The sequence below is a fragment of the Anabas testudineus genome, chromosome 22 (genome assembly GCF_900324465.2).
Source record: "Anabas testudineus chromosome 22, fAnaTes1.2, whole genome shotgun sequence".
Taxonomy (NCBI): Eukaryota; Metazoa; Chordata; class Actinopteri; order Anabantiformes; family Anabantidae; genus Anabas; species Anabas testudineus.
This window is the reverse complement of record NC_046630.1, coordinates 15,542,851-15,687,029: the sequence shown is the minus strand read 5'-3', so window position 1 is coordinate 15,687,029 and position 144,179 is coordinate 15,542,851. Positions and strand designations below refer to the sequence as shown.

The following is a 144,179-nucleotide window of genomic DNA, read 5'->3' as shown; positions in this document are numbered from 1 at the left end:
ATCAGGCCACAAAACATTTTGGTGTGTGGAGTGTCAACGCGCTCGTGAGACGCATACTTTTTCTTGTCACTGTATATGAGCATTAAAGTTGAAGGACTTGTTGGTTTCATCAGTATCAGCTCAGAGTGATCTATTGAGGAAAAAACACAGCGGTTAGAAAATACCATGCATCCATTATCTTAACTGCTTGTCCTCTCAGAGGTTGCAGGAATGCTGGAGCCTATCCTAGCAGTCATCGAGCGAGAGGCGGGGTACACCCTGGACTAATCACCAGTCTATCACAGGGGCAGACATACAGAGACAGACAACTATTCACACTCACATGCACACCTTTGGTATACATAAGACTGGAGAACATTCAAACTCCACACAGAAATTCACTACCTGTGGATTCAAACCTGGATCCTTATCTCCTGTGATGTGACCGTGCTAACCACTACAACACCTAACTACAGTTACAATATACCAATAAACAAAATACATGCAACCTCTGTATTTGTGCATTGTTAATGTAAAGAATAAACAACAACAAAAACATCAACAACAACAAAGGAAATCTGTAGCTGGATTATTTATATGTATATATTGTCATACATGCTTTTGTTCAGCAACAGAAAATATTATAAAGACAATATATAAAGTATTTTTGGTTTCTATTCACATATCATATATAATATACATAAATCAGCTTTTAAATACAGTAACAGCACGCACAGGGCCAATAGACGTGAAATACACGCACCAAGTATGAGTTTAAATTATCTTCAGAAAGTCTCATTAACACTATATGGATATGGTTCAATCAACTGAAATCACTCAGCGATTCTAAAATACACCACTAAACATTAAAATTTATTTTACTGTGATCTTTAATTAGCAGCAAATATATATATCCACTGCAGATGAAACCAAAATAAACATAACAACACAACTACTGGCATTTCCCCCTGCCAAGTTTCACATGGTTGGTATAGTCCAACAAGATTAATTTCTGTAGCAGCAACACTAGTTTCTGCTGCAATTAGGAACCCTTCAAGACAAGTGTGTTCTCAAGTATGTCTAATTTCAATTATTTCTGTGTAAAGAAAATAAAGTCATTTATTGGCAAAAAAGAAGGTGATACCAGAGCCCCACAGAAAGAAGAGTTGCAAGATTGAGGGGTAAGTAATGATCGCAGGTCACATAGCTTCAAATAGTTCCTAAGAGATCCATTATTTTCTTATTGAGAAAAGCAGGATTTAGAGGCAGGCAGCTTACAATGTGCAGTAATGACCCGAGAACGCATAAGGTTGGGTTTAAGCAACAAAATCACTTTTGCTAGGGTTAGAGAAAGATTGGGTTTTTGATTTAAAATTGAATGCCGGAGTTGTTTGTGAAGTGACTCTTGTCTGTTTAGCCTGCAATCTATCGCTGATCTTAACCCAGTGCTGTGTGTGCTTGAACCCAAACCATTAAAATATTTCTGAATGTTTCACTCCTTTTATTTCACTCCTATGGTTCCTTTTCTTACATAGCTTCCAGTGCATTTAATAGTTGACTGTAAGACCTTAGTGTGTGAGTTGTGGAAACCCCCTGTTTGCTGCTTCTTACAGGTTTTCACTATACCCTTTAAAAAACCTGACCTAAAGCAAATAGCTGTTCTGTTTTGTGCGACCCAGGCAAGAAAAGGAGTTTGTTTTGCCTCTAGGTAGCGTCAAAGAAGAGATGTGCTGTACTTTTGACACAGCACAGTTTCATTTTCAGTGTGTGTGGTCTGCAGGACAAGCCTTCCTTTTAGTATGTATTTTGATATTGTCTATTGTTTTTCCCCCGTGTAATTTTATACGTCGCCTCAGAAACAAATTGTCCACAACACTGGTCAACAGCCTCCACAGACTTGACCACAGAGTTGAATCAACACTTATTTGACACAGTGTCAACAAAAAGCGAATATGATGATATGATGTGATAAGTCCCGTAAAGCTGGCATTTCTTTCAGGGCCGGTGATATTGGATATAAGCCAGTGCATTTAATAAAGTGGCAACTTAGTGCAAGTTGACACAAAAAGAAAATAAACCATGCGGAGTGAGACATGGGGAGCAGATTCCACTCCCGCTCACCTCATGTCATATGAAAAATGAAAGAGTACGAAGGTAGCAAACGCAAGCAGCAGTATTACAACAACAGCAGCTCTCTGCCCTGCCTGAAGCTCAAACACGCTGCATACAGCTCGAAATAAAAGAACTCACTCTTTGTTTACACGCTTTTCAATACAAATTAGTGTATTGTATGCATAATGACGACCTCATGCATGCCGCTCTGCTTTGATGTGACTGCTGCACGTGTCGTTAACAATCTGCATATTAATGTCTTTCTCCCCAGCTGATTCTGACAGTGTCCGTGTTGCAGTGCCTGCATCGTTCCATAAAAAGAAAAAAAGAAAATCTTCATTGAATTCAAGGGAATCTTCACAAGACATCCCTTTGGATTAATCGCAAATGCCTCAAGCTCACACACAATCTCATCAAATAAATCATTAACCTTACTTACACACATATCATTATTTGGCCCTTCATTATGTGCATGACACTCTCTTCTTGCTATGCGCATTAAATCACTCCCAAACACAGATAGTCCCTCGTGATCCAGTCTGCTGGGTCACCTCAGCCTGCAATTATTGGTTTTTGTTTCTTGTTATCCATCCATTGCCTTGCACACTGATTTTTATTTTTTTATTTATTACCTGAATGCATTCGCCTTGTCCAGAATAATGACTGTGCACAGTAGAGTGTAGCCCGCACTTGCATGGCGACTCCAATGACGGGGTTGACGGACCAGCTGAAATGAATTCATGTGCCTGATCCTCTCCTCTCTGCAGCTTGCCTTCTCTATTTTACTCTTGAGTTTTTTCTCTTTTTTTTTTTTGGGTTACTGTCTGTTTTGTAATGTCTCACACCAGAAGAGATTAATTTGTTTTACAATGACCATTTCAAAAGAAACAAGGTTTGTGAAGTTTTTTAACAAACACAATGTTAAACCACTTAAACTCTCTCAATGCGTTGGTTCTAAAGTAATTTAACACCACCGCTTCACCGCTGTGGGGGGCTGACATTGTTAAGGTGAGGGTATACCAGTGACATGTCTATGTAAATTTCCCTTACTATCTATCTGAAGGCTTTGTTACATATATACTTTTATATATATAATTTTCTGATATATGAGGTTCTTAAATAAAAAGACTCCCCCAACCCAGACCTCATCTTCAGGTTCGACATGCTGCTGAAAATACACCCGCGTTAGGGAACGTCATTCAACTTTCAACTTGTCATTCAACAGGAAATCCAATACATAGCTTAGACCTGCACAAATGAAACAGGCATCAATAATAAATGTCTAGAAATGTCAAGTGGCTATAGATATAAAATGATTGTGAAAAGCTGTTTGCCAAGAGGCCACAGATGAATAATTTGAGATGGAAACTGAATTGCGATTCAAAAGTCGAAAGACAAAAAACAGTAAAACAAACAAACACTGGATGCTTTAATCAAAGAAAGGAAAGGTTTCATTTCGAACAAGTTTGTGCCCCCCGAGGAAGGCCAGTAGCTGAATAAGTTAGAATGTTTCAAGCTTTTAAACAGTTCTTTGAACAACCCCAAAGAAAAAAGCCTTGATGCCTTGGAATTGATTTTCATTTATCTCATACAGTCAATAGGGAATTTACATTATTAATGTAAATATGACATAAAAAGCTGTTTTAGTTTTTTCTAAAATATTACATTTCTTTGAGCTTTGCCTTGTTTTGACTCTATTAATTTTAACTTATCCAAATACTTAATCCTTGTATGGTGTTCAGGTTAATGTTAATTGTTTCATGAAAAGAAAAATAATATGAAGAATTTTTTTCAAACTTAAGACTCATTGACTTTTCTATGATGAACATATATGAGAACACTACACATTTATATCACATACAAGAAGAACACATCAGTTCAACACTGGACGTGTTTCCAATGACAGCTGGTTCTCTCACTAACAACAAAACCTCCATCTTTAATGTCCATATATAGTGGCAAGAAAAATATAGGAACCTTTTGGTATTTTAATGATTTTCTGATTCATTTTGTTAGAAAATGTGATTTGATCTTCATCTAAGTCAAGAGTATTATCAATTATAATGTATCTAAATTAAAACCTCGTTTGCCATTAGGCACCAAAATGTCAACTGGTGTAACTTATTTTCACCCCAAATGGTCAAAAACACAGAATGGCAAAAACACTGGATACAAGTAAAACACAACATAATATTTCAAATGGATTTGGGGAGCTGAAATCCCTACGTACAATAATTACAGTACAAAGACGCTATTTATAAGACTTTGCTGTGAACATTCAAGGGCATAAATGTGAGCTGTGCATTTTTAAAATATATAATCTCAATGTAGAAGGCACATACATGTATTTCCCCAGAGTAATTTATGGGTGATTTCTGTCTATTGTACATTTTCACTTAGAGTAAAGGGGAAAATATAGTCAGGTGTGTGTGTGTGTGTGTGTGTGTGTGTGTGTGTGTGTGTGTGTGTGTGTGTGTGTGTGTGTGTGTGTGTGTGTGTGTGTGTGCAGTGAGCCCATCCTGAGGAAGAAAGGGTGTAATGTTCAGCCTCAGGCAGCTCAAAGTGGTTGCTGTGCTTGGCACCTGGGACCCCTGTCTCTCTGCTGGAATTGGCGAGGAGCCGGCAGCTTCTCTAAGAGCCAGGTGTTGTTTTATTTATCTCAAGGCACTAGTGACCTTTCTAGAATAACGCCACAGAGAGACGTGCCTGAGAGGGCTGTCTGTTTTCCTACCCTTCTCTTCTGTCACATACCTCCCAGTGAAGGATGAGATCGAAAGCCATCACCTGGGTCTGTCTCCACGCTGTCAGAGAAACAGACCCGACATAAACCTTTATACTTTGCTTAACTATGACTCTGTTTCTTAAGTGTCAACTTAAGTATGAATGTCTTCTCTCAACATAGCACCATTTGACCCCACAGAAGAGGGTACATTTTCTGACAGGTGGTGACACCTTTCCATGTAGCCAGCTTTTGACATGAAGTATGATTCATCTAAGGACAGACTGGATCAGCTCCCTGTCCTTAGATCAGGCATTGCCCAGAGTTTCCTTTTAACACAGCTGGAGATCATCTGTGTCAGACACGTTCTCACCTACAGTAAATATGTTGTATGGTTTCGGCTGGACCTGGGAGGAGCATGCAGGACATTGCTCAAAAGGTCTGCGGCAGAAAGGTTCCCTAACAGTCATGGACAATGGGTCCAAAGGCTTAAGGCCCATTGTCTTTCCCTAGACACTTGATTCTAAGAATGTCTAATTGATTACACAACATGACAGTGTCTAAATTTAATACAGTGGCCTACCGGCGTGCCATATTTTGACTGCATGATGACTTAATAAATATCCAGTCACACTGAAAACTGTCAGGTTGGTGTCACAGGCTGTTCTTTTACATGAGATTTGTTATAGAATGCCTCCAGTGCTCAAACAGACTAATAAGGCATCCTTTGTGCATGCTGCAGTGAGACCTGAACAATAGCAGTCATGGCTGCCTGGAGTCACACCACTTCTAATCCCCCCCTTTCTGCATTATGACAAAGAGACATTAGAGTGAAATAGATGGTTACTATGGCAACATTACAGTCTTATTTATGTCTATATAGTACTTAGAAAAACTGCTTTTTATATTTTTATCGCCTTGGGTAAATATACAGTAACACAATTTCATGTTCTACACTTTACTACATCCTGAAGACTGATTACAAAAGAGAACTGAAATTCTAAAATAAATCACCAGTCATGTTTCATACTTCAATATTTGGGACTAGAGTGACTATCACACATTAGAAATGTGCATTTTTAAAAGGACAGTGTTTGGTTAACACAGGAAAATGTAAATACTTGTTTGTCTATTAGGCAAAGCGGCTTCAATGTCTGCAAGACATCCTAATGTAGTATATTAGTATATTACAACTAGTTCAGTGACACAATTGAAGGAAATCTCCCATCACTTCATGACACTGCAAAAAACTATTTTAGGGTGGCTCCTTAAGACAAAATAACACTTTCTCTATCTTTAAACCGACGTTATTCAGGTGACCTGAAATACAATTTGTCCCACCCCAAGAGAATGGTAAATGAAACTAATGTAAGTAAAGGGAGGACAGTGTATCAGAGTAACATGATGAATGGTGTCGCAGAATGTCAGTAAATGCCATCCGTTCAAAATCATGTTTTCAATTATGACCCATGGACTTGTTTTGTTTGGATCTGTCCTGAAATGACCAAGTATGTTAGTGATGAAAAGATTTAAATATTATTAATAACTGATATTATTATTATTATTATTATTATTATTATTATTATTATTATTATTATTGTTGTTGTTGTTGTTGTTGTTGTTGTTATTATTATTATTATTATTATTATTATTATTATTATTATTATTATTATTATTATTATTATTATTATTATTATTATTATTATTATTATTATTATTATTAAATGACTGTGTGGTGGTATCAAAGACAATTCCCAAGATTTATATGCAATGTTTAATACAGTAAAATATATTAAACATAACAGAATTGAATAATTAAACTTCAGTGGTAAATTATTCCACAAAGATAAGCAGATCAAATATTTGCCAGGTGACCAAAAAAAGAAAAAAGAACAAAAAAATGAAGAAAACTACATGTTCAGTAATTATCCACAACCACTGACAGGTGAAGTGAATAACACTGATTATCCTGTCATACTGTTCTCTGTCAGAGAGGTGGGATATATATGAGACACCGAGTGAACAGTCAGTTCTTGAAGTTGATGTGTTAGAGGCATGGTATGAAAAATGAGTGGCCAGGGCCACATTGTGTTGGCTTTACAACTAGATCAGAGCATTTTCAAAACTGTAGGCCATATAAGGGGGTGTCCCCCATATGCAGTGGTCAGTACATATCAAAAGTGGTCCAGGGACACATGAACCAGTGACAGAGTCATGGAAATCCAAGGCTCCTTGATGTGCATGGAAAGAAAAAGGTAGACAAACTGAAATATCACATTGGCATAAGTCTGATTGTAATCCTGTTCCTGTGGAACGTAAAATTAAAACTACTAACAACCTAAAAAAAAACTAAAAACCATTTGGTCAATTGAACTGACTCAAGGGCTCAGACAGAATTGGTTCAAGGCACAGATCCGGGGGAGAAAACATATAATTCTGCCACTCTGAGGATTTTCCACGAGCACAGCGACCTCCATAATTCTCAAATGAAAGAAGTTTGGCACAATTATGACTCTTCTAAGTGTTGGTTGTCCAACCAAACTGAGCAACTGTGGGATATGGGCCTTAGTAAAAGAAGTGGCTAAGACCCCAATGTTCACCATGACTGAGCTCCAGAGATCCTGTGTGGAGGCGGGACAAAGTTTCAGGAGGACCATCATTTCAGCCCAGAGAAGCTCAGAAAGCCTACTTGGAGTTTGCAAAAGAAGCACCCTAAGGACTCTCTGGATACTGTAGTATCAAACAACAAGATGAGAAAAGAAAAAAGTGAAGGGGGTCTGAATACTTTCTGGATGCATTGTATATTTATGTTAGCCTATGTGCCACCATTGTCTGAGTCAGAACAAAAAGTTACATTTCCAAGTGCTATAGACAAATTACATTTCATGAAAGAGAAATATTTTTCCATTCCGTCCATTAGCCCTAATGTGGATAACATGCATTTTTTAAGCGTAGTCGCGGAGAGTAAACTTGATTAACCTCACTAAGTGCAAATCAAGTTCACTTAGATAGGCGTTTTATGCCTGAACAGTAACTACCTGCATAAAAAAAGCATTGCACACTTGCATTAAAAGGTGTCCAAATGGCTCAAGCTAAAAGCATGTAAGAGTCGGCAGCAGTCGTCTTTTATCGGACGTTCATTTTAACCATCCATGCCTTTTTGGTAATTGTGTTGATTTATGTGTTGTAAAATTGCACGATTCACCTTGTTGTCTTTGACTTATCAGACTGCCATTGAAAGCCGGGGTTTTCCTTCTTGCAGGCCAACTGGAGACCTTGATCTTTATCATGCTGTGCAGTTATTGTGACAAAAACAAATTTAAACATTTAAAATACCTCACTGTCATAACTCTTTACTGACTCTACGCTGCTGGGTCGTTATTAGTTAAAAGTGAATGACATGCACATGCAGCAAAACATTGGCCAAGTCATTATCTGTCGTATTTGTTTCATGTGAAAGGCGCCCCATTGTGGCATTTCATATGATGATATTTACAGCAGCTAGCTAATTTTGCTTAATGACTTTTTCTTTATTTAATGGCTCTGCCCAGCTTACTCAGTTCATATCAATTCAGGGGTAATAGACCACAGTGAAAGTGATTTGAATCCTAAATACCAGCCAAATGAGTGCTCTAGTCAATAGACAAATAAAGCATTTCATGTTTGAAGTATATTATCTCGAAATGGAGAGTAATATGTGAATGTAGGTATTCTCTCTACCAGCCCCCCTCTGTCATTTAAAGAGAAACACACTCATACACACATGCGTGCCTCTTCTACAGAGCGGAAGATAACTGATAGCAGGACATCAGATAGTAAATTGTGAAGGTAAGCATTTTGTCTAGTTTCAGGTGAAGTAAGGTCAGAATGATATATCACTTCTTACAAAGAAGTTGCTGATTCCCACACAAAGTTTGGTCTAGTATAAGTGTAGTGTACTGTTAATCCAAAATCAGCCACGCACCTCTGTCAAGTATAAATACTCCCATTGATGTGTCACTCTTAAAGTATAGTCATCCCAAATGATGTACTGCATCTTTTTATGATAAAGAAGCCACAAGTCCCTGCAGGCTGCAACGTTCATTAAACTGGATAAGATGAGACATCGTTCTCATAATTTATAGACTACCACTACTAGGGCTAAATATATAAAAAGTTCTACTGATGACACTCAAAGAAAGTAGTTATTGGTGTCACCAACAGGCAAACGAAAAAGAAGTTATCAACAAATTAATGAGTGTGATGTAGATCCACTACATCACACTAGTCTTTCCACATGGCATGTGTGGACAGTATCTGATGCCAATATCTTGGCATCTGTGTAATGTTGGGTTTACATAAGAAAAGCACTTTGATTAGGGATAAATAAAGATCATGTTTGTGTTTAAACTTTAACAAAGGTGTTGCTTGTGAATTGACTGGTAGATTTTCAACAGCTAAAGCTTATGCTGTAAGTGCTGGAACCCAATCATTAATAAAAATCATAAACTCACAAAACTGGATGTTGTACTGCAAGAAAAGCTATTTGTTTGAGATAAAGAAAATGAAAGAAGTTGTCTTTGAACATTTAATTTATATGTTAAGCATCAACGTATTAGTGACTCGTCCTTTCTATTAATTGTGGAGATAAGTTCATTATAGAAAATATAATGTAATTGGGTTTCAATGGGGTTCTTTGCAAAAACATATCTGTGATTGAAGTTTAGTTGTACAAAAAACATTTTTTTAGGAGATTAGGTTGTTTTGCCAATGTTGTCACTCTGTAATAATGTGTACAGTGGATACACACTCCTTTGTTCCTGACAAGAGTCATAATTACCATGGCAACTGCAGGGTTTGTTAATTGGAGGTCTTGTTTTTCAGGGCAGGACTGACTCAGGACTATTTTAGGATTATTCCCTTTAGGAAGTATGGGATGAACAAACTACTAGATGTTGAAAATACTGCATGTGATGCTGATTTTTTTCTGCAAATTTCATTCCATTCTGTGTTGAATGCTTATTATAAGGTATTTTTACAATTCTGTCGAGACTAAGTAAAACATTTGACATTTGACAGTTTCTTCCTATATATGCAGCATGTGAAACCTAGCAGCTAGCCTTCAAACTCAAGTAATTAACAAATACTTAACACATTGCTCAGTAGGGAAATGTTTAACGTGATGCCATTATATTACAACTGTATTAACAAACATGATAGTTTGACTGTTAGTAGCCCATATGTGTCCAGAGATCACAGCCATGCTCATCATTAAGCTTCACCTTCCTGCACTCCTGCCCAGCCACTAAATGATAAAACAGTAAACTCACTGTCACACTGCTGGATTTTGTAATTAATGTAAAAAAAAAAAAAAAATAAATAAATAAAATCCACCTCTGTGTTATATCTGTGCACACATGCAAACGAGCACACGAAAGCACGCACGAGCGAGAAAGACGAGCGGATTCTGTGCAGCAAGTGTCCGCTCTAGTCCTGACAGAGAGTGAGCCACGCTGAAGAGCATTAGGCCTGAAGTTAAAGGGAGCACTGACCTGACATATCTTGGTGAGTAACTGTTGTCTGCTGAGCTTGATAAATAATCGAGCCGAGTTTGAGCTCCTGCAGATAAGGCCAGTGAACTTGCTCTCACTATCTCTTTATTTCACTGTCTCTTGTACTTGCATTTACCTTTTGCGTCTCAGTGATGACCTTATTTATCAATACATTACCTGTTTTGCATTTTCCCATTATTCGTCTTTCTGCGGGAGATTGCACATACTGTAGTTATCATATCGGGATCTTCATAATACCCTGTATTCACACCACGTCCGTTTAAAATTAAACATGAACCTACCTCTGACTTTAAATGCTGCAGCTATTTCAGAGTGAGCTATTGTGTCTAAATGAATGATTTAAATGCACAATTAGGAGTGGGTTTTCATTATTAAATATATCTACAAAAAGGCTTCGATCCACGTGAATGTGAGGTTCAGAAGTTAGAGTGTCTTAATTTTACTGTAAGGAGTGGAGAAGGCGCTGTTGGATAATATTAAATCTTACAAATGGGTGTACTGGAGTTCTTTTCGGTGAACAAAGCGCTCTCCCATCCATCTTGACGAATTCCTCAGAGGGAGGAAATTCAGCACAGTGTGGAATCGCTGCTTCACATCATACATATTATTTGAGTCCAGTTCCTTAAGAAACAAATGGTTTCTCTCACCCGGTGCAGTGTTTTTATGAAGACGCTCTCAGTGTTGTTTTGGATGATTTCTCTTCTGACCTCCACTGTACAATAACTATAGATAAATAGAGAACCCTAGCAGCAACTTACGAAGGTGCCCCCATCCATTCATGCTAGGATTATGTATAATATGCCCATACTGGCTATCCGGTTATATATTACTTGCCAGGGAAAAGTCTGGGCCGTTCTTTCCGTGCTGCAGCTGCATGACGAGGTGGCTCAAGGATTGAAGCACCGGCAAATGAATTGGAGCAAATGATTCAAATTCAATTCCAGCTTCTAATCAATGACATTTTTTATGACATTTCCAAAGGACAGTAAAGAAATGACATGTTTAGAAAGTTGGGAACTATGCTATATATCAGCATCTGTTTGGAATAATTCAGTGCCACTGTAGATTTCTGGCGTACTGCAGCATATAATAAACGTTAGTTAAGCTGATGCTGATGGATGCAAATGCATTTTACAGAAAGTATCAATTTTAATTATGCTGCTGTGTTTGACACAATTAATTATACGTTTCAAGCGATTGCATGCGTGGGAATAGCAGGACTTGCTTTACGGTGGCTGATTTTTTACCTGACTGATATAATTGTCTGTGTGAAATTGATTTATTCGGTGATTTCTTCACCACCTGTTAAATATGCCTGTTAACTGTCAAACAACAAAACCCCCCCCACTTGAAATCTTGACATGTTGAACAATAAAAAACACATTTGAAATGAATAAGTATGATAATTCGTATTAAAAATAAACAACCATTCCATGAGATTCAAATATTCAAATGAAATGGAGCTTTTAAAAGCTGCACTATGACTCATTTATTGAAGATTATGTTATCATTTACTTGGTGTGAAGTATAATTTAACAACAGTCGCTTCTATAACAGAAATGTAAAAGTCCATAAACCCTAAAAAGCAGCCAGTAAAACAAAGGACTTTAGAACAAGAGTGTAATCTTTATCATTTTCATGTCCCATCACTGTGATCCATCCATGTCTAGTTCATTTAAAATCCATATCTCTGCTTCGCTCTGACTAGGATATACTGTGCATTTTTATGAGCTCAGCAAGTCGTTATCCCGAAAGAAGTTCAGTTTGAAGCCCGAGTACTTTGAAGGAGAAGGATGGAAATGAGAAATCAAAAAATGCATCCAAAACACGTGTTTACCACAGGGCCTGTACCACATGCTGAGCATTTGGCCCTGAACTTTTATTAAACACATCACATCATCATGCCTCAACATTAAGCGCATCTATAAAGCCTGAAAAAAAAAAAAAAAACACACACACAACTGAGTTCAAGGAATTTCTTTCTTTTTTTTTTTTTTTTGAGGCATTGCCTGCATCTCTTATAAAAGTAAGCCATATGTTTAATTCACTTCAGTGCAAGAGAAGATGTTTACATACGTGTGTGCACGCGCCTTATGCACCCGATATGATCTGCCAACTCGGCTTTCTTTGCAGCCAGGACGCATTGAATGAGGCCAAACGTGAATTTTATGCACTTCCCGAGAGTTATAGCAGCAATTTTTCCATAAAATGGTCCTTCTTGTAATACTGGGATCTCATTTCAGTAGCTCATCAATGTGATTATTGGATTTCCTCATGCGTTTCAGCTGATCACTCTCCAAACTCTCCATGACACACCTCAGCTTGTTTGCACCCGTTATCAATAACACAATATCTTAGTAGATCACCCACAAACGAAACATGCAATTTTCTAGATTGAAATTCAGTACTAGCTTTTGTCTCGAGACTAAATTAAATATGCAAACCTTGGAGCACAGATTTCTACAGTACGTGCATTATCTTGCTAATGGTCCTAGAACTTGTATGTGTTTTATGTTTATGAGATTCTGATTTATCTTATTCATTCAATAAGTCCCGCTCGTTCCCGGCAAGTGCTCCTCACACCTCGCCTGGCTTTCTTTTCTTCTGTGCTTCACTGCATCATTAGGATTTTCTTTAGGCAGCCATGTCTTTTCATTGTTAACTCGCAGTAACTGTCTCAGGCAGTCAGGCTCAGCACTTTTGGGAAGCTACTGTATCTGACGTTGAGTGGAAGTGCGAGAGAAACCAGAGGCTATGTGCACATTAGTTTGAGTGGGGGAGGGGTGAAATTTAAGAATTGTCTGTGTATCAACACTGATTGTACCCGCTGGCGACTAAAATAGCATATTCTCTTATATTAATAGTAGTCGTGAGTCAGTGACTGAGAGCGAGAGAGGAAAAAAAAGAGAGTCTAGAACAAGGTTAGCTTAAGGCGGTGAGGTGGCTTACTTTCATAGCTGTAATGTACACTGGATTTCAAATTATGCAAATAAAATATAGCGTGCAATGCTTACATTTTGCTTGCATGCAAAATACAAAATGAGCATATTTCTTGTAATTAAATTGTGTTTGTTCTGAATGTATAAGGCTTTAGGCAAGACCACCTCTAAATTATACACTGTATATTTTTCATTTACCAATCAGTCAAAATAACACTAGTGCATTCGAAGTGACACCATCTCCTCGTGGTAATCTTGTTTTAATAACTTTTCCAATTACAATTAAATACATTCACATAATGAATTAAGAATGACTTTCATTTTAATACATTAATAAACACTGCTCATAGGAGTGCAGTGCATCAGAAGTTGACACAGTGTCTATACACTGCTTTAAATTGTACTGAATTACATTTAAGTTTAAGTCGTTTTAGGCTGCATTATGCAACGCTGCATGCCACATATTTGTGTACCTGGTGCCTCCTTCCCTGTTTATCAAGACCCAATGCAGAAAGGATGCGTGAGAATGTGTAACAGCCAATCGTAACAGTCTCTTCGGTGTCAGTATTGTTTGACCAGTTGATGTTGGCACCACCTGTGCATCTGATTTCACAGTGTGCTCCGTTCGGAAGAAAAGAACAGTCTTGACCTTGTCTGATCAAACATTTTCAGATATTCTATATTTATTTATGTCGGTGTTTGGACTGTTGTGCATGTGTGAAATTTCTGTGTAGCTGTAATTAGATTTGTTTGTCGTGCCTTGGCAGCAGTGTTTGTTGTTTTCCTCTGCTCCCTGCTGTGTGGTTTTCAGCAAATACATTTTTGAACTAACTGCCTGTCTCTGTGGAGTCTTTGTTCTCAGTTCCAAGTTTTAGCAGGACTCAAGAATCATGAAAAGATTTCTGGCCTCTCAGTTTCAGGTCACCACCGCTGGTGAGCACCACCACTGGGGTAATTGAACTCCCTGGAGAAGGGATTATCAGCGTATTAGAGTGACACCGCATGACAGGAGTTGAGGCAACCGTCCAGCAGCCCTCTAACACCACCTCCTTCCAGCCCCATCACAGGAGCAATTAATTCGGCCTTCTCTGATGAGAAGTTCAAAGTAAGGAACAGAACTCAGTGCAGAGGCAGGATGTAACACAGCCACATGTGCAATGCACTAACAGTGCTATTGTACTTTAAAATAGAGTAGATCAAAGTTAAGCCGATAAACTATTGAATGAGATTACAAGTAACATATTTCAAAAGACTCAGTTCACCTTAACTTTTAAGATGTACAGAGTTTACCAGTGTTTCTTTTATTTGCCAGTGATTGGTTAGATTACGTTCTGAACTACAATGAAAGCATGAATAAATCCTTCCTGTATAAGCACGCTGGCCCCAACGCTGTGCATTTGAAGTGCAATCTTAAGCTTCTTCTTCAGCAAGAGACGATTAAATCCACAACGCATCCACAAGTTCCGCTTTTATTAAACACTGGACTGATTGGACTAATTGTTGCGCATTTAGAGCTGAGTCAGCGGCCACACTAGAATGCACCGTGTATCTTGTAAATGAACAAGGCTGTCTCTTCCAATTTTGTGGTGTTGTGTATTTTAATGAGGAGTGATTGTAAAGTTCTAACCTCTAAATGACAATATTGTAGAGAAAATTATCAAAAATGATTTTGTTATTCTAATTGTTTCACTTTAAATACCCTGTGAATCCATAGTAAAGTAAATGTTTCTTATTTACTCGGTGGTTATTCTTCAACTACTGTATATCAACCTTTGGTCTGAGCTGAAATTTGGTGAGAGTAATGGGCGCAGTAGTCTGTGCAGCAGAGCTCTGTTAAGCATTTGATCATCCAGTAACAAAACAAGAGGCTGCATTTAGTGCATAATATAAAAGGTGCAGTGGCATCATCAAATTACAGATGCTAGCTGTGAACCATGCTTGAATCTTTGTTTCCTTTCTTATGAACCAACCAGTGTCTTCTGTACAGGAGAAGATAAAGGATGCGCTGTTATCATGAGAACAACAGGAGGACCTGGTGTTGATAATCATCATTGGTTATCTAAGGCGAATTACATTTGAGAGATTCCAAAAAAAAAAAAAAGCTAAGTCTGGGCAGCTTTCAGCATCTCACCAGTCCCAGAATCATGTTTTATTCCATCCTCTCCACCAATGCAAGGAAATGATGAAATCATAGGGATTCATCTCTTAAAGCAAGAATATCTCACCCGGATAAAAGAAGGTTTCTGCCTTTTCTGCATCCCTCCTGAAGTGTCTGGTGAAACATCTGAGACAGGGCTGACCTGCTTAATGGTGCTTTCCTTTAAACATTTCAGTCAGATTTTTCTCTTTTCCTGCGAGAACCTTTCACTTTTTTACCCAGATGAACTCCCTGACAACTCGGCAATGGAGCCGCTCCACCTTTGCCTGGTGCTTAATGTTCTGTCAGACCGATGGCTTTGGAGAAGTAAACAAACCGTTTGAATAGTTGCTAAGGAAGTGCACATTAGTTAGTAAAATCAGTATATTGAAAACCTGGATTTAATAATTTACTTGATTTTTTATCTGACATATTAATTATCTCTAACCTTAATTGTACTTTGCAAAAATAGGCACTTGCTGTTTGATGCCTGACACACACTAAAGTGTAAGAGTCAGAGACTTCATCACTTTTTCATTACCTGAGACCTTGGACCCACTGCAGTTTGCATATTGTGCCAATCACACAATTACACACCCACTGAACACCACACATCCACTGAGCCGACAGGACGGTGGAAAAGGGAATAATGTGAAAATGCTATTTCTCAACTGCAGCTCGACATTTAACGCCATAATTCCCTCCACAATCACCTTCAAGCTGGGGACCCTGACACAGTGTGACTCAGGACAGCGGGACCAAAAGCAATAAGGACGAGCAAACATGTCAACATCCCTCCGTCACCCACATAACGGGAGCCCATCAGGATTGTGTTGTGAGTCCCTGCGGTACTCACTATACATTCAAGCTGCCCGCTAGGCTGCTCAAATCCTTCTACACCTGCATCACACCAGAGCATCCTGATGGGAAGCATCACGGCCTCTTTCCACAGTAGCACCAATCAGGACAGACACACTCTCCAGAGGGTGGTGCAATCGGCTGAGCGCTGCACTAGGGCCAGGCAGATAGTGAAGGACCTCAGCCATCCTAACAATAGTCTCTTCTCTTTGCTGTGGACAGGGAAGTGCTTCCACTCCCTGGAGGCAAATACACAGAAAAAGAGGAGGAGCTTTTTTTCCCTCAGGCCATTCGGCCACTTAACCAAGTGAAAACTTGAGCTTGGATTATTATGGATTACACTGGACTTGTCACACTACACCCACTACATCACCACTCCAGCTCACAGCACACTCCAGACTTCTGCACACTTTTTACACACTTTTGCACACATACAATGTGTACTGTGTTTAGTCAATATTATTATTATTATTATTAGTTTCTTAGAGACCTCGCCCTCAGCCTTCATAGACATGGATGTGTGTTGTGTATATTGTGTAAAAAGTCTCCAACTTTTCCTTGTAAATGTCTGAAACACTGTTTCGGTACTGCAGGAGTAGCACTACTGCTATGACTTCTTCCACCCTTGTTGCCCTCTTTATCAGTGTTGATGAGATGGCAAAGTCATTTCACTGAGTGCTGCTCTCTCCTTGTGGGCTTAATGAAGATTTCCCTGCCTCTTTAAATCCTTCTTCCAGGGGTTCACTCTCCCCTCTGTCTTATAATTAAGTCAGTATATGAGCCGTAAACGCTGAACTCTCCTGAAATAAACCCTGAGAATTTTTTTCACCATCTGCTCCTCTCTTCTCCTTCTCCTCTGTGGCCTCCCACCATCACAGCTTTGGCCACCCCTGCTAGACTTCCTCCCACATGTTTACAGAAGGGAGAACAGTATTCACACTCAGAAAAATTAGTTGTTATGCATCAAGTAGATCTAAAAAAACTAAAAAACTAAAAAAAACAAAAGACTTCTCTTTCTGCATTTGTCATAGCCAACCTGTTTTTTTTTTTCCATTAAAATCCCAAACCTCCTAACACACTTTTGCACTCTCACACATCTTTATCTGTTTCTATCACTTCAAGCACCTACAGTAGGGAGAAAAGAAAGCAAAGCTGACAAAACGGGCTGTTCGCTTAATAGTCGCTTTTCATTAATTAATCATAGTGTTCATTTCCAAGCAGCGGGTATATTGAAGTAAAATGCAGACAGTGTCAGCGGGATAGACCTGGGTGGACTGTTTTTTATCATTTTAATAGTAAATTTCTTAAAGAAAGGTTTCACAGCTTTTCAAGTCTGTCTTAAAACAACTGTCGAATCCCTTACTCATATATCAGCCACAAAATTAAAACCATAAACAGCTAAAATGATTAAGAATAGGAGTAGGATAAATCAAGTGGGTATCACACATATCAAACTCTTTTTACTACAAAATTCCCTCCTTAGCATCAGATACGTTTTGGACTGACTTGGAAAAAAAAAAGTCAACGTTTTACTACCTCATGCCAAGAAAATACTAGGTTGAGCTCTGAAATCAAGCAATACTCTAAATGAGAAAACTGCAATGGTTTTGTTCAGTGTTTTGTTCAGTCCCTTAAATGACTAATTTGTGGACAGAAATGAACAAGCCAGAAAATGTGATAACACTGTTCTGAAAGCCAGAACCTAATATCACAGTTTTATAACCAGCTTTTATAACCAGTAATTGCTTTAGTATTTTTATGTGCGCAGCTATCAGACAGAAGTCATTATTATTATCATTAGGAGTATTTTTGTTGTTGTTGTTCTTCCTTACTGACCCTGTACAGAGATGTGACATGTATGTTCCAGATTTAGCAACTAGGTAATTTCCATTTCTGCAGTCCACTATTCAACTTAGCAATTTAAAGTTATTTTAGTAATGTAATGGCAAAGCTAAAATAAAATATAGCTGGTAACTGGCAGATACCTATGATTCTAGTCCCTTTATGACTAGAGCACCTACAATAATTTAAGGTTTGAATCTGAAAGTTTGTAATCGACTACGTTTCTAGTTTCTCCTTCGGTCTATGTCAGAAAGTATAAAAGATAAGTAAATTGAAAATCAGTGAAGTTGCCATTTGTTCAATTAAGAGTTACATATATAAAGATAATTACATCCAGTGTGGCAGTTACCTGTATGTATCTGTATATCTGATATGCATCAAGAACATATCTGTCTATCATATATAATAGGCATTTAATGGATGGTCAATAACTTCTAACTTGAATCTACTGAACAGGTTTTTTTCTTTACACTGACATCAATTCTATCACTCAGATCCATGACAGTCTGAGTGGGCTACAGGTGAAAGATGAGTCCAGAGGTATTGGTATTGTGTGATTGCCATTTATCATCAGCAGCCTTGTGTCCACGTGTTGACAGCATTCTGGCTTCAAGCAGCACTCTAACTGACATGACATCATTCACAATATATTCTTCAGTCTCTTGTTTGCGCGCGCACACACACACACACACAGTGGTGAGTCATATTTACTAAAACATAATTTGAGAGTGAACAAATTGAGTTTGTAAGTTGTCCCTCATAAGTATGTGTGACAAAGATCGTCATACAGAAACAGAAATAACACAATTCCTTTTTTTTTTTTTTTCATGGATGCTGTTGATGTTTAATTTGTTGTCACTGTGAAGTGAAAATAATATTTGTGAGGGCATATTCATCCTCATCTATGGGTTAATTTACAGTATTTTTTTTGACAGGTCTCCAGTGACAACAGTGTTGATTGGTTTAGTTTTACTTTATTATGTGTTTAAACATAATACCAACACGGAGACCACGTCCTCTCTGATGGTTTGAAGCCACGTGGGTAGTGTTACCTCCTCTAGGATCTTTATTGTTGTGGTCTTTAAAGCCACATACACTCGCCGTGCGCCTCCCTCGGGTGCAGCACTCAGCGAGGCATCTCACATCAGTCGTGCCCAGGTGAAATATATCAATATCTGTGGTCTGATAACCGTTTAAGCCAGTTCGATCTTGCTGTATCAGAGAGCCAATGCTTCACCTTAATTCATCTGACTAGCCTTCGTCTGCTCCTGTCTGACCCGGGCCATTAATTACCCTGAAGCTGGATCCAAAAACTGGCAGCACACAGCGGGCCCACAATAACAGAAACTGATGAGGACTCGCTGGCTGTGTTTCTACACTTTCGATTCCCTCCGGCTACACTGTCATGCTTTTTATTTTTCGTCATATATCTGAGGTGATGCCTCCCTAGCTTCCCCGCACTGCTAGGCCCTGACTTGTATATGTTTTGTCAGGAGCAATAGGTTCATACTTCCTTGACGTTGTAGCAGCGGATGGGCCGTGGCATAATGTGTGTGTGTGACTGTAACACAAACAATGACAAAACCTTTATCTCTCTTGCTGGAGGAATCCAAGGCAAAGACTCCGATCTTTGTATTCGCGGGTAGAACAAATTTCTTCAAAGCCACTTTTGTAAAAGATTGAAATGGCGCTTTGAGACGAGTGTTTCTGCGATAAGAGTTTGGAAAATGAAATCAGAAAAAAGAAGAACCTTTAAAGAGGAAGCTTGGTGGCTCAAAAGTGTGTCAGTTTGTCCCTGTTGGAAACACGTTTTCTTTTGTTGAGAATGTAAATAATGGACCGTAATGGGGATAAAGTGGAAAATATCACAAGGATGTTAATAAGTAGTGTCATATCTGCAACGCACGTTTTCATAAATACACATAAACTGTCAAACTTTATGAATACTTTATAATATTTGTAACTTTAGAGAGTTCTTATAAAGTCTATAGTGCATATATATGTATATATATATATATATATATATATATATATATATATATATATATATAGTTTAAATGATAATTTGATTAAAAACTCTCTTAGTCTGATCTCAAGTCATATTTTGCACATTACACAGTTTATATCAGCCAGTTATGAAAATATTTGCTGAGTAATTGAAAGGTTTGATAAGGATTAATGAGAGAGTCTGTGATCAATATCATTTCCAGCTCATTTCCAGCAGTCATAATTATTGCTTTAAGTAAAGCTCTGAATAATTTATCTTAATTGTAAATTGATCCATTGTAAGGGATAGGAATAAAACTTAGTGTTGACAGGAAATCCTTGCTAATGTTGGGTTTGGGAAACTCACAATTTACACAAGTTACTCAGTCACAGATTCTTGTTCTGCTTGTTGTGTGTGAATGCCAGATTCCCACAAGCAACATTTAGCTTCACATTTACATATTGCTCTTGTCCACAAGAGATATGTCATTTCAGTTCACTTTAGTGGAGAATCATTTATGCAGATGTGAAAATCGCTGACCATGTTTCACTTTTAAAAAAAGCTGAAACACAGTACGGTATTGCAGACTTTAAGTAACTGACATTTTTCAGAGAGGGCCAAGAAAAAATAAGCAGTCCACTGAAAGTGTGTTTTCACTTGCAAACAATATGTCCAATAAATGATCGAAGCAACAAAGTCTATGCATGCTCTTGATGAGCACTGTGCATGGTGTCTAAACTAGTTTGACCTTCCCAAGACTATGCTACAGACTATATAGCGTAGATCAACATTTTTTGTTTTTACAGAATAAGCTGTTATATCATCTCCAAAACATACAGACAAGACCCAGAGCTGGCAGAGAAACACACACACACATCCACATTCATTGATACAAATACATGTCTACTTTGTTGAATGCACACATGCAGAAATTTGTACATTCATAAATTTGAATAGGGAGCCACCTGTCTTCTCTGCCTTCTGTGTCCCCACAGAGCTCAGGCAACAGCCAGCTTGGAGGTCCACAACAGATGGAAACCAGGTCTTCTACAGGCGCAGTCCAAAAGGGGCTTATGAAATCCCTGTGGATTAAATGTCTGGAGATACCTGTACAAGATAAGGGAAAGAAAAAAACATTTTATAAAGCAGAAAATACCACAAGTGTAGATCTGAGGTGTGCATGCTATAGGCCAAGCTCCAAACCTGATGACCAGATGTGGTGCTCTAGCAACTGTGATAGTTTCAAGGTATCTGAAACTTTTGTGTTGGATGTTGTAAGACCATCAAACTTGGAAAAGGGAAAGTGAAACTGATTGTAACCTTCTGAAACAATTACAATAAATTATCTCTGTAACTCTTACTGTCATGATTTGGTATGTGAAATCCATTTTTCTAACTGTAGACTGATTAATGAAGTCTTTGACATCACTTTGTAACACTTCCCAGCTTTATGTAAATCAACAATTCTTGATCGTAGGTCCTCTGAATGCTCCTTTTGGCCAGACATGGCTCACATAAGCGTATACTTCTTGTGAGGAGCAAACTAAAAATGTTCAAGTCACCAACTTCACTTATGCTAACACCTGAGTCCAATTAGCATTTTTGAGGTCATTATTCAAAGGGTTCACATACTTTTTCCACCTACACTAACAATATTTTTTTCAAAATAAAAAAAAAATGCTATATTGCATTGTGATCTATTTTAAGTTTGTTTTTACTTGATAGCACAGGTAAAAAGAAGGAGGAAACCCGGGAGAAGAGACAATGTATAACATGCAGCAAATGTTGCCAGTCTGACTCAAACTGAGGATGCAGTAATTACTGTACTGTACATGCTGTGCATTGTAACCATTTGGTTAGATTGGTGCTCCCTTTATTGAATTATGATGTTGATTGAAATTGTTTTCTTAAAAAAATATTACAAATAATCCAGTGATATACATTAATTACACTTGTAATTAAGATTAAGTTTATCTGTTCAGGGTTCAAGTACCTTAAAAACCTCTTTAAGGCTGGGGTTCTGTTAGAACTACATACAACAGCTGGGTAACCAAATAATGAACATTAAAAAAAGCTGCTATTTAGCCAACCCTCAAGCCTTTGAAAGTACACCAGCGATCACAGCTAGACAAAGAAAAAGCCCATAGCATCCTTTTCAAATCGAATGTAGTAAACAAGGGAAGTCATGCAAAAACTTTTGGTATGCTCCTCAGGCAGGGCTACAGAAAATGCATTGGTAAATAGAATAAAACCATGGATTTACCTGTCTGTAACAGAACTTTGCAGAGCTGGAGAGAGGAAAGGTCAGTGTAGACAAAGAGTGTGCATATACTTCAGAGCTGGAGTTGCTTACGACTGTAAGATGAATATAGAGCCACAAAAGATAAATATTTATGGCAGAGAACACACAGTACGCCCATAAATAATATACAGTATAAGATATATACACACATTTTTTTCATACACTTAGAAAAACAACATATTTCACTCTGTCTTGTCAGGGTCATCAGAAGTTACAGTTAGCTATCACAAACACATGGTTTCTCTTTTCTGACAAACTGATGTTAAAATAATATTGGAGTAAATCGAACATTTTAGATTTTATTTCAAGCATTGGCAACCCCATATTTCCCTTTTAGCAGCAACAAATGATGGAATTATGAAAACAATCTTAAATATTATTATCATGTCAAGTGAGTTGCCCGACAGCATCAGTCGGCTTCTGAGCATTTTGAAATCTTGTGTTGCTTTTGTGTATGATGTAATAGTTAAGCAAGACTTTCAACCTGAACACCAGGCATCAGTCACGTATGTGTATGATCGAGGAGATCAGTCTCTGTCTCGTTTTCAGATGTAAGGTACAGTACAGTACTGTGATGTCAGATGAGAACTACAGTAAGATGAGGGAGTGTCTCGTGTGAACCACAAAACATACTTTGTAAAGTCAAACAACAGGGCGTGTATTGGACATTGCACAGATTTTCACATTTTATATTGTATATCTGGAAATGGAGTCATGGCAACTGGATTTCAAGTACCTTCTTCAATCTCACAGTCTCACTGACCTAATAAGAAGGAAGTTTAATTGTCACGACTTAATCTCCAGATAACTTCACCTGGATGACAGAGAATCTCCATTGATTTATGTTGTATGGTTAAAGTTGAAGGATAAGGCTGGTGTTATTCTGCATTGCTACTGTACAAATCACATAAAAAAAACTAAACAAACAAACAAACATACAAACAAAAACGCTTGTTTGTCTCTCAATATGACCCCCAAGCCCATTTTTTCCTACTATGGGGCATAAAAATACTTACATTTTTAAAATGGGATCTGTAATTTTCCTAAAACAGCTGGGAACTGTAGTTTTAGCATATAATAGTCCCACAAGAGTAAATTGTGCATTTGTCTGAGCTATATACTGTATTTGGTGTGCTAATGAGTATCCACAACAACAACACTGTTTATAAATGAAAATAAACTTCATGGCCTGCATTTGTGCTAGTCGGGGGACATGTCACTCATTACAACAGTTTAGTTAAGTTGGTTCTATTCTTTTCATTTGTATACAGTTGACAAAAAGTAAAACACATATACATACAGTACATACACATATAACAACTAACAAACTTAAAATAAATAATAATAAATACAAATTAATGTTTTTTATATAATGTTTATTTTCTTTCTATAGTAGCTATGCATTAAATAAAAGAAAAACATAGCATAACATAATCAGAGCATAATTAAGGTTTTTCATTTAGAACATAAAGCTTCTCATATTCTACAGACTGATCTCATCCACCCCTGAGCTTTTATAAACTCTACTCAGACCATGTCTGGAAAGGCCGAGTGAAATAATTCTAAATCTAATACAGACCTACACTTTGGGATGAGGATCTCTGATAAATCAAGTCTGATTTTCAGTGGCATAACTGCTGCCCAGAATGATGACAGCTACAGCAGCTGGGATGCTGCATGTTGCATGCTGCAGTCTGCCTGCCACACTTTTCCAAAACCATATCACTATATGATGAACTCAGCTTTACGGTGGACTTGTGGGATTTAGCTAGCAACACTAGCTCAAAATCTTAGATTCAAACTATAACGGATAAAAATATAATAATTAATCATAATAAGTGTGATTATTATTAAAATATTAACCACTGTTGAATAATCTGGCAAGCATAGCATAGCTAACCATCTCCTTCACAAACAAAGAAATTGGTAAATTGTAACATCATGTGTTATATTAAACCTTTAAGCTGGGGTGCTATGTAACTTGCTGTAACTGTCCCCATAATTGCTAAAATGCAAAGAAAAAAACCTGTGATGTAAGTGTTTGAACACAGCCACAAAACCTTATTAAAGCTGCATTCAAATAAGCTGGATATTGTACTACAAGACTAAATCCTTTGACTGAAAAATATGTTGTCTGCTAACATTTTCATGATATAGTAAGTGTCAACATATTGTTATAATTTAGCATATATTAAATTAATTGGCACCATATCGTCTTTATGTTAATAGAAAATGTAATGCAGTTAATTATTAATCACCTTCCCTACAAAACATGTGCGTGTTTGCAGTTTAGTTGTATAGCAGCATATTTTTAGAAGACAGGGTGCATTGAGGTAAAGTGACTGAAACTGTCTTTACCTTAAAAATGACCATATAGGTCATCTGTGCAAGCAGATGATTATGACTCATACCTCTAGCTGCCAGTAATGAGTATGAGTTCAGAATGGCTAGACAGCTTGACTGTTCATTTCCTGCTTCAACCCGTTACAGTGAAGCTTCCTCCACTGTTAAAAAGTGCTTATTTAAAATAACATCATGATCTTTCCATAAACACAAGATGTGTCTGTGCTTGTACGTAAGCAAACTGTCATTATTTAATGATCTAGAATATTTATTGGCCTTGTGCAGGTCCCGCATTATTATTTTTTCCTCTCAATGAAAAATGAAGTCACATGCTAAAGGCAGAGCCCATGTCGGTCTTCACATTACAAATGACCAATCGAACCATGCTGATAGGCTTGAGCTGGGCTGTGCTGTTTTTGTACTGTCGACAGAGGATGAGTGGCTTCACTGTTGACAGAGAGGGTGTCAGTCGAGCACAGACAGGTCATTTCCCATCCATGTAGGGGGCCAAAGCTGCAGATTCAGCAGTCCTGGATTTAGATGATGATGACAGCTATGGATGCACGCGGTTGGTTCCTCCACAAGGCCATTCGTCCTCATCAGTCTCTTAAAGGGAGAGTTCAGCCAAGTCAGCACAACATAGATAAAAATGTTGCTCTGTGGCCTCCTCTCTGTGCTGTTTCATTCTTCTCCATGTAGTCAATGAGAGCTCGCATTTGAGAGAGAAAAAGAGAGAATGCAAGAATAAAAAAACTAAAGATATGGGCAAAGAAAACTGTCTCTGTATCCAGCAGCTCCTGTTGCTCATCAACATGGAGGAGCACATCTGTGATTGTGGGCACTGACATTAAATTATATTTCCAATTTTCTTTAACAATATTTTCGAGAACTGGTGGTCGCAGCATGCAGCAGTAATAGAATTCAAATGACAGTGAACCTTATATTATTGCGGCGGCACTTGGGAATTCTAAGGTCTCAAAAACAAGCAACATTTCATTTTGTCGGGCAATCACATTCACTTTATAAAAGCTCTTTGGTGAGAATTATGTTGTTTTTTTTTTTGTCATGCTGTCACTAAACATGCTGGTGATGTTGTAAAAATTTGATTTAGTGAAAAGTTGATTAGCGTGGCCATTCTGTGTTCATTGGGAAGTCCGAATGCCAGGGTGCTAGATGTGCTTCTGTGACTATGTAAATAATGCAAATGGCTGCAAATGTTGTCACAAACACACACAAAAAAATTAATATATCTGTGTTGCTAATTTGCAATGACAACAGACAGTTGTAACAATGCAACTGTATTATTGAGCCAGAGGAGATTTAACAGTGGGAACATCCGCGAGGAGCCTGCAGGATTGAAAACACAGAACAAACTCAACTTTCAACTAAAAGTTACGTTTATTTACCGAGTCTGAAGGGATGTGAGAAACATCAGTGAGAAAAGGGAGACCTATTTTGTGTTAGCTTGCTAGTCGGCGAACCTGTCACTCACACATCAAAGGCGATGCCCGGGAAGCTCCAGATTTGGAAACCTTCTCGGTTTGTGACAGCACAATTATACGTGGTTCAGTAGCATGCATTTGAACCAGAAAATAAAGAGTAAAGGAGCAGCCTAGTAGTACAGAACAGCTGTTGAAGTTATATCTTGGAGATGAAGACAAGACAACCAACATAATTAAGAAGTTAATTAAATTCACAATGTGAATTTATCTTTAAATGAAAGGGAATAAGAGACCCTCAGCCTTGATTAAGTTTGTGATATAAATGAGGAGTTCATTAAATCAGTGATTGTCTATTCTCTTTTTTATTTCCGTCTTTTATTAGATTAATAGATGGAAATAGAAATTAATTCATACCAAACATCATCAGCTGCCTTCTCTGCTTTTCCTACCTCTCCATGATCTCCCCCATGTGTGCTTCCACGTTTTGTATTGGCCTGACAGCGAGAGTGACATCACGCAGCTCCACCAGTTAGAGGTGAATGATGTTGGGTAAGTATTGACTTAGCCCGTCACGCACTCATGTTGAAGCACTTTTTGACTAAAAGGAATTGTTAAAGATGTGTCACTCACAGAGCGATTCCACTCAGCTATTCCTGCTGGGGGGGGGAGGGGCTCTTTAGACAAGAACAGTCAAACCATTATCTTTTCACTCTTGACTTATTGACAGGATGCTGGAAGAGAGCTAAATGGAGGTTAGCCAATCACAGCTATTAAGGTCAAGCACATAAATATACACTTCTCTGACATGGTGATAGGTAGTTTGATGGCCAGGCTTTATTCCCCACTGGAATAACATAGAGATCAAAGCAATTCATACTCTGACTGATCTTGTTTTATTGTGAAAACTGTGGCTCAGTGTCAGGAGACAAAGGCAAGCACATCTGAGAGAACAGTAGACAGTGGACAAATGATAGCGGAAAAGCCCATGCATAAACATGGAGACCCATTTTTGAACATATGTCCATGATGAGCCAGGTTCGCTGCACAGCATCCATGTCTGGATATTGCACTTGACCTCTCAGTTAGAAAACTGATGTTTATGTGATCTTATATTTACCGAAATATTTCCAAAACTAGATAGTGCCGGTATGATATTGACAAGACTACAGTTTACAAAAAAAGTAAATTATTCTGTTTATGTAGTGCATAACTTTATTGATTTCTATTCCAAGGTTGGCCCAGTAAGTTGGATTGTTGTTGGTTGTTGTTTGTGCAATTGGAAAATGGTTAATGGTTAAATCATATAATGAAACTCAAAAGCAGTTTGTTTATCAGTACTGGATAGAAAAACTAAATTCCAGTGAACAAAAGTGAAGTATCTAGTATTGTATTATTGGGCCTTCAGAGTGTTTAAGTATTCAGACCCTCTCATTTTGTACGTGTATATTTTATTTCAAATTGATAAAATCTACATTCCTGTCCACCAGTTAACACTCAATAGCTCATATTGCCAACATGAACATTTTTAAAATGTTTGCAAATGTATTAAAATCCAAAACCTAAATCAAAACTCTTTGCTGTGGCACTCCAGGTTGAGGTTAGGCGTTTCCTCTCTGCTATCCTTGAGATGTGTGTAGAACCTAATTGTTGTCCATCTATTGTAAAGTGATTGGCCTTGCCTAAGCAACTGACATAGTGTTGGTAGTTTTTCATTAGCAGAGCAGAGAGGGAAGAATTGATGGAACAATGAATGCAGCATAAATACTAAAAGAAAGCTAAAATACTGCTGCACAGGCTTTGTCTGTGACTCTAAAGTCTCTAAAGTCCAGAGTTAAACACCAGGATGCCTCCATGGAGAGACCGGGAGATTTATAATTGCTGCTAAAGGGGTTTCTTCAAAGTTCTGAATTAGGGCTCTGCATACTTCTGTACTGTAATGAAACACTTCACCTTTTGTATTTGCTCTCTCTATTTCAGCATGCATGACCGAGTGTCGATTGCACAAAGTAGCCGTTTCATGCATTTCAAATTAAATCTAAAACACAGTAAAACGTGCAAAATATGAAGAAGCTCTGGATTCTGAAGCCACAGTATGTGTTGCTTAACCTCCCCAGCTAAGCTCCATAGAAAGCAGCATGCATAACCAAGTGTGTCATGCTAGTAGAAGCTAATGTAGCCTATAGCCATAAAATGACATGAGAAGCTACGTGCACACAGATCTGGCAAGCTTACTTCTATATAACATGATAGCTGCAGTTTTTTTTTCTTCAACCCAAATATGAAAATGCCCCTACTTGGTGGTGTTTACCTTCAAGAGACCAGATATTTGGTCTCTGGTTTGACCATGTATAGATTTCTTTACTGAGAATTTGTGATACTGAATGGTGGAGTGACAAGGTGTGACTGTAGTCTATGTACTGTAGCTGCATCACACTGTCTCCTTAATCTGTCTCCGAGAGCACTCTTCTGTCTCTTCTGCATGTCCTTGTGGTCTAAAGTCAATAAAATGTACATAGGGCACAATGGTCAACACTTTCAGACAGTGTGACCTCAAAGGCATTCGTAAGTTTGAACTCGTTTTACCACAAAAAAAAATGACATGACAAGGAATGTAAAAGAAAAGAAAAAAGAGTGATTGAGTGAGAAGTTTAAATCTTGTCCAATTTATCGCCTTCACACATCAACCACAGCCTGAAGTAGGGATGATTGTCAGTTTTTGAAAGTTAAAGAAATTGGTGCTCTCAGCTTTCTCCATTCTAATGTTGAAAAGGTGTTGGGGGGGAGGTGGTTCCAGACACTGTTTGAAGACTTATCTTGCACATAGCTTGAAGTAAACATCTTAAAAGCAAGCTACAGTACTTCCTCATTTGGTACTGAGACACACAGTCATTATTCCTACAAATGAGAAAATAATCTAAACACATAATTTACAGAATTATTACTGGAAACATGTTGGTTTAAGAGTCTGTTTTTTTTGTGCTAATAAACATTTTCAATAAATATTAAAAACAAATGCAGCAAGTCACCATTGTCATTAAGAACAAATAATCGCAAATGACCTGTCCTCATAAGCAGATGGCACTTTTTTTGCAAAACTATGTCACTTGTAAATGTTACATTACAGCCAGATGGCAGCAGACAAAGTTCTATCAAGCAGAAAATGATACAAGGTATTTCACACAGTTGCTACAAACAGATGTTTTGCACTGTTGTCACCAGCAATGACCTCCTCAGACACATTATCATTAGATGCCAGCACTTCTGACTGTGGCTGCCATCTTGAATTAGTGATGGCCTAGCGTGCAGAGGGCCTTCCTGTCTCCCTGTCATCTCTATGGAGACAGAGGAAGTGGATCTCGCCCACAGCTTGTGCCCACATTTCACATCTACTCAGCCTCACCCCACACCATTCCTGTAGGCTGCTGCAGAGGACAATTTTGCATATGAAGCCAAGCAGACTTAATAAACATGATCAAGTTTCACATTCCTCTCCATTTAGGGCTTTAAAAGTCGTCAGATGGTCTAAGTACAACAGCGGGGGCAGTAGTTTGGCTGAATATGACATTATAAATTGAGGTATAAGTGCAAGAAAGCATATTTGTGATTCAAATTCCTCTGCATTACGCCAAAGATCTCTTAAGTTGCTACCTGGCATGCTGCAAATTCAGATGAGTAACGGGACGCTGTAAACCTCATGCGTTTCAGCCTTCGCTGTCCAGCACTGTGAAGAGAAGCCAATGAGGTAATGGACAAGACATAAAGCTGAATTTAGGTTTAATCCTTTTTGATCAGAGAAGCAAATTCTGTACTTCAGTTATAGAGGTAGAAAATGTTCCTGATGACTAAAAAAAATATTGAAATTGGATTTATAGCAACCATCTGACCAAGTGATACAGTTTCACATACAACAGTAACTTAAAATAAGTGGAAGCGTTTTCTGTGAACATTAGTTTGTCACACATAAAAACTCTTGACTTCTTTCATTACAATTATTTAAATCCACTTAATCTCCCTACACATATCTGACACACACAAAAAAGTGAACAAAGGTTTATTATAAGATAAAATGACTAGCTGCACGTGACACCGCAATGAGAAGAACAAATGATTAAGGTTTATTGTATGATAACACTCAGAGACTGGGAAGAGTGATGAAGTGATGATAGCAGTCAGACTGTATTCATATGCTCCTCATGACATTTAGCTTCCTTCAGTTCCAGAAAGCTTTCCCTCTGTTGTAACTGCCAAGGAAGTTCTGCTTGTTTCCAAAGGAGAGTTTACCTTGTTTGACATTTGAAGTCAGCTCAATGTGGAACTCCAGGTGGAAAAGGCTTAATGGGGATGTAAGTGGGTGAAATATGAACTGTGCAGGAATGGGGAGTTCACTGCTAGCCACAGAGGTTATAATTATGCAAATCCTTGCAAATGAAGTTTGGTATTATAGTTATTATAGATACAATGTATTTGAACAGATGGGCTGTGTGAATGATAATCAATAAAAAATATAGTAAAGTGGTGAATGGACCTCCTGCAGGACAAACAAGCAAAGACAGGAGAGTACGTATTGAATGTACAAGGCTGATAAATTATTCTTCTTGCACATCATTGTCTATTTTTATGCACTAAATCCCACATTACTGCCGAGGAAGTCAGTTGTAGTGCTGGCAACCTGATGACTCAGAAAACTTTGTAGTTTGCACTTTGAATTTCTTAATAATGTAAAGTAAAATATAATATCTGCTTGATTAGTCGTGGAGTAAAGAGGGAACGGGACGCACCTGGGCAAGCAACTGTTTCTCAGCCATTCGTTCCATTATTTATGAGCCTACAAAAAATGGTGTGTGTGCATGCAGGAAAATGGCTGTAATGCCACCTCATTGTCATATTCTTTGAATTAAAACTGGGTTTATTTTCAAATCCAAATTGGCAGCCTACAGAGGACACAAACAAAAAAAACTTTGTTCTTTATTCTACTAGTTATGACTGCGGTCAAGTCAAAAAACATCTTTTAATATATTCTAGAAAAGATCCTACCTTTTCTTGAAATGCAGATTGTAAGTCAGCACTATAAGAATAAAATACTTACTGTTTCCTAGTCACAGAGTTGGGAATTTAGGACTAAAAGAGACATAAATTGCTGTTAAGTATGTTTGATTAGAAGCCTTCCGGTGTGCATGTGAAAAAGCTACGCTTCTCTGCCTGTCCAACAAGCTGCTGCAGTGTATGGAGAAAAACGCTGGTAAGAGCAACTTTTACGAAAATAGCATGGTTTAAGAAAAGTATAGAGACCTAAGGAAAAGAGAATATTAACTCTACATTTTTACAAATACATTCCTTTTATAAAAAAAACATTTCTCCAGGCCTATAAAATGGCTGTGCTTGTGTCTTGTTTTGATTCACTTACCATTTACAAGCAGTAAGAATCAGTGGGTATTTTATTGGTACATAACTGACACAACTAAATCAAACTATAAACTGTGGTCTATACTGTAAAAGTTAAGAGCTATTGAAAACAGCAATATAGAATTATTAGCTACTACTGTACAGAATGCCCTTGTTGATAAACTCAACACCTAACAGAACCAGTTCTCTGCCATCTTGCTGTACATACTTATTTATTGTGACACCACATGGTAACTTCACTTCATCTCTCTTTTTTTTTATTTATTTATTTCTTTTTTTTAGTCAGCCCACACGTCATCTTATCATCCTCTGCCTTTGTGAACTGCTTCCTCGGTCCAGCTTCCCGAGCGCAGCAGGGAGTGGATATCTCAAACCTGCCTTGTTAAACACAAAATAGAAGACAGGCCACAGAGAGGCTGAGTGTCATAGCCACTGGGTTTATTCAGCAAACACCATCAGTACGAAATTTGTGAATGTGTAGAGGAGACGCTGACAGTATGTGAAACTGGGGCACAGAAAAGGTGGGTAATAGATAGACAACTAACTTTTCTCTGCACAGGCCTCCCCTTTGTCTCACACGTCTGATTACTGTATAAACAAACCATTGTTTATACATCGGTTTGCATTTTGAGGCCATTCTGTTGCACACTATCTGTCTCTTTTCGCCGTGTGTGGGCATGTACAGTAACCATGTGCATACATACATGGACCAGACAGGAGCATGGTCATTATCAGCAGGGAAGCTAGGATGAGATAGCAGTGAAGCATGATGAGTGGGAGGTGTATGATGCTGGCTTGCCACATCTATTCTTTTGGCTCTGCAGATGACATCAGCCCTGAAGGCAAAGTCTTGACACTGGACGTGTCTGAGTCATGGGGTATGGGGCCATAGTGAGATAAGATCTCTACTCCCTCTGACACACACACACACACATACACACACACACACACTCATGCATACTTATAATACATACATCCCTCACAATATGATGCAACATGTTCATGAGTCGACTATATGGAAATGATGGTGCATCTCTCAAAGACACCACATCCCTGTGCACCATCACATTTCACAATGCTGCTGGGAAAATATATTTGTGGACTGATGAAAATAAGGTCTCATATGTAGTGATCAATATTAATGTCCATGTTAATGTTGTGTGTGCATGGCAGAGTTGCATGGAGGGAGCCGCTGCCCTCTAAAATAGTATAGTGCTGCACATCTACATTTTGCTCAAGGCCACATGGGTAGATTACTGGAAGAGTGTTACATGGAGTCACAGAAGCCAAGGAGTGTCCATAAGTTGAAGCTATTCTGAAGGAAACATTGGTCTAGGGTTACCAGACACCTACCTAAATCCTGCACAAGAGGTTTGCATCATGTTACTGAAGGTATGAGTTCACGTTTTTGTCACATACACTTATGTTGTTTGTCTATCATCAGGTTCCACCATTGTGATGTGCTTCCTGTGATTGTGATTTCCAAGGTACACACTGTATAAAATTCAACCAGTGATTGATTTCCCCTTGCGCAAGGGGAATGACAGTCAGAAGATTATTGTTGTTTTTCCTCTCCCTCTGTCTCCACAGGTAATTTTCATGTTGTAAATGGTGGTATTGATTCACGCGCCGTTCTGTTTGTCCTCAGCTCAGTTTATCATCCGAGGAGATGCCAAAATATCCAATCTAGCAAGAGAAAACAGGAACAGAAACTTGCACAAGTCTGACTTCATTGCATGGGGGAATGTGATCAATGGCTCCGGCGTGACATGCTGTTTTCTGAGGGATGTTTGTCGCAGGTTTAATTCTCTCTATGGATTCAAGCTTTCTAAATATACTAGTTTTTCTTAGGTTCTCCACAATCAAAGGGATTTTTCCATTGTGTTGTTTTATTTAGAAGCTTGTTGCAGAGTTGGGGATGTTTGCCATTGTTTTTTTCAACCATCAGCTCCGACCTGAAGAAGCCGAAGTTTGTAGTTGTATCATAAAAGTCGTGCTGATGCAAAATACAATGCTGAACTCAGTGTTTCTCAAAAACTCCTCTCCTGCCAAGCTTCATGAATTTGGCAGTTATTTTTTCATTCAGTACATTCATGTGCAATGCTATTCACCCTTCACGCTTTGCACCAATGGGGTGCCCCCATGTTTCACATCCAGCACTATGCAGCCACTGTGGTAGCCCTGGCCATCTGCTCCAAACTACTTCATCCAACCAAAGAATGTGGTTGCCAAAATCATTCAGTTCTTTTCATTAGTTTTAAGATTAAACTTTTTTATGTTTAATCTTGCAGTCCAATGAGGTTGACTTCATGCAGTGTCATTCCCACCGTCTGAACAGTCACTGAAGCATCACTTTCCTCAGACAATGCTTGTGCCAAGTCAAGTCGACCTACCTGTTTCTACCTTTTACACGTTGAAACGCGTGTGGCGTCATTTATTTAGAACCAACGTTGCACCGTGGGTTACTGGTAGCTGGTAGATGCAGTTTTTACAAACCAGGTCAAAAGTATCACGATGAGGCCTCAAATGTTTGCACATAAACAGAAGCCACAGAAACAAACAGGTAGGTAAATAGGTTAATGCAGGCAGTTGCGGAAAAGCTCAATAAGATTCTTACCACTTACTACTATGTGATGATTCAAAGCTGTTGTTGGGTTTGATTGGTACTGCCACACTAGTTAAATCACAGTATTGCATATGCAACCCAGGTTATTATTTTAGAGTTCTGGATTACACAGTGCTCCTAAACGCATCATGAACAGGTTAGCACTAGATGCTCTCTGGAATACTGAACCCTCCCACCCAGGACCACACCCCTCAGACAGGTGTGTGAGCAGGAAAACACATAGTTCAAAGTTATAAAAGTCAAGTAGGACGTTCTTCACTGGACATTTGCTGCAGTAGAGTCAATAGAGCTGGAGCTGTAATTGAGAGGAGTTACTGATTTGAAAGAGACAAGAGAAAAAAACACCGACGGGCGTTTTATCAATTAAGTGGATTATCCAGGTGAGTCAGCTTCAAACTAGCTGGTTAGCACAGGTAAGTTTATTCTAGTAGAGCTCAAGTGTATGTTTTGTTTCTCTGAAATACATTTCAAAGTAAAACTAGTCAGGATATGAGAATTGTTGTGTTAGTCGAAGTGTCTGTATTGTTTAATTAACCTCATTAGCCACTAGGTTCTGCTGGCTAATTGAGGCCTACAAGCTGTGACTGCTACATGTTTAGCAGCTACGGTAACTCTGGTAAGACATGTAACATCTCTTTTTTATGTGTCAGAATTGTTATATGTCATGTAAAAATGTGAGTAGATGTGCTTATTGTGAATTTGTGAAGAACATGACAGCTGTGTTTTTATCTATATGTATATATATATATATTTTATTGTAGTATTGTATTTCAGTTAAAGGCTGTTGGAGGCTGAAGTAAGGTTTTGGACTCTGTGGTAATTGTTCTGCCCTATTTTGTGCAGGCTGTTTTTTTTTTGTTATTATTATTATTATTATTTTGATAAATTCTGCTGTCTTGGAGCTGAAGTCTTCTCATCTGGACTCCAAGGTCATCACTCCAAGGCGGTGGTAGGAATCAAAGTAAAGACGAATCTCTTTGATATCTCGGATATAATTTTGGCTGAATACTGAAACAAATGCAACTCAGTGAAACCGTTAAAGGAATCATTCAACAAGGATTAAGAAACATAAGAAAAGAACAATAAGAACAAAATATTTCGGTTGACTTGACAAGAATTGTATTTGTTTATGTTGTGTTGATTATTTTTTAATCACTTGGTTGAGCTTCTGATAATTTTGGTTATACTCATCATTTTGTTTAAACACCTGATTTTGAGTTAGTGATCTAAAAGCAGTTTTTGTTGGTCTTGTCACCTTTTTAGTTATTAATGTAACATTTTATAAATACATTCCTTTTGCCATTTTTTTCTAAGCGTGTATGTGTGGATTCCTAGTGGGATGGAGGTCTTTTCGCTCTTTATGTAGAGTTGCTACTGCCAGTCTCCTTACTGAACCAAGTGATTGATAAACACGGAGAACCTTGAATCTGAGTACCTGACCAGAACTGAATAACACTGGAGCTAAGACTCAGTAGAAAACACAGAACATATATCTTAGATACTCAGCCAGGTTCAGCAGTATAGATTCTGATAGCCAGGGTAGGGCATAAGCCTACTAGGGGCTACACATATAACCAACAGAATGTGCAAGGCCACAATATTTCTTTTTTATATAATGTATCAATATTTTTAAGTTACTGTGCAGTTAGCTGCAAATAGATCCCTGGACTTAGTGGTATTGTAGTGTATATTATGTTATATAAATATTGTAAACAGTATTTAATAATTAGTGGTTTGTTACTATGAGCAATCCATTCCACATAAGCATGGTGTTTTGTTCATGTAAACATATTTAATATAGTAAATCCAGTAGTATATGTAATCATCACTGGATTAATGCTCTTCATTAACACAGGTACAAAGCAAACACTTTGCAAAAAATGTTTATAACTCTCCCAATATCTTTTCTCTGAGTAAAATACACTCAGAGCTGACCTGAACTACCCACTGTTAATTAATGCAGTAGACACAGTTTATGAACTCTGAATTGATGTCTTCATTGATGATTTATTTAGCGCCTGTTTCACCTGCTGTATGTTCTGTTGATCCACGTGCCCTTCTCTGATCTACAACAAAGCCCTGTACTCTGACCTCATCTGGCCTAGACTAAGACTTGACTTTAAGGTCCCACGCCTACAAGCTTTTCTTTTATTCCAACACATCAAAAACATTTTGTTTGGCTGCAGTTATGAAAGAGTTGGCCCAAGTTAAACACAGTGTCTCCTGGATGCCAGCAAGCTAATCAGTAAATTACTCATCTGGTCTGTCACATACAGCAGCTATTTGTGCTGCTGCATGCACATTTACTGCATTTCCCCACAAATAAACAATTCCTATTTTATATTCATGTAACCTTTCATAGAACTACCACTCCATGGAAGTTCTACATAATGCAAGCATCGTGTGGGTGGAATGGTGGGTGGTGAAAGCTTAATGTCATTGTTATTCACAAAACGTTTATATAAGCATTCAGACCATGCTGAATGCTAAATGCACTACTCACAAAAATAAAAGAAACACTTAACTCACACATCAGGTCTTGTTGAACAAATTATTCATGTTGAAGATCTTTACAAATGGACATTGTATAATTTGTTTAGACCAAAATGAGATAACTACAGTTAGTGGAAACCAACATCATCATCCCATGGGGTGATGCAATTAAAATCACAGGGAAAATTGGAAATAACAGGCTCCTGTGAGCTGTGTGAATTTCATCAGTGTCAGTGTCAGACGCACTAATACAAAATGCTCCATAGTTGTTCAGTTGGAATTAGATCAGGGCAACACGAAGGCCAGTCAGTGGCATCAATGCCTTCGTCATTCAGGAAATGCCCTAAAGACTCTGGCCACACATCAGGGCCCACTGCACAAGTGTAAGATCTGATGGTCTCCAGACCACCACCAGACTAGTCTTGCTCAATTATGTAGCATAACATTCACCACAGTGTCTCCAGACTCCATGTGTAACAGCCCGAGTCCTGGTGTCTCCATCCACCATGCCACTCCAGTTGCACCTGAATGAGGAGAAGCCAATAAACAATCACTTGTGCTTCCTAAATGGACAGATTATTATCCCTGACATTTTACTGACTTAGCATTATAGGGTGACACCCTTCAAACATGTAATCAGTATGATAATGCACAAAAAAAAGGAAAAAAATGTCTTAGTTGTCCATCAACTGCCTTCTAGAGAATGTGTTAAAATATGTTTAAAATGAGAAAGATGTCCAAAGAGCAGTGAACAATACCAGAGCTTGTATGAGTGTGGGGAGAGCGGTTAACCAACAGACTGTAATGTCATGCTTCAGTAAAGCTGATGTGGTCAGAGCAGTCAGCAGAGAACGAGGAGAGAAAAGCAGCGCTGGTGACATTTTTTTGTTGAATCAATGATGTCTGCAAGATTTTGTGAAATGCCCACCTCCAGAATGTTCTGAGCCATGGCTCAAAATATTCAGGGTGGTTTAGAATAGCATTTCTAACCCAAGAGGAAGAAATATGGCAACTGAGAAACTGGGATTTCACATTTTCTCCTTTAACTATGGTGCATTTTTTGGTATATTGATTCATCCAAAGACTAAATAAAGGGCGTTGGCATCCATCTATTTCTCATTCAGTTGTTATTAAAGACGGCAAGCCTTGCATTTACCCATTAGTTTTGAGACCTACAGAGGCTACAGATACACAATCCAGTGGTGTAACACCCTTTCAACAAATGAGATTTGGCTTTGGAACCTTTTTTCCCCCCTCACTTTTATTGTATATTTCACTAATGCACAGCACAGTGTAATAGGCTTTCTGCCCTGGCCATGACATAATCTTTATTACTCCAGCAACAGTGTGATGCAGCGTGGAAAATATCACCTTTCTAACATGAGAAGAAAGGTAATATTGCTTGCTTCTCGATGTATTTCCAGCAACGCTTCACATTTATCATCATTTAACTTTAACAGACTCCCCATATAATCACATTTGTTTAGAGATGGAAATCCATCTGTGTGAACAAGATGACAACAGTTGCACAGTATTTTACAGTAGTTGCAAGAGAATGCCAGCACATCTGACATCCGTGGTTGTTCTTGGTCACATCACAGATTCTTGAAGTTGAACACCTTCCTTCCCAAAACGGCAACCTCTCTCAGAAGAGTGTGAAGTGAAGACAAATATGTTTTGATTTTGCTTGTGTAGATAAGCTAATAGGGATACTTAGTCTGTGAGATTATGTTGGCCCATAGGGTGTGATGTTAAAGAAGGCTTTTCATAAAGCTCTTCAATCAGAGCAGTTACTTAATTGTATAGATTTGTGCAAGTATGTGTCTTTTTGTACATTTTATCCAATACATCATGATAACATTTGGAAATATATAATGTCTGCATATATAGTAAATATATTTTAGCTTTCATTTTATGCTAAAGTCATATTAACATTTGCAGCTGAACACATAGTTCATCACAGCTGCATTTAACTGATAAGGTGTTTAAGGAACCAAGCTCATGGCAGCATTGAGACCAAAAACCAGTAAAATAGATTGGCAGTATAAATCCCATGTGGAGCTTTCCATATCTTAATAGACCAGCGAGAGGGCAATGATTTACAACACAACAAGCTATGGTGGTAGGTCGGAGCATGTTTGTGTGTTTGGCAAGCTCAGGATTTTCCTGTGCAGGATGTCACATTACTCTAGTTAAGAAATACGGCCCCTGCACAGCGCATCTGCTCAGAACCGCAGAAGGACCTGGTGAGAAACCAAATAAAGTTGTTTGCACAAGCACCGCCTCTCCACCCACTCTCTCATTTCCAAATTTGTACTGTGGACAAAATAGTCACTGTTTGTACCCTGAAATCTAGCCACACTAGTCATCCAGGCTAGAAATTAGGATTATATAGAACTAAACTGCATGTATGTTTGATAAGTTCATCAGAATTATTTAGAATTTCTATTCTTATGAACATCTACATATATTAAAGAGGTGGTTGTGTGGATGATTGTGTGTTAAACTGTCACACCAGTTGTAAATTAATTTGGGGGTAGTAAAGGTTTTTCTCTGTTGAACTAGAAATAATCTTCCTTACTAAGTGCTGAGTGTGTCTATAATTAACATTCATGACTGAGAAGTTGACTTTTGTGAGAGCTACTGACTAGCACGACATGACGTACCATGACGTCCACTACCCAGCTGTGGCTTTAAACCATTAATCTTTACATGGCCACATGGTAAAAATGTGACGGATGTGGCGTTTTTACATATCTGTAAATCATGATTTTATTTCTAATCCTCTACACATGCTTTTATGGCCAAAATGTGACATGCACAAATCATTTTCCACATCAGTGTTTGAAATGGTAAATATGCATTTGTGGCTACTTATAAAAGAACTTCTTCTCCAGCACCACTATAAAGTTGACATTTGTGGTTTTTTTAATGAAATGTCTCCACAGTTATGTGGATTGTAATACAATTAAATTACAATTGTAATACAATTAAACTAAATTCCTTAAGTACCTTTAAAATAAAGTGAAAAGTTTGTTCTTATTTACTTACGGTAGTATTGAAGAAACTAAAATTTAACTCTATTTATTATATTGTGAACCTAAAGTCTTGATAATGAAGAATAATTCAGAAGGAATAAACAAATAGAAATGGCAGCAATTTGCAAGCCTACCGGGAGCTAACCCGAGGGAGCCAGATAAAAACGCAGCTTCATATCATGTGGCTGTTACCCAAGAGAATCTGTTATGATTTTCTGAGACCTTTGATCTGGGATTACACAGGGACTGCTGAGGAGAGAACTCAGTGTTTGGCCTGGGAGAGCTCATGGTTCAGCCTAAGGTGGTCCAGTCCTCTGAAGTCAATACTGATGCTTAATCTACTAAGGAAGACATTGAGTATTCAGAAAAGTTTTTTTAAACTGCTGGCCTGATTTGGATTGGTTTGAATCAACAGCAGTACAGACGTAGTTCTGGCATGTGTGGTCTATGTGTGTGTGTATATATAGATAGATAGATAGATATACACACACATACATACATACATACATAAGAGACAAAAAGGAAACTATTATCCTAGTTCACCTTTAATGGATGTTCAACTCAGACCACCACTCTTTTCTGTCTTTTTGAATATAATAATAATAATAATAATAATTAATAATAATAATTTTTGAATATGTAGATTATTTTAAAAATGTATTTTTTTTATTTTACACATTGAAATGGATGTAGCATCCATCAGCCCACAGCCTCACTCGCAGCCTCGAGCCTGACACCTCACTGTACTTTGAGAAGATGTCACTTCCTCTCAAACAAAAGGCGTTATATGAAAAAAAAAAATGGCACAATATGTGTGTCGCACAGCTTGCCTCGGGTCTTTGGACTGAGAGGTGAGGGGCCTGTTAGTGTCACCTTGCTGCACTTTAGTGCTCTCACTAATCTCAGTGAACCAAATCTTCAGAAGAAAAGCTTTTCTAATGTACATAAAGATCAATATGTTCCTTCATCCTTCTCATTTTCTTTTCAATTAGCCTGACATGAACTTACAGTTGATTTCGTTTTTACCTAAATGTTTCTTTCCTCTTCCTTTCCTTTTCCCCATCAAAAGGCTTTGAATCAATTTCATGCCCTACAAATGCTGTTTACCCTCTTGGGTGTGAAACATCTGCTGCTGGCTCTCACTGGCTTCTTGAGCTTTCCTTGCTCTCTCTCTTTCTCTCGCTGGCTGCTGTTCAAAGACAAGCTTGTTGCAGTTCAGGCCCGGTGTGGAAATGGTCGATTGCTCATAATGTGCTTTCAAGATGGGCGGTTGCAGCATATTCATTTCCTGTATTCACTGATGAGGGTCTCAGTCAATTGTTTAATCAAACATTCTACAATCGGTTCTTTGTACTTGGTTTAAGTTTTTTTATTGTGGAAATTATGAGCCCTAGAGTTGTTGCTGAAAACTTATCTGTGAGGTCCAAGAGCTTTTACAGCCAATAAAACTTTCTACCATCTGGAAAAGTCTTTTATGAAATGCTTTTATAACATAAGTCGTGTTTATGGACATCCACCAACATGTATAAGACTTTCTATCTGTGTCATCCTCTCATACCGTTACTTTTTCTTTTTGCTACGTTTTCTTTTCTGGAGGAAGCTGCATTTAAAAGGATTTTTAAAAAATCTATAATTACAGATGCACCCCCTCGATGCAGTGCCATGCTAATGACGGAAACAAGTCAACGCTTATACCAGAGTACAATAGAAATGTATGCATATGTAGTTTTTAATGTACAGTAAAATATACTGACACTGGCCGACTCTGTCATTTATGTAACAGAGTTGTGTGTGGTGTGGAAGAATGAAAAATGTAATTCTGTAAACCGCATTTCTCCTGTTTTATCATTATTATTATTTAAAAAAAAAAGATTATTTTCAGAGCTTGTAACCACAGTTACAGCATCAGTAGGCATTATGAAACAATTAAAACTATTTATATATATATATATATGTATATATATGGTAAGTTCTTGAGATTTTTGGAACGTGGCGGGGAAATGCCACTCTCTTTTCTCACTGAGACCTGACGTTTTGTGCTCCCAGGCAGCGTACCCTCTGAGCTTACTATTACCTTACTATTACCTTTTTTGAATCTTGAATCTTGCATCTTGAATCTTAGCTGGAGATTACAAGGGTTTCAAACCTACAAGACAAATATGCTCATGGTTATCGGAAGCTCTTCTTACATTAAAGTAGCAACTGGATTTCTATTGTATTGTATTATCATACTGGGAACAACGAACATGGTGCAGACTAATGTAAAACATTCCACTGTTCTGAAATACAATGATTACTAAAGAACCTGGGGCAATACTCCATAGTAGCTTTAAATTGTCACTCTTCAGATGCACTTCATCATTTTCAGCTAAAATAGCTGTAGTTTTCAGCCTCAGCTACACTTCACCATTTTTTCAGCCTCTGTAGTATTTTCTCGGGTTGGTCTACAGATGTTCTTCATGAGCAGCATCTGCAGTTCACATTACCTTCATTTAGTCAGTGTGTGCTTCACGCTAGTTCCTACTTTCCACATCTATCTGGCTGAAGATGCAAATTTCTTCACCTCCCAAGCTTGCAAGGGTCCATATGAGATCTCTAAAGACATCTGCATGCAGCCCAAAAATACACGTCCACATGGACTGTCTGCAGTGCACACTTCACTGTCAGTGCGTGTGGTGAAAAAGTAAATAAGCTGCATGTTTCGTCTACATGTTTTTACAACATTTCATGAACTTGGTTCATGGTTTTCTCACTGTTGTAACAGTTGCCTTTATATTTGATAGTGTTCATGTGTGGAACATGTATGTTGAACCTAATTGCATTGTGAATACAACCGTGTACACATCTGCAGTGCAAGTAAGGATCCATCAGAACAAATGGAAAGTATGAATTGGCCTATAGTCAACTTCAGCCAATGTTTGAATAATGGACAGGCCATGGGGCGCTTAGCTCATGTAAATAGCTAACAAGCATCCCAAATAACTAAGAGGAAATGAAAAAAAAATGAGAACATTTTCTCATAGCAGTGCTGCAAAAAATTACATCTTCAACAATACATTGTTTTAATTGAACTCCCAAAGTCATTTAAAAGATTGTTACTCTATGTCAATAATACATTAACATGTTTAGGTTGGACTTATGCAGGGCGTTCTCCATGTTCTAGTTGGGTTTTGAGCACCTATGTGCTCATAGTGTTTTGATGTCAGACACTTTAACGATTCTCAGTGGCCTCTGAATTGATACTGGTCCATGCAGGGCTGGTTTCACTGTCTGCAAAGATCCTACCAGCCACAAACTGACATTTTTCTAACCCACCTTTCCCTGTTCCAACCTCATATCAGTGAAAAAAGGGGAAAAACAATTATTCCATTGTATGACTGCCCAGAGTTCTGACACATTCTTTATCACAGAACCTTCCCAAAACCTTAGAAATAAAAGCAATGCACAAAATGTATTAGATAAAAATGCTCACATAACGCTCACTGTAATCCCAGTGATGACAGCTGTAGTGTGAAATAGAGGCGATAATGCTCTTATCCAGTAGATTAAGGTCAAACTATAGGCGTTAACATGTGCTAGCATGTGAAAGTGAGTCTTCCAAAAATGATAAATTTATCCAATACTGAAAATCGTAACCCTAAACAGAACATTTGATAAGCAGGATTTAAGGTTTGGGATTTTTCTGTTTGTCTGATAATGAAAATTGTCCTCTGAACTCTTAAACCTCTCCATATGTCAGCGATTCCAAAAAACTGAACTTTTCACCTTTTAATCTTTTCAGAGAAATATTTCGCCACTTTGGGGTTGTTGATACCAAATGGTTCATTATAGAATACTTAGTGTGTTTTGTGCTCTGACCGTTGTGTTGTTACATCTAAGGTGGGCTGTTTGTGTTAACCCTTACCTGTGCCATAAACGGGTCAGCACACTGGGGAGGTGATTATTCTCTAGCCTGGTTAATGGTCCTTACTGACAGCACTTAATGAAAATTAATGACCAGCTTTAGGAATGTGTGCACACAAATAGGGCAGCAACTGTATTTCTCCAGCTTTAAGATCCCATAATCAGAAACCAACCACAGTATGAATTTAGATTTAGATAAATGCACAGATTCACGGAGTGTCCCCATGCTAAAGAACTCAAATATAAATCAAACCACCCTGGGATAATACTCCAAATTTACTTGATGAAATGAACTCTGGGATGTTATTCTGTCCAATAATAACAAATTTTAGATCCTGGCCAAGCCTCTGATGAACTACCTTGGCAGTATTCTTGCTTCATCATCCACTCATTGGTCGGCCCAGCTGGATAGAGGGAAAGCGCCATCCGCTACAGGAGATCAGCCTGAGCCTTAAGCCTGTGAGAATCCCATTAATGAGTATTAGTGGATGTCTTGGAACACCGTGATCCCTGCAACATGGATTGGATCTACTGCCTCTTAACCTGACTCAGGCACAAAGATTGGGTCTTACTGGATTTAGAGGTAGATAATATTTACTTACTGTCTTGGAGACTTTACTTCAACCCCTTCACTGTACGCATGTATCACCTACATAATGTAGCCGTGTCCACTTTCTTGGAAAGTATGACTGTCTGAAGTATTCACTCAACCATTTAACTAACAAAAAGACCTGTATGTTGGTTAGAAATGCTTTTGAAATATTTGTTTTATAAACCTAATATACGATCTCCAGTCTGTCATGACTGAAAATAAGGTTATAGCTAACATGCCGTTTCACCTAAGCAGCTGTTGTATTGCACTTTTAATTATGATTGATTTCGTGTTTTGCATTTAAAACACTGCATAAGTGCTTTAACTAATTGACGAAACATGCGTATCACCGAGCAATCCCCAAAGTTCTCTTGTTCTGCAGAGTCAGAGGAGCCTTGTTGAAATGTGCCGAATTGGTGAATATTTAGTAAAAGTGCAGAGACAAAAAAAAGTGTCCCGTTCAGCAAAACCAAGATTTTCATCCATACACAGTAGATGCAAACACAAAGGCATACGCTGTGCAGAGCTTTGCATGAACTCGTATTGTGGTGAGAAAGTATACAAGCCATTATATGATGAGATCATATCAGATACAATAACAAACACACAATATATTTGTACTATTAACATAAATCATTGTATTGTCCTTGCTTTTATGGAATACAACATTCAGATATTCACAGTGCAAGTTGTAAATGCCCAGGGCTTTTACGGTACACTTGCTGCTTTGCTGCCTCTGGGTCTGGACAGCTTGCTATCATCGAGGTGGAAAATGAATTCCAAAGTTTATCAAGGTGTCTTACAGGATAATGTCAGGGTGGTTGTCAGCCAACAGAGGCTCAGTAGAAGTTGGGTGATGCAGCGGGACAGTGAGCCTAGACATGGAAGTAAATCTGCTACAGAATCCAAACAAAGGAAAGCTGCCTTTTGGAGTGGCTCAGCCAGAATCCCTAAACCCAGTGTTGTGGAATAGCAGAAATTAAGAAGTGGTGCAAGGAAGAATGGTTCAAAATTCCTCCTGGACGTTGTGCAAGACCTCAGCCTGACCTCTGCCAGAGTTGGTGTGGTCAGTTTTAAATAACAGTTTGTCTGTGTGTGTGTCAAAAGCTTAATCACAGTATGTTTATCTCTCACTTATAATATAATTACATTTTATACCCAATTAATGCAGAACATCTTGTAATTGTAAAGTGTCCGTGTTATATTTTCTTGCTTTAGATAGCATTGTTTTACTATATGTGTAAACGTGGCCCTGCATTCAACTGAATGTATATTCTATATTGTGTTTTCCTGCATTCACACTTGTCTGCCTGTAGAATTACAGTGTATTTCAGAGATAACAGATATTTCTGTCTGCTTTGTTCTTGTGCTATTCCATAGAGGCCCAGCCAAGATATTAGTAGTCAATACTCGCATGAGGCATTTGAAACCTTTGCAATTTATAGGCCTTGTTTCTGCTGATACAGCCTGGCTGTCAAAATCATCAGTGTGTGCACACAAACACTGGTCCTTCTGGAGGCACGGAAACGCATACAGAGCAGACACACCACACCTCCCGAGGATGAGAGGATGGAAGGATTCCTATCTCTCTGTTTCTCTCTGTTTCTCCTTCTCTTTTTCTCTAGCTGTTTATCTTTGCCTGCCTCTCCCACCCCTCAATACTTCATGCCTTTCAGAGATTATCTTGTTTTCCTCTTCTTCCACAGCGGCAAACCCCATCAAGCTGGGATTTGCGAGCAAAGCTGTCATTCAAAGTCTTTCAGCTGTGTTTTTACAAATAATCTATGGCGTTAAAGAAAAATAGCTGGAGTGGAGCAAAACTGTGAAAGAAAAAGCTATTTTTAGAGATAACAAAATTACTGATAGTATATATTCGTCAAGCAATGGCAACATGTGAGACAGACTTTAGAGTTGCATCTTTCTTGCATCACGAATGGTCACAAATTTCTTTTTTTTTTTTGTTTTTGTAACCTGCTCTTTCCCACTTTACGCCATTGTTTCTGGCACTTTTGGTGCAGCTAACCCTGAAGATCAGTGCACACAAAGAATCTGCTTTTTAACATTTAGAAAACAGACAGTATGTTTCAGTTGGTCACTGAGGAGGTGTAAAAAACCTATTTAGATGGAGGATGGGTGTTGGAGTTTAAAGCTAAGGACTGATAAACTGGTAAACCCCACACCAGTTCCCCCAGTGGCCCGATACCTGTTTGTATCAAGCTACACTGTCAATAGCATGCAGTGATTTGATCTCTGCCTTGGGGTGCTGTGATAATTACACTGCTAGAGCATCAATGAGGATTTATTGGTCTTCGCTCCACGGTGCACAAAAGAGCCTGCCTTTAATCGGAGAGCCTTCGACTTGTCAGCGACGTGTGAAAAGCCCCATCATTTCTTCATCCTTGACTAATCATTAGTGGAAATTAGCGTGAGCAGGGATGGGATGAGTGTGTATGCCGCATGAAGAGGAAATGTGAAAAGAGAGCAGTGTTTAGAAAGTATGTGGTCATAACAAATGATCCACCGTTGACCATGAGAGGCAGTCCGTTGAGTGTGGAGGGGAATGTCTTACTGATGCTGAGTAAGCAAAGTCATTGGCTGAAATATGAAAATCATTGTCATTATGTGAAGTACATCTGTGGGAATCTTTCTGTCGCCCGTGCCTGTGCGTATTTCTGCCTCTGCCCACATCTGGAGACAATGTTTTGAATGGTAATATTTTAATTGACCTCAGCTTTCATTACAGCGTTCACTGTCAACAGAGATTTTGTTTGCCAGGAGCATCTTTCATTGGTCTGCCGAATGTCGGACAAACATGTAGCAACTTCCTCAAGCACTTTTTATTCTGACTTACACAGTTAAGTAGAAACTGTAAATCTGTAGATGTGTTTGTTTTTATTAATTTTATTAATTATATTAATTCAATCATAACACACAGAGTGAGAGATGTCTGCCACATTATGTGATAAGGTTACCGTAAATCCAGGGTTATGACAGCAGCTGTATGTTGTTGGGGGCGAGGTTTAATATATTTAAAAAAATCCATTTACTGCAAAACTTACAGGTTTGCTGTTTTCACAACTCTTATTGTTTAGGCCTACTTTTTAGCATCAACACCATATCCACTCACAGTAATAATCACACTTTACAGTAGCCTAAATCCTGACCGCAGGGCTTTTTCTGTCAGTTGTTGTAACTTGAGTAAGCACGGGGCGCTGCAAGTGTAAGCTGAGCTAAACACCCACAGATGTTGTACTGTGACGCGCGCCACGCTGCGGCAGAAATAAGGAGCGATTGTGGTAAAAGTTACCAATTAACGTGGCAGAGACCGACTATTTGAAGTTCTACATCTGTACAACTCCTCAAGAAATTGTGTCTGCTGCCTGTGTAAAGAAGCAACGTCACATTCATTACATCGGTTTAAAATGAGAATTGTATTGTTTGTTACTGCTTGTTTAAGGTAAAGATAAAGGTTAAAGAACGCTCTGATCAGCATCTGAACAGATAAATGTAAGTCAACTAATTGTGCCATAAACTATGTTTAACTGTGTGGGTTTGTGTCTTTGTGCACATCTGTGTTGTGTTTTCCCACATCATCCAAATCTAGGTCACAGAAGCCAGCGCCTTGTGCCCTTGGCCTAAGCGTGTGAACTCGGAGGTCCAAGGAAGGTGACTCCCACAGTGTGTAATTAAACAGCAAACTGCCTCACTAAACATGGACGCTGCCCTACTGAGCGCATCCTCGCTCTGGCATCTGTGCCCGACACCAGACCGGCTTCCTTGTCCCATTTTTCATGGCACTCCTCACACTGTCAAAGAAGTCAACAAGCAAGCCAGGCAAAAAAAAAAAAAAAAAGAAAAAGAGCTGCACCATGCCATCCGCCTGACAGGTTATAAGTCAAGAACTCTGGAAAACACAGAGAAAAGTTTGTTTCACCTGAAGTAGCACATCTCAAAATGCCTCATTATACTGTGCCCCCCAGAACACAGCAAGTTATTGAATAGCAGCAAAGCGCGTACTTTGAAGATGAGGTTTATATATTGTTTAGGAAAAGTGTCATGAAATGTCATAGACAAAAGCACTTAAAGAAAGTTGTATTTTACTTCCCTATAAATCATCGCTCCATCAGTGGTTCAAGAGAGTACGTCTTTGTTAGACTGGATTTTACCTGCTGAACTTTGTAATGTCAGCTGTTTTTATTTACTTCTTATTTTAATACATGGATCAAAGTAGTAGGGATCCTGTTCAGATAGATAGATAGATTAGATTTCAATTCTGCATCCAGTGATGGTTAATTAACCTCGGTGAGAATCTCTCTTGAAGCCGAGCCAAAAATCAGAGATGCGGTACATGTTAGATGCTACAAGAGCACGGTGCACATTTGAATACAACAAAAAGGCCATATTGTGCAGGTTCAACATCAAATACCCTCTCACCGAGCTACAAGTAATGAAACCTTATATTTGTGTGGCTTTGAAAATGATTCTGTGCATTGGTGTTTAACCACGGTCACCCGTATGAAATAGCCTGAGACCATCTGCGATTTATGATTCGCTCCCGGCCTCTGGCAAGCCAGGCTGAATAATTTACATTGTGCTGAGGCCTACGTGCCCAGAATGTCTGATGCCAAAAATAGAGGAATGAGGAGAGCGAGCGGGACGAGGGGACAGAATCAGATGAGCTACCACTAGCGTTGGAATGTGGCACGAAGTGGGTGTGTCGAGGGGAAAGGGAGCGGGTAGCATGCTGAGTAATTGGCCAAACACGCTGAGTCACATGGAAGGCCTCTTCAGATCCTTGCTAATCTGCGTGCCTCCAGTGTGTCACCATGACACCATAAACACTATGTGCAGCAATCTATTTCCCCTTCCCCTTCAGCACTAGAAAGAGATGCTCCCACGGAGTCTGTGATCCACAAGTCAACAATAAAGTTGGTGGAAAGGATGAAAAGCTTTATTTTTTATTTCTTTTTTTTTTTTTTTTTACAAATGTCAAATGCGATTCATTCAGCGGAGAGAGATGGAAGAGAGAAACGAGAAACATCAAACAAATGAATTTACAGTACCCGAGCCGTAGAATAACAAACGCAGGAGAAAGCGTGGCACCCACTGAAACGGCTTTGGACTTTTCAGGAAATACGTCTAGGTGTGTATTTGTGTGTACATGGGGAAAAAAATAAAACAGCCCCCACAGGGCTCCTGGCTATAACCTTGGCTGGCTCTGACTCTCTCACAGGTGAATGCACTTTAACAAAGGTGCATCCCCACAGCTCGCAGCCCTCCCAAAGGCCCCCCCCCCCCCCACCTCCCGAAACTGCAAGATCGAGAGAAAGCAAAAACGTAACAGTGACCCTGCTTTTATGGTTATACCTCGTGTTCACTTAGCAAAGGTCGCAATAAAAGACTCATTAACATTGCTGGAATTACAGAACATAATGAGATGCAATATGGCGACGGCTAAACGACGTCGCGCGCACAAAACACCGCTCCTCGCTAACAACAGAAAAATATGTCCTTGAGGATGCTTTTCTTTTGTCTTTGAGCACAAAAGTAAGCAGGCAAACAGCGATTGTGTACAGTGATAATCTTCAACTTGTGCCAGTCAGCCAGCCTAATCACATTGGGGATTTAATGAAAGTGGAGGACCACAGGCAGCACAAAGTTAAACTGAAGCAGATAAGAAACTCCAGTGGCCTGTAATTGGACCTCATTGATCTGCTGGGTTTATAGATCCTTATCATCTCACATTATGTAAATTCTTACCTCTCACAAGAGCATGAGCAGACATCCTTTGTGTCTTCGGCTTTGACCCCATATGGTTGTTAAAGGTTTCTCGTGTATAAGAAATGGTGGCGCTGACCTTATTCCTGGCATTCTTTCTATTTGAAGGCACCAACATGAGGTCACCACACATTATCTTAAGTTTTGCATATATTTGCTTCATCCTAAATAAAAGATTTTGTGTCTGAATAAACTGGAGACTCTCTGCCTACCAATGTTCTACCCATGTGAGCTTATGTCCACAGAGACCCCATGGGCAGTTGACAGATGGCAAGGCACTGCCATACACAGATGCCCACCTCTTATCTTTCACTTCTTTGCCAAGACAAAACACATGAAACAGACATGGAATCAAGCAGTCGGGTGAACCGAATCTGAGGAGAAACGCTGAAGGAAAAACATAAAAAACCATAAACTGTGTCTAATCAGCAAAAATTCATATAGCTAGTGTTGCAGTGTCTCACAAACAAACATGATAATTTCCATGTTCATGTATGTGCTGTTCCTGTCTTTATGCTTTAAATGTTAATAACATGTACAGAGTGTGGCTGCAAAAGTCTAATGAAAGAGAAACTAGAGGTATATTTAAAACCTTTAAGTAAAAATCATTTATACTATAGTTGCTAATTAGTATTTCATGTCTATTGGGAGCAAAGGTAGAAAGAAAGCTTGAGTCATTTACAACATTTCAGTCACTGGCTACTTTATTTATCACGCCATCTGACAATCTTAATCTGCTACAGTTCAAATATCAGTAGTAGCAGTTTTATTATCAGCAATACTACTAGCTTTGCTTTACAGTGGGTGGAGGGATGCAACACAGAAAATGTGATAATTGCCTTTGATAGACTGTTTTCTTTTAATTAATGCCCATGTAGGTGTAGAAGGCAATGGCGTTGTGGACATACAGCTCACAGTCTGTGGGTAAACACCCAGATGGATTATGCACACAAATGGGGAAAGTATGCGCACTGACGAAAACACTGACAATTTTACTGTAATTACTTAGAGGAAACAAGTTTAGCACGTGTTTGTACCCATTTGTACTCATGCACTTTGACGGATGACTTCATTGTAACAGTGAATACATAGATTTGTTTTGTTTCTCAGCTCAGCTCTGTCAAAAGTGTCTCCAAAGCCCACTCACCCACACATCAAATGTGTGTGTGTTTAACAAGCGTAGACATAGAAATGAGACACCAATTTTATGAGAGCTAGTCAGCCTGTGGTTTGGGGTTTTTAACCCGGTTTAAGTGGTTTTTAACCAGTGCTTCTGTGTCCTGACCACACAGTCGAACTGCAGGGTGAATACCTCCTCCGTGTGTTAGCGTCTGTTAACAATAATAATTAATATCACTGTACCAAAAAGGTAAATGAGCTTCATCTTCACTGCAGTGAACTGACAAACCAGCTACTAGCTGTTCCTTTTGTACAGATCTTATCTTCAATAGCAGAAATACATTCACATTCCTAAAACACCGACTGTAAAGTGTGGGTTTCTAGTTGCACATGAAAAAACCAGTGGCACACCCCCCTCCAGCTCCATATGAACCAATACCGCATTATCTACTCCTCCTGTCTGTGATCAATACAAATAGAAGTGCTTTATTCTGCTTGTTTTTTCGAGCACTTTACATGTGTCTAGCGTTGTATAGATTCAAGGCCAAACACCTCAACCCCAACCTGAGCTGCAGTGTGTGAAACACAGCCCACCAGATTGGAACCCAGCTTGGGGTAAAGGTTAATGGAAACAACCTGCAAAACTGAGATTTACAGCCACCACATCTGCTGAGGCAACTGTGGCATCGTGACATTCTTTGTGCAGAAAACATTTTTTTTTTTTTTTTTTTTTTTTTTTTAAGGAAACAAAAGCAAAAAAGAGAACAAGCAGAAGGTTTTTTTTTATTTTCGCATGGCTCGCTGTTTCACCATATAAGCAGTCCCTCGATATTTGCTCGATGATTCACATTCATAGGTGAACTCGAGAAACTCAATGTCAGGTTGAAAATTGCCTTGAGGCAGGTTAAGATGATTCTGCCAGGCTTAAGATGAGAGGAAATAGAAAAAGAAAAGAACACTAGAGAGAACAAGTCCCAGTCTAATGTGAACATGGGAAGGACAGATCGGAGCTGTCTCTCGCCCTGGAGATAGCCTGAAAATACCTTCTGTTGTCAGAATCACTTAGACGGAACATATGCACCAGTGAAGGCCATACGTTTGCCCATACAAGTCATTCACTGAACCACCCATACCCTGTTAATCCATCTTTGTCTCTTTCATCCTTAAGATTTTTTTTATACATATTCAAGAATTCAAGAAATTAATATCACTTTACACATTTATTATTACGTTTCTCTTTATCTAAATGGTGCTTTGACAGTGAGAAGGGTTTACGGGCCTATACAACCTATCTCTATTTGCTTCCCAGCAGCTATATTAATAAGCTTATGAGATGCTTTCAGGCAATAAAGATTACCTCTATTTTCAGTCACGGAGTCGGGCATCCAGACATTTATTAGATTTCTAACGCAGTACAGTATTTGCCTGTGTTAATTCACAAAGGAATATATCACAGCCGTTTCAGAATGAAATTCATTGTCTCCTTATCGTATGCTATGTGTAGAGTGTGTATAATACTAATGTTAAAAAGCCAAACAACAAATAGGATGGGCCCTGTGTAAGCATGTGCAGGATGTCTGATCCATCAGCAGCCCCTGAGACAGCTCAGAAAACAGTGCTGACATCACCGAAGGCCTGAACATTTGCAAACTGCAAGATTGTTCAACATGCGAACGTTGCCGGGCAACAAACACAGTTGCAACCATGGAGGAGTATTTGGGTAAATACTACCTTTAAAACCAACCATACCGTATTTTGTTCCAGGAGGACACAATTACCCGTAAGTGCCCAACAAGCTTTAGGGTTGTGTATTGTCACAACAGAGAGAAAGCACCAGAACATAAGAGCTTTTTCTTTTTTTTTTTTTCAGTTCGAGTCCACTAACAGTTTTTTAAGGCCTGCATATGTTGAATTCTACCAACCTGACACACACTTAAACCAACAAGCAGATGCAATTCATTGGCAGTGTAAAAAGGTGAGGGTAAACTATGCGGCTATAATTCCTGAGAAGAGAAATCACCGCTGTAGCCTGCGGGCTGGCACTGTCTGTATCTCCATAACTTCACAGGGTATTAATTGTTTCAGCGCCGTCAGCAGAATGGCCCCTGCTTGTTGAACCGAATCCAGAAGTAAAGTCATCAGCCAAATTGCATGGGAGCAGATACCGAGGCCGTGCGCGACGGTGAATTTTAAAGACGGTGTCGGAGGATGTCCGGCTACATTTTCAAGGTGTTTTTCCGAATAGCAGGCGAGTGTGCGGAGCACTGGGCACTCGGTGGGTTTCACGTCGTGTCACATCATTTATCAGGACGTGAGTTACTGTAGTTGTGAAAGATGCAGCCTTAATTGACATGTCTGTGACAAACGCTTTACCCAACACTGATCTACAACACTGCTTAGTATTCATGAATATGATGTACCACACGTCCATCAGTCCACCGTGACTCATGCACTCATAGTCCTCGTGACCAAATGATGCACGTATACATGTATTTTTGATGTTAGTGACTCAGTTTCATGGAACTTCGTACAGCTCAGCCGGGATAAAACTTAAAATTCTCCTATAGATTAGAGAAACTGGCATGCCGGCAGCCTCTTGCTTGTTTTGAAGCACCTCGTGTTCCTGCTGAAACGTACATGTGTGACGTGCCTCCACTCTAAGAACCAGAGTGGCCTCTCAGGTCCTCTGGAACAAGTTTTGCAGATGTTCCAAAGTACAAAACAAAAACATTTACTGAGACGTCTTTTAGGTTTCATGCTCAGAGCCATTGGAACTTGGAACTGAGGGCAGATGAAAGTGCTTTTAAAACCTACTTCTTCATCCTGGATTTGGATGTTTCCTGGGATATTATTCTGATCCGCAGCCTGTTTTGATGTATTCATCTTTTAAAATGTCTTCTACCCTTTTACTGTACATATTTTCTTATTTCTGATTTATCTGTTTTATGCAGAACGATCGATTTCACTGTTTTATACTGTATATTAGCATTAATCACAGTTTTGCTTTGTATGCACCGCTCGCAACACTGTTTACAGTCAGTTTTTTTTCTGTCTTATCCGCTTGACAATCATCTGTAAAGCACTTTGAGTTAGATTGATTGGTGAAGAGGGGGGATTTGGTGATTAGCTGAGCATAAGAGCAGGAGGTGCTGCAGGGAATGAAGCCATGTGATAGATTTAAAAGCTTCTGGGATAGAAACATAGGCACACATCAACCTGCAGTTCCCAGAATTTCATGTATCTTCAGTTTAACATGAGTTTCTAGAGGAATGCCCTTGGTTGCACGTCATACCCCTGTGTGTCTGTGTCACTGCTTCCCTATGTGATAAGGGTTAAAATGCTAAAATATGCAGGCAACTCTGCCAGCTGATTCAATTTCATTCATAAATCGTTTACAATAGTTTTTACTGGATGGTTACATATTTAAAATCCATTCATTGACTATATGGATGCCACTATGAGACCAGTTATAGTTAAGTTGGAAAGAAATGGGCAGCACAGATTAGTAAGTAAGTGTAGATGCAAAGCACATTAAAAATTCAGCGGCTTATTTCTTCCTTAAATACACCAAGCTCTAAACGTCAGGGGGAGGCCCTTGTCGATTAAGTGCCACTGCATTTTCAATAAAGGTTAGGGTGGAGTGCTAAGCAGAATTCCCTTTATGGCTTCTGGCTCAGTCGTTGCTCATAACCTGTTTAGACAAGAACAAAGACCGAGTCCTTGGACAGTTCCAGGATGTCAGTCAGTGATTCAAACGGATCATTTCAGGACCTTGGACAGCGCCACGCAGCAGAAGCTGCCTCACAGTGGACCCCGTTCCCCACAAACAAATGTATGTGCATGGGTTAATAGTAAGGGCCCATGCAACATAACGCGTCCCCCAACTTCTAACCTAACCTCCAAAGTCACAGCAGAACCTCTGTAGTAAGCTAAGTCTTCAACAGCCTCTGGTATCTGTCCAGAATGTCGCCATTTTCCAAACGTGTGATCTCTGATGAGGGTCTATCACAGCTTATTGAATACAGGTGGATGATGATTCATCCCGTGTTTTTCCCTTCTTTCCTTATTTTGCAGCCTTCCTTCAAACCGCGGCACTCTAACGTTTAACTCGTGCTGCACCCTTGGACAAGCTCATGGGTCGCAGTCTCACCAGAAGAGGGCATTCCGATTCTGCCTGACAAAGTTGCTTTGACATGCAGACGCGATTAACGGCGGCGTCACTGCTGTATTTCAAACCCGGCAGCAGCTGAAACGGAGGAAACATTTGCACAGAAAGGCGGATATCTGGATATGTGAGTCTACTCCGAGAGACTGGTTGACAGCGTTTCACGGAGACTTGTGGATAACCCCGCCGTCACTTTCCCTCTCTGTGCGCCATGCACGGATCAGCCTGAGCACCCTGGAAAAACAGAGACACCGGCTTTGACTTGAGGGAGTGATCCAAAGGCTGCTGGGCTCGTTTGGAAAATAACTGATTTTATGTCGTGCCAACCTGTTTTTTTTGTTGTTGTTTTTTTTTTTTTTTAAGTTCTGTCTTTTGGTGATTCTCGCGGAATCTCTGTGCGCATGTTAGACTGACATGAATTACTTGGACGTGGTTTCGTTACTGCCTGCCCCTACTGCGGTCCTCTTTTTGGCTGTAACTTGAAAAAAAAAAAAAAAAAAAAAAAAAAAAGAGAGAGAGCCGTTTTTAAGAAGACATGGATAGGGAGTTCTGAAAGCGGATTTTCCCTTTTTTTTTAAATCTGGAGTTGGAAGTAAATGATATTCGCCCCGGCTCGGTTGTACCGTTATAGATGCAGAACTAAATCGGATAGCACAACCAGGTCCGGGAGACTAAAGGGCAGGTGCGCTTTGGAGTCGGCGGCTGCGCGGAGAGACCGGGCTAGAGGATTAGGACGGTACCTGTCTGTGGAGAGCGCGTCATGCGGACTCGGATGTCGCGCACCAGAAGCCATTAAAACCTGTAGGCTGGAGCTGACAGACAAGCGGATATGGGTAAGTTCTGTTTCTGTTACCATTTTCATAGCTGGGGGCTGCTGCTGCTGCTGCTGCACATCCAGTTGTCCACATTTCTCCTCACATCGAAGAAAATGCCCTGACCTGACCGAGGGGATCCGCTCTATATGAGGTGTTTACATGAACGGCCGTCGTCTGTTCACGCGCACTCTTGGAAAAAAAAAAATCTGAGGAGGGCTTTAATGCATTTCGTCAAGTGATATGAGAAGCTTGAGGAATGTGGCTGAAAGCTGGGCTGGAGCCTGTTAGTCGCAGAGCTGCAATGAGCTTTTCCTCCATTTCCTGGCGGTGTGGGCTCTGAGACACTAAAGAGACTTGTTTAGTGTTCTGCAACACCGTGCGCTTGAAGACTTTGCTCCAGAAATCGTGAGCAAAGCGAATAAGACCGTTTGTCCAAGTGAAGAGTGCCTGGCTCACTGACATGGACTGGAATGCTAATGGTGGTAAATGTTGGAAGCCAGTCAACTTTCTAAAACGTGCTCCTTCAATCATTGATTGTCCCTAATCTACGGTGCCCATTGTCCAGTTTCAGCCCAGTGTTAACGCCTCCTCAAAACTCTTGAGGCTTGAACGCACCAGTCGTGCAGATTTTCCTTAGCACAGTGATTCTCATTCAAGTAAGCCATCGAATTTTGCACCTGCTGTCAACAGGGACTCTCCAAATCTATCACAAAGCTCTGCGTCCGTGTATCACCACTCTCTCTCTCTGTGTGTGTGTGTGTGTGTGTGTGTATGTGCGTAGTCAGCAACGCATGATCACGTTTCTGTGCCAGCGCGCGCGTTCACGTGTCTTTTCTCGCCCTATTATCATGCTCCCTATCATGAGATCTTACCATTTTGCCCCGTTTGGTTCCCTTACGCGTGCGCAGACTAACGCTCCTAACCCACCATCCACCTCCTTGGCCCCTGTTTGACTCAGTCCCCCTCTTGATATGTAACTGATAAACGTTTTGCATGATTTCACCCCTTCCCCCCTAGAAACCTTTTCTTTTTGCATTCCCTTGGTCTGAAATAAGTGTCTGAGGTAGCCTAATCTCTTCAGCCATTCCTAACTAGCATACAGATGCCCAAGTTCACTAGGGGTGCTGTGCCATTAATTGTGTGGCCGCATGATATATATCGACCCACAGTGGGCTACTGCAACACATCAATATAAGCTACAACAGCCCACAAAGCCATACAGTACAGGCTGTGGGAGCTCAGATGCAATTTATGTGTACTGCAAAGCAACCATATATGGTTAATCATCTGGTTTATGGACCTGTTTCTTAATTTAATATCAGGGCATGTCAGAAAGCCCCACACTCTTGAGGTGCAGTCATTTTCACATTCAGCTGCACACACACACGCGTGTCCAGGTGAACAAAGCAGCCCAGAATGACAACAATATAGCTCCATGCTGTTGCCCACAATTATTTGATGATTACATGGCACTGTAGTCTCAGTTATCCACCAGTGTAGCTGACTGCGATGCTCTTCATTAACAGCATGCAATACACTTATGTTTCATGGACCATATCATTAGAGATCTGCTTTGCAGAAAGAGAACAGTGGGGACAGTAAAAAGCCACAGCCAGAGATGCAGTTGCAGAGCTTAAATTTAGAGACCCAAATGACATTTCACACTCTTTTCTCCACATCTAAAAGATATTTTTGCTGTAAGAAAAAAACATGGCCACCTGTTTACTCAATAAGACATCAAATAGATAAAAGACATGCTATAAGCATAATGTTACTCTGTTAATATTAAAATCTGTGTGATACCAGTCACACATGGTCCCTGTGTGAGTGCAGAGTAGCACAATATAGACAACACATGACCTTCTGCTGGTCCTACAGCATCCAACAGGCAGCCTTCTTGAAATGTCAGGTGAAACAGATAATGAGAGGGGATCAAGAGGCCCTTTGTGGACAATATCTGGCCATTTGTTATTTGCATTTTGCTTATTTTGAAAGTAAAAATAAATCAACGGCTTGTGAAGCACTTGGGATCCCGCCCCATTATCTACAGTATGCCTGCTTATCCATTTTCGGATTGCAGAGGCTCAATGCACTGAACTGCAAACTGAGGACACACTGGAAAGGTGAGCCCATTGTAGTTCAGTCTGACAGGTTAAGAGGATGGCCCTGATGTGCAAAGCCTCAACAGAAAACAGGAGTGTTATTGGTGATTGAGTGCACTCTGCAATTTCTATGTAAAGTATTGGTCGTGCATCAATATGTGTAAGGACCCCTACTGAGAATACATTTCCTAGCCTCCAGCTTTTACTCTAAGTCTGACTTAAAGCTAATTATAGCCAGAAAGAAACTGTTCATTAGCATCCTTTCTATACAGTATGAAGTTTTGCATCTAAACTAACTACCTGGGATAGAAAATCCATTATCAATATTTTATATAGAAATAATTGTACTGTAACAGGAGGAAAGCTGTCTCCATGTTACTGTTTGTTTACCTGCAAACTTATGGAACTGTTGCTCGCAAGGGGAAATCGGGAATCAGACAAGGTGCAAAAATACAACAGTCAATATGTCTGTACTCTATATTTGCAGTTGAATATGCACTGTACTCATGAGCACACAGTATTACTGTCAGTACTCCCTGGAGAGCTTTTCTGGATTCTAGCACACCAGTGCTAGATTTACAGTATACGACTTGAACAATGGGAAGCAATGTTTTGTGATCACTGTAGAAACGGATTACGATGTAACTTGGCAGGCCTCGCTATCATTTCAAAATAATTGGAGACTAATAAGATGGCTCAGGCTAGTCTGGAGATGTCCTTCCTTATGGGTTAGGCTGCTGTCCAGCTTCTATGTACGGTCAAGGCTGAGGGTGGTAGCAGTTTTGTCAATGACAAGCAGCAAATAGCAATGAGCCACTTGTGTGCACTCAAAGTGCACCAGTTAGCGAGTCCATTTGCCAAGTTATTAAGCTACATTTGGTTTTATTTTAGGTCAGCAGTAAAGTGCACTTACTCTCTCTATGTGTTAGGGTTGAGAGGCAGAAATAGCTATCTTCTTGTGCTGAGGACAGCAGGGCTGTCTGCTACACAACCAAGCATTACATGTACGCCTTCAGACAAAGTTTGGCTTATCCATCCATATTAGATTTAAACATGCAATACCAGGTGACAGAAATGAAGAGCAAAAAAGTCTCTCTCTATATTTTAAACAATAAAAAAAATCAAGAAAAAAAGTTAATCTGAAAAGTTCTGTATGTATCTGAAAGCAAGGAAGCAATAATCAAAGATATCTGGGGAGTGAAAATGTATGAATATATATATAAAAGGCACATTTTGACCATATAGATAATTCACATTATAAAAACATCCCGATAGCTGCACGGCTCAAGGACATACATACATATAGGTAGCATCAGGATGGAAAATTGTTCATCTAAGTATTGATACAGCAAAAGAGCAGTAATGGTGAGCGATGTTACATCAGCTACAAGGTAACAGAGAAAGGAACCCTTCTGAGTGGCACCTCAGAGAGTGACTTGTGCTCCTTTGTGAATAAGATTAGAGGAGTAGTGGGGAAGGATATGGCTTACAGAGGCATTAGTGCACAGAGCTCTCATTAAACCACATACAGTGTCAGTAAGGGGAGAGAGGTGTCTTGTGAGGCAGGCTCAATCCGAAAGAGATGGCAGAGTCACTTCTAATAAAGCAGGCTTATTATGCACATGGGAAATTAAAGCTACAGGGGGTTGTTTCTACATCCTCCTGAGACATGAGTCAAAGACAAATTTTAGAAAACATGCATTAATGTTTAACAGCCCACACATTGTTCCACAGTCAAACATGCTGTCTATTAAAAGTGCTTTAAATGAACATAAGACATAGAAATTGCTCAGTAGCAGTACAGAAGTGTTGCTTAGCTGTTTATATATGGTTTTCATTACGTCTTTGAGGCAAATTAGTTAAAGTTACATTCAGAAATATGAGCAAAACAAATTGGCTGGAGTTACATTCTGACAGTCCCTTTTCTCTGCAGTATTTATGTGCTAGTATGACAATTGTAGGATCCAAGATGCAGAAGCATGATTGATGTATCTGCTGGTATAATCAATAGCCGGCACAATTATGTGTACAGTTCTATGGTTCTCTCCATCTGTAAGGAATGATAAAAGATTCCTCTGAAAACAAATTGTAAGTTTATGTGTGTGTGTGTATTTCTCTCTCCATCACACTGTAAGACACACATGCACACATACAATACCCATATGGGATCAGCAGATGCTTGGCGAGGAGTGAAATGGCTATGTTAGATAGCGTATGCCGTATGAAGCCTCTCAGGCACTCCATGTCAGGGAATTATTTCTGACAAATCCTGCGAAGATTACATAGAATGCTGGGAAATTGAAATCGTGCTTATTGCCTCGACTGTGCCAAGTGAACTCCCAAAGTTTGCGGATTGTGTGTTGACTCATCGTCAGTTTAACATGTCAGCATGCAACACGTTCATTTTAACAAATTTGGTGAGCATGGCGCCTGCCAACAGATTATGCGTTTTGGAAGCCAGTTCAACTCTGGACTACTTTTAGCCTGGCTTATTAATCCTATCTCATTGTGATAATGGTAATAACCTCCATACTGGATGATATTGCCTTGAGAAACACACATAAGTAGTGAATTCTCCCATACGACTTCCTCAAGGGAAAATCAATGTATCTTAATGACAGATCATTAGTGGCTCTGTAAAGGGGAACGATTTTAATGGAAACAACTCTGTCTCACCTCAGAACAAGGAGTGATAATCAGGACTGACCACTTCTATGCGCTTTTAAATCGTATTTGGAACAGAGCGTATACCCCTAGGAAATTAAGAAGTTTGCATCATAAATACATAGTCATTCTCCGCAGACATATTAGGGCATTATTTTAGTTGTTTTCTGTAGGAGGATGAGTTGCATAAATCCATAGGGGTTACAGTATTTTGTGATGTGATGACTCATGCTGAACTTGTCCTGCTCTGGTGTGCTTAAACATGAACTGGCTGGACTCTAAATTAAAGTGCCTCTGGGACTGTATACACAACCATCAGCTCTTGAATGTTAATTTTCTCTGTACAGACTGCCTTTCTTCACTTATCTGCTTCTGCCATTGCTACAATGATGGCTTATGGGATGACTGAATACAAATACAGATAAAGATATGGTTGAGCAAATAGCAAGTTGCTTTGCTTCCACATTTATTGTCAATATGTATTCATTGTAAACATGCAGCACAAATGATTTCAATCCAAACAGCCATGACTATGTTACTAGGTGTAATGAGTTCTCGCAATGCGAGCCCTGCTTTACATCTGTATATACAGTGCCATTGTGATTAAAATCAAAATGTGCTTTGTATCACTTAATGATCACATCAAGTCTTCAGCAATATTAATTAGTATTTAACAGGAGCCTAGCCAATGACAATGCCAGAATTATTAATGCCTTTCAAGTAATTGTGTTATTTCTAAATGTACTACATTGTTTTCTTGTTTATGATTTTTTAAATCCTGTAAACATGCATCATGGAAATATTAAATTTCTGTATGTCCCAAACTGTTTATTAAAATTATTAAAATATCTTAAGTAAGCAAACATTACTTAGAAACAATGTGGACAAGTGGAGCAAAATTGTTGTTGTTCTTTTAAGATTGTAGATTGGGGAAGAGCGTTGTCTTCAACTGTTTCTGAATTCTTGGAGCCAGGCAAAGTTTGGGAGCTTGTTCCACCGTAGTGGGACCACTGAACTGAAAAGCTTTGCTTGGGATCTTTACTGTGTGGTGGAGAGAAAACCAGAAGCTGGCAAAGTGCAGTGAGGGAGAGAGATCGTGTGGACATGGATTAGGGTGCTCAGGTAGAAAGGTGCTATTCAGTTGATCACTTTTGAGGTGAGAGTCTTATGAACAGAGTCTGATCAGAAAACGAGATGTGCTGCTGCATTTCGGATCATCAGGATGGGTTTAATTGTGCATGATGATAGCCCTGTCAGTAGAGCTCTGCAGTAGTCAAGAAGAGAGATGACACGTCACTGCACAACAGCATATTTAGTGAGTTATGGTCTGATTTTTCTCATGTTGTCGAGAGAGAGCAAACTTGCATGCCTACGAAATACTGTGTAGGAAGGGTGATGATGGATCACTGAGGCCTAACTATTAAGAAGGGATGTGAAAACCTTTAATTTGTCTCCACATCAATGTAGAGAAATCTCTCTTCTGTCATAGAACAGCATGTATTAATATTAGTGCATGTTTTTGGTAAAGGGGTCCTTCTTATTGAGCTGCATCGACACATCAATCTTTACCTTGATTAAGAGCTCAAAGGATTTTTTTTCCCAGCACTGCATAGTTGCATTATATGAAAAGAAAAATATTGGAGAGGCGCAGATACTTGATTCTTGCCTCAGGAAACCTCTACAGAAGTTGTAAGCTGCCAAGATTGCTAGGCTTCATCTTTTCTTGGGCAATATGTCAGGTCTGAGTGTGTGAATATTTTATCATTATTTTATCCTGCAAACAGGACACGTGGGCTGTTAGAAACCAAATTAGTTAGTATCGCACACACAGAAGAACAAGCCACTGGATGACTTTGTTTATCAAAGGAAAAATCTAAGTTATTAAACAGGTGTTTTGAAGTTTGTAATAAGCTTGTGTGCTGAACTTCTTTCTCCCTTTTCTTTTTCCCCTTCTCGCTTACCTCCTCACAGGCTCTGCTCTGCGGCGTCGCTGGCTAGTGGTCCAACTCCTAATGCAGGTGTGGCTGGCGGCAAATCCATCACTGAGTGAACGCCCGTGCCCCAAAAGCTGTCGCTGTGATGGAAAAATAGTCTACTGTGAGTCGAGCGCCTTTCGTGATGTTCCCAAGAACCTCTCGGGAGGCTGCGAGGGCCTGTCTTTGCGGTATAACAGCCTCGCCAGTCTTCGCGCAGGCCAGTTTGTAGGCCTCAACCATCTTATCTGGCTCTACTTGGACCACAATTACATTGCCTCTGTGGACGGAATGGCCTTCCAAGGTGTCCGTAGGCTCAAAGAGCTGATCCTGAGCTCCAATAAAATCACGTCACTCCACAACACTACATTCCACCCTGTCCCCAATTTGCGCAATCTGGATCTGTCATACAACAAACTGCAAGCCCTGCAGCCTGGGCAGTTCCAGGGCCTACGGAAGCTTCTCAGCCTGCACATACGCTCAAACTCTCTAAAAAACATCCCAATGCGCCTCTTCCAAGATTGCAGAAATCTTGAGTTCTTGGATCTGGGTTATAACCGCTTGCGCAGTATTACTCGGAATGCATTTTCAGGACTGGTTAAGCTCACTGAGCTGCATCTTGAACATAATCAATTCTCAAAAATTAATTTCTCTCACTTTCCCCGTCTCTACAATCTGCGGGCGCTTTACCTGCAGTGGAATCGCATTCGCTCAATGAGCCAGGGCTTGACCTGGACCTGGGCCTCCATCCAGAAACTGGATCTGTCTGGGAATGATCTGATGGAAATAGATGCTGTAGTTTACCAATGCCTACCAAACCTGCAGACCCTGAATCTGGACTCCAACAAGCTGACCAATGTCTCCCAGGAAGTGGTTGATGCGTGGATCTCTTTGACTACTATTAGCTTAGCTGGGAATGTATGGGACTGTAGCCCTGCCATCTGTCCCCTTGTGGCCTGGCTGAGAAATTTTAGAGGGGCAAAGGAGACCACCATGATCTGTGCCTCTCCTAAGAAGGCTCAGGGTGAGAAAGTGATGGATGCTGTCGAAGCTTTTGGTGTTTGTCAGTCAAACCCAGTGACAATGCTCACTGTGAGTATTCCTCCAACCCCATCCAGTGTTCCTGTGCAGACTGAGCGTCGCCCAGCAATTCTAGCTGTGCCTACTGGCTTTGGAAAGAAAGGAGAAGGATCCGTTAGAGGTCCCACGTCATCAGTGGTGACCCCTCCTGTTGCACTTCCACCCGAACAAGACCTGGAGCCTGTGTCTTTCCATAAGATTGTAGCTGGAAGTGTTGCCCTTTTTCTATCTGTTGCGATGATTTTGTTGGTGATCTATGTGTCTTGGAAGCGCTATCCGAGCAGTGTCAAGCAGCTGCAGGAGCACTCGGCAGCAGCCCGCAAACGCCGCAAGAAAGCTAGAGAGACAGAGCGCACCCTGAGCTCTCCGCTGCAGGAGTACTATGTGGACTACAAGCCCAACAATTCTGAGGCCGTGGATGTGCTTGTCAATGGGACCGGACCCTGCACCTATACCATCTCAGGCTCCCGAGAATGCGAGGTATGACCCACACCACCGCCACTCCTCCTAAACAAAACTCTGTCCACAGCGAAGCAACCAGAGGTAATTATTTACACTGCTTTGATGGATGATAAATCTGCTACTTGGTTACTTAGCCTCACAAAGCAGGTTAGAGACATACTGTGTACCCGTGGATTATTACTCAATGAAGAGAAGATGGTTTTGGGATCGGTTTGTGTATAACAAGATTTTTCTTGTTTTCAGATGGGTGTTTGCATTTTCACTTAAACTCTAATCTCTGCAGAGATGCAAATGTTTGTTTTGCTGCAGAATAGTGCAGAAAATACAGATAAAGGAGACTGATTACATTTCCTATTCTACATAATCTTGAGCTTAAGCTATACTGTTCGTTTAGGTCCTTGTTGGCTTTTATTGCTTGCATGTTACACAGTTTTTTTTTTTTTTTTTTGTGTGTGTGTGTGTGTGTGTGTTTGCTACAGTACTATTCAGTTTTTGATGAGCACTATTGTTTGGGGAGAATAGCTGAATGGTGAGAAGATTTGCTTGTGGACACTACATGTGAATGCTAATAGAGACTTTTGTCACTGGAAAGAGCTTCCTCTGAGTGGATGACTTCATACTTCTCTTGACATAGCTATGATTCTAGAGGTTTGTTGGAAAACACTTAATGTTGAAAGTCCCCCCAAAGCACCTTATTCCTGAATTCATGCCTTACTTTGCACTCAGATATTTTGAAGTTAGTCACTTGTTTACTCACTAACTTAACTGACTAGTGTCACACAAACCAAAATACCACTGATCATCAACACACACACACAACACACAGATATAGAAAGAAAATTTTTATTTTTTAGTTTGATAGTCCATAAAGGAGTGTGAATCCCTTGAAATGTTTTATATACAGCCAAGTGAATGTCATCGAAACAGTATTTACACAATATGACAATGTAGGAATATGACTCTTCTTGCTTTCCATTGCTTCACTTTTGAATACAGTACATGCGCAAGGTAATTTACGTATATCATTCTTTTCCAGGGTTTTTCGATCTACAGTTATGCAAAGTTTTCGAATGATGTATTCCTTATCACTCATTAACTGACCAGTTTGTAACAGAGGTCTAGTGATGGGCTAAACCTATCTGGATGAACAGGTAGCCCACCTTCTAAAACTGGAACGTTCTGATTTATATATTTTTGGTTAAGCTCTCTTTATGTATTTTACATTACCAGCCCACTCATAGTCTAGTCCCTAGATTTCCTTGGCATTTCCATTGCATGGATTTCTGGCAGGTTCTCTCTGGAGCAATGACTATAAATGCAGTGGTTTAAACAGCGAGGAGGAAGAGGAGGAGGAGGAGGAGGAGGAAGGCTTGACTCTTCACATTTTTTTGTTTTCATTTCTGTTTCTGAGTGTCTAGCTTTCCTGGAGGCAGGCAACACTTGTAGGTAGCTCACACTGGTTTGATTGTAAAGAATATCCACAAAACTCACATTTTGTTGTTGTTTTCCTGCTTTTCATACATTACATTGGTGTTTAGTAGAGATTTTTATTTGTTCTACTCATTGAAGTCATGTTCTAGCTTTCCATTAAAACAATGTGGTTTTCACATGATCTCATTTTTAAAATCTCTTGTGACATCATTCACACATGCCATGCTGCTTTGTATTGAACAAAATGTGTGTAGTGACAGGTTCTTTGGAGGTCGTAACAAGAGCTACAGCAAAGAATCATCTTAAAATGTAAATGCATTACATTCACAGAGGCTTAAAACGATAACAGGAAGTGTCAAAACATTATAATCCAAGAATGTTATTAATATGCCCCAAGACTATTATAGAGACACATGGACCTTCTGACTGCTGGACTGGTCAATAAAATGAGAATTTCAATTAAATTTGTTTATTCTGATTTTATATGTAACGTAAAATTGAAAGTAAAGTTATCCAGGGCCTGTCGCTCTCTTACTTGTACCAACAGTGTGCACTGAACTTAGAATACTATATGTTGTTAGAGAATAGTAATGTGATATTAGACGAACAATAGAAGCACTTTGGATCAGAAGGAATTAAGAGCGTTGAGGAGGGGACACTGTCACAAAATGCATTGGTTGCGTTCCAGCATGTCATATTACAAAGGAAAGAATACAAGGCTGATTGTCAATGTTCATTTCAGTCCTGATGCCCGATGGGAGTTGGAACAGACTATTCTCAGAACGATATTCCATGTTTTGACGAGGCCTTGTAGGTGATGTTACCCATGAAAGGTGACCTCCACTTACGTTAAGGGACCACACACAGAATACCGCACAGCTTCCCCATGAGTGCAGGCCAGAAGCAGACTTACTGTTTACCTCTGAAATCACTGCATCTCTCATAAGGCTTTTATCTTGACTTGATTGAACTTGGCAATTTAGCAGACTCTTTTATCGTACGAGTCAAATAAAACAGGAATTAACCCATACTAAGAGGGGCAAGTGCCAGATCAACATTACAGAGCCAACAGAGTGAAACAAGTTAGAAAATTTAAATGAGCAAGCATGTGAAGGAGAAAAAAGGCTTTTTGAAGGTTCACTTCGGCAGGTTCATAATACACTTGAAATAGAAACAAAAACTTATTTTGCAAGTCTGGCTAATTCTGTAGCATAAGGTTATGTCTGATGTATGTCTCTCCTATTCTTATGCAGGGTCATGTTTTTGTTGTATAAGGCTTACATTTCCCCTCCCTCTCTGGCTTCTGCAATCTGCTAATTAGCTCTGCACATCTTTAGGGGACTGCTATTTTCAAAGGTATTACATTTTGGCCTTAGGTCTCTTATAGCTCAACCTGTAACGCCATAGCCATAATGTGAGACATAGTGCCCAGCACTCTACTCGTCAAACTAACGGCTCTGTTTCCCCGAGCTTCTTATTTTAGTTCCTCCACTCTATTTTGTTTTTGGCGATATCTTTGAAAATTAAATCTCCCCAGCCTTATCTATCCCTCCGTCTCATCCTAAAACACTGTAGAGGCCAGACAGCAACTATCAGTCAGGAGTCCACAAAGTCCTGAGTTCATCTCAGAATGGGCTCCGATCTTGTTTCTACATTTTGTTGCTCTCGCATAGACATAAATCACTTGGCAGAACGTGGCAGGACCTGCTGCACCCTCCTCACCTCGCAGTCCTGCTGCCTCTCCGCAGGCTGGAGGCCATAGCCGCTCTAAGTCTGTTCATCTCTCTTGAGTGGGAACCTCTTATTCCTCCTGCGTCACGCCTGCCATTTCTTTCATTTTTGGGATTTGGATTCTGTGTCACCGCTTTTACTCAGCCTCTTCACATGATTGTCCTTCATCAGCCACAGGTCCACTTGACATAAACGTGAGTTCGGCAGTGTTTTAAGTGAGCCGCTCGAATGTGGTGCAATTCTCATCTTCATATGTTACTTTAGATACAGACATGATACAGACAGCGGTCGAATCTTCTTCTCCGATAAGGATTTGATGATAATCCAGGCCTGCTCTGCCAGTAGCGCTGCCCATAATTCATCTACTGCCATCTCATCTCGTAGTCTATTATCTGCCTTTTCTTAGGAATTCTCGAAACTCATATCTGCCACGGTAACACGCCCTCGCGACTCCACCTCCTCACCCCTTCTCCTGATGCTCCTGCTGACCTTCTTTAAAGTACAGTCACCTGCTTGCTATAATGTCACAGTGCATATGGCTCTCTTGTGAATTCATTATTTCTTCTTAGCTTTACTAGAACTAGATTGCACCTACTACTCTTGAATGTATTACCCTTTTGCCAAGTTTCTCAGTAGAGTAAGTGCAGCAACTTGTTTCTATAGTAACTGTCACCATAGTGTAGGGAAAATTTCAATAATCACATACTGACTTTAATACAGTAAATCGGCAAATGTTCTAAAGTGCTCTTTGCAGGATTTGCTGCCCTGTGGCCTAGACCTTGCTTGAATTCACTATTACAGGAACATAACAGAAAAAAAGCCAATAGAGACATTTTATCTGTAGTTCTCAAGCAAATAGTTGATTTATCAACCAGCTGACTGACAGAACATTTAAGTTAACATTTAAGTTATGTATAAAGCAGAAAAGAGTGTTAAGGCTAGGTAACAATCATCACCTAATAATACTCCAATCGTCTCAAATATAAGGATTTGAAAAGCTCTTCTATTAATATAAAATTTTAAAATCTGTATTATTAACTGTTGGGCAGATATATGTAATTTAAAGATGTCATGGAATTGTGATGTGCTGTTTTTTGACATTTATAGTCACAGTGATTCATGAATAATAGATAAAATCACGATGAAAATCAAGTTGTAGCCCCAAATATATGCACTGAATGCTTGAACCTTTTTTCCCCTCACAATACTCCAGATCTTGCATACTTATTATGCCAGTGACTCACAACAGCATCATTATCTGTATGAATATCTGCTCGAAGGATTTGGATTTCAAAATTGTTTTCTTTGTAATCCTGGCCTGTTTAGCTTCATTTATGCAGCTGTGTCATATATTTACTAAGAAATGTGATGTTTGTTCTCTTACCTTTTTTTTCGTCTAAGAGACTTGAGACGTTTGTGTAATTTGGAGCTGTATATATGCAGCCATGAAATTAAAAGTATGCAGAGTTCCCTCTGTCTCTGTTTCTCCCTCCCTCTGTCTACAGTCCAAGGTCATGGTGTCAGATTGTTAATTGCTCAGAAAAAAGTCAACACAAACACTGGGAGGCTAGCCAAGGGCAAGTAAGCTATCTGTAATTCAGTGGGGAGGCTGAACTTCTCGATGCTAGTGTCTTCACTCGACAATTAGCCATGTGGGAGACTTCAAACATGCACTGCGCATGAGAGAACATCTCTCTCATCCGCTAATCCTGTCTGTTTCACACTCTGGGTCCATGCCACAGCTTTCTGCACCGCCGTTTGATCCATGCTTAATGAGGGTGTTAGATCACCAATATAGCAATTACATTACCTGGAAAAGAGGCAAGACTCGTTTCCTTTCCTCCCCGTTTTTTTATAATGCAACCCAAGTGCATCGTTAATGCTAAGCTTCCTGATGCACTGCCTCTGCTTTCTTCTCTTCTCTCCGGTGATACTCATGTTCAAATCTTTTTTTTTTTTTTATTATTTGCAGCTGATACACTTGCTTTGTACCTACTTGCTCCACAATTATTATTATTTCCCCCCTCTGATCTGTGCACTTTGAAAGTCATTCTTCAGAGTTGTGCAATATTTCTTTCACAGAGAACACTTGACTGCTCTACTGTCTCATTTGCTTCACTCCCTACTGATACAAGCACAGCTGCTCTGCATATGGATAAATAAAATAGAATAACATGGACAATGAAACACAGCCCATACTTCTTGAAAAACATTTCACAAAACCATCCAGTGCTCTGTTTTCCCCCAGCTGGTGTCTTGTTTGTAATCTAAATGCATTGCATTTGTGCTAGAATTAGAGGACATTAGCATGGATCCAATTCAGTGAAGCGCTCATTTATTCTCATTAACTATAGGGTCACTTTTATTGAGGCTGAACAGCCTACTTTCACCTTGTCCATATCTCACAAGATTCAAATACTTGTAAATTAGTACAGTAAATGTGAAGGAAGATGAAGATGAGTCATTTGTGGATCTGCATCTAAGTACACGGCTAAGTACCTGCAGCAGTACATCTGTTCAGGGCGACGGTGCTATAAAATGAAAGAAGTAAAAAGCAGCCATGCCATCCATGTGATAGGCATTTTTAATCACTTATTTTATCCGAGCAACATTCACTGTTGAATGAGGTACTTCTGCTGAAGTTGTACAGACTTGTTCGCTCTTACCAGAAAATGATGTGCCATTTAATGAACTGACAATGAGTCAAGTATAATTAGCCTGTCATCCTTGCATAACGCCGCTGTCAGATGAAAATATTTTAGCTTTCCAAAGTCAATTTTAGATTTCTATTTAATAGGTTTCATGGGGCCGAGTGTCAAGAAACTTACTTAGAATTACCAACTGCTTCTTTCAATGAACTATACTCTCAATTCATTACTTCTAGGAAAAGTTTTTATCTGATTCTATTGCTTGTCCTAATTAACTAACTACTGTAATTAAGAAGAGTACTCTCCAAAAAAAAAAAGAGTAGATGCCTCATCTTTGCAGTTGTCTGAGAGTATTAAGAGTGAAAAAAAAAAGGGAGCTGGTACTTTAGATGTCTGTGGCTACAGTATGTGGCCTCTTTTGCTTCTAACTATAGCACAATATGTGATCTCTCCTGTGGCATTTACGTCTCTTGCAATATTACTTTTATATCTACATATGAAACTAGAAACTTTATGAACAAGAAAGAAAAAAAATTCTAGGTTTTTCTTACTTCTTAACCAGGAAATCATCTAGTGTGGCCTCTCTCCTGTATTTTATCATTGGGTGAATACATCACTTTGCAGCAGGGCATGTAGCCACTGTGCTGGATTGACAGCTCCCTGAATCTCCTGCTTGGTTTCTTGTAGAAGAAGTACATGTTTGATACCCATACAATAGATGTGATGTAACTAATAACATACTGAGCATAGCAATCACAAACGAAGGAGATCACATGACACTGAGGACGCAGATTGTAGTCTGGTTGTGTTATGGTGATAGCACATCTTTAGAATAACGACTTAGTGCGATCTACACAAAGTCAAGGTTGGTTTCCCTGCTCAAATAAGAACATTGAAAATTGTTTCTTGCATAAATTTTCAATCCATTATGTAATTGCATTGAGTCCAAGTAAATTCTCCTCCCTCTCCCCAGGCCGAGGAAGCATTTGTGGGTTTATTGGTCCTGACAGCATTTAAGTCGTCCTGTTCAGTGGATTCAACATGCAGAAGAGATGGCACTTGGGGTTGAAGTGCAGTACGACAGGTATAGGCAAGTAAATCTGGCAGAGAGGAGCGTTCAGCGGGATGGAGTAGTTGACAGGCAGACAGGAGAACCAGTTAGAAAGCTAGAGAAATCAGGCAGTCTTCCAGAGTCGACAGCTAGATTGGCAGGCCTCGGTCCACAAAAACACACAGGACTTTGTCCATGGACAGCTGTCCATTCTCTGATCGGTGATGGCTCAAAGCTTTTTTGAAGTAAGATAATAAATCTGAGGCAAGGTCCAGCAGATTGGCATGTTTATCTCAGTGGTCAGATCAAAACGGATATTCACCAAGGACGGTATGTGTGTCAGAATTAAAGGGCACTATTGATCACAACTATGTTTTTTGTGTTTTTCTTTTTTTTGTTTGGTTAATTATGTGACTGGGATTCAAAAATTACAGCCACGAAGAAAACATCAGTGAACAATTATATTTCTTAGTAGACTATTGTCCTATTATTATTGATTTCAGATAAAAATGTTCTTACACAGCTTACGCAGTCATACTTAAAGTGAAGAAGACAGGACGTGCTTTCTTTAAGAATAACACCTCTTTACCTCACCTATTAGGCCTGAAGAGCTATTAAGAGGGAATACATAACCAACCTAAACTAATGTGTGATGACACATGATGGTTTTGTGTCAAACTGTTGTGTCAATCCAATGAAACCAGTCAGTCTTAAAATAAAAATAAAGCCAAACAATATTATATGTTGCTGTATTTCTTTGCTTTTGGTGTAATTGTAATGGGCTCAGTAAATTCTGTTGAAAACACAACGATAGATCTTTCTGTTTCAGATAGAATTCAAACCATATCATCTAAATTATTAAATGGCATGTGCCTGGTGTGACGGTCCACTTCTACATGCAGCAGCAGCAGTCTAACAAAAATCATAGTAATCAGGCATCAAATTTCCGATGGTGCTGTGATGAGCTGCCAGTCTTTTATGCTGTATATATAAAGAACTCACATGAACGGGTGGGTGGGTGAGTGAAACATATTGATGCTGGAAATCTAATGAAATTTCCCATGCCTTTCAAGTTTGATCCTTGTGTAGGTGTTAGAGCAGGCATGCTGCATGTGCTGCATCTACTCATGCCAGCACATAAAGTAACCTTCATCTCTACAGCTAAATTCTCTGAGGTTCCATACCCATTATGTTTCCCATTTGTTTTCAAGCCCTTTTTCCTCTGCCATGTCAAGAACATATTATTTTTAGTTAATTACCTGTCTCTGTCAACCTCCAGCATCCCACTCTGTGGCCTCACTGCATCACCCTGATGCAGGTAGTCTTCCACTGCAGAAAAAAAACCATCTACCTCTCATGATCGATGACTTCTGTTCTCCCCCAGCATCACTTTAGTATCACAGTGCCACATGTCCAAGCTACACGGACGGGAAGGGGACAGCAAGTGGCCACAGTGTTATTGCTCTTCAATGCACATACATACAATAGCTGCCCTACAGTGTAGCACACTCCATATAACAAATCCCACATATTTGAGGTCATCTTTCACAGTAAAGTATAATGGTCCTGCTTATCGATTGGATTAGCAAGGTAATAAAGGCTGTGTATTGACAAAACCGACAATGGATATGTTGGGGATTGATTGTGCCATGAAGCTATTGAGGCTACTTAGGGACCAAGACCCTTCTCTGTATCTGACTTTCCATCAAAAGGGAAAAGAAGATGACAGATGATGATGATGATCATAAAATGATCAAATGAGGAAGCCTGCAAAACAGACCTGGCCTAAACTGCAGCTTTTTTTTTTAGAAGATGCAACAGCATAGGTATCCTGCTGACTGTTGAGGCTAAAAAATAATTATTCACTGTCTGTCAGTGCGGCGTGATTGGAAGTGAGACTTCATTGTTCTGTGTTGTGCAACTCAGTTGTTCACTCTAAGGAGAAGGACGCAAAAAGGTCAATCCAACGTTCTGCCAGCTGAGCTTATAAACATTTCTTGACAATTAGGCAAAGAATGTCACGGACGGCATCATCCAATAAAGTGAAACCATCTTTACAGCTGTGGTTAAATTTACAAACTGGGATAGGGATTTTAATTCAAGCTTTGGTCCTTATAGATTAAATGTCATTGGCAAGTGCCAACATCTGTAATATTGATAAGAGCTTTCAATACGCCGTGTACACATGAATGTGTTGTGTGGGTTTAACTGTCAAGAACATTGCACACAGCATATTACATGAAGCACTAGGTTTTGTCCACACCTGCAGCCACCACCCTGTATTCCTGAGATGAAATATCACAAGTAATACCTGCCTCAAGGCTGCTATGTGTCATTGGTAGTAATCGCTCTTGAGAAAATGTAGCATAAAGGATAAGTACGAGGTATCAAAGTTAGATTTTGGCATCCAGGAGCTTGAGATTAGGTCGAAATTTCAAGTCTCAAGGACGAATCGATTGACTACATTGTGCTTACATTCATGTGAGAGAATGTGCAAATGATGAGAAGGTGTGCTAATTTACCAAATGTAAGTGTGCTGCAGATCTAGGTGTGAAAAGCCTTTTGTGGCTCCGGGGGGGTGGAGCTGTGGTTTTGGGAGAAGCACAAGTTTGTTGTTATCAGTTTGTAGAGTAAGCAAGAAGTGACCTTACCATACCTCTGCAGCCCCCCATCTCTGCTTGAGTCTAGCAGCTCAAGGCTACTTTCGCTGCAAGAGTATAACACATAATACACCTGAATCTCAGCTGAGTTATGAATTGTGGGTAACAGGTTTTGGCAGGAAGGTAGAATAAGTGGATTAAAACAAGATGATATCCCCGCCTCAGATGCATTGATTTTGATACTTTTTTGTTGATTGCAAACCTAAAGTAATTAAGGATCTCGTTCCCCAGGGGCACCTCCCTCTATGGCTGGTTTGTAATCCAATATTTGGTAATACTGCAGCACTTATTTCCACAGTTGGATAGGTTTGTCACTGTTAGGTTTATATGAGAACTAAAACATTTAGATCCCAAGATGGATTTTGAACTCTGTTAGAAGACACATTTTTTCCTGCATAATTGCCTATTGTTCTTGAATTCGAACAAAAGAGAATCATCCATGAGCAGTATCTCCCATGCTTTCTTGCGTTACCAAACTGTACCTGCATCTGTATCAGCTTCTTAAATGTGAGGGCGTGCTGCAATCCGCATTAGCTGATTGCACCCAGTTTTGCATTTGTTAGCTCCTCTCTCCTTCATTTACGTAAAAATCCGTTGGTAAAACAATGAAGTGACTGCCTCCATCTGCACTCTGTCAGATATTTCATTCATTCATTTCCACCTGATGTGCAGCCTTTGAGATATGATCCCCCGTTGCTATTTTCCTGCTGATTATAACCATTAACAAGCAGTCTGTCTGGGAATGGATGGTGCCACCAGCCTCAGCATTAAAACATTCATCAGAGAATATGATTTACTAGGTGCTCTTTATAAGTGGACGGTTTTTGGAGCGCTGATATTTAAAATAGGATATAGGCTATTCCAAAGTACATCACATTCAATACAAATATTGAATGGATATAATTAATCACCTCAGTCATTTACTTTTGACTAAATTCTGCTCTACTAGACTGTTCACTTTTGCAGCAACTGCATGTCGGATTTGACAATGCAGCTTCTGTCCTGTGACATAACTGAACCCCCACATGTCTAAAGAAAGATTCGCACAGTGTGCTATTTTCTGTGTTGAGAACCATTACTGGAGAAATTTTCACCATAACTGCAGTCGATCGTCCTTAAAAAGTGACCATGCAAAAAAAGGGACGATGCCAGTAGAGGACTATTGAGGGAGGCCACTGAGAGCACCCTCACTCCTCTGAGGAGTTCCAAGCTTCCTCACCAGTCATACTTTGTACTGTTTAGGTCAAAAGCTCAATTTGGGTCTAATAGGACTATAAAACCTCTGACCTTTGGCTTATTAATATTATTATTACTATCACTTGGTGAAGAACCCAGTCAGCAGTTCCGTTCTCAGTTACTTCTTTAGTGAAATCACAGGCACCTCTGTGGGTTCCCTCACTGGTCCACTAGTCAGCGTTTGGTGACGGCCTTGTATTTACTTCTTACAATTGGTTACAGCAGTGAAGATTTAGATGAGTTACTTTAAATGGGATGAATATTTATTTAAGTATTAAAGAGGTTCTATTTTCACATGATAAGGGCCATCGCAGGGCAGTAATCAACATCAAGCTAACCTGATTTAGGGTTAACAAATGTGATTTAATGATGTTCTGGGCCTACAGGCCTTGGGTAAGATTAAAGTGGTGGGTGTCAATCTGGTTATTCATTCAACCATAAAAATAAATGCAAAAGAAATAAAGACAAGACCAGTGAAAGGTTGGGGAAAAACAAAGTGGGGAATGCAAAAGAAATAAAGACAATTAACAACAACACAGAACTCTTTCTGTGTTGCAAACGTTTTTGCTGTCATATAAATTCGTCAACTCAGTTGCACAGAAAGGGCACAGAAAAGGAACAGTAATTTACAATTTGAGCCACGAGACAGGAGTAGACAAGAGGAGAGAGCGAGAGAAATGAGTAGGTAGCCCTGCAGTGATGTAAGATTTGAGGACAGAGAGAAATTGATAGTTGGAAAAGGAGAGCAGGGAAGAGCACATACAGCCACTCTCTCAGCTCTCTGACCTGAGAGGCACGGTCTGTTTGATTTAGTGCCAATCAGAGCTTCTAATGTCTGTATAGCACATCATAATTTATTAGGATTATCATAAACTTGTGCTGGGAGAAGGAGCAGGGGCACTTGTCCCTCTCGGAATGAATTACTTGCTGCAAGCCGAAGCGTCAATCAGGCTAGAAATGGTGACACTAGCTTTTCCCCACTTTGTTTTTCCCCAACCTTTCAAAGTCAGGACCCACAATAAATATTCATCCTGTCACATTCCACCTTAGACGGGGCCAAGGATATTAGGTGAAGGAGAGCTGAGGGAAGGTTTGAATTACATTCTGGATTGGATGGGACGTCTGTTTTATCCACGGGACTGTTTAGAAAATATTTGCTTTAGACGAAAACCCAAGAGGCGATTCCTGTGTTGCTCCTCGATGCAACATACACAGCATCATCCAGTTCTTATTCCCAGGACATCAAATAGTGATGCTTTATCAAATAACATTTTCATCCCAAAGTCTGCATAGAGCGGAGGAAGCGGTGGTTGAGTGGGTTTAAAACAAGCAGGGCTTTCTCACAGGAGACAGAGGTTTGAGCCCAGTGCCAGGCATTGAATGTTCCATAAATCACATTTATTGTCGGAAGGAACTACACATATTATCTTCTCGCAGTTTTTGTTTTACCTTTTCACTCAATCAACCCTGAATTTTTTAAGCTTGAACCATAACCCAATGGTGTTTGTGCCTGAACTCAATCAAATCAAGATGTTTTCCACAACAGTAACCACGCTGAAAGTTTCCAAATGGAATCAAGTATGTGGACAATGAATAGTACTTAATCATTCATTCATTTTTCACGTTGCATAAGTTGAAATTAATACCATTATTACTATTAATTAATATTCACTTCACCCCACCCATATGATTCTCAAACTGATTCCAAAGTCTCATGCGGCAGCTGAGCTCTGCGCTCAATTTGAATACTGGGTAAAGGGGGCACTTGTCTCTTTGGCTTCTTTTCATCATCTGCTAAGCCTTTTCACTTCAATTTGATCACGTAGAAGAAGGGAAGAGCCATTGAAAGCATCATCTTGAATATGGTGCTGAAGCTTTATTGTATCTGTCCAAGACTGAGAACCCTCTTCACCTACTTTAGCTTCGTCGTCATGATGAACTGGAGTTGAATTCATTTACTCAGGGCAGTGAGTGGGAGGAGAAACAAATGTGATGATGTAACTTGAGAAGGCAGTGGCACTAGCTTTTTTTTGACAAGACATGAAATAAATACCAAATATAGCCTGAATTGGATTTTGTCCATGCACAATTCAAAAAACCTTACAAGGCGACTTTTTACGCTTTTGATTGCAAAACAAAATAGAAAATAAATAAATTGTAATGTACTGATACCTGGTCTCCCTTCTAAGATGCAGTTATACTCAGTATAAACTAGATACTTTGTGCCACATTGCAAATATAGAATTTCCCTAAAGATTATCTCATCTTATTATGTATGGGGATTCTTAACCAGGTGTGGCCTGCAGTAAATCTTGTGCAGGCAGGCTAACAAAATGTATTGGTGCAAGGTTATTTGTGTACCTTTAGGTGTTTACTGTAATATACAGCATAGCTTTTAAGCCCACCGTGGCCCAGATTGACGGTGAAAACACACATTCCAATGAATGAATGGAAAATCTGCTGAACAATAGATGGGCTGGCTTTTGGGAGTTTGTCTGGGGCCTGCACTGGCATGAAGCTCACTGGGAGTATGAGAGGCAGGCAGGCTGGAAGCCTAATTAATCCAGCCTTCCTTAATTAGTCTCTCTCCTGTCCATGACGCACTTGCCAATCTTCTCATGTTCCCTTTCACTCCTATGCTCTCCCTGTCTTACACATATGCTCCCTTTTGTATCCCACCATCCATATATTTCTTGGTGTCTCCCTCCGTTTCTCTCCCGCTCTGTCTGGTGTACCATCTTTCCGGGCTTGACCGATTGGTGACAATATGTTCTGAGGTGATAAACTAGCGCATGCTGCTGCAGAGGGCAGCTCAGGCAAAGCTATGGTTGTCTGTGCTGTTGCCTGTGTTGCCACTAGAGGACCAGACAAAAGCCAGGCTGTAAGCAGCAGTGTTCACCATATTGTCTTTAGAGATATACAGTGTGTCTCACAATGCAGGTGGTCACCGTGCGGCTGGATGGCACAATGCCCCAAGCGCTGCACTTCGAATGTGCAGATCACGGCAGTAATCTGCAAATGCTGGCACAGGAAGGCACTAGATGCATCCCTCCAGCATAGCTGGATAACAGGCCATGGCAGTAGCTGTAACTAGGGCCAAGCCTGTTATGCTCAAAGATGCTGACTTTAATGACGCTGTGCAACGCTGAGGCCCGGCCCACTCACTCTGTGCCCAGAATAATGAGGCAGTTATTCCACCAGTGGCCATGACCATTCAAAATGACTGCACTGTGAATACTGATCAAGACTAACTGTTTACATTCTCATGCACCATGCCGGCTTTATAATGAGCTGCATGATTAACTCATCAGGGTTTGCTTGTCTTTCTTGCAGGAAAGGTAATATACTCCACTTCGAACATAGAGATTAGTGCGGTAGAGGTGCATTTTTTACTCTGCTTATTATTGAATGAATGCAAAGTAGGTAAAATAAATGCCCCTTAAACCACTGGTTTGCAATGGAAAGGGTACTTAGTTAGGTCCAACATTCTCAAAGCTGCATTAATAAAAATAAACATTTCTCGCTCTCTCTCTCTATACATCTATATATGTATGTATATATAGTAATAAACACGTTGACACTCACACAATGCATACACATGATGTATAAATAATTAATGGCCAGGGAAAATATATAAGGTGGCAATGTATTATTAAGAAAGGAAAAAAAATGCATTAAAAAATGAGTAAGCTGAGCTTTGTACAGGCTGGTATGTAGATTGTGTTATTTTGTTTCCCTTAATGCTAAGCTAAGCTAATCAGCTGCTGGCTGCAGCTACGTATTCACCCTGCAAGGATGACAGTAGCATTACCTTTATAATATATTAAACATCACTGCAATTATCATCAAAAGCTAAATTGCTAAATAAGCTAATCTTAAATGAGGTGTATCTATTTTTAGGAAAAACCAAGTTCAGTAAAGTTTGATGGTATTTAATAACACATGCAACTTATTAGTCAGCCCCTACCCAGACCTCATTTCAACACGTATATGACAGAATAAAAGGTGAAAATTAAATGTAGCAGATTTTCCCTACAGCCCGTGGACCATAATATGAAACATTTCTTAAGAGATGTTTCATCTTGTTTTCCCTGTAAAGATGGGCTATTTGTGTATTAAGGTCATCTTGCATCCCTACTGCATTTCCACTTGCCAGTTTTTTTTTTTTTTCTCCTTCCTTTCATCATCATCATCTTCTCTCTTATTTATTTATTTATTTTTTATTTCTGACCTCTTATTTTTACGGGGGGGAGGAGGTCGGGAGGAAGGTTGGGGACTCAGAGACCAAAAAAGGGTTGAGGTGAAGTTGTCTTTAATACTACAGAAGCTAAAAATCTCTCTATGTTTCCCCTGTAATAATGCTCCAAATGTCAAAGCGTAGTCGTGATTGCCTTCACCATATTAGATGAGGCTTCGGTGGCATTTCGCAGTGAACTTGGTTTCAGATGAGATAAAAATCCTCGAGGTTATATCAGGTTTCTTGGTATTTCTTTAGGTTTTTAGGCAGAAACAGAAAGATTTTTATCAATTGTATGCTGAGGGAGCATGTCATACGGCTCAACCCCAGGAAACCTGTGGTTAGACTGATTCCTGTAGGAAAAAACGCACATAAAACAAAAGCCACAGTTGTTCACTTTCTCCGATTTCAGTGTAACAGCTTGCCGAGTTTGTTTCTAATTCCTTACCCCTGCTCGTAATCCCAGGTTACTCCAAAGCTGTGTGGGTCTGAAATCTGGGAGCTTTCAAGGTTCTGCACTCTAACTGATGTATATAGTGACTCACCACTACACTGCAGTCTGCAGACTTAACCATCACAGTCCCAGAGCACAGAGCATAAATTTGTTTAGTCTGCTCCAGTTTACAGTTTCTTTTTCTCCCACAAATTTGTGTTTCTTTGACGCCATGATTCACCAGCTTTGGATCTTCTCTTCACAAGATATCAGAATACTTTCTGGTGCAGGAATTCTTTTTTTTTTTTTTTTGGCTTGTTCAGTGTGGCCCATTTCTTGTGTGGGTTTTTGGTTCGTTCTCTGTCTTTATTTCTATAGCTCTCTCTTTCCCAGGGCCTCCTCAGCATCATTTGCATGGCCTACTTTCTGTTTGGTTAATACCCACTTGAGCAGTAAACACTTCTCTTGCCATGACTAACAGTGGGCTTTTCCTGAATGATCTTAAGGCTTGATTTGTATAATACCTTATACCATCCAGAACACTTCCCTTCAGGGTGTCTGACTAAGCGATCACACATCTCTGCAGGGTCAGATGAATTCACTACTTTCTGAAAGGGATACAGTCAACACAATAATTACATCAACAAAGTTCTTCTTTGCAGTATTATATAATGTGCACACTTTAATCACCATGCTTCTGCTTCTACTGTACATCACTTCTGATTATACTACATTTGCTGCTTTACCTCTGCCACTACCTGCGTGGAAGAGTAAGATGTTGAATTACTAAGTATATCTGAGTAACATTATCAGAGATGAATAAAAACCTGCCTTCTACATGACTGTCAGAGCGTAAGAGCTCCTGAAACACTCCACTGGGAGAGGCAGGGAAAAAACTCATCTGCTGCTAATTAAGGTTATTGATCCTACTCGAAGGTTTTCAACAGCGGGGGGAGCGCATAATGTTCTGACTTCCTGAACGTCTCGGAACAGTCACTGCCTTAAAGTGTGGCGCGTTTTACTTCCACCTGTCACAGTTCCTTTCAGAATGAGTTTCTGATGTTCATCAGCTGAATCTAGTTGAGAGACAGACAGCTGTGCTGCTTCCAGTTGAGTGGAATCAGTGTTCCTGCTTGCAAATCCATGATTTGTTTTCGTCTGTGCTTATTATGAAGTTAGAATTCCTCAAAACATATTCAAAATATTTGAGTGCAAGATGATTTGCAGTTTTACCCAGTTACATAGTCCTTCTAACTTAATATGTCTTCCACATTAGCTTTGTGTATTTGGTGTTCCTGAACTGGCCTTCTCCATACAGCATGAGTGCGGGACACACATGTATTTCTTCTTAAACTGTTCCCCCGCAGAGATGGGGAAAAAAAAAGATCCATATGGATGTGTCAAATGCATAACTGAATAGCAAATGATCAGCAGGATTCACAAATTTGCATGCATTTTTTCACTGTTTGGGAAGCGCAATAAAAAAAAAAAAATGGAGAAAAATAAGATCTCTGAAAGATAATCTCCACTACATTTGCAAGGCTTTCTGGGACACCAGAACCCCAGGAGGAAGCTGTCGGTGAACTATAAACAACATCTCAGAGTTTATGTTGGGCTTTCTTTGAGAGAACAGGAGATAGACATGGAGGTTTGTCTCCCTAAGATGGGAGCAGCAAATAAAAGATTGGAAATGGATGAGAGCTAGAGCGCGGAGAGCAGGGTTCATATATAATGGTTGACTGGTAGAGAATGAGAATTGGCTGTTTTTCATTTCACCTGTCGGTGTAAAAGAAGCGCCTGTCACAATGAGGCCAATGTCACCAGGACATACTATGTTTCCATGACAACTGGGAACCCCCCCATCCCCACTCTTTCTGATTTGTGTTGCATGGGAAATGGTCTTTTCAAGCAGGCATGTGCTACCCCATGACAGAGCATGGAACAGCGCTTTATCTTTTTCAAATTTTCATTTTTCCCCTTTTGCTCTCGTTTCTCCGTGCTGCTGTTTAACTCTGCTCGTGTCAAGCTGTGCCTTTTGATTGTTCTATGTCAAACACTGACAGCGAGAGTAAACGTATAGTCAGCTGTGCTGCGGCACCACTAATGTCTCGCATCTGTGTTTAACATCTCGGCTAAAGTCAAAACAGTCAAGTTGTCATTCTCGCATTCTCTGGCGCTCCGAGCCTTTTTCAATTGTGTTATGGTAAGAGCTGGAAAAAGAGGCACCGGAGATTTCCCTTTGTCCAACAGAATGAGGGATGCACAGGTTAAGATCCCAAGGCTATATAAAGATAACAACAACCCATTGGGTTTAAGATGTTTCCTGCACTACCGGTGAATCCCCCATGATGAAATGTTTCAACGCTGTGATCCACGATAAGGCACCGTTGCATACTGACACACAGCACAGATTCAGTTCCTCTGAGTAGTTTAATAACTGTTGTGGAAAACCCCAATCACAAAAAAAGGTCATCTCATTTTTTTGCATCTATCTGACAGTGCAAGTAGTGCTACTCTTTTTTATGCTGCCACCCAGATATGAGATAGGCTCCATATCTTAATGTGGTAAGTTGCTGTCAAAGTCTCCTGTGACACAGGCTCACAGTACAGCGCTGGACAGCCCTGTGCATCACATGCTAACATGACCTTGTGTGTATCTATGAGATGCTGCATGTTTTGATACAGCTCAATATTTCATATTCTGGGTGGATTGATTTGGAGTCTAATGCTACAGATAGCTTGATTCCCAAAAGTTGCATATTATAGCTTTAATTCACAAAGCACTCGATCTGTGGTTTGATAGGGACCACTCATTCAGTGGAAAGTAGTCCCAGTGAAAAGTTTTCAGCAGTACAGTTCGGAAATTAGCCAGCAGAACCTGGACATTGTTAGTGAAAAGGTGCTTTAATGTTGAAATTTTCAAAAGCAGTGGCACAAATCAGGTATCTCAAAATCTCAGCAGATAAAATCAAACCACTGTCTGCGAGCCTAGGCACCATTAGACATAAGAATAGGGGAGCTAAAAGAAATTATGTTTTCTTTTTTTAATTTTGGTTGGCTTCAGCATTTATGTGAGACATTTTTATTAAAAAAGAACTTGTACGCTAAAGGCGCTGATTCGGATAAGATCGCTCACACAACACCATACACAGTATTTTGTGCTTTGTATGGCTGATGCATTGTTAGGTTTGTGCACAATCAGACCTGATACTGAACGAGTGGGGAAGAGTTCTAGCAGAATCAGAGGCCACTTTTCTATTGTCACCCAGTTGGAAAATGATGAGGCCAATCTCTTCCATGCAGGGAGACACAGTGCCCTGTAGGCTTACTGATTTTAAGGCAGTCCGTTTATGTTATGTTCCACCATCTCTCATTTTGAGAGCTGTAGGTGGCCAGTTTTCTTTATTTATTTCTTTTTTTTTTTTTTTGTGGGAGAACAGATTCTAGCTGTATTCTGTATAGATATAGATATATATTGGAAATACCATACAAACAAAGTACACGTACGATTCACACGTCTACCTCCTTTGAGATGTTTTGTGGTGAAGTCATATTAGAAAACAACATACTTGAAACATACTGAAGCACGAAGCGAAGCACTTTATATGCTGCATTTTGATTCCCATCTGAATTGCATATTATTAATTATCTGTGATCCAAATCTTGACCGCAGAGCTTCATTAACATTCTGACAAAGTATGGCTTCATAATTATTCAAATCGCTGGCTTCTTTTAACAGACTCTAAAATCTAGTCCCACAGATTTAATTTATTCATATCAAAACAAGAACACGCTGATCTGTGAAAAAAAAAAAAGAATTTGTTTAACTTAGCAGAATTGCTGCTAGTAAATTTCAGTCAAAGGATAAAATCTGTCTTTGCCTCTCTATGCCAAGGCATGTTATGATCTTATTTAATAATAGTGGTTTATTAAGTTTTCCCACCTCTGGTCTTTGGCCACACCTCTGATTTTTTCTAATTTATTTTTCAGTTTTTGATTTTTGTTTTAATCAATGCATGCATCAATTTCCATTTGAGAAAAATGACATAGCATTGATTAAATAGGCTTTAAATGTCCATGTTGATCAGTTTTTTGTGCTCTCATTGTTACATGCACGGCTTTTTAATTGAAACTTTATGAATGTTATTGAGTACAGATGTTTAATGCCGATCAAGGGACGAGCGTTTGTTGATATGCGCACGTGCAGTTTATAGGATGCACAGCAGCTATTTGTGTGGCTGTCTTCACTCTGGTGTAAACTATCTCATTAGAAGCTAGGACAACAATACTCAGCGTGAAGGAAAACAACAGCGGTACGGTGCATGCAGCAATGCTCTGGGCTGTCTGAGCTTGGCTGTTGCACAGAGAGGTCAGAGTTGAAACAAAACTCTTAATGACTCCCAGCAGAGACAACATTAGGCTGTGGTCTCTCAGTTCAGCATGATGCAAATACACTGGAAGTGTGCATTGATTTTCTCATCATGTCGAGGCTATTCATCAGCGCCAAATCCTTTCCCAGTCTTTCCCAATTAGCTTTCGGCCTGGGGAACACTGTTGATCCCCATCTGCCCATCTGCCTGTCAGTGGCTTCATTCCACTGAAGGAGAACGATAGGGAAGGAGAAGTAGGGATGGAAATGAGAGAGAGAGTAAGCAAGGAATGGACAATTCTGTGCTTGGCGGATACGGGCGAGAAGTCTTGGCAGATACGTCCATAGCCGAAGCCAGTAGGGGTGGTTTGGAAGCGGAAGGACTCCCTGAGAGAGATACTGTTGTGTGGATGATAGAGTGAGGCACAATGCCCACGCAGCCATTTATCAATGAAAACACAGGGCTTCTTCTCCATAGAGCTTCTGCCAAGGAGGAATGCAGATTTCTCTTTTCTCTTTGAGTTTTCTATGTCTCTGTTTATGTCTATCATCTTATCTCCCCCTGGGGTGGTGCTATCACTGCACTGCCCTGAAGGTTAGGAAATCTAGTCCAGATAATGGCCTGTCTAAGAGGACTTCGGCTGAATCTATCACTCTCCCAAAAGGCCTTGGCACTTGATGCTGGCAGAGCCAGATGGACATTCTGTATGATTGCTGCCTCATCATTCCCCTCTAGCCTCTCCTGCTCCTCCCCCTTAAAAAAAAAAAGTTCCTCTATGAACCAAAATGAGTGACAGAACATATCCACACAGTCACACTGCATGCAACGTCTGTCTGTGTCTTCAACTGCCAAAAATTGGCCACATGCCACAATTGTCAATTTGCTGGCTGGAATGAGAAATCTGTGCAGAGCAAATGAGATTAAAAAAAATAGTCCTGTCTGTCAAATTTAATTTGACTTCCAGTTTTCTCTTTGCAGGGGTCTTTTGCCTTGCCCACCTCCCACAGCTGAATAGTGTATAATTGTATTTGTATGGAATAGCTGTTATATTCCATTGGCCATAAGTGGTTTCATCCCTTGTAATTGGCTCCTCAGTCATGACGATGCTTTGTCCAGCTACATATAAATGAGAGTCCATGCTGTTGTTTTAGCTTTGTCGTCTTCACTCTCTTCACTTATTGGCATTCCTCTTTACTCTTTGTCCTGATGGGTGGTGTAATTACTTAAGCCACAGGGAGGCGGACTGATTTTAAAGTTTGTGGAAAGCCTGCTGGGAGCTGCCCACTAGCGGGAAGGAAGAGAAACACTCGCCTTCTTTTCCGTAACCTCATCATCACCGTCTAACCTATAAAACCCAAAGTTTGATTAAATGAATGCATATTTATATACGCTGATCTTGAGATACGATTGGACTCCATTCACATAATAGATGGTAGTGTAAAAACTCATATAAATGCATGCTCACACAGCAGGGCATGAAGCTGTCCGCCCCAGCACACAACCCGACAAAGTCACTGTTGGACTGGGCTGCAAGCCGATAAATTTCCCCCTACATCCCTTTATGGGTTGTGCTTTTTTATTTTGCTGCTGGGGTTTTATCTGGGGGCAGCAGTAGCTGAATCCACATATCCTGGCCCTGGCACAGTTGGGACTTCGCCTACAGTGCATTAGTTCTCACATGAGGAATGAGTTTTTTGATGAAACAGCCCACCATTCTCAGGTCTGATGGAACACCACTATGGGTTTACCCACAGTGATCTAATCCACAGCTGGGCCCAGACACTGGCTGATATACTAGTGAGAGGGCAGGGAGACAGAGAGAGATTGAAGGAGCTGAATAGAAGAGATGTGGAGTAAGAGCGGGGGATTGAACCAGAATGAAAAGGATATACTCTGTGAAGAGAAACAGCATGAGAGGATCCTCCATTAGAGAGTCCATATTTGGCATGTGTACGTGCATGTGTGTGTCTGTGTATCTCACCCATCTTGCTGGCAGATAAACAACGCCTTGCATGACTGCAGGCATACTGGTGGGTCAGTATGGTTTGTTTGAGGGGGTAGAATGACAGAATAAACATCAATAACAACAGCCACAGTAAGCAACAACAACAAACAGCGGCGGCGTTTGTGTAGTAGAGAAACCCGTAGTGGCGGCCCTGGAGGAGCAGAGGCTGCTTTCAGAAGCACGGATATGACTCATCGGTGGGCCATAATGACCACAGATAGCCATTAGTGGTGTGTGAGGTGAACAGCGTAGGCCCCGGGCCCATAGCACCACAGAGGTTTACACTGCTCAGTTATGACAGGAACAAACTTGATGCGTGTCTAACGAGCCCCCTGGTAAATTGTGCTTGTGTACCAAGCATCTGCCCTCTTCACCTGCCGTAGAGAAAATTCTAAGAACATGGCTGCAGCAGGAAGATTCATTACATTACCTAATGCCTGGCTTTTAATTATTGCAAAATAAAGCTGTCATTACACTCTTAAAATGTGGCATTTGGCTTGGATACAGGGTACACAGTCTCAAATTCATATGTAACACATAAAGTTTGCATGTGCCACTCAGCACACTCATGGTCTCGGTGGAGCTCTTATTCCCCAGGTGACCCAAGTCCCTCTCCAGGGGGGGTGGGTGTTCAGATGCTTTGAGGAGTTTTGGGGAGTTTGCTCCTCCTTCTATTGTCCACATCTCTGTCTTTTTTCCTCACATCCCTCTGTTTCATATCCTTCTTTGTAAGCTGGCTTAGATTCCCTGCCCATTGTGCATCGTGGCTAAGCTGAACAAATCCCTGCACATTTTCCCAAAAAAATGCCTGTGGAAGGGGAGTGGGAAAATTTGGGTTTTGTTTCTTTTAAAAAGGTTGTTGCAGTGGGAGTGGGGAACCGATTAACAGTTGGAGCTAAATATGTATTGAAATAGGTTTTCCCTTATATTTACACACAAGTTATAAGTGAATTACACTTCTCATAGGTCTGACTAAAGTAGTGTGTCATTAATAAGGTGCATCGTTCTAAGTCCAAAGCTATTCTGAAAATGAAAAGCAACAAAAAGAGCATGGCACACAGTCCCAAAGTGTCTCCATTTGTAGATTGTTTGCCTAACTGTAGACTGGTGAATTTATTAATGCAGAAAACCATGAAATGATGATTTTCTTGTCACTGTATATGAACATACTTGAGCAGACTTGTTGTAAACTGAAACCAAGTTTTACCGCAGGTTTTTTGTAGTCACTCAAGGGTTTGCAAACTATGCTTCCAATGGTGTCACTGGGAACATTAGTGCTTCACTCTGTTTTGTATGTTTTTCATTGTTTGTTAAAAGCGATTTTCTCATTTCTTAAAGTTTTTATTTTTTATTTCTGACCTAGATATATTTTTCAAATGTAATTAAACACTCAACAAACCCTGTGTCAGTTCAGGTATTTGATGTGCTCTCTCTCAAGCACAGCTGATGCAACTTATCAAGTCCTTGATTAGCTGCATCAGGTGTGCTTGAGACAATATCTCCTTTGCAAATGTGTTGTTAGGAGATATTCCATTCAGTAAATGGAATCATTTTCAGACTACAGTAGTCATTAAAAGATGCATTTTGTTTTGAATTAAGAGGAACAGCTTGTAACATCGGTTGTGTTGAGCTATTTAAAATTTGCAGCTGAAAGTTTGTACATTTTGCTAATATACCTAATTTGCCATAGGGGTGGAATAATTTTGATTTCAACTGCATATTCTATGTTTGAGATGCCTTGGGGATGTTTTACTCGGCATAGAATACATTTCCACACACCTTTTTCTGTGTCTACAAAAGTGTAGGTGGCACAAGTGAGTGGATAATAGTTTCATCTCACCTAGAGACTGTACTGTGTTTACGTATACTCCTGATCAAGTCATCTACTCATAAGAATTACTGCTTTTAATATTTTTTTTCAATTACTAGAAATAGAAAATATTGTCTAAACTGGGCAGCATTGAGGTGGGGAGGTTCAACAATGTACTTACCAAACTGTGAAGTAGTTCTGTTGCTAAAGAACAAGCGTGTCCATTCAAACTCTTTTGCCTTAACTCATGAAAATCTGCATCCAAACATACAGATATGTCTCATTCTTTGGTGCAGTGAGAAGACAGTTTTATAACTTTTTCCATTAGTGTCTAACATAACTAAATCTAGTTTGTACCTTGTAAAGGATCAAACGCCTTTCATCTACTGCATCCTTTTTCCTAAAGCTCAAAACTTCTTCAAAGAAAAGCATTGCAAAGCAAGACTGTTTCCAAGTCTTCTCACTTTGAATTCTTGTATCCGGTCCTTTCTTGTTAGTCAAAACAACAGAGCCCGATCCTTGAGATTGCTATAGGTTCTGGGCATCCTTTGTGGTCCTTTATAGTGCATCAGACCGTGAATGAGCAGGTTAGCTTCACTCAGCACTTATCTGTTTCCAACTCTGCCTCTGAAGAGGGAGCTGGACCCAAGCAGACATAAGTCCAAAAGCCTGTGGCAGGACAGGAGAAAATGGCCTACATATAAACAACGCAAGCTGTCTGGAAGTGAGCATGGGAGCAGACAGTCGGGAGTGGGGTGGGCGGGCGCAGAATGGCGGTGGCTGGGTGAGGCAAGGAGCCAACAGGCCTCAGACCAGACGTTTCAATTCAACATCTCCAATCATTTACACTGCCTTGAGCCACAGCAGGGGTATTATGGGATTCTTAGGGATTTTCTTCACTCATTGACTCTCTCTGTGACTGACAGCTATCTACTCTGATTGACACTAAGGGAACTAGAAGCCTGCTGAGAGGAGGGGTGCCAGGCTAATTGACTGTCTTCCAGCTGGTTGATGGTTGGCTTTGGAAGAAACGGCAGCTCACCACCATTTTTCTCCACACATAGCCTGGAAATAATTAATCCTGCTGGAATGTGTTGGCAGAGATGACTGAACTCAGCTAGTTGATTCGCACTTAGTTTTTATCCATAAACATGTGAATGTAGATGTTGTGAGTCATCACGAATAACACGCTGGATGTTTTCTTCGCCGTTATAAAAAACTGTATCCATGCTGTAAAGGCAAAGATTGGAGTTAGATGGAGCTGAGAGGCTCTACTAAATAACGCATTTCACTGGTTGAATTATTGAACAAATAGAGATGTATACCTGCAGCAAAACAGCAGGGCCTGATGGTCTTTTTGAACACAGCAGCAGAATCAGTCAAGTATTAAATAATGTGCTTCAATTATTTCCTCTAGCCTTCTACACTAGACTAGGAGGTTTTTGTTATTTATTTATTTATGTTTTTCGTGATTAGTAAATAATGGATATTGCACATGAAACGTACGCACGCGTTAGAAGTGAAGACAAAATCCTTGGTGAGCCCAACAAGACAACAGAGACAATGCAAACTCTTCTGTGGTCACCGACACAGCGAAGCAACGTCAGGAAAAACGTCTGTGTCTACTTCAAATGGGAAAAAAGTGCAATGTCATGTCATAATGATACAAACTGGATTACTGTTTTATCCACCAAAATTTGCCAGTCTTGTCTTGTTTAACGTTCTAAATTGCGATCATAGCTTGATATGGCTGTGGCAGCCTCAAAGCACCCCTGCACATCAACGGTACAAAGGGTTTACTTTTGATTTGCTTATTTATTAATCTGCCAAGGTTTTATTTCAGTTATGGGGGATTTTGCTTGTTATTTGGATTATTTAAAAGTACATAATTTTGAGGCTGTCATACTGTAATCATCATTTATTTTGTAACTATCACAGTGAAAAGCATCTATGCATTATGACCAGTATGGCTGAAAAGAGAGAGACAAAGCAACGCTTCATCTTGGTGGCACCAGCCAATCAACTAACTATGCAAATTAAATGTTTTAGGGCATTTACTGTCTTTTTTCAAATACAGTATGCAATACAGCCTTGAAGTATGACCAATTTGCTGTGAGTCCTTACAGTTTAGAGAATGTGAAGTCTGTTTAAGGAAATGAGCCAAAGCAATCAAGATGAATTGTAATTAAACATTTTAAAAACATTGCACATTGTAGCTTTTAATACATGTTGTGTATTATCAATATTTATATTATATATTATAGGAAGTGTTTTGTCATCTCCTTTACAGAATATTCTTCATTCAGAACTCTAATCTCATTGTACGATGTTGCAATGACAATAAAGTTTATCTATCTATCTATCTAAAACAAACATTTGTTGTTACAAACAACCTACAAACAACGTCATATTTCCTAGGCAGGACAGTCTCTCCAAAGCTAATATCTATTTTAATATGCACTCAGATGTCACACACAATATCTTCACTGAGGTCATCCTATTGATTTAATGTAAGCTGCTTCAGTGGAGAAAATTGCATGCATTGAGCCCATACACAGTGGGTTGCATTTGAAATTGACTTTGCAAGAAGACACAGTAATTGTAATGTTTCTGCGCACTCGACCGTATCTTTAAGGTAAATTAATACATTTGATATGTCCGCTAAACATTGTTAAAGTAAAGGCTTGGTGAACCACAAAAAAACAAACAAACAAAAAAAAACAAACAAACAGAAAATACCCACAGACAGCTCTTATGCAAACCACTTGTCATTGTAACTACCAAGTTGAGAGACAGGCGGATCTTCGCTAATGCATTGAGAACGCTGCTTTGCAAAAAAGGGAAAGTGGCCAATGTGGAATTTGGATAGGCCGTCCAATTTTCTGCTTCAGTAGATGTCTGTGAGTGTGTTAGCTGTATGTATGGAGGGGGGGTATGCTTCAGTGGTAACGCATGCAGTCGTCAGATCGGAGTCAGCAAAGCAAATAAATAACCATAGATAGATACATAGATAGACAGACAGACAGACAGAGACAGACAGATAGATAGATACATAGACAGACAGACAGACAGACAGACAGACAGACAGATAGATAGATAGACAGATAGATAGATAGATAGATAGATAGATAGATAGATAGATAGATAGATAGATATGTATAGGCTTGTAAAAAGTGTGTGCACTGTGTGGTGTTGCTCCACTGTTCTGGCTCAGGTCTCTGCATTGACAAGCTGTCCACATCTCACTGTAATTTAGAGACCTTACCCCAGAGAGTGGGTCTGAGTTATAACATTTCTCTCTGCCCACCCTTTCCCCCGCTCTCTCTCGTTCCTTCCTTCTCCCTCCACCCATCTTCCACCGTCTTCTATCTTTCTTCTTCCAATCTGAGTTTATTTACCACCTTGACATACCATTTTGGTGTATTACAACTTGGGTCTTAGTTTCACTGATGTGGAGATAATTTCTGCTGCTACTTTACCACTGTTTCTGAAAGACGTCCAACTGGGAGGTGGGGTCATTGAGATTGAATTTCACTTGTGCTGGGTAGTGTAGCTATGGTCCAGGTGCTCAGCAATTACTGTGGTGTGTGTGGTGGTGGTGGAAATGTGAGAAATAAGAATAAAATTCCAAGAAATCACAATTTTCTGTATCTTTTTTTTATTCTAAATGACTTAATTCATGATTCAGTTTTCTTTAACTATCCTGCATCTGCCTGACATTATATCAGACACATGCTACTGTGCCGAATTTCGTCAAGATGATTGGAATGAAAGGTTCTTCAATGTGCTCTTTCTATTACAAGCCGAGGTTGGTAATTGTAGAAGCGTTTTCATTTTCCATTTTTCTCAGCCGTCTGAGGCCGTCTTCATAAAAAGTACATGTACCCAGTCTGCCTGAATCTTTGATCAGGTGTCTCACAAGACCGGTTTGAAGTTAGTTTCTCTACACATGACTGAGAAACAATTACAGCAAATGAAAATGGACATCCCCGTGGACACTCAAAAAGCAGTTTATCAAAACTCTAATTTCGCACCAGCAAATTACAATGTAATTTTGTACCCGCCATCAAAACAGATGCCTGTAATCAGCTTAAGAAGAATTCAAACAAATGCTATAGCATTCAAAGTAGACAAGGTAAAGTCAATTCCACAGAGGCTCCCCATGCCTCATCACTGTTGACTTTTCCGTCTGACAGCAAGAAATTAAGAGTGGCCACTTTAGATGCTAATTTAACAGCTTAGCACATGATTTTCCTTCCTCAGTAAAGCTGTTCTCCCCTCATAAAGCTGGCGTACTGGCTTCACATCGCACTTTCTTACAAGCTCAGGTACAGAGGTAAACAGCAGTCCTCTTCCTCCATAGAGAGGAACAGCAGCCTTTATTATGTTTAGTTTTAATCACTTAATCCATGCTTTAATACAGAAGTAAACAAATAAAAGCACATCTAAGTGAATGAACAGTTGGAGTCGTTCTGTAATAGCTCGTAAATCTTTCAGAGTTCGTAATGAGCTCCTTTCTCCTCTGGGCTCACCAGCAAGAAATCAGCACTTCACACACGAGTGAGAGCGCCATGCAAGTCGACTCCCACTCTCAGTGTGTACCACTGAGAGAACTGGGGGAAGATTGGATTATTTGTTTTGGGAAGTTGAGTTAATCCGTACGAGCGCCTTACATTCCATATTGATGAACAATGAACAGCAAGAGCAAGTGGTGGAGAAATCCAGACGTTTATAACACAGCTGTTCCGAGTCATGAATTTGAATTACTCAACTGTCTCGTGTTTGTGATAAAAAAAGGATGCTGTCTCTTTCAAACAGGAATCGATCACACCGTTGGTAAACTAAGCGTTGATGAGATCGTGCCATGAAATTCATGTGCATTTGATTTTAACCATTAGATACAGTAATATGAGATGACCATCCTTTTTTTTCCTGTATCCAGGCAACAAGAAAACCACATAAAATTCCACTTCTTCTCCGTCTCTAACTCATCGTCTCTTTTAGCTTCAGGGTACACCACTTTCTCTATTTCTTTCTTTATTTTATTTTTTAAATTAAAGGCCTGCATTGGAGTATTCTTGTCCTTATATTTGCACCGATCCATTCCCTTTATACGCGCAGCTATGTGCCGCTGGATTCCTGGCGCATCATCCACTGTGCGGTGAATGTGTTTTATGGCTCTCCTTGAGGAGTGATGAAATGTTTACCAGTGGGTGAGGAGCAAACAGGGCAACGGAGAGAGGGGGCGTGAGATGTGTGGGAGGACTGCTGGTTCACTCCGATCACAGTAAGGATGGGGAGGGAGGAGGAGGAGGAGAAGCATGAGCTATAGGTGGAGTTTGATCGCATCTAGGCACAACCCCCTAAATAGATAAATCAAATGTGGGTGCAAAGTTAGTTAGAGCAGTGTTTTCTGTTGTGTTTCTTCTGTATTTGTGTGTCTAAACACTAGGACATGTCCTCTTTTTTTATTTATTTTTTTTCTATGTCACTGGGCAGTTTTGCTATTTCTCCACTTTGAAACATTTCTGCTTTCTTCCCACCAGTCTTCAATTTGCAATAATTTCTCGGCATCAGAGTTATATAACCTTCATTTACCCAGTCATGTCTGGCATTCAGCGCTGATGCTTTAGAATCGAGTTGCCACAGAAACAGTGCTGGGTTTGTATTGCTTGAGAGAAGAAGAAGAAGAAGAAGAAGAAGAAGAAAAAAAAATGTCAGCTTCAGGAAATAATTGTTTTTAAAGGCACACTGGGCCTTCGGGTCTGTGCGGAGTATGGTGATTAATTTCTCAGTAGCCTATTATAAGTAGTTATCACTTATTTGCATTTAATTCCTCACAACGTCAACCTTGGATGTATAGATTAAAACAGTTTCATGGAATTCCTATTCTTCTGCTTTAAACTTAAAAAGATGTGCTTAATTAATACATTTATTTATTTATTGTAATTAATCCTTGATAATAGGGAAGCTGCCTCCTCCAGTGAATCTTGTTTACAACATTCCCTCCGTTGGACTTTTCTTTTTTTCATTTGACACTTAGAAAATGATATACAAACTAAAGATTAATCTATTAAATTGTATAAACCATCCTGGTACATTATGCATTTTGGCTCTGACTCTATGTGATTAATCTCCTTCCTTCTGCAATACAATAACAGAATCAAGAACATTTTGAAACAGCCCACACGCCAGGTATTTCTGTTACTGTTTGTTATTGTGAATGCAGATATCACTGCTGGTTTCCAACATGTGCAAAAAAAAAAAACATTTATTTTTTTTGACTTGAAAGAATGTTATTAGATGCTTTCATAGTCTCCGAATTGAATAAGCCATTCACCTTTAAATGAGAAAATACAAAGGGAATAAAGAAGCTGCACAAGGTGTTGCTGGGGGTGCACATTCCACTCATGTTTGAATTTATTGACCTTGTTGCAAAATAAATGCACCTGCTGAAGTCCCTAACTTTCCACGCTTTTAGCTTTTCCAGAAGATTCTACTTTGATCATTTGGTGGGTACAAAGAACTCGACTGCCACTGCAGTACTTAAAAATACTGCAGAAATGTACATGAAAAATCACTTGAGTAGCCATGAGGTTATACATTTCATAGTTATTCATTTGGGTATTTTGCTTCTGCTCATTAACCTTAACTGCACTGTATAATTATATGACCCTGTCCCACTGCTTAGTGACTGTAGTAAATGTTGCATTGGTTATTTTGACCACCAGAGACAGAGGAGCTAAGCAGTAAACTTACAGACAGCCGACTCTGACATCACCATGATCACCATTTAAAGTGGTTATAGCAAACAGGCAGCATGCAGTTAACCATTTACACATCTCATATAATGAATCAGCATTGGTATTCTTTTACAGTCATATATCATTCAACCTGACCAATGCACTCTATCTTACAATACGTTTTGGTTCCATTTTGGTCTCCACCAGCACTTGTGCTGGAAAAGACCCATTTCACAGTATCTGCCTACAATTGATGGGGCTGTCACTTCACAGCAAGAAGATTGATTTCAATATAAACAGTAATTTAAGTATGATTTTCCTGTAAAAACAATGCACATTTTAGCTTCACCTAGTTTTTCTCCTCATCCCCATAATGCAACACAGGAAGTCGACTACACAGGGAGAGGGAGATGAGACACTGACTCTGGCTGATAGCTTCACATGATGGATGTGGCTCACAGGTGACAGTTCATGCTGACATCCCTGGTGACAATGCCATGCTTTATAGCCACCGACAGTCTACTACCTGCAGCTCAGCCTCTCCGGGAATGAGGCTTGATATCCTCTGCAGTGTAAAAATCACTCGTGCCACATGCCAGCGATTCTGTGCAGCGATACTGTGGAGGAGTGCTACCTTGAAGAGGTAAAGTAGGGTGGTTTCTAAAAATGTCCTCTATCCAGCCAGGACCTGCCCATGGTTTGATTCCAACTCTGTTGGGGGAGTAGTGTGCCTGGTGGGCAGAAGTGGAGGAAAGAATTACTAGGCCAGTTGTTAATTATAACTACGCTGCACTGCACAATTTGGGCACCTCTGTGTTTGAAGTGTGTGTGGCGAGGCTGGGGTGTGTGTGTGTCTGTGTGTGTGTGTGTTTGTGTAAATGTAGACATTTTGTGCATGCTTGGATGTGTGTAAACATTCTCTCAGTACTCATCACATACATCACAGTAACATAAAAAAAATAGTGATAAGGAAGCAGCATCAGTGTCAGTACTGGCATGTGAGATAATAAAATTACAAAGAGAGACAGAGAACAGATGATAAGACACAAATAAAAGACACATTTCACATGAGACATTTAGCAAAGAAGTTGTACAGCTCCCTTTCAAATCTTGCAGTTTGTAGCTTCGTTCCATAATCTTATTTTTCCTTTCAAGAAGAGAAACAAAACGTTGACACCTCGTTGTCTACTCTTATACAATACTTCTTGTTTTCCTGCTTTTGCTTTTGTTGTTGTTGTTTTCTGTGAACCATGTTCTCTGGCAAACTGAGGCTTGTTAGAGGGCATGAGAAGAAGTGAATAAAAAAAAAAAGATAAGTTAAGACTCCTCTTTAAGTACCTCTCCCACCATTAAGATGGAGATTGTAGCTTCAAAGCTAATTGTTTTTTTTTTTCTTCTTCACGGAGAAGGTGCAGGAAATCAAGAAGTGCAGATCTTTCTTTTCAATTTCCCTCCTAATAAATTCCCTCGCTTTTATCCCTTGTCCTAATATAACGGCAAATTAAAATTCATTGAATTTCAACATGTTCATTAAGCTCTGAAGGTGAGCTCTCTGTGAGAGGATGTGGTGCTTTAGAGGTACTTGTCTTCGTCTGTATAAGTGAATGACAAATAGACATGAAGTGAATGCAGAGTGTGCGAAAGAACTGGCGGAGGCTTCCCTATTGCTATGTACAGCGTGCTGTACTGATGTCGCTGAGGCCTATAAATATCGACTGCACAAAAAGAATGAAGTGTTATACATTTCTAATGCACAGTAGCGGTCACGTGCACGTAAACAGATAACGCAAGTGATTATTTCAGCTGACAACAGTTCAGTTGTAGCTGCAGACATGGGTTTGAGCAGCTGTTGACGAGTAAACAAACAGTGGGTCAGTAACCATGACTTCCTCCCAGAAACAGCCTGCAAGCAAATAGTCACATGGTCCACAGGGAAAACTAAATACCACGTTGTGAAAACCTGTTTCCATAAGAAAATATCATGCATTGATGCAACTGTGTAGGTACAGAACTGTTTTCAACCATATTTACTTTAACTTACATATACTGTATCTCTTTCATGTGTGTTTTCATATGGACCTCGTAGAAGCCCCTTTCCTAAAAACAATTTGCATTATCTACATTAAAGTCAACTGCAAACACAAGAACATTTAAAGGAGCATAATTGCAAGTAGATTTTTATTGTAATGAGGATATGTTGACATTTACGGTAAATGGCAATATCATCAATAAAATGCTGCCACACAGCGCGTTTCTGCGCTGCCACGCTATGCTTTTATGTTGTACAACATCAGGTTTGTGTGTTTAAAGCGTTATTAAAGGGTTGTAAGGGTTAGAGAAAGAGTGTCATCAGTCTTAATAGAGAAACATTAACAGTCACTTAAGTGATTATTGACCTTTAAACAAAAACAGTCTATCTGTAACCCTAACTAGAGTGACGTTCTTGCCTTAACCCAATCGCGCGTAGGACTCGGGAGTCTGACAGTGATACGCATTGTGGAACTACCACTCATCCCAACCACCTGCTTGTGGCTGGTTTTCATACTTATTCTCATACTTTTTGCATACAACACTACGCTGAAAGACTATTTAGTGTAAGTATTTCAGGATAAGTTATCCTATTTGACTAAGTGTTAGTTTCATTTCACCAAGCATGGCTCCAGTAAAGTGTTTCTATGTAAATACTGTTTATAAATCCAGCTTTCTCTACCTTTTAATTCAAGCAATACCTGCAGTGACTCAAGTATGGCACTGTAAATGTGAAACGAGACAGTCTTTTGACAGCTAAGTAGTCTAAGTACTCCCAGAAAAGGACATCCTGTTGAAAAATATCATATGCCTATGGAATGCATTATGCATGTTGGAATCTCACTAGACTCTCACATACATACTGTGCCTAAGGAGGGCCATTAATTCCCGCCTGCAAGCTTTTCACCTTATTGTTCTGTGCTGAGGGAGAGACAATGACAAAGAGAGCAAGAGCGAGACAGAGAGGGATGGACAGAGAAAACAACAGAGTTCATCAGGTCTTGGCCTACTGTGAAGTGAGTGCACGGGGGGGAGTAGGGTGTGTGTATGTGTGTGAGAGAGAGAGAGTGTGAAGGGTGTGTGTGTGTGTGAATGTGTATGTGTTGGGGTTGGAGGGTGATGAGAAAAATCAAGGACAGCCGCTTGTGCCTTCTCTAACTCTGTTAGGGCAGACTGGCATTTTAATAAGGCCTGGTGAATACCACTGCTTCATTCCCCCGGGGAAGCCGAACACACACACACACACACACACACACACACACATTCACACATCTCCAGCCTCATGCACACAAAGTATACAGAGGGAGGTGGAGGCACAAATCATGCGTAGGTGCGTACTCATGCCAGCGTACACAGAATGAGCCGAGGTATATAAAAACCCTTCATATGGATATATATTCTGGCACACCGGTGAATGTGGGGTACATATTATATTCCTTCAAAAGTAAATCTATAAATGGTAAATTAAGCGTTTGGCACATAATGCCACCAGGGAAACTCAAACCCATATTGCAAAGTCATTACTGTTCATACAAGAGCAACAAGGGTGGGCCATGTGAATACAAGAGAGCTATCACGTCTCACATGTCAAGCACGGAGCCCACTAACAATGAAGAGTGGGAGGGAGACTGTGAGACTGCAGCAGCGGTGGTGAAACGCCGCACGGGGCTTAAATTAGTGCCCGCCGCCCATCAGCCGCTGACTGCAGCGCGGCACGTCACCTCCAGAGGTGGCACATCAAGCAAAGAGGAACTCATCTGCGAAGAGTAATGCAGATAGATGAATGCTGCCTTATATTGACCGATGCAGATGAAAGCAGAGTCATACATAATGTTCACACATACTGTTCCCCGCTCCCGCTATCGATCTGGAGTGTGGAAGCGGCCGAGATGGCGGCTCGCTGCGGTCCACTCGATGGATTGCTGCTGTCACACTCTTTATTCTGAGGAACATCCTCTGTCAAAATTTATGTAATGCGTCTCTGCATGGAATCCCAGCCCGGTGTAGAGCACTTCTGTTCTTGTTTCCTCTCAGACAGCTTTGACAAAAAGGGAAATACATTCAATTCCATCAGTACATATTGTAGAAAGAAATCAGATTATTTCTCCATGTACATGTTGTTGTTTTTTTTTTTTTAAGCAGAAGTGTGAAACAGACGTGAGCGCTGAGTTGGAAGGTGACTCTACATAAGAAACTTGCGAATGCATTGGGGACTAAACTAATATGTTGACCTTTTAAGCTGACAAGTGTGTAATGTGATTGCAAACGCGCGGCTCAGTTTATATTTTCTCGAGATTCCTTTTTCACGCAGCGGGGAGAGCAGCTTGTGACGGGGATCAGAGTGGTGGTGATACCACTCAGCCCTTTAAAGCAAGCAGGAGATAAAACAGAGCAGCTCCCTGATTGAAGATAAACCCGCGCTGATTAGCTTTGCCGCGCCCTTCATGTTGGCGTTTCTACTTTTACTTTTCTTCTTTTGACTTGTTTTACTTGTAAAAAAGAAAAAAAAAACACTGATTGGTTTGCACAGTTGCTCACTTGTCCAAACAAGGGAGACTTTGTGTTCATCTATAATGTACAACTAAGTGTGCAAATTGGCATGCATGCATGCAACGGTAGAAGTGCTTGAATTACCATGTGCATGACTTCAATTCAGTTACTGGTATTCTCTTAAGTTAGAGGAAGTATAATTGGATTTCCTTTCCACATCTTTATTTATTTATTCCCATTTTCCCACCAAGTTTCAATATGAGCTGAGGTTTTGCATACATGCATAGATGCATACAATTATTGCTTCCGTATGGTACCTACAAGTATGGATAACCACAACGTGTATAAGCTCTGGCTTGTCCCTTTACATTATTGGAATTACCCAATAGGCATTGACAGTGTGGGTTTAATGAATTAAAGTGGACATAGCTGACTCAGTTAAATCGATAACTGGTCCCATGTGGAGCCCTCTGCTCTCTGCAGCGGCGGTGGCATAAAAAGGGGACGGTAGAAAGACAGAGATAGAGTGACAAAGAGAACAAGAGGGAGAAAAATGAGAGAGCAGAGCGCACAAAGGAGAAAAAGAGGAGGGACTAACCCTCGAGAGAGAGATCATGTGAAGGGAGAGGAGCAGCGATGGATGGAGCTGAATACAAAAATGAATGGAGGCTATGAAAGAGGCCCCGCTGATGAAAGGGTTAAGTGTTTTGCACTTCCTCACCCTAATGGCTCCTGAGGCTGCTCTTCAAGAGCTACATTCCCCCAAGATACTAAGAGACACACGCTTCATTTTTTTATTATTTTATCCCAGTATCTCCTTGTTTGTATTTCACAGCACAAACAAACTGGGACTTTCTAACACACGTGGCCTCATTCAGTCCAACGCACATAGAAACAACATTCGTCTTGCTCTTCATCTCGCCGTTGAGATCATAATTGTGGCCTTTTGAGCGATAAACACTTTTCCACTGGCGTGTTGTGTTCCAACATGCAAGCCTGGCAGGAGGAACGAGTGAGTTTCGTTTTGTTTTGCATAAAAAAGAGATTAAAGAAAACTCTTGGCCTTGGAAATAAGTATGGAAGATACAATACACAGTATAACCATTTTACAAGGCTGAATGATCTCTCTCTCTCTCTCCAGGGTCCACGCCGGCTTATGTCAGGGAATCCAAACACCCGCCATTAAATGGAATTTGTCTGTTTTCTGTGTATTTCACCAGTGCATTTGAGAATAGATGCTGCGCAGTATGCAGCGGAGCCTCTTGAAGTAAATGACAACATTGGTCATTTACGCACGCCACTTGAAGCAAACTAAATCAAGGCCTGGTGGGACGCCTGTTTTCAGCGAGAATGCAAAGCAAGACACAACTGCACACCGAGTGCCAGCCAGATTAAAAAGCACGCATCTCTGAGATATGACTTCCTTAGAAAAACGTTAAGGCTGCCACATTAGGTGACAGGTAGCCACACACCCAGCACACATGAATACATGCGGCAACAGATTACTCCATATCCAGATAATAACACACATTGAATGTTAGCACCAGCACACACTCGTTTATTGACTGTGGAAATCAGGTCCATGTTTGCAGATGTAAGGGGGCCATAGCAAGTGTTATTCCATACTTGTGATTTTGTTGCCATATTGTGTGCCGCAGGCAAAACCTGCTTGCAAATGTGAGGTTGTGTGGAGTGTGTGTTTTCCTTTTTTTCCCTTTCGCACTTTTCATACCCGAACCACGTCCATGTGGTGGAAGTAGAAGCCATTGTCAGTGTTTTAACTTGAGCTGTTTTATTAGACGTCAGGTGTCTTATTTAAAGAGCTACCGACAAATTCACTGTTCAACTGACTCCTTTTCTTATTCCCACTGAGTTCAGCAGGAGGAAAACACAGAACTATTTTACATGACCTCATTTAGCATTCAGTAAAATCATGTTTTACTTTGTGTTACTCAACATTCAACTTGTCCTGTGTTTTGGATTTCACAGTTCAGTGTTTTGCACTGTTCTGTATTTAATGTTTCAGTATTCTTTGCTTGTAGAAAACAAGCCCTCAGTTTGACCTGTTTAAGTCTGAGGGCATTTCCCCCTCACCACTATCATGTACTTTTTTTTTGGTATTTTTATGCTTTAGATGTTTTAGGCATCACAGTTTCATCTAAGTAAACCACCTTTTCTAGATTTTAGCCTAAAATTATAAGAAAAATGCTCCAGTTAACCGTAGTGGCTGCCACCTTGTATCTCATGACTTGAACACTGTCTGGTCTTAGTCAGCGCCGACATTAAATTTAAGTTCTCTGGACAAAACTGATTTAACTTTTAGAATTCAGTAAACATCCAGTCAGTCAAATTTTTTTTTTTTTGGAAATCCACTCTTCAAGTATTGATTAGTCGTGTCATAGTCCCACATGTCTTTATTTATTTTTAAAACATTAACAAAACATGGATGAGGGCTTAGTTATGAAAAGTTCACGGACTGGATGTAGGTTGCCTTTGATGTCAGTGAAACTATCTGAAATAACTGAACATTTGAAGTGAAGGATATCTTTCCTGCGATGCCAAGCTTATATCAGCGTAAACACATTTGTGTCCCGCCTCAAATGATTGTCTCTATCTTGGCTGTTCTTAGCGCCTCCTCTCCTTTCAATCACACTTTCTCTTTCCTCATATTGTATTATTTTTGTTTTAGCTCTCCCCCGCCCCGTGCTCTCTTTTCGTATTTTTCTGCCTTGACAGGGAGCGGTTTCGCCTGTCATGTCACACTTGTGACTGACTGCGTGATGGATGGTATTCTGGTTAGAGCTCTGCTCTGTTTAAGGCACACAGCGGGACAGAAGCAACCCCCCCCCACCTCCCACTCTACCTGTCACGCACCGCGCCCTGCTCACGTCACCCTGTATTACGTCGATTTTTTTCTTACCACTTCTCCTTTTGGAAACAACCTTGCACTATTTGTCTTTCTCCTTCTCCGTCTGTGGCGCATAGTTTATCATTGTCTTAAACGTTGCACGATTATTCTTTCCTCATTTGCATTTTGCCATTGTTTTAGCATAAGATAATATCTTGTAATAGCGCTGTCTTCTCCTATAAATCCTTTAGCTGTGTGATGTTTAGTCACAGGGTTTTTGGATGTCAGTTTTACTCCTAAAACTCCTCTATTGTCTTAATCTAATGCTTTTTACTTTTTTTTTTTTCCATTAGCCTCTTGTCTTAGTCCCAATTGTTCCTTCTCAGTAGGCCATCCTGCTAATCATAGTGTGTGCACATGGACAAAGTGTTAAAATTTACTTACGCTAACAAGAAGTGGGGCGAATGCAGCCTTTTCAGGCACTGCTCTGGTAATGGGGCCCTCACTGACTGACAGGCCTATTCTCTGCTCCTCCTGAGTGACAAGCCTGCAGTCGCCGCTCCAACGTAGGAAATGAGAGTGGAATTACAATACCAGCCATGTCACCTCCTCGGGGGACAAGAGAAAGGAAAACACAATCATGGTCCCAATCAAACACACACACGAGCACAACCACACACACACACACACACTCACACGCACAAAGTCACAGTCTACATTTAGCTTCACTCTGATGGGAAAAAAAAACACACATACATGCACGCAAACACACACACACACACACACACACACACCTAGTTGCAAGCAGTTTACGTGTTGTTTCAAGCAATCACGCAGTCAGGGCAATGATTTCGAAGCTGCACAATGCACGTTGACCATGTAGATATTTTCCTGCTTGGACCACAGCTTAAATATTTGTTTTAGAGCAAGTGACGATGTGAATACAAAGGGAAGACCCTTTATTTCATCAGCGTCCTCCGGTACTGAAGTGTGGGTTTGAACGTTTGACTGTGGTTTTCTTAGAAAGGGCTCTGAGAACAGCCTTAATATTTTAGGATGTCCAAGGGATTTGCTTAAAGGAACTGTGAAAAAGGCAGAAAGTCTTTGTATCTTCCTTCGGGTTTATGCGTGTGTGTGTGTGTGTGTGTGTGTGCATTTAAAAAAAGAAATAGTGAGACCTTGTAGGATGGCTGAGGTATTTTTTTTTTTTCTATTTATGCTAAATTCAGAGATTTGTCTTCTGTCACTCATATCTAAGTGACATAATCCTTGTGGCAGGGGTGGTGCTGGGGTGGGGTGATATGAAATGATGGCGGCCGAGTGAACCCACAGAAGGAGCTTTGCCGCCCCAGCCCAGCTCACGCTGAGATGTGACCATGTGCATTACTCCCCAAGTCATTACCAGGTCTGGTTAATACAATGCTTGGGTAGATTAAAGTCTAAGTAGGGACTTTTCCCATTAAAAGCTTCCTATTATGCCTGATTTTACATGGAGACAGCCACCGGCCTGGAGTCTGTTTGTGCTGCATTTACTGCAGTTCCCTTGATGCTCTGTCTTTACTGCCTGTGGTGTGAGCGGGGGTGTTTATGAGTTTATAAAGCCTCATGACGCATCATCATGCTTTTATAAATTCAGACATGAAAACGCAGCCCACACACCCTTCCCTCCTGCTCCCCCGCCCCGGCCCTCCGTCGACCCCCTTCCGAACCATCCCAGCACACTCATTTAACCTTGTTAAACCCTCTAAACTGGGCCGCTCAAGGGCTGTTACATGCCACAGTAATCTCTAACAGGGGATTCATTTCTGTCGTTAACGGGAAAACAGTTCACATCAGCCGTATATAATTTATAGACACCGAGCTCGAGATCTTTAGAGGAGGAAGAATGGCTATTGTTGGTGTTGTTTAGTTGAAGATATGGCCTCGGGCGCTAGAGACAAGATGCAGGCTAGTTTGTGTTCAGTAACAACACAGGGGCCTTTCGTGACATGACAGGCTGACCCAAGGTGACAGGTTTAGGGCTGTGGGAGAACAGGAGAGCCAGTGGTGGAGACAGAAAGACAGATGCTTGTCTTTGCTGTTAAGCAGCAGCTGGACGGGAGCACAGTCGCCATAATGAAGTCTATTGAAGGTGAGCAGGAGCCAGGTGGCCAGACTTTCAGGGGTGGACAAAAGGCAATCAGCTCTGTACCCCCTTTGTTTGTGTGTGTGTGTGTGTGTGTGTGTGTGTGTGGGCGCATGATGCACACACTCCTGTACGAGTGAAAAGGGGATCAGTCAGAGAATGGAATTGTGTATGGCATTGAGAATTGCTTTCAGGGGAGCTGAAGTGTGCTGCTGTAGATGGACTGGTATTATAGCCTTAGCAGACATCTATTGGAAAATCCCCTCAGAATTCGTTGTGGTTAGAATAAAGTCTCTGTGTCAAGCATAAGGCCATTCAATAATTTTCCACTGTAAATTGATAGTTTTTAGCGTATTGCGCCTCATGGTGTCACCGGCTTCTGAAATTGTTTTTTTTCTTGAGCTATAGGTTTTCAATCCCGCAGTTAATGATACTTGTGTTTTAGTCCCCCAACTGCAGCCATCTGTAATCTTGAATTTCCAACCAGGCTCATAAGCACACCTGTTTCGAATGAATAATGTCGCTGTTAAGGAGCATCATATGAGAGTAAGAAATGGTGATTGTTTCCTTCCTAGAGATGCTCTCCGCAGCCACAGCATGGGGCCCGATACGTAGATAAACCACCAGATGTTTCGGGGCCATAGTTTCGCCTATGAATCTTCCAAACTGCAGCTCAACCCCCGGATGACGAGTCGAGTATATGGTCAAATCACTGTTTGTGACAGCACCCTACAATTTCTGCTTCCCTAACAACCGCCATTGATGGTTTTCCTTTACTCATCTCCACCCACTCAATTCCGCGCTCTTTCTAACATTTGTCTTTTACAGGTTTTTAGCTCACGTGGCATGCGGTGATATTTCAAACTGCCCTGTTTGCTGGTGCTAATGGGTTTAGTATCAGTGGCTAATTAAAACTGCAAGATCGCTTTGCTAAAACATCTGTTCCCCTCTTAATAAGCAGGACTGTCTTGAAGCGATTGTGTTAAGTGTCATTAAGTGCTGATCAAACAATGCTGCCTGGTCAATGGTGGTAAACATTACTTAATGCTGAATTGTGCGTGTAGTAGATTCAAATATGCCTCTTACTCAACAATCACAGTTTATCATCTTGTTTTTTTTAACCCATGTCTGTGCTCCGTATTATCTTCTGCATGTTGTTTGTTGCTATGTTTGCTTTATCACATAACATCTGTTCAGTGACAGATATGAGTTTTCTATGCTAACTAACTCCGTTCTCATTTTCTCAACAAATGAGTATGAATATGAATAAAATTAATATGAGCCACATTTTTATTCCAAATTCATTGTCATTCATTGCATTGGAGATTAAAAAAGAAAAAAAAAGTTTGTCTGATGATTTACAAAGCCTTTATACTGTATACACTCATCAGGCACAATTTTAAAACTGTGGTGTTACCGTTGCAGTGGTCAGCAAGGGAAAAAATAAATCTACAATAAGCAAGAATAAGATAGCTGCTGCATTAAAAAAGTCATTATCAAATGAAAACAAATACAAATCTTGAAAATCTGATATTTGATGTCAAAAGTATGGATTTACAAATGTTTACCATAGTAAACCTTTAAAATGAATCATCTATCCTTGTTTTGACCGTATTGTGTTGATTTATCTGATATCAGTTAATGGAATAGCAAATGCTTGCCTATGTGGGCATTCATTTACATACAGACAAAAATATCAGACAGAGAGAAAGAGACACAGTTTGTGGAACAGATATGGGAAGATAACCAAATGACTGACTGATACTGTGCTGCATAAGTAGGTTAGGCAAAGGGACAAATGACATGTAACTGACCTTCATGCTGGCCAGATATGGTCAGACAATGTAGTTAATGGGCTGATTTCCATCTATGCAAAAACATTATATCCAACATCTTATCAATGGACATGTGCAGATGTCCTCTACAACATATACATTTGGACAATGTCTAAAACCAGTATGTTCTTATTCCAAAGAGTCAGATGATGGCACTTTGTAAGTCCTGTCACGTGTCATACTGATGCTAAAGGCACCATCTGGAGCCGCTATTTTAAGAGTGATGGTGGCTGCATGTCAAACAACAGTCACCAAAGCTCAGTTGCCGTTGTGGAAACATCATGGTTTGGTCGAGTGTGTTCTGTGTCATTGCTGTTATTGTAGTGCATTGACATCCAAGTGCACCTCATTCCCACGCAAACGGGCACGAAAGGGCTTGAAAAAGCATTGCTACGTGAATTGGTTGCTATTATGATTCTTCGGGAGGTGAAATCAGCAGTGTTGAAGTACTAGCCAAGCCAAAAGGTGTACATTTTCTTTACGCAAACTGGACCACCATCATTTATTTAAAACTTTGGATGTAGAGATTATCTAGCAAGTTGGATATATGTACTTTGTAGACCATTAAAAAAAAATAAGCAAAGCATGTCGAGGTTTACAGACTCCTTGAAGTTTATTGCTCTTGCAGTGGTCTTTTTTTATTAAAAGTTAATGGATTTAGCCGGCCGGGGCAAATCTCCAAAGCTTTTGTGTTTCTAAAGATTCTTCCTCATTCTTTTATTTATTTTATTATTTTTTTTTTTACCTTTCTGCTCTTTTTTTCTCTTCCACCACCCTGCCTGAATCACTCCACTCTGAATTACTGTATTTCTGTTTTATAGTCTTTTTGTGTGTGTGTCCGTATCCCTCTATGCAAGTGCTCTGTCGTTTGTCCCCATATAATGTCTAAAAGGCAGCATTCCAAGTTCTATTGTGTAAAGCATTGGTGTGCATTGCTGAACTAATGGCTTTTAAGATGTCAAAGGGAAATGTAGCACACAGAAAAAGAAAACTCCTTGCCCTGTGTGGGTTTTCATCTAAAATTGGTTCCTGTGCACTGTGCACTCAGATGCCCGGTATCCATTCTGCAAGAGACCTTTCTCTTTTCTCTCAAAGAATGGTTAACAGCAGCAGCCAGCAATGACAATTCAAGTGGATGCATATTAAATGTTATGTTCACACCGCCTTGTGAACTTGAAAGCGCTGCATGCAAAAGATGTTCCAGTATGTCGCTGGACCGTGTTTTTGCAGTGTGCCTTTCTGCATTTCACACTCGGCTGTGGCACCTCTCAGGTGAGTATAGAGTGAGTTGCTGACCATGAAAATGTGGCACTGGGATGGATTGGATCCCATTATTTTCACCCTGCCTTGTAAAAACATTGTCCGGTCTGCTCTCATGTGAGCAGAGAAATCACACATCCGCTACAGTACCAGAAAAGCCATCAGCTTATACAATGCTTCTTTGCTCCAGCAATCTTTTAGCCAGCAAATAAAAGAACTGGGAGAGTTATATCAGTGCTGCAATGCTCCCTCTGAAGCCTTCCTCTCAGGAAATGGAGGAGGAAGTGAGGGGTTGTGCACCGTCAGTTATCAGATATACAGTAGTTGCACTGGGATATTACTCACTGATAGATTCTGAATAAGACATCTGCCAAAAAGCTTGGAGAGTCACTTCTCGCATAGGTGCTTCACAGGAGAGCAGACGCCATTTGATTCCAAGATTGGAAATCCTAGAAGTTGCAATTGTTCCGGTTCTTATTGGGGCAACGTATTGAAATTGCAACCCGCCATACTCATTCCACCTTCTAATTCACCCAGCCATGTGGGTTAAGAGGATGTGTAACCAACAGAAGAGGACAAGTCTGTTGTATCCACAACACTTGCACTGACACATTTGACAGGTGCTAAATTGAGACATAAGGGCTGGTAAAAGCAAGATGTGGAGAGCAAGGAAGCTGAGAAGCTGCAGATTCTGAGCGACAACACAGAGACGCTGCTGTCTCAGGCCATAACCTCAACAGAATCACTGTGCAGCATTTGTCTTCATGGATGTGACAGTCCTTAATTACTATATTTCCAGGGGAAGCTGAATGATTTGTATTTCAGTTGATGAGCTACAGGCACTAGTGTTAATGGTTTACCTAAGTGTCTCTTATATGCTTTTTCTGCATATGGATTCTGTTAACCATATTTTAAGCCCAGCATATTCTCACTGATAGCTACAATATATGATCCCCTGGCTCCTGTTTAATTATCATTATCATTAGAGTATAAGGTAACGGCGCTGCTACCGTTATTATTGCTGTAATTGGCTTTATCAAGTGGTCCAGGAGCTTTACTGTGTTGTTATTTTTTTTCTAAAGAGATGTCCTTCAGTCGACAGTATGCTAATGAAATTCCTTTTGAAAATTAACCTGCAGGCTTTGAAGCTTCGCTTCTCGCTCCATTTCATGTTCTGTGCTTTGTTTGTTTGCCTTGTACATTGGTGAAGTCGTTCCTGAAGCCCCTTTTTTTTCCACTCTCTTCCCCTGCTATTTCCCAAGACATTGCCGCTGTAAATAGATTTACCTTTCCCCATAGCAAAGTCCTTTCTGCATATGCTTTCCTTCTCTGATCAAGCCTTTTCATCCCTGACTCTATCTCCTTAACTTCAAACTAAACTGAAGGGACAGATTGATTCAAGGTGTCAAGTTAATAACAGCTCCCCTCTGGCATGTCAATTTGCCATTACGTTTGGTTCCATCTATATTTCTACACCATTAAGCTGTGGAGCCTGCCATCTTTTTGTACGTGTCTAGTCAACTGTGTCTTTCCCTGTATTTCATTAAAAAAGCTGCATAAATAAACTAAAAATATATTCGTATACAAAGGAAGTGTATGCATCAAAGTGGAAATAGCCTGTTTAAAGTCAATTCTGTGATCCCCTAAACTGACAGTGTTACCTTTTAACTCAGAACATTTAAATCTTGCTGCCATATGACAGCAAACAATGTAGGAGTGGCTTCCAAAATCCCCAGTAATCCATCTTCACAAGAACTGGCTCTTAACTGCTTGTGACAGCCAACATGAAACACTCAGACAGATGTCATAAGTTATTGTCGTTGGCAGTCAGGAGGCATTATGCAACTTTAATGATGACTTTCATCAAGCTTCACAAAGCCTTGTCGACTCCAAACGAGGATGCCGTGTCGCTCTCTGTGCGATGTCTTTCCAGCCCAAATAGCCCATCCAAGACCGTGAGCTGCAACTAGAAGAGCATGGCTCCCAAAAGGCTTAGTGGAGCATGGGCTCGAGCCACCTTGAACTATACCACTGCTCCTCAAATAACTCAAATGGAGGTCATTTCACAGAGTGAAGTTACTGTAAGCACAATGGATGCACTCAGTCTGCAGCAATGGCCCGAGGAGTCCAGAAGCACAAATGAGGCCTAGGATATTATATTGCAATCTCTCCCTCTTTCCCCTCTCTCTGTTATTTGTGCACACATGCACAACGTGCCGTCCCTCTCCACTTCTCTTCCAGGTTTAGTTCTTAGAACAATTTACAGTGAAGTCCACAGATTGCAACTCCTACTCACATCCCTCAGCTTGTTAACGTTCAGACAGTGTAGTTCCTGTTCCAGCTTCAATCTCCTTCACCAACATGTCTCTGACTCTTGCTCAGAGCCTATTTTCAACCCCATTTCTCACAACTAAATCCTTCTCTGTAAAACTAGCATGTTCCATTGGCTCGCATTACCATCAGTTACCCTCTAGCGTCGTTACACACAGCATCAACACCTACTCATCTACAAATGTCTCTTCTTTCCTATGCGTGGTTACTGGCCAGTCCTAGAGACACAATCCTCTGCCCGACACCTCAGGCTGCTAATAACAGTAGCCTCTCCTGCCAAGCCATCCAGAGAAAGGTGAGAAAACAAGGGCAGTGACAGGGTTGGGTCTTGGTAGGAAGGAGATGACGAAGTGGGGAAAACAAATTCTCTTTGAGGATCATCTGGCTTCTGAACTTGGGGAAAAAAAAAAGACCACCAAAGTGTAATGTGCCAACTTAATGAATGGGAATAGCAAATGAGGGACTGGCATATACAAACACAGGCTGTCTGAATAATTCCATTAGAAAAGAGTCAATGTTCATTTGGGCTGTAATTAGGCCCCCTCTCCCAGAGACATACTGGCCTGATTGATAGTCAAATTGCAAGAGATTGTGTTTACTTTTTCATCCTATCTATTTAGGAATTCTTCCTACATCTCATGTCTCATGTTCTCTCTTTCATCTCCCCCCTTCCTCCCCCACACTCCTCATGAATAAACCAAAAGAATGGCCGGAGGTTGATTTCTTGGAAATGGGAAACACAATTATTGTAAACTCCAGGTACACCTCTCTCAAGGGAGAACGGGGGTGATAACGCATGCATTTCATCACTATGGGTGTGTGCACGGATGTTTATCAGTATTCTTGTTTTTTCTTAACCGCCATTTTAAATGCCACATGCCTGTTTTTGCTTGCAAAAAAAAAAAAAACAGTGGCATGCTTAGAAAAAACAAAAAAAAAACAATAATATTCCCACAATTTTTTTCCGGGTGTGACACATTTAAAACAAAATCCCCAAAGTGTTTTAGTTATCTCTTTCAATTGGGCTTTAGTGAAGGAGAAGGGGAAAAAAAACACTTTTTTTTCATTGTGCACAGTGTTATGTTTTATCTACGAGAGAAGCGGTATGGCATCATGGTGTCATCATGATCCTTGAAATCTTTAGCCTCGGGGCAGCACATGGCACTTATTGTGTTACAGTGTTTTTGCAGAGGGCGAGTGTGCCTTCCAGTGCAGTGTTTTGTGCAGTTAACATATGACACGTTGCTGGAGAGCAGTGTTTGTGTTTTTTGTTTTTTTATTGCTGTGGTTTTTAGTAATGAGTTGCCTGCTACACATGCACACTGATTGTGTTATTGAAATGTGATTCAGTCTTTGCCTGTTTTTTGGAGTCATTTCTCTAGTGTACATTTACGAATTCATCCAACTTACTTTTGAATGGTTCTATTCTTTCTTCATCTGCTTCCTTTACCTGGATCCTTTCTGGTTCCCCATTCATGCAGAAAAGATACTAACAAATAAGGGGATAATGTGCTGTAGCATTCCACACTTTTCTTCAACTCCTCCTCCACCAAATGGTCTGTGAGTTTCATAAGTGCCCACGAAAGCAGTTTTGTTTTCTTTATTGTTCGCTCAGGAGGCCGTGCTGATGAAAAAGGCAGCCTGCTTGATCCAATGGCAGCACACTCACCCTGGCAGCCATGTGCGCCATCGGAGTGTGCTGGCAGCGCCTGCAGTAATGACTTAATAGCAGTCCTCCCACGGTGGAGCAGATGAGAGCACAGGTGTGCAGATTGTCCCCTGTCACATGGCACTGCAGGGCCCACACACGCCATTCTCCATTAGTTAAGCCAACTTCAGGCCATTAACACAAATACTGACATTAATCTATATATATATAGATATGAGTGTGTATGTATTTAAGAGTTTGCTTAGTCATTATTCCTCTTGTGCAGCACATTGCCTTTAAGGCATCAAAACGTGTCTCAGAATCCCTCCATCATTAGAAGGCGTGCAGTTTCACTTTCTCTCCCCTGCTGTCTCAGGCTAACTGTCCTCTCTGTCTCTCCCTCTCCTGTGCACCCACACTCTTACATGTGCCTACATAACCACATTGTGTTGAGCGAACACAGCAGGGGAGGCAAGAGGGAAATGGTGATGACTAGCGATGTGCTTTGGCTTGATCTTCCCATCTGAAGCTACCCCAGCTGTATCGAAACCAAGGCAGACGCACCCAACAGTTCGGGGTGCTTCAATCTATGCATTCTGTCCTGTCTCACTAACTGTATGCTTTAAGGCCGAGCTAAGGGTTATCTCATTTCAGTTTTCCTCTGTACAGAAATTAAAATGTGACACTTACTTTAGCTATTTCTGTCACACTTTGACAGACACTCCAACTGCTGGGAGGTTCAGAATCTCAGCGGTTACCTTTGTGAGTATGGTGTTATCTTAACTGATTAAGCAGACAGTCAAATCTATTATCATAAGCCTTAAGTTTTAATAAACTAGAATTATCCATTAGCATGCTTCATTTGACGCAGCTGTGGCACACCGCAGGTGAGAGATGTGAAATTAATGTGATGAGGCACAGCCCTACATATTCTTAATGCATTTCTGCATTGTATATGTAAGTCCATAACCCGTCTTACAGGTTAAAATAGGGCAGCAAAATCTGAGTAAGATGATCTGACTAACTGCCACATGGTATAAACCGACATATGACTCAAAAATGACAAATGAACCAAAAACAGCAATGCATCATAACATGGACATGTTAGTTGGATAATTATAAAGCTGAGAGAATCAGCTTCCTGACAAATAAATATGTGCCGCACTTAATACTGTTTGCAGTCCTCTCTTTGCCCGTGGAAGCAGCTACAGCATGTTGGTCTCTGCTGACAGTTCGAAGAAAACGTGTCAAGTCAGTTTGACTCGCTACTGGACACCAAAGCACTTGCTGTGTTTGAAAAACAACAGCAACAAAAAAAAAATGACTCTAACAGTGTGCTTCTGGCTTCACAACTGTAAAACAAGTATCATTTTATAGTTGAGCCGGAGTAGAAATGAAAAATTGGCAAATAGTAAATAAAGAAATACAATGCTAATTAACTTTAAACTGAAATGGTTTTAGTTGTATCGCAATAATGAAATAATGAATTCATCTGTGGGTAATGCAGAGAAATGCTAGGTAATTATTTGACACTGCAAATGTCTCCATGACACCAGCATAAAAGACACAAAAGGTCAACTATAATGTATATTCCAGGAACATGAATACTTTATTTCCGTCTTTGATTTTCTTGTAACATCTTAGTTAAATATTGATGCAGAGCTATTGAATTTTTAGCGTGTGTTTGAAGTGATTTCCACTATGAAGAGCGCCGCATTTAGCCTGTCATATGCAGTGACTCAGCCTTGCAGTTGAATGTGTTCAAGGTAGTGGATGTACAGTTCGGAAAAGTAGCTTGTGAACGTTGATATGTTTGTGCAAAGGTTAACAAAACTCCCGAACAGAAACATTATTTGCAACCAGTACAGACTACTGTCATGGTTATTATGATGTCACAGAAGGCCTATCAGACATTTTTAAGGATTTCCAAAAAAGAAACCCTTTCATGGTACATCTACATCAACAGACAATACACACATACAGCCGCTGAGTAGTGAACTGATTCACTGAAAAACATTCACGCAGGTGAATTTTATTCTCTTCCCTCTACAGTAGATATTGCAGCAAACATTTATTTCATACAAAATTGTCTTCCATTACTCAAAAAAATGATCAAGGTCAACATTTTATTTTTTCTCAAACTCAGATTGAATGAAGTGCACGGCCATTCATGAACTGGGTCTACTCTTTGAGCTGCTTCAAACTTATTTTCAGTGAACACCATAGGAGCTGACTCATATATGGTTTCTTTTATAAAATCATGCTTGTGTGCGTGTTTGTGTGTGTGTTTGTGTTTGTGCGCGCAGCCAGAAGTGAGGCTCTTACAGTACATGACTGCCGCTGCAGCCTTTTGTGCTGCGATGTTGCCCGTGCGGTGTTCAGATATCCTTTTATCATTTCATCAACAGTGCATGAATTTTCTTATACTTGAGCTTTAACCTAAAAATGAACATAATAAGAAATCCTTCTTCTAATCTCTACAAATAAATCAAACTTTGTATTCTTGCATTTGTATTATTTGACTGAAAGGTTGATCTTCGCACAGTTGTTGAGTTTCAGTACATTAGCAATTCAGATCATCTGCTCACTGAAAAGAGCTTGAATTCCTGTCACCACATGCATGGAAGTAGTGTACTTATACTGTACTTATAATATGTTCTCTACCTCGCAGCTTCACAAATGCATGATTCATATCATTCATAGTGGGGCTGAGTGGACTGTGGGAGTAGAATTAGAGACAAACTTGAAATATGGAATTCATTCAGAAATAGTACAAAAAAGCAAAACATTAATACTGAAGTGCAGTGTGATGACCAGGACGAGCTGTGTTCCAGACATGTGTCTGTATGTTACCTTGTGTTTTGAATAAAGAAGAATGTTCACTAGTGAAGACTCTTTAAAACAAAGGCTTATATTAACTACATTCATCTGAAGTGACCTAAAATGGCTGGCAGTGCAGCCTGCTCCTCCAGTGAAGTGCAATTGTTATGAAGACACACTATGCTTATAATTCCTAGAGGTATATAATTCATAGAATACTGTAAGAGTGCAAAAGGGCATGTGAAATGCATGTGGTGTAATGCACACTGAGTAGGATCTTGCTCAGTGTACAGTCCTTCAAATTAAAACAGGATGTTGTGCAGATGCTGGTTACACTCTTTGCTAATAATAGAACAAACAAACAAAGAGCAAACTGGATTTCTAGGGCAGGCTGATCACTTGGCATTAGCAAATACAGGTTTAATTCATCTATCAGGATTGTTGTCACTAAATAGTTCATAGCACTAATGCATGAATAAAATAAATAAATAAACACACTGCAGTCTATGGTGTTTTTATGAAAGTAATAAAGATCCCATTTCATTTATTACCATTTTATTTCTGTAGCTGCAGGGTATAAGCCAAATTACATAGCATATATGAAGAAGCTCAGTTAGAGGGAGTCACTGTAGCTACTTTCCAGCGACAGTGTTTTAGACTTGCAGCCTATTATATTGGAGGAAACTAGCTTTGCTTATTAAACGTCTGACCAGTATGAGATAGATGTGTGGACATGGCCAGTGGGTGGATGGTCATGGTCTAGAGCTGATCAGCACTCCCTTCAGCTACATGTAGGGTTGTAGCTGCACAACATATTTCTTTAATAGCTCTGAAACTTTAATTAAAGTGAATAAACCAAATAACCTTGGCAAAACACAACACATACAAACTACAGCAGCGATATATAATTTGCAGGAGCCCGTCTCTGAGCTGTTTCTTTCATTCCATTTTTTTTTTTTTTTTTATGCTGTTTTCACTCAGCAGAGCAATTGTATAACACACAGCACGAACCCATTTCTGTATTTAGTTCTAAGCATCGGCACATATCAGAACAGTTCCTAACAATGGCTGGATTAATCATTCTTCAAACGTGTTTCGTGACCTCTTGTGATCGTGCAGGTAAATCCTCACCTTTCTCAGCAGCAAAGGTTTACGTGACTCGACATCGCTGAGGTGTTTTACCCCCAACAAAAGAAAATCACTGTCAATATTAACAGTGAATATATTAGTTTCTCTCTTTTAAACTGCAGTAACTCATCCCCAGAGGAGCTTAACTATTCACACACACTGACTCGTATGATTAGTTATGAGAAGGCACTCCAATAAGACCATTCATGGGTGAAAACGTGTTTTTAAATCACGTGGACATGTTCTCCTACTTTCAAGGAACAAACACATGCCTTATCTTTTTGTTTTGACTGAAAATGATTGAGACAGTCTGTTTTCTCAGGGTGTAATAAGATCGACTCCAATGACACATCTGCTTCATCAGAGTAATTGCCCTTTCTCGCAACTATGCCGCAGAGGGATTTGTAAGTACCCACGGGACATCAAAGACAAGCATCGTCTGCTCATCCCTATATCCAGTGTCTCTTTAACATCCCTCCTCCTTAAAACACTGCTCTAAGTGACACTGGTCGCTGGGGCCTAATTGACTTGGCCCCACCAGGAGAAGCTCCTCCATATTACCGAAACCTAAGCTGCTTGTGAGTGTCATGAAGCAATCCGGCAAGGCCCGAGGAGAAAATATTCTGTGATAGCTCCTCTCCCCTGAGCTCACATTGTTCTTCCGACAGCACCATTGGCTGAGAATGGAACATTTGGATGATTAAAGGGATTTTGTGGCACGCTGTGTCATGTTCCTGTAATCTCCCAGATGATGGATTAGGGGCCTGCCCTGTCATACTCCCCTAATCTGGCCTCAGTGATGTCTGTGAGTCCCATTTGCCTTGACACCCACACTGCATTCCCAGAGGCCTCTGCTGCCCTGGAGGAGTAGCATCTGCAATTCGACCCAGTCGGCCAGATTCCTGGATATAACAGCATCCAATGAGAAGCTGATAGGCAGAGAACGCCTGCTGCTTATCTCTGTGCATCCTTAAACTACAACCACAATAGAGCGATTGTTACATATTTTCTCCCTCTCATATCCTTTTTCATGGCGATCAGGCAAAGAGTCGTGGTGAGAAAGTGAAATAATTACTATTCAGAAAGGTTCCAAACTGAAGATAGTGACACTTTCTGTCATAATAATCATCACACACAATCATATCTGACATCATCGATTCTGCCGGATTGTCTCGCAGAATTTTGAATATGATTTTGAAATTAATAGGGTGAACTAGAGCCTTGGCCTTTGCCTTTTAAGTGGTTGTCATCGCTTTTTGACAGGTTTCATAAGGAGAACGACTGAGGAAGTGAGAGAAATAGAAAAGGGACCGGAGGGATGAGGCAAGAGAATAGCTTTCCACTACTGCCGCCCCTAACAATAGCCCTGTCATCTCCCTCCAAAGAGCAGATGCCCAGGTTCCTGGTGGCATCTCCAGAGAGAATGTCAGGGGAGAAATAAATCTCCCAGCCAATTTATGTGGGGAAGGTGAACTTTTTACTACCTTTCCACGGTAAAGGCAGGAAAAGGAAAATCACTGACAGCTCTGAGTGTAGATTTTCTTTCTTCTTTCCTAGTTGACATGGCATTTTTATTCAATGGACCTCCAGGATGCACTCTTGTGCAACGTGGGGGTGAAAGAGAGTCAAAAACAGTCCATGTGAAACTACCCCGATAGCAGAAAAAAAAAAGAAAAAACTGGGATTTTTATTTTTTTTCAAGCCCTGCTCATCAATTGAGGCCAGATCCGATTAGAGGCAAGCAGTAAATACTGCTTGTGTGAGTGGCTGAGAAAGCACAATGCATTTCTTTTACTTTTTTATGACCAAACGTGACCCCCCTCATACGTTTATATCCCCATCACTTGCATCTGCAGTACATGTAATGTGGCATTTACCTCAAGCAAGACAAGTAACAAGAGAATCCAATGGCAAACTGCAGAATATGAAATTAGCCGTAATGTTCCATGCAGCAAATTGAGGCAGCAGTTAATACCTGTGAAACGAAGCAAGGAGAAAACTAAGAAGCCTGCATGTCATTTAAAGGTGAAACTAAGAGAATAAGAGGTCAGCAGAGTGTAGTATGAACTGATGAGTGAACTGTGCCACCTCTGAAATGTCATGTGGAGACTTTAAAAGCAAAATGCACTGTAAAAAAAAAAAAAGAGGATAAGGACAAAAACTGTGATGGTGTGTCTGATTTCAAACTGAATGACATCTGTTTGTTAAGTTTTCCTTTGGAAACTGTTAGGGGATTGAGAAGATACAAAGAAGGTTTTGAGACAAAAATCTGGACAAGATGAGAATAAATAAGATCATTGAAGACAAATCTTTTCTTTTCTATTTTATTTCTATTAAAGCAATAGGACCTTTGGAACTCCCCTCACATATCAGCACCAGTGCCGCGTCTGTGGGTGTCTTGATTGTACCACACGATGATAGTAATTAATTTTAAAAAGAAGACGGCCGCAGATCTTGTCTGACTTTTCTCACTTCTTGAGTGTCTATAATTACAGATTTGGGACTTCACAGCATTTTAATAGTTTATATCACAGGGTAAAAGAACATCAGACAGCTATTAATTTAAGCAGTAAGCGAAATTAATTGATGTAAGCATTTTATTTCCATCATTTAAAGTAACAGCTGATGTTGGAGATGGACTTTTTGGCGTTTGATCTGGTATTTTGTTCAAAAAGGAGGCAATCTGAAAGAACTCTTTTAAAACTTTATCCCAAATTGTGTCTAACAATTTACCAGCCTTTTCTTAAAAAATGTGAACCATATGTGTGCTGATCTTGTAGTGTGTGTTTCTGTGTTTCTGTTGGTGTAAGCCAAGCTGACAGCCTTGTATTGTACCCAAGGGTTTCTCACTACAGGGGTCAGCGACCACTTTTACTTGTTCACTGATGACGCGATTTTGCACTTAAGTGCATAACTCTCAGGTCTCACTGGGCAGTGCAGTGAAGATATTTTGACAAGTCACTACATGACTATATTGATGTAGCAAGAAATTTTAATGAGAAAAAAATGCTTCATCCCCTTAGGTGATGACTCAGTGGCAGTCAAAGCGCCACCAAGAATGCAATGGGGGAAAAAGAGCTGCTCTTTATTTTTTCTACCCTCCTTATTTCAATTAAACTGCTTTCTTAGCCTCATTGCACAGGAGAAAAGTCAGGAATAATGCAGAAAGAAACATTAATCTCTGTGGTACTTGCAGAGTTCAAATGGAAAGCTGGTGCGGAGGAGGTCTTATTCACATCCATCCTGCTCTGTCTGTCCTGCTTGGTGGAGTCTCCCGGCCCCAAGGGGAGTCTGCCCGCTAACGTGCCATCCACTTGGTGCAGGGATCTGCAGTGTCTGTTGGTTGCCGGGCAGAGTTCAAATCTATTTCTGTGTCTGTTGCGGCGCATTCTGAGGTGGCTCCTCCTCGACAGGATGTCAGCTGTACCTTTAAGGGGTGCGCTAGCCGAAAAGTCCATTCTCATTCTGTTTTAATGAGTCCGGCCCATAAACAGACACATCACCTGCACTATGCCGGCAAGAGGAAGCTTATTAGTATGTGCATAAAACATAAGGTGGCAGCGAGATGTACAAATGGTATGCTGTCCCTCCATCCAAGGTGGTGTTATTATGTGCATATTGTTCCTTACTTGCCCAGTACATTCAATATGTGGTATTCAAAAGCTACCTTTTATCATTTATCACCTCCATGCTCTCGCCTTCCAGGATCGCCTATGTGAAACTGGCTATTGCTTCACCTGTTGAGCGTCATGTCAGCGTGTTTGCAGTGAACCAGAGGTTGTTTAGATGCCTTAATGTGGCTTGCACTGTATGCAAGGATGACAGGCTAATTCTTTCTCACTTTGCCCTTTTTTTACTTTGATATTCTCACTGTGCTGCAGCCGTGGAATTCATAGTCATTATGCTTTGAACTCTGGAGGAACATTATCGACCAAGAACATTAGACACACTATAGCTAATTTGTTGCCCAGTGCATGTTGAGACCTTATATCTAACAGAGACTGTTGTTTTCCAGCTTCTTTAAAGATGATACATACTGTACATCTAATCTGCTGTCTCTGTGGGTTAGGTAACTAAAACTTAGAAACTAGTTAAAGTTGGGAGGCGAACATGGTCATAGCCACAAAAGTTCAGCCGAAAGGTGTTTATTATGCTTAGTTTGGGGCACTATGAGAGAAATTCACTTTCCAACTTTCCCAAAGTGCTATCAAAATGTAAAAGCGCACTGTTGGTATAGCATTGACATAATAATAATAATGTGGATCAGATTAATACTTTTGGCCCTATAGTTTGTGTTATATGATTTTGGTGAACTAGTCCTTTAATATGCCTAGTCTCTCACTTGGGATTTTTAATCTCATGTGTTTTCAGTGTTGCAAACATGGATTTCAATCCATATCTATTAGGCACTGGCACTTAAGATGTGGCAGATTTGTTGTTTGCTGCAAGTCTAGTCCTGCTTTATTCAACTCACTATTTTTATGCTGGCATTGCATTGAGCTCAGTGTAACATTATCTTTTGCTAATTTGTTCTAATTCAAAGTGTATTTATTATTTGGAAGTGGTATGCAGACCATGTTGGGACGTTGTTAATACTGTTGGAAAGCCTTGAGTTTTACCCAGTATGTCTGTGTGCCTGTGTGATATGTCCATCTGTGAATGAGCGTTTCAGTGATTTTCCATTTCATAGCCTCCGTGTGTGTATATACATGTGTAAGTGTGCGTGTCCACTGTGGGACCGAGTTCTCCTCTGGACACGCCAAGGGGTGGCTTGGGTGATAGGATACACTGTCGCTGTCGTGCATCCTTCTGAGATAATGTCATAATGGGGGGGACAGCTGGCAGCTTCGTTTCCTGTCGGCGCAAATTTTCTACTACATCAATAATGAGCGCCACAGCCCAGCCATGAGCGCCACGGCTCAGTGGGCACATGACTGTATTCTCATGTGTCTTCTCGTTCTCTCTCCTTTCTCCTTCTCCCCTCGCTCGCTCGTTTCACCATTCTCAATTTATCTTTATTCACTCTTATCCATTCTTGTTCTCCTTCACGTCCCCTCTCTCGTTTTACAGTGTATTTGTTACTTTGTGTGTCTGTCTCTTCCCCCCTACACAAATCTGTTTGTCCTCCTGTTTGTTCACATTTCCAGATGCCTTTACATGGTAAATGAAGTATAAAAGCAAGTGAGGTTTTTTCTGTCTTCCAAAACATGGCTACAGGTCTGATATTAGTTTGAGGTTTTCTGGGCTACATGTGAAAATATTGTGATCTTCTTAAAAGCAATTACAATGAAGCTCCTTTTTACCCACAGATGATTTCACCTATGTTTATCCAGCTAAAAGGCCAGCTAGTTTTGCCATCACATAAGTGGAAAACAACCAAAATTGAGAAAGTGATTTAGGCCACTTAAAAGCCATTAAGAAAATGAGTAACTTTTCATTGAACCTAAATTTTGTTGCTTTTGGCAGGCTTGTCTAATCGGCAATTTTCTTGCTTTCCTAACATAATTTTGCTTGATTTTCTTCAGTCTTGTAAAACATGTGCTGCATAATAAAATACACCAAAAACCTAATGTTCTGATCTCAAAGTGTTTATTCTATAATGTGTACATCTAGGCTATGGAAATGACAGAGAGGTAAAGTCTGGAGGATGGGTGAATGTGACATGTTGACATGTTTGAGCATCAGAGACCAAACAGTGTCGTGACAGTGAGAAACATACAGTATATGCAGTTCAGAATTTCATGAAAAACACATCAAAGCTCAGTGATATGTCATGGTAGCAGTCTTTCAAAAGGTCTGACCATACAGGAGAATATTAGAGTGCAGGGGCTCTCTGAACGCTTTTCAATGCATGTCATTATACTCTATGCGCATCACTATAATCACGTGGTTCTTCCAAGATAGTCCCACACTCTCTCTCTCTCCCTCTATATATATATATATATATATGTGTATGTCAAACAGGAAAACATCAAAAATGTGACTATTACTGTTACAAGTGCATCTTCATTCTTCCTCAAAGACAAATCTATCTTTCAGCTCAAACTCATTACAAATTAAGGTTGACACTGAAATTTGTACATAATAAAATGTTTTGTGACTTTTAATTGCGTGACATGCTGCATTCTAACTAAATAACGTGTAAATCACTGACCTCAGACTTTGAACATGATTCTGAAGCTAGTTGGTAAGTTTACCATGTGGCATTGGGACGTTGCAAAGGCTAGAGATAAGTTATTCTAACTCACTGTGTAATATCACAATCTTTTAGTTTAAGATGTCCCAACAAGAGTAAAGGGACACATCAGAAGGTACTGATATGTGATTAACAGTTTTTGACTTTTTATAGCCATGTTAATGCATCTGTTTCTTTGTTCTTTTTTAATTGAATCAGTATTGTCAACAGTTTTTGCAGGGGGTGGCAAAAGTGCACAAAGAGAACACTACACTATATAAATTAATTCTATTTAAACTTCAACTCAAGGTGATATACTGTTCAAAGCACATGCTCTAAAATTTACTTGAAGCATAAGATGATGTGGACAACATAAATGTGCATTCCAGTCCAGATTTCCTCCAGAAGTTCCTCATGAATCATGTGTCTGTAGAAATCAAAAATGTTAAGGCCTAAATATAATTTATTCTAATTACGGTTTGGTTTAGTCATACTGGGAGGTACTAACAACCTGGTAGTACCTACTTAGAAACCACTGAAGAATGCACCTGCAAACTACCACTCTGCTGCAATTAAGATAACTGGATGAACAACATAGGCTAATATTGCTTGATCAAACTGTTAATTACAGTTTAACATCATGAACCTGCTAGTATTGGGCTACTAGCTGTGCTGTTAGCTTCGTTGTTGTTGCAGACTGTAGGGGGACTTTTTAAAACCGCATTTAAACACAGGGTGCAGAGCAGAAGGAGAGGTAGCCAGCCAGAACCTGCTGGAACCAATGGCGAAATTATCTAGAGTCAAACATCTGGTGAGTTACACTATAGCTGGGCTGCCAATATATTTGACTGATGTTCGTTCATTGAATATCGCAGGCAGTGGTGTGGTCCACTGGCGGTATGATGGAGATACTTTCCTGACCACAGCTCGAACCATGCGTAAAAACCCAGAGTAGCATTGGATGGATTTACTCAATTGATTTGCTTATTTAACTTTTAGAGATGGTTTTGCATTCAGCAGTTTACTATCTGAAACACACACACACACACAAAACTGACTAGTATTTACATCTTAATGACATCTACTGCTTACATGAGAGTGTTTATTAAATATGATGGTTATAACTGACCATGTCCTTATCATGATCACACCTACAAAATGGCTACCCATTTTGTTTTTAGGCCCTTTCATTCAAATACCCAGTATTAGTAGTTACAGTTCTCACCTGAACTTCCTTTCTTAGCAAGGCACGAAGCCAAATCATTCTGCTACAATAAAGACCTAATACCTCTTAATAAATTCAGCAAACTCTATCTGTAGAAGCACGCCACAGAGACATTTGAACATTTACATGACTCGCTATGCATAAACAGTGTAATAATGACAGCTACTCCAGGGTGCCACATTGTGTGATTTCAAACAGCATTACACAGCCACAAATGAGACAAATCATCGCAGTAAGATGGCAGTGAAAGCCCGCTTAACAATGTTGCATATCTTTCCAAGACACAGAATGGGAACATATTGCTTTTGTCATTTATTTTGCACAAATATGGTGTTTCCAGCCTCTTTTCCATTAAAGTATATTTCTAATAATGAAACAAACAAAAAAAAAAAAAGTGCACATCTGCAGTGATTTCCACAAGTTTTAAAATAATCAATTGTTGTTGCATGGGCATTGTAACTAAAATACCTAGTATTAATTGAGTTGACTCTGCATTAGAACTTTTTGATGTGTGTCTGGAGAAAGAAAACGCTTGTCTTCATAGAGAGGACATGACCATGCAATCAGACCACTTAGCAAGCAAGTCAGAGGAAGGTGATTCTTGGCTCCCTCTCCTCCCTGTAATTCGGTTACCACTAGGCTGTCATTTAGCTCCGGCAGACTGACAGGGCTTTAAAAGTAAGGAAGAAACTGCAATTACCCTGGGAGAAATGCAGTAAAAAGGAAAGAGCCATCAGACCGCTTTCATGTCTAACACACAGGAAGTGAAGGAACAGCTCTGTGTTTCACATCAGTGAGGCTCGAAGAAAGTGTCCTCAATCTTTTGTTTCCCCTTTTTGTTTTTTGTTCCTCCTCGTATAGCACAATGTGTTGCATTTTGAGCCTTTTAGATGTAATAAGACTATGGTAACATCATCGGTTGACTGCTTGTCATGTACATCCGTGGGCTGCGCCTCAAATACAGCTAGTATGTAGCTGATTCAAATGCTGACATATAACTAACTGTAGACATCAGTCTGACACATTCTGTCCATTTGATGGTGTTTACTATAAGAGATTTTTCCTTTGGAGAAAACATTAAACAAGATACCAGCAAAGCTTATTCTTTCCAGTGCTAGATGCTTTATGGCTAGTGAGAACAAAATGCTGTTAAATCAACCTACAAATCATACAAAACACACTTCTCAGTATTTCAGATCTACCTTGTAATAGTCAGAAGTATTTAGTTCATGTTGTCTGTATGATGTTTCACATTCAAGCAGTAGAGGCTAATGCAGCATGACATTACATGGTGTGTGATGGAAAGTGTGGTGCCAGAAACTTAAAACATATCATTTTAAAATGGAAATAGGAAGAAGAATAGGAGTGATAACATGGATATACTTTAGTTTTTTTTCTTTTTATGTTTGCTCTATGAGTAGATATATTTAGATTGGCAGGTGTCAGAAACTCCCAAAAACAGTATTTTAAAATTGTGCAAAGTATATAAATTAAACAATTTGTAGAAAAAATGGGCAGACTTGTATTATAGAATTAATCATTAAGAATGTATTATTTTCAATGTTTTATCATTTGTGTTCATAGTCATACAGTACAGTATATAGCTATATGTTTTAGCAGAAATATGTTTCAGAACCTATGTTGTTTTGCAGATGTACTGTTGATGACTCCTGTGCAATATCTCTGCATATCTCAACTAAAGCATGTCAATGACTTGCACTTAATTAGTAGATTTTGCAGCATCCTTATTTATTTTAATTTAATAATGCTGTATCTAGTGCCTGAAGGGATGTGCTGATGTTGTAGAGCACAGACTGACACAACTGTCATCTTGATCTTGTCATCCACCTCTCACCTTTCAGCCAATCACATGCCTCCTGACTTTGAACCAAGCCAAACAAACTGTGTCAGTGTTTTTTTTTTTTTTTTAGTAAAAACTGAACACGTACACTGCTACTAACAATAACTAAAACTCAAACAGCCATTTATATCATGCACTGCTTAATCACTTGGCCTTAAGCCTGTAATAAGGGGTGTGAAGACTGGGCAGAACAAATGTTAATCATAATAATCCAGCATTGGAGTCAAGCTTCCATAAATAGCAATATATATAGTAGCTGTTGTATAATTAGAATTTACTGCATTAACTTGCACTAGAATAGAAACTAGGACAGAATTAAGAACAGGCATAAAACTAAACGCAAATTAGTTTCAAATCACTCAAAGTGAAAAACACTGGATTATTTGTTTGTACATTGTGAGAGATACTGAACTATTCTGACAAGGGCGTCCAATACAGTCTATTAAAAGTCTGACAGGGTCTCAATAGAGCATGAATCTAGGTATTAGTATTCTAGTACAGTGTGAGCATGCCCGTAAGACAGTACTGGCAGTACTAATGAACTTCTGTATTCTTCTAATATGCATAAAAATAAAAATTTGTCTGTAACGCCATTGCATGAAGATAAGTTACTCAACCAAGGACAAGAGCGATCCCTCTGGTCTTTATTACACACTCCCAAATTTCAGTCACCTCTCACCATTCATTGTCCATTTTGAGTGCTGTTGCCACAGATTTGCACAGCACAAGACTGTTGGGGTAGGTTTGATTTAGTAGTCAGTTCAGAGCCGGCCAGTTATTTTACATCTGTCAGCTTAGCATTCTGTTGAAGTACATGCCAGGACACAAATCGAGTTTGCCTGTGCATGCTCGGTTTGTCTGTGTGTTTAGTTGGGATTTCTGCCAATCAATAAATGTACTTTTAAGTAAAAAAAAAACAACACAATGGGTCTAGTCTGTAGAAGAAATGTAATGCCAGAAAAGACAGCATGCGGATGTATGTCAGGAATTTCAGATAAAATGCTGATTATTAGTCCAGTTTGACTGAATGACTGTCAAATTTGCAAAGGCAACAAAAGTCAGTCAGTTGTGCACTGGCAAAATGAGCGTCTCTATCAGCCAGATGGACTCTGGAGTGCTAGTTTGGGCTGACACTTGACTTGGCTGGAAGCACTGTGCTGAAATGCCTGCAAGCTACAGCTCAACTTTTTCATTGTCAACGAGCACAAAAGATATTTTTAAAGACATGACATCTACCAAAGTGTGTTCACTTGAGTCACTATTCTGTCTGATGTCTCTTTACAACTTGTCTGTTGTGTCTGCAGTCTGCCAGCTCATTAGTCACTTAGTCAGCTGGAGGACAGGCGTGTCAGGTTCATCCCAACAATTCTTTGAGCTGAGAAAATTAAACCATGACAGCAATTTACCTCCATATCTGCAATAGCGGCTGCTTCAAACTTTGTGTAACTTAAAAAAAAAAAAAAAAAAAACAGTGTGAGAAAAGTGCTTTTATTATTTGTCTTTGACGTTTACACCCATTAAATAACAGTTATGTAGAAACCCAGTTATGGAAAAACAAAAGACGTGCAAAAAACTGTTTCACAGGAAATGCACTGTAAGACAGGAGGAGGCAGGGAGTTTGATTTTGTGTTAGCGTAACACTAACTCTGCAAAGGATACACCGTCAAACATGCCCTTAAAATGTTATTAAGGATTTACAGTCCTTGGGCAACATGATGGTGGAGTGGTGGCTCACAGCTAGGTCACTGGTTTGAATCCAGACCAGTGATGGGGGCCTTTGTTTCTGTGGGCTTTTCCTTCAAAACCAAGCTCAAATTTCCTTTGAATGAAAAACTCTAGATATCCTTAAAGCTTTGCAGACCTTATTAGTTGCTGACTGTGTGTCTAGTATGTGTGTACCCTGAACATGAAATGGATAGGATGAGAGAAAAAAAGAAATGTGGCAAAAGAACAACCTGGAAATGTAGACGTGAAGCGAGAGACAATGACAGGGGGGGCTGACAGTGCATGGAAACATATCGCTGCAGGATTGGACAGGCTGCTGGTCAAAGTGCACCAGACTGGGGTATTTCACTGTTTAAAAATGCTGTCAGGTTTCGATCCCCCATAGGCCACCCCACTCTGGTTGTGTAACCTCATCTGTTAACAGAAGTGCTCTGAAAATCCTGCAGTGCCCCTGTCTAAAACTCCTCGGGTGGCGCAAGAGTCATTTTACGGTTTGGAACTGCAGTATTAAAAAGTGATGTGGGTCGAAAAGGCAATCACTCAAGCTGGGAATCTTGATAGTAGATCTTCCATTCAATTACAATACACTGCGTTGTACATTGGTGTGACATTCATCATTTGGTTTTCTTATAGACCTGTTCTTCATATTTATTTGCAAAAAAAAAAACCTGTATGTATAGAAACATATTATCCTGTGTAGAAAAACAAATCAAATTAGAGTTACCCAGTGGTTGCACCTTTTGGTTGCAGTTAAATATTCATCCGCACAAATTTAGATATTGCTGTAAAAATAGTGCAAAAAATAGCCAACGTGTGATTGTTTGCTTTTGTAACAGGGGCCAGAATTGCCTGTGAATGTGTATACGGGTTTGTGTACAAGCATGACAAGTGCCATTACTCACCGTGTGTGCATGTTCACGTGTAGGGATGCAGTTTTCTGTGCATGGGCCATCTCTGCGTGTGTGTGTGTGTGGGATGGAGAGTGTGTGGTTGGATCGTGGGAGGGAAAGGTGCCAATAGGAGTGCTGCGGTAATTTTACTAAAGGCAATTTGAATATTGTTGCTCTATTACAATAGCAATCACCAAGAGCCACCTGATGAAATATTTATCAGGGATTTGAGGATTCGGGCGGTTTTAATTACCATTTGCTAAACAGGCGTCTCACAAGGTTTATTGTGCTACCATCGGCCCCGTCATTCAGTGTTTGCTTGTCTCTGCTTACAGCGACATGTTTTGCTCTGTTTCCAGTGTACGTTACGAATAGCACGGCGTAGTAAACTAACAAAGGGAACTTATTGTTTTTTTGTGTTTGTTAAACCATCAATCTGACGTTAGGGCCAAATGCTTTGAATTTCTTTACCTTATAAAAGCCTATTATGTGTTGTTGTGCAGCGGGTCAAGTCAAGTTTAGTCCAGTTTGGCAACATACTGTACATATGTCATCAAGAGAACTCCACAAAATAAACTTCCAAAGGAGCAACACGATGTGGATCTATCTTTGAGGAAGCACAAACATGTGGCACATATAGAGAGTGGGCAGCTGCAGCAGCAGCAGCAGAATTACTGTTCAGAGACACATAATTATACTGTAATGCACAGGCAATAATATCAAGGAAAGAAAAATGCTGCTAGACATACAGAATGAGTCTATAGTGGAAAGGTGGATGTCAAAACCGAAGCAAATGATAAAATGAACATGTACTGCTGTAGGTTGGTAAATGGTGATTGTGTAATCCAGTAGTTTGGGTAAGTTCTATGGATAAATAGATAGAAGCGTACAGCAGGTGGAAACCTATGAATTCATTCACTTCTTGCATAAATAAAGACAGGTAAAACCAGAATCAGACTGCACTTGTCAAACATCAGTAAGGTGATCAAAAAGAGATTCTTTGCCACCAATTCCCTGCATTCAGCATGACGTTTCTCAGAGCTTCATTCACGTCTTTTCTTATTAAAATTCAGAGGAGAGACGCTCTTGCCTCAGAGGAACCGTCTGGTCAAGGTGTCTCAGAGAAAAAGGTTCTCCCTTGGGGGATTTGCTCTGTCGTAAGTATTCAGAACTGTCCCCCTGGGGACCGTCTGTAACGACCTGTATTTTCCCGCGATTACTTAAGCCCTATGGCTAATTACCTTTTCAGATGAAAACATACGCCTCCTCATTAAATCAGCACTCCACAATCTATCATAATTACTGCCAAATAAGTTGTTGTTATCGCTTTTAATTTAAATTAGTGGCTGGGATTGTGCCTTGGCAAAACCACACCGAATGTAAGTGATTTTAAAACAACCTCTAAGAGTACGACCTACTACCTCCGAGGATTCTTTCATGTAAACATCTGAAGACAAGGTTTATCAATCACATATATAAATACAATGATTTGTAAAAGACTCTTATTAAACTGTACGTTCATTTCTTTATACATAGACCTCCAGCAGCACCAATGCTTCCATTGCACTAATGCTATCACCCAGAGACTGAGGAGCGACCAAGAAGTAGCAGTTTGCCAAACATTAATTAAAACAAACTGCCTTTTAACACGTTTTATTCTGATATGAAACATTTTGATATTGAATCATTAAAAAAAAGAAAAAGGTTCCTGACCTTTTTGCAACTTTGGAAAACATTCTGAAGAGGGGTGAATTATCTTGGGAGAGCCAAGAGAGAAGGAAGGAAAATAATGATGAACCATGAGCACCACTTGCTGCTTTGAGATGCTTCACATTATTTGTTTGCATCAGTGAATATTCAGCATTGTTAAAAGGCCATCTGTGTCCACATGCTGTTGAGGTGGTGCATGGTGGAGGCAGTATATGAAGCAGATAGGAAGAAGGTCTGCTTATCAGTTCTGGCTGCTGCCCAGCTCCCTTTGACATGTCTTATTAGTCAGGTCTTTAAAACCTTCGGCCTGCCTTTCCAAGCACACTCCTCCCCAATATATCTGATTAAAGTGCGACTGACGCTCCCAGTGTAGAGCCAAGTTGGCCACACAGCGTTTATGTTGGGTCATGCTCATTACTCAGACACGCTGCGAGTGCAGCCCCGACGGGAAGCAGCACATAATGCAAGCCATTACCAGCCAAGAGATTTGAGAACTTTGAATTCATTATGGGACAGCAGAAATGAAACTACTACAAACTACTCTCCTTTGACACAACCTGTCATTCTGTCTTCCTAATCTGTATTTGGGCACTCTGCATTGGGCACCAGGGATTTACTGTACAAACAGAGCTGAAGGACGTTGACGTTTATTCGATTGTAGCCATGAAAAAAACATAAGCGTTTTCAGATTTCTACCATTTGCATGTATATAGGTGACATAAACATAAGGTGTGTAGCCACAAAAGGAGCCTGCTAGAGTTCAATTACATGAGACCAGATGATTTAGTGTCAGTGATGGATTGTGTGTTTGGACTTGGTTTGAATAAAGTGCTACTGGGCTGTACCGCTTGCAAAACTGGATATAATAACTTAAAAGCTCTAAATAGTTATATACACAATGTGATGTTTACAATGTTTTTTAATGTAGATAACCACATGCTGCACACTATAGGCTTCTTTTCAAATTTCCATTGTTTTACAGATTCCCCGCACACCTTCATAGTGTAGTAATCGTGTGTTTTGCTGCATGTGTGTATGAAAGCAAACAGGGCTGAGCAACGTGTTGAGCATTGAGTAACAGGTCACGGCTCATTTGCTGTGGTCTGCAGAAGCTCCTTTACCGTACGCGCCGCAGAGTGGGAGAAGGTTGCGATGAGCTGACGGTGGGCACTCATCGGCGCGTGATGGGGGGGGGGGGGGGGGGGCCGATCCCACCCTCTCTTTCTCTGTCTATCCCTAGTTTCACCTCTCACTTTGCTTTAGTCCAGCTAGCTTAGTGGAGTTGTGCCTACATTTCTTACTGTGTCCATCTGTGCATGTGTGTGTTTATGTCAGAGAGCTGTAATCAAGAGTCAGTGCACATAAAGGGACTTACACTCATTAAGGAATTAGTGGGAGGCTAACAGCTTGTTTAGAGAATCTATTCGTTTAAAATGTGAACAAGGCTCATTTTCCACCACGTTTTCTATGGGGGAATGTGAAAGGTGTATGTTCTGCCTAGCATTTGAAAAATATTTTTTTTACATTATTTTGCTTTGCCTATGGTGATAGGATGCTATTGCACTAAACTGTTGACTACCACAGATGTTAACACATAGGCATATGCATGCTACCACACACACACTTTAAGTCTATTACACTGACACACACAAGAGACACGCACACTTTTACACATGCAGCTGGGAAGTCTTCCTCTTGGGATGTGCTGTCTGAAAACAAACTGATGGTGTTTAGCTTCACACCCCCTCAGACACGTCCATGCACGCTGCTCTGCTGAAAACCTGACTAGTGGGCTGCGTGTCATTGATGCCCACCTAGCAACATCTGTGCTGACTACCCCCGCATTGCTGGAGCTGCATACATTTGAGAGGCAACACTCACCCACATGGGGATGCATAGTCACACGTACTGGCTACTAACCACATGCACACATGGAGCCACACTCTGCTGAGGACACGTGACAAAAAGAATAAAGATATATGGAGCTGTCAACACACAATTATACACATCACACCAAATATACATATATACATATTAAAAAGACTTTAAACAACAACATGCTTACTTAAGGTAGTGTGACCAATGCCTTTTTCACTGTCGGGTTTTGATTTATTCCATGTTTCACTTAATATGAATCAGTGAGGGAATAGTGTTTGTGTTTTTGCTACAGTATTCACGCTTTATTGTTAATTATAGTCACATTTTCAATCTACCTTACTACCATCACCATATGTACTATTACCAAAACCCCAATTCCAGACCACTGCTACTATTATGAATATTAGCTGTACCATTGCAACTACTATCATTACTTCTGCCAGTAACACTACTACTAAGGTCAGCCCCATCACATCCTTACCACTACCACTGCTACGTCTAATGCTTTGATTTTACCAATTGCTTTTGAACAAACACTTGCTAAGATTTACTGTACTTGCTTCTTTATTAAATATGAGTAAGATGACATAAGCAAATGCAACGATATTGCAGTGGCTGGCAAAACCATGAAAATGCATAAAGCCAGGATCTCTGGAAGCACAGATTTATTCTCAGTGGCAGTTAATACTCCGTACGACAACAGAGCAGTGTGGGGCATGGTTATACTGAAACAGCACAAACACTGGAACTTTACATCAAATATGTATTACAGTCTGCTTTAAATATAAATGGACCAAAATGAATGATGATAATGTATCTTTAGATTTCTACTAAGAGGACCAGAGGGATGGAGACTAGACAAAGAAAAGAGTAATTAAACAGTTATTTCTGGTAATTAAATCATGGTTTCTTTCAATAAATCAGCCGAAATGAATAGTGACTTTATTTGCAACACAGTTTAAAGTAGACAAGCATCCACATGTCGGAAGCAATGTTACATAAGAAGCAGACAATTACAACAATGATGTTAAACATGTTTGAAAAAGCATTTTCTTTTTTCAGTCACTGTCTCATATCCATGAAGTGCAAAACCTCCCACTCAAAATGCCACAGAATTCCCAACATAATAATTCCTGAGAGACACGAGAGCAGAACATTAATGAGATACAAGAAAAGTAATGCCTAAGCAACATTTTAGTGGGAGTCTGTTGCACCTCCTCTTCACTTTGTTATGCGTCTGTGTGCCACAATACGGTGACTTGAGAGGATCAAATTGTTTGGCTTGGAAAGCAGCAGACTTTTGAACCGTAATGCTTCTAAAGCCCAGGGAGGCATTAGCATTGTCTGCCTGTGGCACTGTTACTGCCTCCTTAGCTGCTCATAAAAGCATGAACGCAAAAAAAAAAGAAACACAACTTCTGAGGGCCACTGGTAAACTGTAAAAAATGAATTTACGGGATTTAGGGGCTCTTTTAAGAGTCACTGACGACTCTTTGGAAAAATTAAAGCTGCTGTGAGGAAGTTACATAGAAACTGTCCACAATAAAGGATCCACAAATGTTGTGGTATTGTCTGAGCGGGTTTTTCACGCTCTCTGGTTATCACAGCACAGGGATTGTTTGTGCACAGTGGCACATGCACGGAAGTCTCCCTAAACATAAAAATATGCTAACAATCAATATGGTACTGTGTAGTAGCAACTTAATTTGAACACCTTGGGCCTTTTATAACTACACCATGCACACAAAAGGAACAGAAGTCCCTTAAAAGCCTGTTTAAGAAAGCACTAGGAAAGATGACACCGGTCTGGCTGGCTTAATCTCCTTGGGCTGAATATGTCAAAGCTGAAGTCACCCTCCACTGTGTCCATATGGAGATAAAGATCCAGGAAAAGGCAGGATGCCAGTCATTGTCAGGTGAAGCGCAGTCCGGTATTGGTGGCAGGAATCCAAAGAAGTAAAAATTCATCCAGTGGTGCAGCACGGGGAGCTGAGAGAGTTTTTCTTTATGCAAATGTATTCTGACAGGTATGAGCTGCAGTGTGCAGTATATATTGTACCATATAGGGTGCACCTGCACAAGCTTACGCACGTGACATACATGAACACATCGTTTTCCGAACAGGATTTCACAGCGGCGCTACATTATATCCCACTAGAACTGTGCTGAAAGCTCAGTTTCAGCTTCGACTGTCCTCCGCACGACCTGAATGTCTCTAGTGTTTGACCAAAAGAATGACAAAAGGGAAGGGTTATTGCACTTTATACACTGCTCGATTGCCAGCCTCTTACATGTTGCGCTCTCAGGAGGAAGATAATTGCTGGTGTCTTCTTCAGTCTCAAACTGAAATACATAATTCATAACTGCTGGGCTCATTGTTTTGCCTTTTAAACGCCCTGGTGTTTCCTTGACTCATAGTGATGTGACCCTATGCTACACTTTACACCTTTTTCACTGTATTCTGTGCTTCACCTTGCGGTTGGAGCAGTTTACATGTCTGATCAAGTGTAGAGAGCAACAGTCTGTGAATGGGATTAGCTCCGTGTCCAGCAAATATATGGGGGTTATTTTCTGTTAGTGTAGATTTTTCAGTTAGAAAATAACTACACTACTGTGAAGCAAGTGTCACTTGCAAAACATGACAACTTGTGAAAAATTAAGCAGTTTGTCAAGTGTCAGTGAGTGCTTACAGATACGTACAGTATGTTTTTCTTTTCTTTTCTTTTTTTGCACTTATAAAGTTATTGGACTCCCATTGAGCTGGATATGTAAATGATGTGCTCAGTGCTCAGTCCTTGAATGCTACAGATGAGTGAGTCAGCCTGCCTTTTTGTATCATTATGTCTAAATGAAAGGAGCATCTTCAGACTGGACTTTGAAGGTGCCAGGATGTAAATGCCTCATGATCTGAAATATCTACACTATCTATGCTACCATTATATGCTAGCACATAGTGTAAAGATGCTGTTTTGGATGTTATAGGTGCAAAATTGTTAGGGTTTAGGAAAAGGTAATATTTTGGGTTTAACAGTCAAACTGGCAGAAATCAGAATGAAATACTATAGTTCTGGTGAGGTGCTCTGCAGCTATGCATGCCATGAGTTTTACAAATCTGAGCACTATCTATCATCAGTTATGTTGATGGTTTTTATCACAAACTGTATTTTAAAGGTGGGGCTAATAATGAAATCATGAATGAGTAAAGTGACAGTAGGCAGGCTAGGAAAAGATGTAGTTGATGGCTATGGTATCCAAAGGACATGAAATAAAATTTGCTCTTTGCTACCTTCTTACGCTTATCCTGCCTTGTACCTCGTAAGTCACATTGGAAAAAAGTATCTGCCCCATGACTAAATGTAAATGTAAAAAGAAGGAACTTCACCTGTGGTTCACCTGTTGCATAACCCTCCACATGATCATTCACATAAACATCTATTCCCAACCCACCATATATTTTTAGAACATTTAGAAAGTAAGTGTTTGGTTGGATTTTTGTTAGTCCGACCAGATGTTTTCCATTTACATATTTGGCTGTCTCCACTGTCAACAGACCATTCAGTGGGAGGCATTAATAATTTCCTAAAGGCACAAAGAGAAGCTGATAGCATTTCTAATGAGCTAGCTGTACGTTACGACTTCATGCATGGCTGCTGAATATCACTAACAACCTTTTGTTCCCAGAAACCGACATAAAGAGCATTTTGTGGAACAAGCCAGGCTGACTGATATTTATGCACTTTTCAGTAAAACTTGTTTTTTTCAGACCTGCACTGAATATTTAAAGAAATAGGCTCAATTTCTCCCTGATAGCAGAGCAGTCTTTGTGTTTTTTTTTTTTGTATTATTCTATTCGCTCTCCCAACTTCTCCTACAGTATCACATACATTAACAGGCAGGAATCCATGCACAGATATGCACACAAAATCACACACACACACACACACACACACACACTGCACAAGGCCAGATTTATGCCCTGACAATTTGATAGAATCCACTGAAACGGTTAGGAGTTAATATCAGTTAATTAATTCGTTGGACCTGGGCTGGGAGCTGTGAGCAGAGCTGAGGTGGGCTGAGATGTGTGATGGGAGATGAGGTGGTGGTGGTGGTGGTGGTGGCGGTGGTGGGGTGGCTGCAGCGGCCGCAGCAGGGCTGGTGAAGGGTTTAAACTGAAAGGGGAATGAGGGGAGTAATCCACTGAGTGCCTATAATGTAATGAGTCCGTCGCGCTTAATGGAGTCCATTTTAGGAGGAAGGAGGTATGGAAAAGAAGGAAGGTGGTGCTTGTGGAGCTGTGTAGATGTACAGTAGTTAAAATGAAGCCCGAGTTGGAGGAGTAAATGGTGATTCTGTGAAAATATCACGTCCTGGTTAACCTCCATTATCACCAGCAAGCATGCTCTCAGCAGCTGTTTTATATGAATACACGACTACAACTTCATGCAACTGTGCAACTATACGCTGCACAGCATAATGGAAGCGCGTTACAACAAAGCCCGAGGCTACAAAACGACACGATTTTCATCTTAAAACAGAACTGGTGTTAACGCTTTCAGCATGACTTTATCTTAACCACGTGTTTCAGGGTAATTCCTGAACTGCCAACTTGTGTTAGCGCAGACTATTTCCATTTGACTTTGAAATCCGTGCTTGCTCACACACACACACACACACACACACACACAAGCTCAGAAACACACACTATTCCCCCTTCTCCGCCAGCATATATCTGCATTTCATTGACAAAGTCAGTCCTTCTTTTTTTCATAAATCCTGTCCTAAATTCTCTTATGTTCCTTCAGATATGGCTTCTCGTATCAGAATGACTTTGTATGATAAGCTTAATAATTATGCAATGATTGCTCGTACCAATGACGTTTGCATTTTAAAATCCACTTTGTTCACTTGTCTTTTGCTGCGTCTCTGGCACAGCCACCCAACACTTTTATTTATTACACAAACATAGCAAGTCGATTGTTTCTGGTAGGATGTGTTGTGTTTGATCTTCATAAATGTCACTTTTCAATGCTTTCATTTCACTTTCACAGCATGAGAGTGACAACAATCCCAGACATTTCAAAACGTTGGCTCTTGAATCTAAAATATTCATGTCGATCTACCAACAGTGGAAAGTCAAAAAACATTTCCTTTTGTCGACCGGATGAGCTGATTTTGAAAGTGGATGGCTCTTGTAAATAGCGTTTTTTAAAAAGCACGGGTTAACATTTTTCTCTCCGAGCCTGGTTACCATCGCTGGTTAAGGTTAAAAATAAAGCGTCAGCTCTGTGTATGAAAGACGGTGCAGCTGTGACACTTGCTCTGCTTCCAACGCCTCCTGAAGAGTCAGGGGTTGTATTATTCATGTGTTCTGTGTTGGTGTCATAGCTGTAGCTCCCGTTGTTGTTGTTGTGTGGTTCTTGTTGCTGTTGCTGTGCATGTACGGATCTGATGATCTGTCGCTCTGCCAGGCGGCAGTGTTTAATCCAGGTCAGCTGCCATCTTACCCTGCTGTTTTCACGGCCTGTAATCCATAATTGGCCTCTTTTTCTAAGTCAAATAAGTGTGTGATTTAAAGTTAGGGAGACGGAGTGTCACAAATCAAAGCTGTTTGCTTGGCACGGTTAAAGTTTGCGAAGGGAGCACGAGACCAGACATATAGCCAGATGTGACAAGTGCTCTTGGCTGTGACATGGGTGACATGGCACTGAGGAGAGCACCGGCCTGTTTGCTCCTGCTCTTGTACCATAAGTAGAGCACAGAAGCATCTGTGATTTTTGTCATCGGCAGTGTTGTTTGCATGTCATTTGTACACACGCTGCTACTGTATCCACACGTGCAAATACACATAATTCTTCTGGCAGTCACACTGAGCATTATAGTACAAGTCGTGGGCAGGATGCACACTGACTTCTACATGAGATGCCTCTCACATCTGTAAAAAGCAGTTGTCGCAGATGCTTGGCAGCACACACTTTGGAGGGTCTCTGCAGCAAATGTGTTTGAGGATAGCTGGAGGCTCAGGTGGTCACCATGTGAGGATGATTGCATAGGGCCAAACTAACAGGGGTGGAGGCTTGGGCTCACACAAGCACAATGAAATGTTAACACATTAACTGCATTGGTGAAAAGTGTAGTCATTTTAAATTATGTGACATTTATTTAAAAGAAAACTGCTATAGCTATTGTTACTGCTAACATCGTCATCATAAATATACTGTAATGTTTAAAGGTCATGTTAATTTCCCCTAAAAAAATAGTTTAACTCACAAATTCTTTTAAAACCGGACTCGTCTCTCCTTAATTACCAGGACAGTGTTTGTGAACCGTTTTGCATGCTTATTTTAGGAGCAACACAAATTAAAATTTTCTCACCTCTGTTCATTTGGTGTGAAGGGCATTTAAAAATGAAATTAATCATAAACTAAAGTCATCATCAAATCAAGAAGAAAGATAGTGAAGATTGAATATTAAAAATACACAATACAAGTATAATTAACAGTTTAACTGCTGACTTAAGTCTTAACTAATTAAACTCTCATAATGACATAATTAAATATGTAAAAGGACATTGTGCTCCTCAGATTTAATATTGAAAAGCATCAGCATTTTTTTTTTATCTAAAAAGTATTGAAAACCTGTGTGGCTAATGTGTTTTTCTCTCTGTCCCCTTTTGTTTCCTCCACTCCTCCATCACGCTGTCTGTCTTTTTCCTCTCCTCTCTCTCTATATCCACACAGGTTCCCCACCAGATGGGTGCGTTGACCTTCTACCGCTATGAACAGCCTATTGTAGATTACTGCCAGGCCCATCAACCCCTGCGGCTCAACATGGGCTATGAGGGACCCCCACAAGGCCTGGAGGGCTTGGAGGACCTGGGGCCATGTGATAGGGGCACTATACAGACTGTGGCGCTGCCCGCCGTGCCCTCTGCTGCAAGCATAGGTGCCCCTGTGCCAGGGCCTCGCTCCCCTCCACCACCCCTCAGACCACCAACTGAAGGTCCCAGTGGTCCCTTTCCTCCCTCTGAGCGCACCGGCACGCTCAAATTTGGACGCTAGTTAGCCGAGCCTGGGTGTTGGAAGTGGGGCATGGGCCTTTGATTCACCGTGACTTTGAAATGAAGGGGCAGGCGAGCTGGTTATTCAGTGGGGCCTTGTTTTCAGAACATAAGTATGTGAACAAGAGGACAAAATGTTCAAATTCTGCCTGGGGGGACACACATTCTCCCCAATATACATTAGAGGTTGGGACATCCTTGCTGATCATTTTGATTTATTTTTTTTTCCAAAGCACTGCATCTCACAGCTTACTGACTGGAGGTAATCCACATATAAGAACAACAACAATAAGGAAAAAGTATTACTTTCCAAAATCTTCGGAATCAGGTGTTTATATATCCCAAGTCAACATCTTGAGGCGTAATGGCTGTTCACGTGCATTGAGTCAGGAGTGAAGGGGAAAGTGCAATAAACACCAGTTCTTCGCAGTACTTCCTGCAAAATGTGGAAGTAATAAAACAAGATGGAGTTAAATGTCATGTGAAGAGCAGGAGGCTTATAACTGTGATTCTTATTAAAAGTTCTAGTCAGTTGTTAAAAAAAGGCTAATCCATTTCATCATTTCAAAAGGTTTAGTCAGTTTCTCAAGTACAGTATTGACTTTTTGAGTTTTTCATTCTCGTGCTTCACTTTATTAATTCTGAATCCCATTAATGTGCATGTCAAACCAAAGAGTTTACTTGTAGTTTTGTTTTAACGCACTCAAGCTCCTTTGGCTGAGTGCATTCTTTAAAATGTTACTTGTTCTACTAAACTAACTTCTATCACAGTCACATTCACGATTACAACCAAATCTGATAGATTCGGATGAGCTGTCATCGCAGATTAGCAAAGCAATCAAATGGTACGTACAGGTGAGGAAATGAAACATAACTTTCAAAGAGTTATCTGTCATAATAAGGTATCACACCTGCTCTCCCAACATCAGTTCATTGGCATGTTCCATAAATGTCATAAATATATATTACAGGGGCCCTTTAGCACATCAGAATGACAGTCTTTGTGTATGATTATCCCAGCTGAAGTACTAACTATGCTTTAAAGAGGTGACCATGGGAACTTGATGTGGTAAATAAGTACATTTGAATGGAAAGTATTGTACATATTCATATAAAGGTCCAATAACCTGAAGGTCAAGCCACTCTCACTGCCCCAGTCATTGGAAACATTGTTGAGTCAATGTTTGACTTTCATCACACTGGACAGTTTGGAGAGCGCCATCTTGCTGGGCTGGCTAAGCCCGGCTCGTGTGCTCCCGTCTCCTCCTCACCACAGAGAACAACAGTGCCTAGTGGGGGCATGTTGAACCAGCACGTTGACTTCGCTTTGACCTGCGTATGAACCCATGCTCTGTACTGGGAATATTGCCTGACACCTCGTTTTTTTTTCCAAAAAGCGTGCCTGCGGTGATGGACTTTATTGCATTCAGTAACCCTCTGACCATTGTGTCAAGCACTGCTGCTCGTTGACTTATGGGGCTGATGAAGACTTCAGATATGGCTGTGATGGCCTCTCAAATATCATCCCCAGCTTAATCCAAGCAGTGCACCCGGGGTTATTTAATACATGTCAGTGGTCATACTCCTGGGAGTTTTGGAAACTGTGCTCGGCGCTCCCACAGTGCAACTGATTGATTCGCAGATGAAACTGCGAGGGGCCAAAATTCTCCCACGAGAAGTGGGTGTATCCTCCAGATTCTATAAGAGAACAAATTCTATTGATTTATTTCGTTATTTTGTCTTTTGGGCTTGGAACAAAGGAGACAGTTTTTGATGTGTTCACAGATGATGTCAAGAAATTCTATAAGACAAAATCAAATAGAACTTATTTATCGTGTATATAGTGAATCTTTCAATATGACAAAAGTATGAACTTGACTTCTTCTCAAACACAAACTGCTTGTGAACAGAAGAGGAGCCTTATTGACTTTCCGGTGGGAATCTGTTTCCAAGATGACTCGGTGAAAAGGTTCCTACTGCAACACTCCTTGTTTCAATGATAAATATTTTTCTATCTGCTCCCATCATTATTCTACCATTTAAAAAAAAAAATGTCACTGAGGCTGTTTCTCAAATCCAATCATTTTACTGACTCACATAAAGAAAGACAGATTGGGAGCCCTGTTATTGTGACGTACTTCAAGTGTCAAACCTCATAGAAATCCATAGTTTCTGTTCTGACTTCAGAAATTGTTTAAGCGCCCGTCATGCAAGGGGGGGCCATATGATGTGTCATTAGTTACATCCCGAAATACTCCACTTGTTTAAGAATTACAACACTATCTGCCATTTTAGGGTCTACTTGAGGAGATGCTGTTCTTTATATCAAGAGTTAAACCTGTGGAAGGACTTTCTTTTTGATGTGCCATTATTTTGTTAAATGTCTTAACAAAAACCAGCCCCAAAACAATAAATGACCCAGAAGTCTTCATGGTTCCATGACTAAGAAGGGTTCAGTCCCCTTCGTGTACAGAAATTGCATAAAAAGCAGTTGATTCGCTCAGTACGGTTGCTTAATAGTGCTGGTGGAGTTTACTTTGTAATAGCAGCTGTGCCAATGTCTTTATAATGGGAGCTCTCTCAATTCTATCCATGTATTGTCTTGCCTTGCTCTATATCACCCCTGCTAACTCCTTGGCCTGAATTTCATGTCTGCCTCTTGGTGACTCGGGTGAACCTGTTTAATGATGTTCTATTTCTGTCCGCATGCTGATATTTTGGGAAACTATGCCCAGTTAGGGAGAAGCGCTGATCCTGAGACAAACATTGTGGGAGATATTTCCTGTATGGAGTGCCCTAGAACCAGACGCACGTGTCATGGACAACTTCAGTGATTTTAAAGCAACTTGTTTGCTGACCCATTCCTGCCCCTGTCTTCCCTGAAGTAGAGTGTGCTGGCACTATAGAGGCTGTGGAGCTGAGGAAGATACCTGTGTTGGGCACTCACTCCAGGGACAGACTTTCCCTTTAATAGTCTCCTGCTAGAGCCTAGTAGCCCATATGTAGTAATAATTACTTCAGTTTTCAGAACAGCACTAATGGTTCAATTTAGTCTAAACACAGTGATCAAAGCTACCTGCCCTTCATGTGTAATTACAAAATGCTAATAAAATCTGTGTATGTTCACAATTAAATCAACTACTAATAAGGGATAAATTAATCTTGACTACCTCCCTGATAAAATCAGATGTGTTCAGCGGAATGTTCGAATCCGACTGCCAGTAATTATTTAGTCTTTTGTCCATTTCTTTTGCCATCAGAGAGCTGGAAGCACAGGAGCTGCATGCTAATGATGCATGTTTGAGCTGAACTCCAGGACCGTCTGCGCTAGCCCCACAATGCCAACAGGCTTAATTCTTTTCTTCTTCTTTGTTTGTTTATGGTTTTGTACACCCTGAGCTCCACACCACTCTTCTCTCTTTCAGTTTGGGCTCAAGTCCCCACTGGGAGCATTTTTTTATTTTTAATTTTTTTTGTCTTTTTATTTTTCCTCTTTTCTTTTTTGCTTCGGGTGGGGTGAATAAAGGTCTAAAAAAAATTGCAGTGAAAACTTTCATATTTCGGTGTTTATGCTCAGAGGAAAAGCTAAATGCAAATCTCAAAGGGGAGAGGGAAAGCAGATGAGATGAGAGAGAGGGAGCCCGAAATGCTGCACAATAGGGAGGATATGGAGGGACGAATGTGCAAGTGCGAGGACGTTTTATTCTGCGAAACTGAAGGCTTTGTGATGTTTCTAAATGTCCCGGGCAGCTTTAGTTCTACTGTAAGAAATGACACAAGCAGGCTTCAGTCAAGCTAAAACACATGCAAGTCACACACAAGTATTCTGAAGAGTCGCGTGCGGTGCACTTGGACTAAACGCTTCGCATCATCCAGTTTCTTAGTATCATGCATGCTCACATACAAACATAGGCAGATACAGTCATACAGGATGAACACACATCAAATTATAATCTACACTATATTACCAAGAATCCACTCAACAGTCTTTAAGTGAAGAATCAATCACACATAAATGCATACACACAAAAACAGGCCACAGACATGCCTCTGATAAATGATATTAAAGTACTCCAGGTTTTGACGCTCCCATCCATTCCAGTTCACCCAAGGCCATCTGCAACGGTTCAGTAGGTTCTAATCCATTACCTGATAAATAGATTTGAAAAATTAATTCCAAGCCAGAAGAGGATTTGCAGCTTTTCTTCCTCTGCCATGCATCTGTGTCTTACCCCGCAGGTAGCACTGGGGCATATCCATACAGCACACAGTCATGACTCATGAGAGTCAGCAAGTATACACAGCGATAGGGCGGCAAAGCAGAAAAAAACACGCTAATGCACCCCATCTGCCACTTCTAGATCCCAAAATTGAGTTCCTGTTTTCTTTTCTTTTTCTTTTTTTTTTTAGAGTGTCATCAGTATGTGTGCAGACTGTAAAGTGCTAAGAATTAAAATCTTTGTCATGCTGAAAGGTGCAGAGAGTGGCTGCAAGCATGGCTAGAAAGTTAGCTATACTCTGCATGTACCCAGAAGGCCAGTGTGTGTGTGCGTGTGTGTGTATCTATAACAGCACCTACTCCTCTACCTCCTCTGAACCAACATCACCATTAATGATGTTCAGGCCAGCCCGGTCCCCATTGATTGTTATTGTTCCATGCTGTTTCACATTAGCAGGAAGTCTTTAACCTCTGACACATATTGTCCTGACTCTGTTTTTCTGCCATTGCTCATGTCAGAGGGGACACAGAAGAGGAAGGCATGATCATTAACCTCTGTCAGGGAAACACACTTTTTCGTTTGTCTGACAAGGCCCGTTTACACCCGTAATTGGATTTGATGTGAGCACCGAAGAAAGGAAGGTTTTTCTTTTTCTTTTTAATATGTATATATATATATTTAAATGGGCTGCATTCTACTTCTGCAGTTGCCTTGAGACTGCAGCGAGAGAGAAGGCAGAGAGAAACTGAAAGAAAGCAATATCAGAATTAGTCTTTCCTTGCAGGCTCAAAGCACTTTCCCTATTTTTTTTTTTTTTTTTTTTTTTTGCTGCCCCTTGAATGCTTTTCATATAAACCACAGGATCCCTGCTGTCTCCTTCTCATCCATTTCCTGCAGAGAGCATTGATTTCTGTAGGATGTAAATATGCGCTGCATTGTTTTCTTTGGTAGTTGGTTTGTTGTTGATTTATTTTTTCTTATTTAGATTTATTTTTTGTTCTTTTTACTGTATTCAGACCTAAAAGCATTTTTGTGGAGACCTGGTCCAAGCGCAAAAATATGGCTCTTCTTTGAGTATATTATTGTCAGAAAATGTTTTGTAAAAATTTTGATGATGATATCAGAAATAAACATCTAAAGATGGGAGCTTTGGTGTCTTGTTTACTAAAACACAGTGCACTGTAACTGCAACCATACTGTAGACACAGGCAGAAGCTAAACTAAAATACTGAAAGGATGGGAGTTAGTGCTCAATATCTATCATGATATCAACCAAAAGTCACTTCTTGCTATCAACACCACTCTTGTGCATCCATCTCCACTCTCCTCCCTCTGGCGTCTCTCATACTGGCTTGGTAAGATTGGCTTTCTCGAAGCTTGGATTCCAATCAATGCCAATGACAAAAGACAATCTGCGACTGCAACAGTACCACCACACAATTAAAGTATGGGATTTGTCAGACACAAAAATTAGAATCCCAGCAGTCCCGCATTTCAGCTGGGACATCCGCAGACTTGCAAATGTCACCGAACGATCCACGACTATGTCTTCTCCATTGTCATCTGAAAATCATTTCAACTCCATACAATTTAAAGATGGATGATGCAGAAGTCTGCGGTTTGTCATCGTCAACACAATGAGACAAGCTCACTCAAGCAGATGTGCAACAATGCCGGCTAATTCAATAGCGTTCAATATTCCACAAAGAAGGCCTTTGACAATAAATAAAAGTAACAAGCACGCAAGTTGCCGTTTTCAAGGCAGAAGTGTGGTGTTGCTTCCTAAAAATGCACTGCATCCAAATGCAGAAGGTTACAAAGTGAAAAAGAGAAAATGAAATTTAGGCAAAATCCTTCTGAACAAGCTGTTCATGCTTAATTACATTTCTTACCCTCAGAACAGGTTCTTTACAGTGCCAGCGTTTAGTGCTTGCTGTGGATGATTTACCCTAAAAGCACTGATGGTAAAACAAACATGTCTCATCATTATATTTCGCAGTTGTTTCTGCACCATATGCACAGATCTTAGCAGCTCTGGGGTTTTCACAGAGAATCTGGCTATTTGGGTTTGTGCAGCTCAGTTTTAGACGCCTTACAGCCGAGGCACGCGTAATTTCTTTAGTCTGCAAGCGTCATCGCTGT

At 40.1% G+C, this 144,179-nt stretch overlaps 1 protein-coding gene across 1 annotated transcript; it reads left to right on the top strand.

The window, feature by feature from the left end:
- Nucleotides 1-62,642: 62,642 nt before the first annotated feature.
- LOC113148487 (leucine-rich repeat transmembrane neuronal protein 4) lies at nt 62,643-137,818 on the top strand. Its single transcript, XM_026340190.1, has 3 exons — nt 62,643-62,649; nt 62,882-64,443; nt 137,498-137,818. The coding sequence occupies exons 1-3, from the start codon at nt 62,643-62,645 to the stop codon at nt 137,816-137,818; spliced, it is 1,890 nt and encodes a 629-aa protein (XP_026195975.1).
- The last annotated feature ends 6,361 nt before the right edge of the window (nt 137,819-144,179 follow it).

What these genes read in the sequence shown, in the direction of transcription:
- LOC113148487 (XM_026340190.1), top strand. An exon ending in CAGGCTCCCGAGAATGCGAG is followed by an intron (nt 64,444 to 137,497) that starts GTATGACCCACA and finishes ATATCCACACAG; the next exon opens with GTTCCCCACCAGATGGGTGC.